The sequence below is a fragment of the Pongo abelii genome, chromosome Y (genome assembly GCF_028885655.2).
Source record: "Pongo abelii isolate AG06213 chromosome Y, NHGRI_mPonAbe1-v2.0_pri, whole genome shotgun sequence".
NCBI classification, from domain to species: domain Eukaryota; kingdom Metazoa; phylum Chordata; class Mammalia; order Primates; family Hominidae; genus Pongo; species Pongo abelii.
The window spans coordinates 50,784,802-50,928,980 of NC_072009.2; the positions used below are offsets into that span (position 1 = coordinate 50,784,802).

The window sequence follows — 144,179 nt, forward strand, 5'->3', positions numbered from 1 at the left end:
CCACTACTGTCAGTTGTGCAAGCCATGATGTAACTCAGTGCCCAGTGGTGACAGCTGAGGTGTCTTCACTGGACAAGTTCTGCGGCATGGTTTTGTGTGTCATTCCTGGAGACAGCCTGGCTCTTTGGTTCATTTTGAGATTCTGTGAGCTAGTTATCCAATACATTTTAATAAGTTGTTTTCCTGTTTAAACCAGCCAAAACTTCTGTGACTATTGCTTGCAACAAGGCATCTTGACTACATTAGGTGATGAGTGAGGTTAGCCAAACTGCTTTTAAAAAGAAGGTTAACAGCTTTGAGATTTATGACTCTTTACTGTGATTATGTAGCATACTGTCCTGCCATTGTGTCCAACCTTTACCAAGCTTCCAGTACACACACAAATGCCTTATGTCAGTGGTATTTTGTGAGGAGTGTCGAGGACACTGTCCATTGCAACATGGGTCAGGGACGGCATGCTGATTCACAGCAAGATGATACGTAGATGAAATAATTCGGCAGAAACAGTAGCTTACAGCCAAAAGTGACCTGGAAAAGCAAAAATCGTAAGCTCAGTATGCCCAGCAAGATAGAAAGAACTATGTGCTATTCCCATTGCATGTTAGCAGATGTTTAAACCAATTCCATTTAAATCTCAGGGTATGGTGCCTCATCTTCTATTGGGCCTGTATTCATGGGGTCCAGCATGGCAACACACATCTCATGTACACTTGTGCATACTTACAGATATGTCTATCAACTGAGCAACATTGGCTTAAGCCCTGCTTATTCACCTTTAACCCTACTACCTGCAATAATAGTTTATTCAGTCAAAACTTAAATCTCCTAAGCAGATTGTCTGCATTTTGGGATTGGTCTGAAGCAAACTTACATAATCTTCGTGATGGCCTCTTGATACTAAATATTAAATATTTAACTGAAAAATTATTGATTTGTTAAAAGTAATAATATTGACACAAGGCACTGATACTGATATGGTACATACTATGTACCAGGCATTATTGTAATCATTTTACTTCTAGTTCATCTAATCCTCATAACAATACTAGGTGCTATTATTATCTCAATTTTACGGAGAAGGACGTAGAGGTACACAGAGGTTGGATAACTTGCCTGAGATCATAGTTGGTAGGCATCAGAGCTGTGATTTAAACCCAGTCAGACATTAAAATCTGAGTTCTCAACCATTATGCTATATTAGCAAACTGCATGGAGGAAGAAAGCGGTAATATAGTGGGACAAATTTATGTATTAAATCTCTTGTTCCCGTGAGAGTAGCTAAACAAAGAAGCAGAACCACAAATCTAAGCCCTAAACAACACTATGGTGTGAATGTTTGCCCCCACTCAACCCTTCACTTGTACATACGTTGAAACTCTAGTCCCTGAGGTGATGGTATTAGGAAGTGGAGCCTTTGGGAGATGAATTAGGTCATAAGGGCAGAGCCTTCGTGAATGAGCGATGGTATTAGGAAGTGAAGCCTTTGGGAGATGAATTAGGTCATGAGGGCAGAGCTTTGGTGAATGGGATTGATGCCCTTATAAAAGAGGACTCAGGGAGCTTAGTTACTCCTTCTACCATGACAGAATACAGCAAGAAGTTGGCAGTCTGCACCCCAGAAAAGTGTCCTCACCAGAACCTCACCATGCTGACACCCTGGTCTTGGACTTGCCAGTCTCCGAAACTGTGAGATACAAATTTCTGTTGTTTATTAGCCACCCAGGTTCAGATATTTTTATTGTAACAGCCTGAATAGATTAAGAAAGGTAGTACTGGGAGAGGGGTGCTGCTATAATAAATGCCTAAAACTATGGAATCAGTTTTGGAAATGGGTAAAGGGTAGAGGCTGGAAGAGTTTTGACACGTATCCTGGAAAAATCCTACACTGCTGTGAACAGACCAGGCCATAAAGGGCGATTCTGATGAGGGCTCAGAAGGAGAAAAGGAGAGCTGTAGAGAAAGCTTGACTCTTCTTAGCGAGTACCTAAGTAGTTGTGAACAGACTTCGTAGAAATACAGACAGTAAAGACCATTCTGACATGAGGAACATGTTACTGGAAACTAGAGGAAAGACAATCCTTGTTACAAAGTAGCAACAAACTTGGATAAATCATGTTCACGTACTATTGTTTTGTGGAGTATTGCTTTTATTATAGCAGCCTGAACAGATAATACATCTATCTACACTAATGAATTGCTCCAAAACAATTGGCCCTTGAGGAGACTATCTGCTTAACAAAAGTGAAATTTCCACATTTCCTTCTGAATTTTGCCTGTTAACAAATCTTTCAGTACTTTTTTCAAATGTTGGAATCAATCTTATCTCTACAGGACTGACTCCCTACTCACACACATACTTCTCCCAGTTGCTTTGAAACTGCTTTTTCTGCATCAGGAGGCATCACCACTGAGCAAACTCTTGAAGATCACAAGTTGAACACTTGTGGAGGAAGCGGAGAGAAAAAGCTGGTATAACTCACTCTTCTTCCTTTCCTCGTCCCTAATCATGCTAACCTTCATTTCCATAGTTTTATTCTTTCTATGTTAATCTTTTGTTTCTTATCCATTTTTGACAATACGAGTAATAGACAATATATGTCCCTTTCTTTAAAATACTAAAAACATTAAGGTAGGCTTAAGTTACCTTTTGACCACCAGCTCTACATCCCAGATCCATTCCCAGAGATTGGTAGTTTGGTGTAAATCCTTTCAGATATTTTTCTATATGTTTCCTTTTATACACTTATACACAACATTTGATATTTGAACGTACAGAACATATTTACTAACATAAAATATGTGGTATTTTTATTATACTTGTAATAGAGAAATTATATTCATATAATAAGTAATATGTATATATATATACACATAGTGTAGAAAATATATGCTTACACTATATATTTATACTTAAAGGGTATATAGAGGGAATATATATTATTTTGGGGTATATGTTCTCGAACAAAAATGCTATTAAAATGTATGTAACTTGATTTTTTTTCCTCCAGGAACATGACTCAGAAATATCTACATTAATAGGTAGATTTTTTTTCTTTTTTAGAAATGGGGTCTTGCTATGTTGCCCAGGCTGGCCTGGAACTCCTGGGTTCAAGTGATCCTCCCACCTCAGCCTATGAGTAGCTGGGACTAGGGGGGCACACCATCACACCCAGTTACTCAGAAATTTGTAATGTCAGCATATATATCTACTTAATTCCTTTTAACTTTGGCATAATTTTACATAATATGGATATGCCACCGTTATTAGCCATTCCCTGGTCAATGGACATTTAGGTCATTTGTACTTTGTCATGGTTATTAATAATATACAATGAACCTCTCTCATTGGAGCCAAATGAGTATTTGTTTTTTCTGGGGTGAACACCAAGAGATATATCTGTCGGTTCATGGATATGCACATTTCAGATTTTAATAGATATCAGAAAATTGCCCTTTAAAGTGCTGTGCCAGTATGTACGAATTTACACTCCCACCATTTGTTAGTTAGAGTCTTCATTTGTCTATTCGCTTTCCAATATTGATATCACTACTCTTTAATTTGCCAACCTGATGGTCAAGAAGTGGCATCTCATTTTCATTTTACTTTGGTTTTCCCTGATTGCTCATGGAGTTAAACTTTTTTCTACTGTTTGTTGACTGTTTGGATTCCTCATCGTTGAAAGACCTGTTCATAGCCTCTGGTCATTTTTCATTTGAGTTGCTTGTCTTTATCATATTGTTTTGTGGTAATCTGGCTTCCTTCGTTTTTTTTGTTTTTTTGTTTTGTTTTGTTTTTCTTTATTCAGACAGAGTCTGGCTCTGTTGCCCAGACTGGAGTGCAGTGGCGTGATCTTGGCTCACTGCAACCTCTGCCTCCCAGGTTAAACCAATTCTCCTGCCTCAGCGTCCAGCATAGCTGGGACTATAGGCACACAACACATGCCTGGCTAATTTTTTTAATTTTAGTGGCGATGAGGTTTCACCATATTGGTCAGGCTGGTCTCGAACTCCTGACCTCAGGTGATCCACCCTCCTCAGCCTCCCAAAGTGCTGGGATTACCGGCATGAGCCACCACACCCAGCCACCTTCCTTCTTTATCTTCCTTCTCAGTCCTTCAGGCAAAGGTGCAGTGGTATTGGTGCCTCTTTGAAGTTCCACTTCAGTGTAATGAACTACAGTTACATTTATTTCCAAGAATTTCTTTTCCTAAACTGGAGAAATTTAAGCCATGAATCAGAGAGAAAGGGAAATCTCTGGTGTAAACATTAACCACTAACCTTTCAATGTCTTTGAACCCGTCAACTCTGCTGGACCTCTTTCTAAAAAACAGATGAGAGTTGTTACTCGAGTCAGTTAGCCCTTTAGTACTTTCAAACTTTTTTTTCAGGAGCTCAAGGAATTGCCAAAGAGAAGGAGAACTGTTAGCTGTGATTTCTAAAGTGCTTTCCTAAATATTGATTGCATTTTTTAGGCAATGCGACAATCTCAAAGCACTTTGCTAAGGGCAACATTGTGTTGTGGTCTAACAACTGTTAAATTTCTCATCTTGCCCCGATTCCCTTAATTTACAATGAGACTATCTGTAGAGAAATGAGGTGAGACATCAGGTGAGTAAATACACATTAACAGGGGCAGCATTCACAGATTCTCAGGAACGGTTCTGACAACAACTTGATTAATGCAAAACTAAATTAATCTCTGATCACCATAAAAAACGAGAAGCTGAAATGTTTCTTTTTTTCTCATGAAGGATTTATTTTTTTCTGTGACTTATGTGGAATTGACTGAAAAAAAAAAAACTCCACAATTTCAAAACCTTTTGGCAAAAACTCTGTGTACCTATAGCTAGCATTTCAGCCAGCATGAGCAAGTACGAGGAACTGAAAAGACTCGTACTTGAGAATATAGTCAAAGGAAAACCATGGAATAAAGAAAAACCAGACACAGAGATAATATACATACTTTTTATAAAAAGGAAGGAAGTTGAGGGAAACCTTTTCTGTTATTTCCAATACCTAGTCAGTCAACAAGTTTTATTTTGTTTTGTTTTGTTTTTAAGAGACAGATCTTGTTCTGTCACCTAGGCTGGAGTACAGTGGTGTTGTCATAGCTCACTGCAGTCTCAAATTCCTGGGCTCAAGGGATCCTCCCACCTCAGCCTCCCAAGTACTATGTACTTGGGAGTACTAGTACTATGGGTACTAGTAGCTAGTACTATGGGTGCATGCCACCGTGTCCAGTTAATTTTGTTTTCATTTTTGTATTTTTTGTAGAGATGGGGTCTGATATGGTAAGGCTCTGTGTCCTCACCCAAATCTCATCTTGAATCGTAATCCCCATAATCCCCACATGTCAAGGGAGAGACCAGGTGGCGGTAATTGAATCACAGGGGACAGTTTCCCCCATACTGTTCTAATGATAATGAGTTATCATGAGATCTGATGGTTTTATAAGGGTTTCTTCCCCCTTCCCTTGGCACTTTTTCCTGCTACCTTGTGAATAAGGTGCCTTGCCTCCCCTTCACCTTCCACCATGATTGTAAGTTTCCTGAGGCCTCTCCGGGCATGCTGAACTGTGAGTCAATTAGAGCATTTTTCCTTTATGAGTTACACAGTCTTGGGCAGTTATTTATAGCCGTATGAAAATGGCCTAATACAGTAAGTTGGTACGACCGAGAGTGAGGTGCTGCTATAAAGATATCCAAAAATGTGGAAGCAACTTTGGAACTGGGTAACAGGTGGATGTTGGAACAGTTTGGAGGGCTCAGAAGAAGACAAGAAAATGAGGGAAAGTTTGGAACTTCCTAGAGACTTCTTGAATGTCTTTCACCAAAATGCTGATAGTGATATAGGCAATGAAGTCCAGGCTGATGTGGTCTCAGATGGAGATGAGGAACTTGTTGGGAAGCAGAGTAAAGGTGACTATTGCTATAATTTAGCAAAGAGACTGGGAGCATTTTGCACCTACCCTAGAGATCTGTGGAACTTTGAACTTGAAGGAGAAGATTTAGGGTATCTGGTGGAAGAAATTTCTCCGCAGCAATGTGTTCAAGAATTGACTTGGATGCTCCTAAAAGCATTCAGTTTTATGCATTCATAAAGAGATGGTTTGGAATTGGAACTTAGGTTTAAAAGTGAAATGGAGTGTAAAAGTTTGGAAAATTTGTAACCTCATGATGTGATAGAAAAGAAAGAAAAACCCATTTTCTGTTGAGAAATTTGAGCTGGCTTCAGAAAGTTGCATAAGTAACGAGGAGCCAAATGATAGTCACCAAGACAGTGGGGAAGATGTCTCCAGGGCATGTCAGAGAACTTCATAGCAGCCCCTCTTGTTACAGGCCTGGAGGCCTAGCAGGAAAACATGGTTTCATGGGCCGGGCACAGGGCCTTGCTGCTTTGTGCAGTCTTGGGACTTGGTGCCCTGCATCCCAGCCATGGGTAAAAGGGGATAACATAGAGCTCAGGCTATTGCTTCAGAGGCTGCAAACCCCAGGCCTTGGCATCTTCCACGTGCTGTTGAGCCTGTGGGTGCACAGAAGCCAAGAAGTTAGGTTTAGGAACCTCTGCCTAGATTTCAGAGGATGCATGAAAATGCCTGCATGTCCAGGAAGAAGTTTGCTTCAGGGGTGGAGCCCTCATGGAGAACCTCTGCCAGGGCAGTGCAGAAGAGAAATGTGGGGTTGAAGCCCCTCCATGGTCCCCATTGGGGCACTGCCTAGTAGAGGTGTGAGAAGAGAGCCGCTATCCTTCAGACCCCAGAATGGCAGATCCACTGACATCTTGCACTGTGCTCCTGGAAAATACAAAATACACTCAATGCCAGCCTGTGAAAGCAGCCAGGAAGGGGGTTGTACCCTGCAAAGCCACAGGGGTGGAGCTGCCTACGGCCATGGGAACCCATCTCTTGTATCAGCATGATCTAGATATGAGACAGGGAGTCAAAGGAGATCGCTTCAGAGCTTAAGATTTGACTGCCCTGAAGATTTCAGACTTTGCATGGGGTCTGCTGCACCTTCATTTTGGCCAATTTCTCCCATTTGGAATGGGTGTATTTACTCTGTGCCTGTACCCCCATTGTATCTAGGAAGTGACTAACTTGCTTTCGATTTTACAGGCTCATAGGCGAGACTTGCCTTGTCTCAGGTGAGACTTTGAACTTGGACTTTTGGGTTAAATGTTGGAATGAATTAAGACTTTGGGAGACTGTTGGGAAGGCATGATTGGTTTTGAAATGTGAAAAGGACATGTGATTTCGGAGGAGCCAGGGACAGAGTGACATGGTTAGGCTTTGGGTCTCCACCCAAATCTCATCTTGAATTGTAATCCCCATAATCCCCACGTGTTGAGGTAGAGACCAGGTGGAGGTGATTGAAACATGGGGGTCACTTTCCCCCATGCTGTTCTCATAATAGTGAGTGGGTTCTCATGAGATCTGATAGTTTTCTAAGGAACTCTTCCCTCTTCACTTGGCGCTTCTCCTGACTGCTGCCTTGTGAAGGAGGGGCCTTGCTTCCCCTTTGCCTTCTGCCATGGTTGTAAGTTTCCTGAGGCCTCTCCAGCCATGCTGATCCATGGGTAAATTAGACATCCTTCTTTATGAATTACCCAGTCTTGGGCAGTTCCTTATATCGGTATGAAAATTGACTAGCATGGGATCTCAGGTTGGTCTTGAACTCCTGGTCTCAAGCAGTCCTCAACCTTTGCATATCAAAGTGTTAGAACTGTATCCCATCATATCAGGCCAACAAGTTTCTTTAAGTGGATTATCTAACAAATCTTCCTTTCCACTTCACCAATGTCTTATGGTCACCAATGTCTTATGGTCTTATGGTCCAAAAGGAAGTGGTGAAGTGGAAAGGGAGATTTGTTAGATAATCCACTTAAAGAAACTTGTTGGCCTGATATGATGGGATACAGTTCTAACACTTTGATATGCAAAGGTTGAGGACTGCTTGAGACCAGGAGTTCAAGACCAACCTGAGATCCCATGCTAGTCAATTTTCATACCGATATAAGGAACTGCCCAAGACTGGGTAATTCATAAAGAAGGATGTCTAATTTACCCATGGATCAGCATGGCTGGAGAGGCCTCAGGAAACTTACAACCATGGCAGAAGGCAAAGGGGAAGCAAGGCCCCTCCTTCACAAGGCAGCAGTCAGGAGAAGCGCCAAGTGAAGAGGGAAGAGTTCCTTAGAAAACTATCAGATCTCATGAGAACCCACTCACTATTATGAGAACAGCATGGGGGAAAGTGACCCCCATGTTTCAATCACCTCCACCTGGTCTCTACCTCAACACGTGGGGATTATGGGGATTACAATTCAAGATGAGATTTGGGTGGAGACCCAAAGCCTAACCATGTCACTCTGTCCCTGGCTCCTCCGAAATCACATGTCCTTTTCACATTTCAAAACCAATCATGCCTTCCCAACAGTCTCCCAAAGTCTTAATTCATTCCAACATTTAACCCAAAAGTCCAAGTTCAAAGTCTCACCTGAGACAAGGCAAGTCTCGCCTATGAGCCTGTAAAATCGAAAGCAAGTTAGTCACTTCCTAGATACAATGGGGGTACAGGCACAGAGTAAATACACCCATTCCAAATGGGAGAAATTGGCCAAAATGAAGGTGCAGCAGACCCCATGCAAAGTCTGAAATCTTCAGGGCAGTCAAATCTTAAGCTCTGAAGCGATCTCCTTTGACTCCCTGTCTCATATCTAGATCATGCTGATACAAGAGATGGGTTCCCATGGCCGTAGGCAGCTCCACCCCTGTGGCTTTGCAGGGTACAACCCCCTTCCTGGCTGCTTTCACAGGCTGGCATTGAGTGTATTTTGTATTTTCCAGGAGCACAGTGCAAGATGTCAGTGGATCTGCCATTCTGGGGTCTGAAGGATAGCGGCTCTCTTCTCACACCTCTACTAGGCAGTGCCCCAATGGGGACCATGGAGGGGCTTCAACCCCACATTTCTCTTCTGCACTGCCCTGGCAGAGGTTCTCCATGAGGGCTCCACCCCTGAAGCAAACTTCTTCCTGGACATGCAGGCATTTTCATGCATCCTCTGAAATCTAGGCAGAGGTTCCTAAACCTAACTTCTTGGCTTCTGTGCACCCACAGGCTCAACAGCACGTGGAAGATGCCAAGGCCTGGGGTTTGCAGCCTCTGAAGCAATAGCCTGAGCTCTATGTTATCCCCTTTTACCCATGGCTGGGATGCAGGGCACCAAGTCCCAAGACTGCACAAAGCAGCAAGGCCCTGTGCCCGGCCCATGAAACCATGTTTTCCTGCTAGGCCTCCAGGCCTGTAACAAGAGGGGCTGCTATGAAGTTCTCTGACATGCCCTGGAGACATCTTCCCCACTGTCTTGGTGACTATCATTTGGCTCCTCGTTACTTATGCAACTTTCTGAAGCCAGCTCAAATTTCTCAACAGAAAATGGGTTTTTCTTTCTTTTCTATCACATCATGAGGTTACAAATTTTCCAAACTTTTACACTCCATTTCACTTTTAAACCTAAGTTCCAATTCCAAACCATCTCTTTATGAATGCATAAAACTGAATGCTTTTAGGAGCATCCAAGTCAATTCTTGAACACATTGCTGCGGAGAAATTTCTTCCACCAGATACCCTAAATCTTCTCCTTCAAGTTCAAAGTTCCACAGATCTCTAGGGTAGGTGCAAAATGCTCCCAGTCTCTTTGCTAAATTATAGCAATAGTCACCTTTACTCTGCTTCCCAACAAGTTCCTCATCTCCATCTGAGACCACATCAGCCTGGACTTCATTGCCTATATCACTATCAGCATTTTGGTGAAAGACATTCAAGAAGTCTCTAGGAAGTTCCAAACTTTCCCTCATTTTCTTGTCTTCTTCTGAGCCCTCCAAACTGTTCCAACATCCACCTGTTACCCAGTTCCAAAGTTGCTTCCACATTTTTGGATATCTTTATAGCAGCACCTCACTCTCGGTCGTACCAACTTACTGTATTAGGCCATTTTCATACGGCTATAAATAACTGCCCAAGACTGTGTAACTCATAAAGGAAAAATGCTCTAATTGACTCACAGTTCAGCATGCCCGGAGAGGCCTCAGGAAACTTACAATCATGGTGGAAGGTGAAGGGGAGGCAAGGCACCTTATTCACAAGGTAGCAGGAAAAAGTGCCAAGGGAAGGGGGAAGAAACCCTTATAAAACCATCAGATCTCATGATAACTCATTATCATTAGAACAGTATGGGGGAAACTGTCCCCTGTGATTCAATTACCGCCACCTGGTCTCTCCCTTGACATGTGGGGATTATGGGGATTACGATTCAAGATGAGATTTGGGTGAGGACACAGAGCCTTACCATATCAGACCCCATCTCTACAAAAAATACAAAAATGAAAACAAAATTAACTGGACACGGTGGCATGCACCCATAGTACTAGCTACTAGTACCCATAGTACTAGTACTCCCAAGTACATAGTACTTGGGAGGCTGAGGTGGGAGGATCCCTTGAGCCCAGGAATTTGAGACTGCAGTGAGCTATGACAACACCACTGTACTCCAGCCTAGGTGACAGAACAAGATCTGTCTCTTAAAAACAAAACAAAACAAAATAAAACTTGTTGACTGACTAGGTATTGGAAATAACAGAAAAGGTTTCCCTCAACTTCCTTCCTTTTTATAAAAAGTATGTATATTATCTCTGTGTCTGGTTTTTCTTTATTCCATGGTTTTCCTTTGACTATATTCTCAAGTACGAGTCTTTTCAGTTCCTCGTACTTGCTCATGCTGGCTGAAATGCTAGCTATAGGTACACAGAGTTTTTGCCAAAAGGTTTTGAAATTGTGGAGTTTTTTTTTTTTCAGTCAATTCCACATAAGTCACAGAAAAAAATAAATCCTTCATGAGAAAAAAAGAAACATTTCAGCTTCTCGTTTTTTATGGTGATCAGAGATTAATTTAGTTTTGCATTAATCAAGTTGTTGTCAGAACCGTTCCTGAGAATCTGTGAATGCTGCCCCTGTTAATGTGTATTTACTCACCTGATGTCTCACCTCATTTCTCTACAGATAGTCTCATTGTAAATTAAGGGAATCGGGGCAAGATGAGAAATTTAACAGTTGTTAGACCACAACACAATGTTGCCCTTAGCAAAGTGCTTTGAGATTGTCGCATTGCCTAAAAAATGCAATCAATATTTAGGAAAGCACTTTAGAAATCACAGCTAACAGTTCTCCTTCTCTTTGGCAATTCCTTGAGCTCCTGAAAAAAAAGTTTGAAAGTACTAAAGGGCTAACTGACTCGAGTAACAACTCTCATCTGTTTTTTAGAAAGAGGTCCAGCAGAGTTGACGGGTTCAAAGACATTGAAAGGTTAGTGGTTAATGTTTACACCAGAGATTTCCCTTTCTCTCTGATTCATGGCTTAAATTTCTCCAGTTTAGGAAAAGAAATTCTTGGAAATAAATGTAACTGTAGTTCATTACACTGAAGTGGAACTTCAAAGAGGCACCAATACCACTGCACCTTTGCCTGAAGGACTGAGAAGGAAGATAAAGAAGGAAGGTGGCTGGGTGTGGTGGCTCATGCCGGTAATCCCAGCACTTTGGGAGGCTGAGGAGGGTGGATCACCTGAGGTCAGGAGTTCGAGACCAGCCTGACCAATATGGTGAAACCTCATCGCCACTAAAATTAAAAAAATTAGCCAGGCATGTGTTGTGTGCCTATAGTCCCAGCTATGCTGGACGCTGAGGCAGGAGAATTGGTTTAACCTGGGAGGCAGAGGTTGCAGTGAGCCAAGATCACGCCACTGCACTCCAGTCTGGGCAACAGAGCCAGACTCTGTCTGAATAAAGAAAAACAAAACAAAACAAAAAAACAAAAAAAACGAAGGAAGCCAGATTACCACAAAACAATATGATAAAGACAAGCAACTCAAATGAAAAATGACCAGAGGCTATGAACAGGTCTTTCAACGATGAGGAATCCAAACAGTCAACAAACAGTAGAAAAAAGTTTAACTCCATGAGCAATCAGGGAAAACCAAAGTAAAATGAAAATGAGATGCCACTTCTTGACCATCAGGTTGGCAAATTAAAGAGTAGTGATATCAATATTGGAAAGCGAATAGACAAATGAAGACTCTAACTAACAAATGGTGGGAGTGTAAATTCGTACATACTGGCACAGCACTTTAAAGGGCAATTTTCTGATATCTATTAAAATCTGAAATGTGCATATCCATGAACCGACAGATATATCTCTTGGTGTTCACCCCAGAAAAAACAAATACTCATTTGGCTCCAATGAGAGAGGTTCATTGTATATTATTAATAACCATGACAAAGTACAAATGACCTAAATGTCCATTGACCAGGGAATGGCTAATAACGGTGGCATATCCATATTATGTAAAATTATGCCAAAGTTAAAAGGAATTAAGTAGATATATATGCTGACATTACAAATTTCTGAGTAACTGGGTGTGATGGTGTGCCCCCCTAGTCCCAGCTACTCATAGGCTGAGGTGGGAGGATCACTTGAACCCAGGAGTTCCAGGCCAGCCTGGGCAACATAGCAAGACCCCATTTCTAAAAAAGAAAAAAAATCTACCTATTAATGTAGATATTTCTGAGTCATGTTCCTGGAGGAAAAAAAATCAAGTTACATACATTTTAATAGCATTTTTGTTCGAGAACATATACCCCAAAATAATATATATTCCCTCTATATACCCTTTAAGTATAAATATATAGTGTAAGCATATATTTTCTACACTATGTGTATATATATATACATATTACTTATTATATGAATATAATTTCTCTATTACAAGTATAATAAAAATACCACATATTTTATGTTAGTAAATATGTTCTGTACGTTCAAATATCAAATGTTGTGTATAAGTGTATAAAAGGAAACATATAGAAAAATATCTGAAAGGATTTACACCAAACTACCAATCTCTGGGAATGGATCTGGGATGTAGAGCTGGTGGTCAAAAGGTAACTTAAGCCTACCTTAATGTTTTTAGTATTTTAAAGAAAGGGACATATATTGTCTATTACTCGTATTGTCAAAAATGGATAAGAAACAAAAGATTAACATAGAAAGAATAAAACTATGGAAATGAAGGTTAGCATGATTAGGGACGAGGAAAGGAAGAAGAGTGAGTTATACCAGCTTTTTCTCTCCGCTTCCTCCACAAGTGTTCAACTTGTGATCTTCAAGAGTTTGCTCAGTGGTGATGCCTCCTGATGCAGAAAAAGCAGTTTCAAAGCAACTGGGAGAAGTATGTGTGTGAGTAGGGAGTCAGTCCTGTAGAGATAAGATTGATTCCAACATTTGAAAAAAGTACTGAAAGATTTGTTAACAGGCAAAATTCAGAAGGAAATGTGGAAATTTCACTTTTGTTAAGCAGATAGTCTCCTCAAGGGCCAATTGTTTTGGAGCAATTCATTAGTGTAGATAGATGTATTATCTGTTCAGGCTGCTATAATAAAAGCAATACTCCACAAAACAATAGTACGTGAACATGATTTATCCAAGTTTGTTGCTACTTTGTAACAAGGATTGTCTTTCCTCTAGTTTCCAGTAACATGTTCCTCATGTCAGAATGGTCTTTACTGTCTGTATTTCTACGAAGTCTGTTCACAACTACTTAGGTACTCGCTAAGAAGAGTCAAGCTTTCTCTACAGCTCTCCTTTTCTCCTTCTGAGCCCTCATCAGAATCGCCCTTTATGGCCTGGTCTGTTCACAGCAGTGTAGGATTTTTCCAGGATACGTGTCAAAACTCTTCCAGCCTCTACCCTTTACCCATTTCCAAAACTGATTCCATAGTTTTAGGCATTTATTATAGCAGCACCCCTCTCCCAGTACTACCTTTCTTAATCTATTCAGGCTGTTACAATAAAAATATCTGAACCTGGGTGGCTAATAAACAACAGAAATTTGTATCTCACAGTTTCGGAGACTGGCAAGTCCAAGACCAGGGTGTCAGCATGGTGAGGTTCTGGTGAGGACACTTTTCTGGGGTGCAGACTGCCAACTTCTTGCTGTATTCTGTCATGGTAGAAGGAGTAACTAAGCTCCCTGAGTCCTCTTTTATAAGGGCATCAATCCCATTCACCAAAGCTCTGCCCTCATGACCTAATTCATCTCCCAAAGGCTTCACTTCCTAATACCATCGCTCATTCACGAAAGCTCTGCCCTTATGACCTAATTCATCTCCCAAAGGCTCCACTTCCTAATACCATCACCTCAGGGACTAGAGTTTCAACGTATGTACAAGTGAAGGGTTGAGTGGGGGCAAACATTCACACCATAGTGTTGTTTAGGGCTTAGATTTGTGGTTCTGCTTCTTTGTTTAGCTACTCTCACGGGAACAAGAGATTTAATACATAAATTTGTCCCACTATATTACCGCTTTCTTCCTCCATGCAGTTTGCTAATATAGCATAATGGTTGAGAACTCAGATTTTAATGTCTGACTGGGTTTAAATCACAGCTCTGATGCCTACCAACTATGATCTCAGGCAAGTTATCCAACCTCTGTGTACCTCTACGTCCTTCTCCGTAAAATTGAGATAATAATAGCACCTAGTATTGTTATGAGGATTAGATGAACTAGAAGTAAAATGATTACAATAATGCCTGGTACATAGTATGTACCATATCAGTATCAGTGCCTTGTGTCAATATTATTACTTTTAACAAATCAATAATTTTTCAGTTAAATATTTAATATTTAGTATCAAGAGGCCATCACGAAGATTATGTAAGTTTGCTTCAGACCAATCCCAAAATGCAGACAATCTGCTTAGGAGATTTAAGTTTTGACTGAATAAACTATTATTGCAGGTAGTAGGGTTAAAGGTGAATAAGCAGGGCTTAAGCCAATGTTGCTCAGTTGATAGACATATCTGTAAGTATGCACAAGTGTACATGAGATGTGTGTTGCCATGCTGGACCCCATGAATACAGGCCCAATAGAAGATGAGGCACCATACCCTGAGATTTAAATGGAATTGGTTTAAACATCTGCTAACATGCAATGGGAATAGCACATAGTTCTTTCTATCTTGCTGGGCATACTGAGCTTACGATTTTTGCTTTTCCAGGTCACTTTTGGCTGTAAGCTACTGTTTCTGCCGAATTATTTCATCTACGTATCATCTTGCTGTGAATCAGCATGCCGTCCCTGACCCATGTTGCAATGGACAGTGTCCTCGACACTCCTCACAAAATACCACTGACATAAGGCATTTGTGTGTGTACTGGAAGCTTGGTAAAGGTTGGACACAATGGCAGGACAGTATGCTACATAATCACAGTAAAGAGTCATAAATCTCAAAGCTGTTAACCTTCTTTTTAAAAGCAGTTTGGCTAACCTCACTCATCACCTAATGTAGTCAAGATGCCTTGTTGCAAGCAATAGTCACAGAAGTTTTGGCTGGTTTAAACAGGAAAACAACTTATTAAAATGTATTGGATAACTAGCTCACAGAATCTCAAAATGAACCAAAGAGCCAGGCTGTCTCCAGGAATGACACACAAAACCATGCCGCAGAACTTGTCCAGTGAAGACACCTCAGCTGTCACCACTGGGCACTGAGTTACATCATGGCTTGCACAACTGACAGTAGTGGCCATTGCCGCTCTAACCGATACCACGGCTGCTGCTGCTGCTGTTGATACTCTTCTCCGGAAAGTATTCTCTGCATTCCCTTCTTTACAGCATCAGTAGTCCCCTGTTAAAAATTTGGGATGGGTGCATCTCACTGATGTTTGTAGGTTACCTGCCCAAGATGTAGCTGCAAGACAGGCTGAGAAAATAAGACTATTTATTCATAAGGTGAAGCATTCTCAAATCCAGAGGGGTGCAACTTGTTTATGACAAGCGCTCTCTATGGCAATGTTTCTCGACCGTCAGTGTGCCCATGGGCCATTTGGAGATCTTGTTAAAACGCAGATTCTGATTCGGTAGGTTTGGCATGGGACCTGAGATTCTACAGCACCCACGTGATGTGAAGTTGCTGACCTGAGGATCATACACTGAGTAGCAAGCCTCCATAGCACCAATAGCACCAATTTTCAAATTTGGCTCCATATTGGAGTAACAAGAGAAACATTTCCTTAAAAAAAAAATATTGACTTCTGAGCCCTGCCCTCAGCTGATTTAATTGGTTTGGGGTGAGGCATGGACACACAAATTTTTTAAGTTTCTAATATACTCAGATAGCTTTCACTGCAGGATCCAACTTCTTGTCTCTTTGCAAGGTTATTTTAATTTCATTTTTCTGAGAAGGAGTCTCACTGTGTCACCCAGGCTGGAAGGCAGTGGGGGCAATCTTGGCTCACTGCAACCGCCACCTCCCAGACTCAAATGATCCTCCCACCTCAGCCTCCTGAGGAGCAGGGACCACAGGTGCACACTGCCACACCCAGCTAATTTTTGGTATTTTTGGTAGAGACAGGGTTTTCCCATGTTCCCCAGACTGGTCTCAAACTCCTGAACTTAGGCAATCCATCGGGCTCAGCCTCCCAAAGTGTGAGAATTACAGGTGTGAGCAAATAAGCCCACCTGCAAGGTTACTTCTTTTCTCCAGCTTCCAGGACTTCCACTTCTCCCCCCCACCCCCTTGCTTGGTTTCTCCCCTTGTAATTTGATTATTCTCATTTATTAGGCAGAACAATTTGAAACTCTACTCTTTAGTCCCTTGGGCCTAACTTTGCATACCTAAAGCTCTATAGAGTTCTGCCAATCCAGTGTTTCCCAACTGTGCTTTAGGAGCACAGAAGAACTGGCAGAGGTGTTCAAAGACACCAGCATGTATACATCTTCTCCCCCAACGTATAAGAAAGAAATATAGAGATTTATTTCTGAGCTGATACAAATTACGCCACTAATCTTACTTAACACATTGAAATGGATACAATCAGTTTTGATCCTAAAAGTTTTTTAAGAGATTTCATAAGATTTCAAGAAAACAGCACCAGCCTTTGAAAAATTCATGATCTAAAGAAAAGTAAATTCTAAGAATCACTTATGAAATATAAAATACAAATAATGTTTGATCCCTTGACCAGCTAACCTTTAACAAGAAAATGGGTGAAACTGTTCAGAACTGTTAAGAACTAACACACAAATCCAGAAAACGTTAAAACTCCTAAGCAGGAGAAATTTTTTAAAACTCCACACCTACTTACATCACTGTGAAAGTTCAGAACACCAAAGAAAAACTGATCTTACACAGCAAAAAGACTGGCAGCAGATTTCTCAGCTGCAATAGAAACTAGAAGATAACAGAGTAATATGCTCAATATTCTGAGAGGGAAAATACTTTTAGACCTAGAATTATGTATTCAGTAGAATTATGAAACAACAGGGAAAAATCAAAATATTTTAGGTAGAAAAAAACCCAAGGGTTTACCACATCACACTGTCACACAAGGAAATTATAAGGAATTTGCTACAGGCATAAGGAAAATGATTCAGAAGGCAGATCTGACATATGCAAAGGAATGGTAAGCAAAATGTTATTACATATGTGGATGCGTCTAAAAAACGATGTCTAATTTATATGACGAAACCAGGATAGAGCTAAAATAGTGAATAACATATAAACTGAGAGAGGGGAGGGTTTCTAGAGCTAAAACATCCTGAAAGCCTTTGTATTATTCAAGAGGAGAGTAAAGCTATGTATTAGCTTTATATTTTAAGTTTACATTTTAAAATAGTACAACAGTCACTTAAAAATATAGACTGCATTACTCCAAATAAGTTGAGGAAAAAAACAACGTGAGAAAAAGAAAACAAAAAAAACACACCAAAAAAACGCGTACACACGTGAGCATATTACTGTTATCTTCTAGTTTCTATTGCTACTGAGAAGCTTCTTCTGTAAGTTTTAACTTTCTTGTTTGTATGCCATTCTTATTCAAGGTAAGTAGTGTTCTACAAATTTTTACTGTGAGCGTGTCCTTAAAGGATCACTTTCTTTCAGCCTAGGTTGTAGAAGGATTCATCCAAGTCGGCTTTACGTTTGCTTCTGCCAGGCATTCTAGATGCCCCATGTCTAGGACCTCTTTAGGCAGGAGAGAGGGTGATGGTGTAGGAGGACCCATTTCTTGGCTTGCAGATTCCAATAACACGTTATAGATTTAAACCCCAAACTTTGATGAAATGCAGGTCTAGGGTTTCAAAATTTAATGAGAGTTAAATACGTATTTTCTTCATCCAGAGATGGGGCAGGCTTCCTCATCTGCTCGTTCATGGGTGATGATTTACATTTTCCCCACTCTATCCTTTTCCTAAGGATTTTAGGGACAACGGCTTTTCGCAGAGTACTCAGCTCCAGCTCCCACCTTCAGCCCTTAACCTCCTGCCCCTAAACATCCAGAACTCAAGTTAGAGAGAGTAACATTTTGCCCACACCTAGGAGGACCAATCCTTCTGGTTTCCTTAGGGACACAGGAATTTCTCAGTGCTAAAACCAGTAAGTCCTGGGCAAACCAGTATGACTGGCTGCCGTACAACCCAGCCCCCATATCCAGGGCAAGAGAAGAATCAGTTGAACAATTCATTGCTCTGGTTTTCAGTTTATTTTTGGTACTTGGAATTTCCCTCCTTTTTTTTTTATGGGTTTATCTGCCTATTGGAAACAAAACGTTATTATTTTTTGTTTTTTATCCCGCATTACTAGATGTCAGTAGTGAGACACTTCCCACGTTATAGAAGTCCAGCATTTTGCCAGTTCAAAACGTCACATTTTAATTCTTTCCGTCAGTACAGAAGTGAAGTTTGAGGATAAAGGTCATAGCCACTTAGCCCTGTGTGTATAACAGGGTGCTGGAGTGGTCCCCAAAGTTATGTGATTGGCTCCACCACCTGCCCCACAGCTTGCTCCCGCTCTAGGCCCTTGCTCTGATCTTGAGAATGTTCTATAAGTCTCTAGGCAGGCCTAGCGTCTTCCTGTAAGTCCTAGAAGGTGAATTCTCCCATTAAAATGTAAAATCCCTGAGCAAAGAGATACTATTTTATTCTGTTCACTCCTGCATCTGCAGTAGCTGGTAATCACAAGCACTCAGTAACTACTTCTTGAAAGAACGAACACCCTGAATGTCAAAACTGGCATTTCCTCCCATCCAATCCCTTGTATCTCAAACTTGACAGAAAGGAGTCCAAGTTTCTGGCCTGTTGATGTCTCCCTCCCTTTTCCACAGACTTGCTACTATTTATTTCTGTAGGTACTTTAAAAGATTTTGGGGTGGGTGTGACGCTAACAGTGATTGTGCTAAACCTGTGCATTCCAGAAGCCATTTTGAAACTACAGCCCAGACACATTCTCGTTTTTTAAAACTACACCATATATTTCAGTATGCATACTTATTTCAAGGGTGTTTTGGAGGCGATGCGTGTGCCTGTCGGTCTACGTGAGGGCGGTGCCTGCCTGGGACCAGCACACACGCACTGCGTACCCTGCGTCCTCTACCCACCCACAGCGTGGGGGACGCCGTCATCCCCCGCAGGCCTCCACCCTCCAGGGGGCGTGAGCGCTGCCACCCATTGGCTGAGGCCGATACCACGCGCCCCGATACCCGGCACAGGAGCCACCTCCCAGAGGCCCCCGGTCCACGCCTCAGTCGGCCTGCGCGCCTCAGCCTGGCGGTTCTACCTCCGAGGGTTCACCCGCCCTTGGTTTTCCTTACACCTTCGCCTTTGGCTCCTTTGACCACTCGAAGCCCCACAGCGGGTTCCAGCGGACTTCACCAGCGGACCCAGAAGTGGTGGGTGAAACACAGCCTCTGTTCCTCCTTGAGCCTGTGGGGAGCTGCTGCCTGCCGCCATCATGGTGAGTTGAAGGAAAGACCTGAGGGGCGAGGCCTGTGGGGTTTTCACCGGTGGGTGAAACCAGGTTGCGCCTTATCCTCGGTTTTCCTGTTTCGGGGCCACCCGCCTGGACGCATTAGGAGCCGTGACCCGCAGGGTGGGGCGAGGCGGCCTGGCAGCAGTGCGGCCCACACACAGAGAGAGGCAGGCACAGAAGTGGCGGGACAGCGAGCATGGCGTGGGTCCCCAGGACGCGCTGCCTCACAGTTCGCTTGCAAGGGCCACAGCCTTCGTGCAGAACCCATTTCCTGCCCCAGGTTCTCTCCTGGTAGCGATTTGGGGTGTGGGTTCCCCACCCCCACGCGTCCCCACCTCCACTCCTAGGCGCCCTTTCCCCCTCCCCGACTCCCATGCGCCCCCACCCCGCCAACTTCATTTCTGACGCTCTCCCGGTGGCTCTGCAAGATGGCCGCGGGCCTGCTGAGGGACTTGGCTCCCTTCAATTGGGAGGGCCGGAACTTCTTCAGGAAGTGGTTCCCTCCTGGTGCTTGTACTGGGTGGGGTGGGTTGGTGGGGTTTGTGGGGGCCTGAGTGTGCTTGTACTGGGTGGGGTGGGTTGGTGGGGTTTGTGGGGGCCTGAAGGCATGGCCCACTAGCTGAGGGGGCTGGGTGGGAAGTGCCTCTGGTCCTTTCGCGGCTAGCGGCTGCTGGGGACTTGCTGATGGCGGCTCCCTCCTGCGGCGGCGACAGGCACAAAAGCTCACTCGACGCTATCTTTGTGGCAAGAGGTTGGCTTCAGTAGTTACCGTTGAGAATTTTAGAATTTTTAAACTCCAGGCACAATTTTTCCCTTCTAGATAAACCAGGAATCTTTGACAAAATGTCCAATTGGTAGATAATGTTGGGTGTGCATTCCTGCGAGTTTGGTAAATGCCCAGCGTTCGTTGAGCGCCGTCACAGATGTGGCTCTGAATACGCTGACCAAACACTGAGTCAAACACACGTGTTACATGCTCTGTGTGTGTGTGTGTCTGCATTGATAATTCTGTCTTTTCATTTTTAGAGATAAAAGGAGTTTTACACACGGTTTATATTACCATGTATAAACATTAAATATATATAAGCAACTATTATGTGTCATAAGTGTGCAACATGTTATCCATGCTAATAAAAAGTCACCTTGATTTATAAGTTACAATTATTTACAATAATACTTTTCATTTTTAGAGGTAAAGGGAAGAAATGCTTACAGTTTCATTAGGTTTTTTTCCTGATTATAAAAGTAGTATATTTACTCATTTGAAAACAATCACAGTAAGAAAATAGCAGTCCATCTTAATACCAACACATAAAACCACAGTTAAATTTTGATGCATGAATGCCCTTCCAGCTTATTTTTGTGCGTGTATTGCGATTGCATATAGATAGGCCAACTTTTACAAAAGTCACATAGTACTGCTTAATACTATTTTACAACTTGCAGCTTTCAGTTAATGTGGGTATTATTCTGAAGATAACTTTCAGTATATCATGTTAAAAATTATGCTGTTGTTTTACTGAATTCCCTTATGATGAATACTTTTTCAGTATTGAAACTATCATGGGCTGGGCGCCGTGGTTCACGCCTGTATTCCCAACACTTTGGGAGACTGAGGTGGGCAGATCACTGGAGGTCAGGATTTCGAGAACAGCCTGATTAACATGGTGAAACCCCATCGGTACTAAAAATACGAAAAATTAGCCAGGCATGGTGGCGTGCACTTGTAATCCCAGCTACTCGGGAGGCTGAGGCAGGAGAATCATTTGAACCTGGGAAGCAGGTTGCAGTGAGCTGAGATGGTGCCACTGCATTCCAGCCTAGGCAAGAAAGGGAGACTCAGTCTCAAAAAAAGAAAAAAAAAATGCTGTGAATGTCGTTGTGTAAATTAATCTTGGCACACTTGTACTATTAATTCCTTGAGATGAATTGCTGTAAGTGGCATTGCTGGGTGGAAGTGCTTTGCCACTTCATAACAATTTTAAATTATGCTCCTCATTAGTATAGTGGTGAGTATCCCCCTATCAAATTATGATAGACCTTTTCCAAGGTACTCTTGGTAAAGCATGTGTCAGTATTTTCCCACTGATGGTGGGTAGAGTGATCTCTGTTCCACACCCTTTCTAATGAACGGTATTAGGATTTTTTACATTGTCAACCTAATAGCTGGATAATATTACACTATGTTGATGTGCACTTTTTTAAATCATCAATGAAGTTGATCATTGATCATTAGCTTTTTAAATTTCCTTTTTAATTTTATTTCCCTTATTGACTCATAAAAACTCTGTATTAATACTCGCAGTTGTCATACATAGTGGGAAAATACATATAGTAGTAACGATGAGGAGCCGTGGTGCCCTTACCTTATTCCTGTTTTCAGTGGAGATGGCTGTAGTATTTCACTGTAAGCTTAACGATAGGGTAGAATTAGATTGATAGAAAATAAGAATCCTCTATTTCTATTTTACTTAGGTTTTTAAAAGATTGAAAAATGAATGCTGTATTTTATTAAATACTTTTTCAATGATGAATTAAAGTAGCGTATCCTGCGAATGGAGTATTCTTGCATTGCCAATATAAACTATATTCTTTACTACTGGAGTTTTGCATTTGTGTTGAGGAGAGGGTTGGACCATCTTGATGAGGCTTTGTTGCTTATATGCTGTTGACCTTTGTAAAATGCATTGAGAAGTACTTTTTTCCTCTTTGAAAATTGAAGAAAAGAGTTTAAATTTCTTAATCTCTTCTTCTGTGTCTTCTATCTTTACTTCAGGTTTCTGGTATCTGTGTGCACCTCTCTCTGAAACACCACATACACCCAAGTTGCCTGTTTCTTCACAAGTTGAAAAAACTCCCAGGGAAACTAAGCCAAATACCATTGGGTGTTCTTTTTCAAGATTGTTTGGGAAAAATTAAAATTTCTGTACAAGTTGACCATGTCGTTGATTTCAAAATTTATCCCTATAGAGTTTGTGCATAACATTCTTTTGTGACCACGGGCCACAACCCATTTTTCAGGTCTCAATATATATTTTTGCTTTTTCTTGCTTAGTTTTGCAAGGATTGTTTATTGCTTGAATTTCATCCTTCCCGCCCAGCACTCCCTGAGAATCTGCTCTTGGATTAACTTCTGATTTTCACGTCGTATTTTCTTAATTTTAGCATTCTCTTTATTTGTTCCTCTTCCTATTGTTGTGAATGTAACTTTGATGACTGCAAATGATGGGCTTTTTCCTGGCCGGTTTATGTAAATATCAGTTTGCTTACATGTTCACATAGTAATTGCATTAGATAATACTGGCAAAGGAGCTGACGTCGCAGGAGTTTAATGATAATTTTTTCCAGCTTTTAGCTGTCTTTGTCACTTGATTGTCCGTCCGCATATAACAAGAAATGTGCTTGCTAGAAATTTGCAATGAGAGTTGTGTATATGATGGTCTTGAAGCTTACCCCTGTTTACTATTCCAACATTTCTCATTTCAAAATTCACCAACTCACTTGAAGGTATGATTAAGAAAATTACTTCTTTAAAGCAGTTTGTTGGCAGGATGCTATTGACGGTTATGATGGTACTTTCTTTAAAATTAAACTTCAGCTTATCCTAAGCATTCCTTTATATTTTTGACCATAGTTTAGAAATAAGCAAAGGCTATCTATTGATTGTGTTTTTTTTTTTATATATATATATGTACATTATATAATTATGTATAAATACACACAGAGTCGGAATTGAACAATCCCTGCTAGTCAAGCCGTGGTAAAAATGAGGTACATTGCCAAAAATGAAGTACATGGCTTACTTTGTTAGCTTTGAGCGCCACCTGCTCGCTGAGGACTAGGACGTGATGGTGACTTGCTTAATTTAAAATGTTGCCACGCTGTTAAAGAGATTCAGTGAATTTTATATGTACGATTCCAGTTAAGCAGGCAGCCAGTTTGTAAGATCCAAGCTAAAGTCAAACTTCTTATAAAGTCAAATGCCTTTTTTCCTCTTTCCCAAACTGAGTATCCATTTTACTAATTATGTATAGAGTATGAGAATCAGAAGAGACACCCGAGGCCTTTTCCGGCCATTTTGTTTTCAAGCAAGGAAACTGAAACTGAGGTCATGAAAAGATTCACTTTCGTGAGCAATGGAAATCAGGTTCTTCCCAAACAAGAATTTTCCTCTTCAATTCTTGTGTCACTGTCACAAGGTTTCTTAACCAGACCCTTTGCAAATTTGGCACCAAATAATTCTTTATTGTAGGAGGCTGTCTTTGCATTGTAGGATGTGCAGTAGTATGCCTGGCCTTCAGCCCATCAGATTCCAGGAATACCTCTCAGTTGTGACAGCCAATCTCTAAACGTCGCTGAATGCCCCTGGGGCTCAAAAATCTTGCCCAGTTGAGAATCAGTGCATTTCCATAACCTGTCATGATCTGACGCAGGTTTCTGCCAGATGTTACATTTCTAAATTAAAATACATCCAAACACTGTGGTGCAGAGACAATACCGTAATATAGCTTGCTTATCAAAGAAAAACATATCCAAAGTTCATCCACAAATCAAGGGGGAGTTGAAAAGGAGAGAAAGAAACTACAAGAGTTTCAGAATTTCTTTTGTTTTGTTTTGTTTTATTCTGTTTGGGATTTCTGAATGAAGTGAGAAGGAATCGGTAAATTGTCTACAAGGAAGGGCAATCTAAGCAGGTTCCCAGTAGTTCAAGATAATGCAGCTTAATGTCATTTGGAAAAAACAATAATGGAAGACATTTTTAGAAAGGAAAAACTTTAAAAATAGTGTTGTAAATTTTTCTTCCACATCATTGTCATGAAATAACGCTGTTAAAGGAAAGAATTAGGAATGAGTTGCAAACCCAAAATAGCAGGTACAAGCACGAAAGAATAGAGAAATGCAGTAACCTCGGCTTTAGTTGATGTGACAATTTAGATTTCATGTGTAGTAAAGCTGTGTAGACTCAGTAACTTCTAGCATCTAATTAGCGAAGCAGGAACCCACCTTTCTTCTTAACTTCTGTAACATTACTGTGTTGTTCAAAAAGATGTACAGTTTCTTTCGTCTTTTGTTTTCTTTCAGACAGGTGTATGTGTAATAGTTTTGTCTTTTGCAGCTGTTTGTACTTACCTTTTAAAGTCAACAGCACTTCATCAATGATTTTTAAGTTATTGATGTGTCATAGTTTCCTGATGTTTCAATTAGTTCTTAATTAAAATTTTTTTCAAAATAAGTCAGCTAAATAGTGAAGCCAAAAAAGAAACTTGAAAACAAATCGGCTGAAAAGAAATTCAAATAACAGGACACTAACTTACATTGGCATTACCACTTTTACCACTTTATACGTACAAAATGAATTCACAGATGTTATCTCATTTCATTCTCAAAGCAGTTTGCCCACACATACGCAGTTGGCAAATAGGTGGCTTTTAACCACTTACCTGTAAGTGACATAAACCTAGATCTCCTGACTAAATTAATTTTTGTTTCACTGTGCTATATTGTTTGTCCAACATATATATTAGTTACGAATACTACTTCAGAAAATTTTACCTTAACCTTAGAGTCAACAGTGGAAAGAATAAAGACAGTTCTGATCAGAATCTAGAAAATTAATGAGTTATATGTATGTGTTTTTTTATCTGAAAATAAAGATGGCATGATTTATATCTATCAGCCCACTGTGAAAATTAGAATTATCAGATGGACTGATTTCGTGTTACTCAGGAAGAAAAATGTTATTTCAAAAGACGCTTTGAACACCCTAGCGTTAGGGAAGAGGATTATAAGAAATTGGTTTAAAACATTGAGGCTTATTTTCTTTCTGGTGCGGCTTTTTTGTTTGTTTGTTTGTTTTGTTTTTGTAAGGTTTATCTTTAGTCTACTCAGTAAAGTGAAAAGTTGTTCATGAATATAGAACAGGATGATTTTAATAACTTTAACTTTTACAAATCTAAACTTTCTAGTTTGGGGTGTCTTTTTTAACTACTTCACAGAGTATTTTCACAAATACTGACTGAGTATTCTTCCACAGCATTATACAAGACTCGGTGATGGGTGGCAGTAGGTTTAAGAAAGTACTATATCCTTTGGTTAAAATTCCATGCTGATGTCCTCTGATTAGTTTAAATCCTGAGCCTGCACTGAGCTGCACTGGTGACTAATTGACAATGAAAGTAATTTATATAAAATATACTTAAAATACAAAAATGATATTTCACATTGTGTATGGGTTTTGCCTGCATATGTAATTATGATGTCTACTTTCCAAATTACAGTCTGCTGCAAATCCTGAGACTCCCAACTCAACCATCTGCAGAGAGGCCAGCACCCAGTCTTCATCAGCTGCCGCTAGCCAAGGCTGGGTCTTACCAGAAGGCAAAATCATGCCAAACACTGTTTTTGTTGGTGGAATTGATGATAGGGTATTGTATTCATACCTCATTTTTACCTTAAAATACATTATGAACAATGGGATTTGGGCCCTGTTACAAACTTAATGTGTTTTTGTACTTCATGGAGGTTTAGAATTGCTTTTAGGTTTGACCCATAGGTACTAAAAATATCTTTGACAAAGAGCTACTGGTCATTTTGGGGATAAATGGGGAAGAAATTTCCCCCTCATGGTAGTAAAATTGTAGTAAAGTTGAAATTTTTGAATGCTGAATTTTTACTCTGACGTTCAATTCTGTTCCATAGACGGATGAAGCTGAGATCAGAAGCTGCTTTGGTAGACACGGTTCAGTGAAAGAAGTGAAGATGATCACGAATCGAAGTGGTGTGTCCAAAGGGTGAGTAATTTTATCAAAAATATCTGAACTCTAGTCCCCTGTTCTATAGGTATGAGACAAGACTTCAAAACTGATATTCTGACCCTTGTATAAATGAAATTGTTGCGGTGTTAATTTCTTTCACGTAGGGGATAAAAGGTTATTACCAGTTCTTTTATTTAATCATTTTTCTAATGTTTGATTTGAGATGTCTGCAATTTTTATTTCATACAGATGAGTTAATCAGTTTTCTCACATAATTGTTTTTTTCATACGCTGCACCGCATCTTAAATTTTAACCACCTTGTCTTAGATAGTAAGTTAAATTCAGGTTCACAGATGTGAACTCTTTGTCAATCAATGAAGTTTTCACACTGCCCTAATCTAGCACATTTTGACATAGTTCTGCTTAAGAAAAAGTAGTATTTGTAGAGGATCTGTCATGTGCATGTTAGCAAATACTTATCATGGTATATTATTCAACTTTGGTCATGATCACTTCTGTATATAGAATAGTAGACGTTCTGAACCATGTACTGTATGATGGTGATTTTATGCTTCATTTATCTGCCTTTATAGCTATGGATTTGTTTCATTTGTTGATGACGTGGATGTCCAGAAGATAGTAGAAGTAAGTAGTCTAATAGAAAAATCTCTTATTTATCTTACTGATACGACGTTGAGTGTTAGTGATATACTCAGACTTGTGTAAAATTTGGAGAAAGCTAGACTTCCTGTTCAAAATCCAAACTCAGAGTAACCTCCCATAACTTGATAGATGCTGTTTATTTTTGACTGGACACCTAGGTTCACGAACTACAGACAGGAAGGGTTGGAGTCAGGGTGATGAAAAGTTTTTGATCAACTTTCACTTGATGCCTCTTGACACTGATTAGAGTGGCAAGGGTAAGTAAGGTAGCTTCATGATGACAAAATTTAATTTGGTGCGTAGTTGTCACTGATCGTCTATGATGATAGGCACTTTAGAAGACGTTAGGTGTTTACCCAAGTCTTGGAAGCTAAGACTTGAAAATGGATTCTAGTTTTGTTACTGTTCTCTTTTCAGTCACAGATACATCTCCAGGGTAAAAAGCTGAAGCTGGGCCCTGCAATCAGGAAACAAAAGTTCTGTGAGTAGGAAAAGAAATTGTTCTTTTTTGACCCGGGTAGCTTTTCAAATAACTAAAAGTAGGCTTTTTTCTTCTTGCTTTTCAAAAAGGTGCTCGTCATGTGCAGCCATGTCCTTTGGTATTTAATCCTCCTCCTCCACCACAGTTTCAGAACGTCTGGAGGAATCCAAACACTGAAACTTGCCTGCAGCCCCTAATCACGCTGAATCCTGTAACTCAGTACGTTCAGGTAAGAACTGCTTATGTTCCTGTTCTCTTGTTTATTGTAGTCATCCTTGCGTCTGTGGAATTGTATCTACACTTTCCATAGTAAGTGGCAATGGAATCCCTGTTTGAACAGTGTGAGTAATGGGAAATTTGTTACTTTTGTTAGAAATTTCTTATTCTTAGTGTTGGTTATTTGAGCTAAAAATCTTGCCAAGTATATATTGGCAAGGCTTTCTCTCAGAAATGACCTCTTTAGACACATGAACAAATCTCTTCCTATCTCTTCCTTTTTCACCCCATATAACTAGTTCCTAAAGTATTTGGAAGCCGCTCTCCTTATGTGTCTGCCTAATTTATTGTTCTCTAAGGTTAGGAGTTAACCCAGCTATTCTTTGCTTGCAATGCTTTCCAGATGCCTCGTCATATAAATTGCTGACTTCTGGATATATTCTGGTTCTGGGATGGGTAGATTTCTGATCTCTTTTACTCTATTTATAAATCCCGTGAGTTTCTGGCATGTCATTTCTCTGATGCTGGTTGCTTTGATATTTAAAGTGGGATTTGACATCCTCTGTCACTTAGTGGTGATAAATAAGGTTTATTTTGTTCTTCGTTCCTTTCATTTCTGTGTGTGTTTAAAAGACCTTTTCTTTGACGGAAAATAAAGTAACAAAATAGTAGTGAAATAGTTCTTCAGTGTCTCTCATTTGTTGATATTTTCCGTGTACTTGAAACGTGTAGGGTACACGTCGTCTTCTTTTTCCTTCTCGGAGCAGTGGCTAGAAGAAAAGCCCTACTTGTTTCTAGCATTTACGGTGAGCCATTACTGAATGTGGGTGTATTCATGAATGCTGCTACCTGTGTGTTTTTAATTAGTAAGTATTTATTGAAACGTCGAGGACATTATACTGTCTCTTTTCCATTTGTGGTGTATATACTGCCCTTACTTTTAGGAAATGAAGTACAGAGAAAGCCGTAACATCTGTCGAAGAACTACAGTATTACCCTATAGTATTGTCAAATACAAAACAGTCTGGAAGTATTTTGCCAAAGAAGGAGCGAATGTATTAACTTAACTTAGGTTGAAATCTGTCTTAATAGAGCCTTATCACCAGTGTAAGAAATAACTTCTGGGTGGGCATAAGTACGCAGTATAAATAAAGTAAACTTTGGCTGGTGCAATAGTCACTTCTTTTGTCATTTGTCTCTTCCTCCTCCCCACCCAAAGGGTAGCGCTTGACAGAGAATGTTTGTTTCTTCATGAAGTCAGTCATTCTTTTAGAATTCTACATTGCTGTGTATAGAAAAGTAATTACTATTTCAAAGTTTTTCGTATTTTTGTTATATTGGGAATGGTAATTCTTTCTAATTAAAAAAAAAATGTTTTACCGTATTAATCCGTTCTTTCTGTAAACTTTATTTTCAGGCTTATCCTGCTTACCCAAATTCAGCAGGTCAGGTCATCACTGGATATCAGTTGCTTGTATATAATTATCAGGTAATTGAAGAGGGAGTAAAACGATTTACTTTCAGCTACTATTGAGGCCTCCCACTTGTTTATACAAATTGCCTGAATAGTTTGTCATTTTAAACTAGTGAAATGTACCTAAAATTTAAGAAAACACTTAGAATTAGCGTAATGAAGCCCTCTGTATCGTTTAGAAGTGATGAGAGAGTATTGTGACAGGAGGGTACTTAGCAATAACTTTTCTGTAGAACAATTTCTGAGATTTGTGTTTCCGTCTTTGTTTCAGCATGTATTTTGTTATGTTTGCTGTTGAGGGTACCTAGCGATAACTTTTCTGTAGAACAATTTCTGAGATTTGTGTTTCCGTCTTTGTTTCAGCATGTATTTTGTTCTGTTTGCTGTCTAAGAGCTGAAACATACAGACTGACTTTGCTGAATTTTATAGAGATACAGAGTGAAATAAAAGCTTTACCCAATTCTTAGAGCACGGAATTCCAGTTGTATTTTTATTTTAGCTTGCTGCTTCATGTTAGTAGTTCTCTGGGTGTCGTTTCAACGATACGACTATATCTGTGACCCATAATCATATGTGTGGTAACAAATTCAAAGAATTAATATCTTTGAGAGTTCCACAATGCCATTTCCAGAAAATTGGGGAAAAGGTGAGGTTTTGTATGTAGAAGTAACCACAAGAAACTTCAGGGATTAGAAACCTAAAGTACTTCTTTTTTGTATTCTGTTTCTTTTGTTCTATTATCCAAGGAGCCAGCATGAGAAGTACTTCAATATTGTGTATCTCATGTGTTTTTGAAAATGTACAGGAATATTTGAATAATTTTGGTTTCCTTTTTTTTTGCTTGCTTTTTTTTTTTTTTTTTTTTTTCCCCAAGATGCCACCACAGTGGCCTTTTGGGGAGCAAAGGAGTTATGCTGTACATCAGGTGAAGTGAATGCGCCAAACGTATACTCCCTGTTCTTCCTTGATTTTTTTCTATGTCATATATGCCTGTAAATTTTTTAAATCATTCTTTGTATTAAAGTGGCACGTTTTGTTACTTTCTTTTAACCCAATTATAAACTCCTATGGGAGCAACAGTGCCTTTTTCTCTCCCAGGTTTTTGCATGCTTAAGCAGTGGCTGGTCCACATAATGATAAGAATTCAGTTACTTTTTGATAGACTATACAATCCATGAAAGGTAGTATTAATGTGGCTTTAGAATGAGCATGTATCTGCCTGGAATCTGCCTCTGGCTTTACCCTCCGTAAGAAAAATCTGTTAAAGAGAAACAGAAATGTTTTGCTATTAATTACTCTTAAATAAGAATAGGAAGAAAAAAGAGTATTACCTCTAAATCAGCCGAACTGCTTTCCCCCCATATAACTAGTTCCGAAAATATTTGAAAGCAGCTGTCTTCATGTGTCTGCCTAGTTTATTCTTCTCTAAGGTTAGCAGTTCATCCAGCTATTCTTTACTTGCAATGATATCCAGATGCCTCCTCATGGAGATTGCTGACTTCTGGATATATTCTGGTTCTGGAATGGGTAGATTTCTAATGTGTTTTACTATATTTATAAATCCCGTGAGTGTCTGGCATGTAATTTCTCTGATCCTGGTTACCTTGATATGTAAAGTAGGATTTGACATACTCTGTCACTTACTGGCGATAAGTAACGTTTATTTTCTTTTTAGTTTGTTTTATTCATGTCTTAGTTTAAAAGACATTTTCTTTGATGGAAAATAAAGTAAGAAAATAGTGGTGAAATAGTTCTTCAGTGTCTCTCGTTTGTTGACATTTTCCATGTACTTGAAACAGGTAGGGTATACCTCTGCCTCTTTTTCGTCCTCTGAGCGATGGCTAGAAAAAAAGCCCTGTTTCTCACATTTACTGTGAGCCATTCTGTAATCTGGGTGTATTCATGTGTCATGCTGCGTATGTGTTTTCAGTCAGTAAGTATTTATTGAAACGTAGAAGACATTATACTGTCTCTTTTCCAGTTGCGGATTATATACTGCCCTTAGTTTTTTGAAATGAAGTACAGAAAAAGCCATAACGTTTGTAGGAGAACTTCATAATTCCCTATAATATTGTCAGATACGAAACCCTTTAGAAGTATTTTAACAAAGAAACAGCAAATGCATTAATTTAACTTACATTGAAGTCTGTCTTAATAGAGCCTTATCACCAGCGTAAAAAATAACTTCTGGGTGGGCATAAGTACACAGTATAAATAAGGTAAACCTGTCTGGCGAAATAGTCACTTCTTTTGTCATTTGTCTGTTCCCCCTCCCCACCCAAAGGGCAGCACTTGACAGACTCTTTCTTTCTTCATAAAATCAGTCACTCATTTAGAATTCTGCAACGCTGTATGTAGAAAAATAATGTTTTAAAACTATTTCATAGTTTTTTATATTGGGAATAGTATTTCTAATTAACAAAATGTTTTATCATATTCGTTCATTCTTACTGTAAACTTTATTTTTAGGCACATCCTACTTACCCAAATTCAGCAGTTCACGTCATCACTGGATATCATTTGCCTGTGTATAATTATCAGGTAATTTAAGAGGGAGTAAAATGATTTACTTTCAGATACTATTGAGCCCTTTTTTTGTACAAATTGCTTGAATAGTTTGCCATTTTAAAGTAGTGAAACGTACCTAAAATTTACGACAACACTTAGAATTAGTCTAGAATGAAGGCCTCTGTATTATTTAGAAGTAATTGCGTTACATTTTGACACGAATGTACTTAGCAAAAACTTTACTGTAGAACAGGTTTTTGAGATGTGGTGTCCCTTTCTATATTGTAGCATGTTTATTTTCATCTTGCTGTCAAATAGCTGAAACATCCAGACTGACTTTTATCAATTTTTTAGAAAGACAGAGTGAAATAAAATTACTACCCACCTTTTAGAGCACAGAATTTGAATTATATTTGTATTTTAGCTGGCTGCTTCACATTAGTCGTCCTCTGGGTCTCTTTTCATAGCCGTGACTGTATATATGACCCATAATCATATCTATGGTAATCAATTCCAAGAACTAATATCCTTGAGATTTCCACAATACCAACCCCAGAAAATTGGGAAAAAGTTGAGGTTTTACATACAGAGGTAACATCAAAAACGTCAGGGATTAGAAACCTAAAGTAATTCTTTTTTCCGTTCTGTTTCTTTTATTAGAAGAACAAATTAAAGGAGCCAGCATATGTTCTTCAATATTGTGTATCTTAAGTGTTTTTGAAAATGTGAAGGAATATTTGAATGATTTTTGTTTCCTGCCTCTACTAAAAGTACAAAAAATTTTGCCAGGCGTGGTGGCGCACACTTGTAATCCCAGCTACTCGGGAGGCTGAGGCAGCAGAATCACTTGATCTTGGGATGCAGATTGCTGTGAGGTGGGATTGTGCCACTGCACTCCAGCCTAGGCTGCAAAGAGAGACTCAGTCTCAAAAAAAAAAAAAGATGCTATGAATATCTTTGTGTAAATATCTTGGCACGCTTGTACTATTAATTTCTTGAGATGAATTGCTATGAATATCTTTGTGTAAATATCTTGGCACGCTTGTACTATTAGTTTCTTGAGATGAATTGCTATCAGTGGAATTGCTAGGTGAAAGCACTTTGCCCCTTTTATAACAATTTTATAACTAATTCTCCTTTTTAGTATACTGGTGAGTATCCCCGCTTATCAAATTATGATACACCTTTTCCATAGTACTCTTGGTAAATCACGTATTAGTGTTTTCTCACTGATGGTGTGTAGAATGCTGTCTTTTCCACACCCATTCCAGTGAAAGTTATTAGTATTTTTTAAATTGTCAGCCTAATAGCCGGAAAATACTACATTATGTTGATGGGCACTTTTTAAAATCATCGTTGAAGTTGATCATTGATGTTTAGCTTTTTAAATTACCTTCTTAATTTTATTTTTCTTACTGATTCATAAAAAGCTTTTTGTTAGTATTCACTATTCTAATACTAATAGTATTCACTATTAGTTATACATAGTGGAAAAAACATATAGGAGTGATAAGGAGGTGACCTGGTGCCCTTACCTTATCCCTAATTTCAATTGAGTTGACTCAACTAGTTCACTTGTAAGCTTGATGATAGGGTAGAATGAGATTGATCGAAAAGAAGATTCCTCTTTCTCTGAAATTTGACTTGGGGTTTTAAAAAATTTAAAAATGAGTGCTGTATTTTATCAATTGATTTTCAGTGGTGAATTAAAGTAATGTATCCTGCAAATGGAGTATTCTTGCATTCCCAATATAAACTTAGACTCTTTATATACGGCTGGAATTTCCCATTTGTGTTGAGGGCAGGGATGGATCATCTGGATGAGGCTTTGTTACTTATATGCTTTTAGCTTTGTAAAATGCGTTGAGAAATACTTTCTTCCTCTTTGAAAACAGTTTCTGCATAGCACTCTTTTATTATCTGTGGCCACAACCCATTTTTCAGGTCTCATATATACTTTTGCTTTCTTGTGTTTTCTTGCTTTGTTTTGCCAGGATTGTTTGTTGCTCGAATTTCATCCTCCCCACGCACCACTCCCCGAGAATCTGCTCTTGGATTTACTTAAGGTTTTCATTCTGATTTTCACGTCATATTTTCTTAATTTTATCACTCTCTTTATTTGCTCCTCTTCCTATTGCTGTGAATGTAACTTTGCTGACTACAGATGATAGGCTTTTTCCTGATCAGTTTATGTAAATATTTATTCCTATAGAAAAATAATATATATAATATAAATTTATTCCTATAGAGATTGCACGTAGCATTCTTTTGTAACCGCTGGCCACGACTCATTTTTCAGGTCTCGTATATATTTTTGCTTTTTCTTGCATAGTTTTGCAAGGATTGCGTATTGCTTGAATTTCATCCTTCCCACGCAGCACTCCCCAAGAATCTGCTGCTGCATTAACTTCTGATTTTCCCGTCATATTTTCTTAATTTTAGCATTGTCTTTATTTGCTCCTCTTCCTGTTGCTGTGAATGTAACTTTGATGACTACAAATTCTAGCCTTTTTCCTGGCCAGTTTATGTAAATATCAATTTGCTTACATGTTCACTTAGTAATTGCATTAGATAATACTGGCAAAGGAGCTGACATCGCTGGAGTTTAATGATAATTTTCTCCAGCTTTTAGCTGTCTTTGTCACTTGATTGTCTGCATATAACAAGGAATACGCTTGCTAGAAATCACAGTGAGAGTTGTGTATATGATGGTTTTGAAGCTCACCCGTTTACTATTCCAACATTTCTCACTTCAGAATTCACCAACTCACTTGAAGGTATGATTAAGAAAATTACTTCTTTAATGCAGTTGGTTTGCGGGATGCTATTGACAGTTACGATGGTACTTTCTTTAAAATTAAACTTTAGCTTATCCTAAGCATTCCTTTATATTTTTGGCCATAGTTTAGAAAAAACCAAAGGCTATCTATTGATTGTGGATTTATATATATACATATATATACACATATAAAATATTTATATATAAATAAATATATTATATATAAAAATAGATGTAGAAAATATTTATATATAACATTTATGTAAAATATATATAACATTTATATAATATCTATATATATAACATTTATATAATATATATAATTATAGATATATATAATATTTATATACACATAATATTTGTATAGATATATAATATTTATATAGATATATATACCTTACATAATTATGTATAAATACACACAGAGTCGGAATTGAACAATCCCTGCTAGTCAAGCCATGGTAAAAATGAGGTACATTGCAAAAAATGAAGTACGTGGCTTACTTTGTTAGCTTTGAGCGCCACCTGCTCGCTGAGGACTAGGACGTGATGGTGACTTGCTTAATTTAAAATGTTAGCACGCTGTTAAAGAGATTCAGTGAATTTTATATGTACGATTCCAGTTAAGCAGGCAGCCAGTTTGTAAGATCCAAGCTAAAGTCAAACTTCTTATAAAACCAAATGCCTTTTTTCCTCTTTACCAAACTAAGTATCCATTTTACTATTTGTGAATAGAGTATGAGAATCAGAAGAGACACCCGAGGCCTTTTCCGGCCATTTCGCTTTCAAGCAAGGAAACTGAAACTGAGGTCATGAAAAGATTCACTTTCGTGAGCAATGGAAATCAGGTTCTTCCCAAACAAGAATTTTCCTCTTCAGTTCTTGTGTCACTGTCACAAGGTTTCTTAACCAGACCCTTTGCAAATTTGGCACCAAATAATTCTTTATTGTAGGAGGCTGTCTTTGCATTGTAGGATGTGCAGTAGTATGCCTGGCCTTCAGCCCATCAGATTCCAGGAATACATCTCAGTTGTGACAGCCAATCTCTAAACGTCGCTGAATGCCCCTGGGGCTCAAAAATCTTGCCCAGTTGAGAATCAGTGCATTTCCATAACCTGTCATGATCTGACGCAGGTTTCTGCCAGATGTTACATTTCTAAATTAAAATACATCCAAACACTGTGGTGCAGAGACAATACCGTAATATAGCTTGCTTATCAAAGAAAAACATATCCAAAGTTCATCCACAAATCAAGGGGGAGTTGAAAAGGAGAGAAACTACAAGAGTTTCAGAATTTCTTTTGTTTTGTTTTATTTTATTCTGTTTGGGATTTCTGAATGAAGTGAGAAGGAATCGGTAAATTGTCTATGGGGAAGGGCAATCTAAGCAGGTTCCCAGTAGTTCAAGATAATGCAGCTTAATGTCATTTGGAAAAAACAATAATGGAAGACATTTTTAGAAAGGAAAAACTTTAAAAATAGTGTTGTAAATTTTTCTTCCACATCACTGTCATGAAATAACGCTGTTAAAGGAAAGAATTAGGAATGAGTTGCAAACCCAAAATAGCAGGTACAAGCACGAAAGAATAGAGAAATGCAGTAACCTCGGCTTTAGTTGATGTGACAATTTAGATTTCGTGTGTAGTAAAGCTGCGTAGAATCAGTAACTTCTAGCATCTAATTAGACTCAGTAACTTCTAGCATCTAATTACCAAAGCAGGAACCCACTTTTCTTATTAACTTTGATAACATTATTGTGTTGTTCAAAAAGATACACAGTTTCTTTCGTCTTTTGTTTTCTTTCAGACTGGTGTATGTGTAATAGTTTTGTCTTTTGCAGCTTTTTGTACTTACCTTTTAAAGTCAACAGCACTTCATCAATGATTTTTAAGTTAATGATGTGTCATAGTTTCCTGATGTTGTTTCAATTAGTTCTTAATTAAAATTTGTTTCAAAATAAGTCAGCTAAATAGTGAAGCCAAAAAAGAAACTTGAAAACAAATCGGCTGAAAATAAATTCAAATAACAGGACACTAACTTACATTGGCATTACCACTGTTACCACTTTATACATACAAAATGAATTCACAGAGGTTATCTCATTTCATTCTCAAAGCAGTTTGCCCACAGATACATAGCTGGTAAGTAAGTAGGTGGCTTATAACCACTTACCTGTAAGGGACATAAACCTAGATCTCCTGACTAAATTAATTTTTGTTTCACTGTGCTATATTGTTTGTCCAACATATATATTAGTTATGAATACTACTTCAGAAAATTTTACATTAACCTTAGAGTCAACAGTGGAAAGAATAAAGACAGTTCTGATCAGAATCTAGAAAATGAATGAGTTATATGTATGTGTTTTTTTAATCTGAAAATAAAGATGGTATGATTTATATCTATCAGCCCACTTTGAAAACTAGAATTATCAGTCGGACTGATTTCGTGTTACTCAGGAAGAAAAGTGTTATTTCAAAAGATGCTTTGAACACCCTAGCGTTAGCGAAGAGGATTATAAGAAATTGATTTAACACATTGAGGCTTATTTTCTTTTTGGTGCGGGGTCTTTTTTTTTTTTTTAAGGTTTATCTTCAGTATACTCAGTAAAGTGAAAAGTTGTTTATGAATGTAGAACAGGATGATTTTTTAAAAAATTTGTTCATTCATTTATTTATTATTATTATACTTTAGGTTTTAGGGTACATGTGCGCAATGTGCAGGTTAGTTACATATGTATACTTGTGCCATGCTGGTGCGCTGCACCCACTAACTCGTCATCTAGCATTAGGTATATCTCCCAATGCTATGCCTCTCCCCTCCCCCCACCCCACAACAGTCCCCAGAGTCTGATGTTCCCCTTCCTGTTTCCATGTGTTCTCATTGTTCAATTCCCACCTATGAGTGAGAATATGCGGATTTTGGTTTTTTGTTCTTGGCGATAGTTTACTGAGAATGATGATTTCCAATTTCGTCCATGTCCCTACAAAGGACATGAACTCATCATTTTTTATGGCTGCATAGTATTCCATGGTGTATGTGTGCCACATTTTCTTAATCCAGTCTATCCTTGTTGGACATTTGGGTTGGTTCCAAGTCTTTGCTATTGTGAATAATGCCACCATAAACAGACACGTGCTTGTGTCTTTATAGCAGCATGATTTATAGTCCTTTGGGTGTATACCCAGTAATGGGATGGCTGGGTCAAATGGAATTTCTAGTTCTAGATCCCTGAGGAATCGCCACACTGACTTCCACAAGGGTTGAACTAGTTTACAGTCCCACCAACAGTGGAAAAGTTTTCCTATTTCTCCACATCGTCTCCAGCTCCTGTTGTTTCCTGACTTCTTAATGATTGCCATTCTAACTGGTGTGAGATGGTATCTCATTGTGGTTTTGATTTGCATTTCTCTGATGGCCAGTGATGGTGAGCATTGTTTCATGTGTTTTTTGGCTGCATATATGTCTTCTTTTGAGAAGTGTCTGTTCATGTCCTTCGCGCGCTTTTTGATGGGGTTGTTTGTTTTTTTCTTGTAAATTTGTTTGGGTTCATTGTAGATTCTGGATATTAGCCCTTTGTCAGATGAGTAGGTTGCGAAAATTTTCTCCCATTTTGTAGGTTGTCTGTTCACTCTGATGGTAGTTTCTCTTGCTGTGCAGAAGCTCTTTAGTTTAATTAGATCCCGTTTGTCAATTTTGGCTTTTGTTGCCATTGCTTTTGGTGTTTTAGACATGAAGTCCTTGCCCATGCCTATGTCCTGAATGGTAATGCCTAGGTTTTCTTCTAGGGTTTTGATGGTTTTAGGTCTAATGTTTAAGTCTTTAATCCATCTTGAATTGATTTTTGTGTAAGGTGTAAGGAAGGGATCCAGTTTCAGCTTTCTACATATGGCTAGCCAGTTTTCCCAGCACCATTTATTAAATAGGGAATCCTTTCCCCATTGCTTGTTTTTCTCAGGTTTGTCAAAGATCAGATAGTTGTAGATATGCAGCGTTATTTCTGAGGGCTCTGTTCTATTCCATTGATCTATATCTCTGTTTTGGTACCAGTACCATGCTGTTTTGGTTACTGTAGCCTTGTAGTATAGTTTGAAGTCAGGTAGTGTGATGCCTCCAGCTTTGTTCTTTTGACTTGGTGATGCGGGCTCTTTTCTGGTTCCATATGAACTTTAAAGTAGTTTTTTCCAGTTCTGTGAGGAAAGTCATTGGTAGCTTGATGGGGATGGCATTGAATCTGTAAATTACCTTGGGCAGTATGGCCATTTTCATGATATTGATTCTTCCTACCCATGAGCATGGAATGTTCTTCCATTTGTTTGTATCCTCTTTTATTTCCTTGAGCAGTGGTTTGTAGTTCTCCTTGAAGAGGTCCTTCACGTCCCTTGTAAGTTGGATTCCTAGGTATTTTATTCTCTTTGAAGCAATTGTGAATGGGAGTTCCCTCATGATTTGGTTCTCTGTTTGTCTGTTGTTGGTGTATAAGAATGCTTGTGATTTTTGTACATTGATTTTGTATCCTGAGACTTTGCTGAGGTTGCTTATCAGCTTAAGGAGATTTTGGGCTGAGACAGTGGGGTTTTCTAGATATACAATCATGTCGTCTGCAAACAGGGACAATTTGACTTCCTCTTTTCCTAATTGAATATCCTTTATTTCCTTCTCCTGCCTCATTGCCCTGGCCAGAACTTCCAACACTATGTTGAATAGGAGTGGTGAGAGAGGGCATCCCTGTCTTGTGCCAGTTTTCAAAGGGAATGCTTCCAGTTTTTGCCCATTCAGTATGATATTGGCTGTGGGTCAATATTGTCATAGATAGCTCTTATGATTTTGAGATACGTCCCATCAATACCTAATTTATTGAGAGTTTTTAGCATGAAGGGTTGTTGAATTTTGTCAAAGGCCTTTTCTGCATCTATTGAGATAATCATGTGGTTTTTGGCTTTGGTTCTGTTTATATGCTGGATTACATTTATTGATTTGCGTATATTGAACCAGCCTTGCATCCCAGGGGTGAAGCCCACTTGATCATGGTGGATAAGCTTTTTGATGTGCTGCTGGATTCGGTGTGCCAGTATTTTATTGAGGATTTTTGCATCAGTGTTCATCAAGGATATTGTTCTAAAATTCTCTTTTTTGGTTGTGTCTCTGCCCGGCTTTGGTATCAGGATGATGCTGGCCTCATAAAATGAGTTAGGGAGGATTCCCTCTTTTTCTATTGGTTGGAATAGTTTCAGAAGGAATGGTACCAGTTCCTCCTTGTACCTCCGGTAGAATTTGGCTGTGAATCCATCTGGTCCTGGACTCTTTTTGGTTGGTAAGGTATTGATTATTGCCACAATTTCAGATCCTGTTATTGGTCTATTCAGAGATTCAACTTCTTCCTGGTTTAGTCTTGGGACAGTGTATGTGTCGAGGAATTTATCCATTTCTTCTAGATTTTCTAGTTTATTTGTGTAGAGCTGTTTGTAGTATTCTCTGATGGTAGTTTGTATTTCTGTGGGATCGGTGGTGATACCCCCTTTATCATTTTTTATTGCATCTATTTGATTCTTCTCTGTCGATTTTGTTGATCCTTTCAAATTTCTTTTGAAATTTCTAGGAATTGAAATACAAATTCCTTTTGTATTTCTGTGGGATCGGTGGTGATATCCCCTTTATCATTTTTTTATTGCATCTATCTGATTCTTCTCTGTCAATTTTGTTGATCCTTTCAAAAAACCAGCTCCTGGATTCATTAATTTTTTGAAGGGTTTTTTTGTGTCTCTATTTCCTTCAGTTCTGCTCTGATTTTAGTTATTTCTTGCCTTCTGCTAGCTTTTGAATGTGTTTGCTCTTGCTTTTCTAGTTCTTTTAATTGTGATGTTAGGGTGTCAATTTTGGATCTTTCCTGCTTTGTTTTGGGGGCATTTAGTGCTATAAATTTGCCTCTACACACTGCTTTGAATGCATCCCAGAGATTCTGGTATGTTGTGTCTTGGTTCTCGTTGGTTTCAAAGAACATCTTTATTTCTGCCTTCATTTCGTTATGTACCCAGTAGTCATTCAGGAGCAGGTTGTTCAGTTTCCATGTAGTTGAGCGGTTTTGAGTGAGATTCTTAATCCTGAGTTCTAGCTTGATTGCACTGTGATCTGAGAGATAGTTTGTTATAATTTCTGTTCTTTTACATTTACTGAGGAGAGCTTTACTTCCAAGTATGTGGTCAGTTTTGGAATAGGTGTGGTGTGGTGCTGAAAAAAAGGTATATTCTGTTGATTTGGGGTGGAGAGTTCTGTAGATGTCTATTAGGTCCGCTTGGTGCAGAGCTGAGTTCAATTCCTGGGTATCCTTGTTGACTTTCTGTCTCGTTGATGTGTCTAATGTTGACAGTGGGGTGTTAAAGTCTCCCATTATTAATGTGTGGGAGTCTAAGTCTCTTTGTAGGTCACTCAGGACTTGCTTTATGAATCTGGGTGCTCCTGTATTGGGTGCATGTATATTTAGGATAGTTAGCTCTTCTTGTTGAATTGATCCCTTTACCATTATGTAATAGCCTTCGTTGTCTCTTTTGATCTTTGTCGGTTTAAAGTCTGTTTTATCAGAGACTAGGATTGCAACCCCTGCCTTTTTTTGTTTTCCATTTGCTTGGTAGATCTTCCTCCATCCTTTTATTTTGAGCCTATGTGTGTCTCTGCACGTGAGATGGGTTTCCTGAATACAGCACACTGATGGGTCTTGACCCTTTATCCAGTTTGCCAGTCTTGTGTCTTTTAATTGGAGCATTTCGTCCATTTACATTTAAAGTTAATATTGTTATGTGTGAATTTGATCCTGTCATTATGATGTTAGCTGGTTTATTTTGCTCGTTAGTTGATGCAGTCTCTTCTTAGTCTCGATGGTCTTTACATTTTGGCATGATTTTGCAGCGGCTGGTACCGGTTGTTCTTTCCACGTTTCGCACTTCCTTCAGGAGCTCTTTTAGGGCAGGCCTGGTGGTGACAAAATCTCTCAGCAGTTGCTTGTCTGTAAAGTATTTTATTTCTCCTTCACTTAGGAAGCTTAGTTTGGCTGGATATGAAATTCGGGGCTGAAAATTCTTTTCTTTAAGAATGTTGAATATTGGCCCCCACTCTCTTCTGGCTTGTAGAGTTTCTGCCGAGAGATCCGCTGTTAGTCTCATGGGCCTCCCTTTGAGAGTAACCCAACCTCTCTCTCTGGCTGCCCTTAACATTTTTTCCTTCATTTCAACTTTGGTGAATCTGACAATTATGTGTCTTGGAGTTAGTTGCTCTTCTCGAGGAGTATCTTTGTGGCGTTCTCTGTATTTCCTGAATCTGAATGTTGGCCTGCCTTGCTAGATTGGGGAAGTTCTCCTGGATAATATCCTGCAGAGTGTTTTCCAACTTGGTTCCATTCTCCCCGTCACTTTCAGGTACACCAATCAGACGTAGATTTGGTCTTTTCACATAGTCCCATATTTCTCGGAGGCTTTGCTCGTTTCTGTTTATTCTTTTTTCTCTAAACTTCCCTTCTCGCTTCATCTCATTCATTTCATCTTCCATCGCTGATACCCTTTCTTCCATTTGATCGCATCGGCTCCTGAGGCTTCTGCATTCTTCACGTAGTTCTCGAGCCTTGGTTTTCAGCTCCATCAGCTCCTTTAAGCACTTCTCTGTATTGGTTATTCTAGTTATACATTCTTCTAAATTTTTTTCAAAGGCTTCAACTTCTTTGCCTTTGGTTTGAATATCCTCCCGTAGCTCAAGAGTAATTTGATCGTCTGAAGCCGCCTTCTCTCAGCTCGTCAAAGTCATTCTCCGTCCAGCTTTGTTGCGTTGCTGGTGAGCAACTGCGTTCCTTTGGAGGAGCAGGAGAGGCCCTCTGCTTTTTAGAGTTTCCAGTTTTTCTGCTCTGTTTTTTCCCCATCTGTATGGTTTTGTCTACTTTTGCTCTTTGATGATGGTGATGTACAGATGGGTTTTTGGTGTGGATGTCCTTTCTGTTTGTTAGTTTTCCTTCTAACAGACAGGACCCTCAGCTGCAGGTCTGTTGGAGTACCCGGCCGTGTGAGGTGTCAGTCTGCCCCTGCTGGGGGGTGCCTCCCAGTTAGGCTGACCGGGGGTCAGGGTCAGGGACCCACTTGAGGAGGCAGTCTGCCCGTTCTCAGATCTCCAGCTGCATGCTGGGAGAACCACTGCTCTCTTCAAAGCTGTCAGACAGGGACATTTAGGTCTGCAGAAGTTACTGCTGTCTTTTTGTTTGTCTGTGCCCTGCCCCCAGAGGTGGAGCCTACAGAGGCAGGCAGGCCTCCTTGAGCTGTGGTGGGCTCCACCCAGTTCGAGCTTCCCAGCTGCTGTGTTTACCTAAGCAAGCCTGGGCAATGGTGGGCGCCCCTCCCCCAGCCTCGCTGCCGCCTTGCAGTTTGATCTCAGACTGCTGTGCTAGCAATCAGCGAGACTCCGTGGGCGTAGGACCCTCTGAGCCAGGTGCGGGATATAATCTCCTGGTGCGCCGTTTTTTAAGCCCGCCGGAAAAGCGCAGTATTCGGGTGGGAGTGACCCAATTTTCCAGGTGCCGTCTGTCACCCCTTTCTTTGACTACGAAAGGGAACTCCATGACCCGTTGCACTTCCCGAGTGAGGCAGTGCCTCGCCCTTCTTCAGCTCGCGCACAGCGCGCGCACCCACTGACCTGCGCCCACTGTCTGGCACTCCCTAGTGAGATGAACCCAGTACCTCAGGTGGAAATGCAGAAATCACCCGTCTTCTGCATCGCTCACGCTGGGAGCTGTAGACCGGAGCTGTTCCTATTCGGCCATCTTGGCTCCTCCCCTAAATTTTCAACTCAGGATGATTTTAATAACTTTAATTTTTACCAGTCTAAACTTTCTAGTTTTGGGTGTCTTTTTTAACTACTTCACAGAGTATTTTCACAAATACTAAATGAGTATTCTTCCACAGCATTATACAAGACTCGGTGATGAGCGGCAGTAGGTTTAAGAAAGTACTATATCCTTTGGTTAAAATTCCATGCCGATGTCCTCTGATTAGTTTAAATCCTGAGCCTGAACTGAGCTGCACTGGTGACTAATTTACAGTGAAAGTAATTTATATAAAATATACGTAAAATACAAAATGATATTTCACATTGTGTATGGGTTTTGCCTGCATACGTAATTATGATGTCTACTTTCCAAATTACAGTCTGCTGCAAATCCTGAGACTCCCAACTCAACCACCTGCAGAGAGGCCAGCACCCAGTCTTCATCAGCTGCGGCTAGCCAAGGCTGGGTCTTACCAGAAGGCAAAATCATGCCAAACACTGTTTTTGTTGGTGGAATTGATGATAGGGTATTGTATTCATACCTCATTGTTACCTTAAAATACAATGGGATTTGGGCCCTGTTACAAACTTAATGTGTTTTTGTACTTCATGGAGGTTTAGAATTGCTTCTGGTTTGACCCATAGGTACTAAAAATATCTTTGACGAAGAGCTACTGGTCATTTGGGGATAAATGGGGAAAAAATTTCCCCCTCATGGTAGTAAAATTGTAGTAAAGTTGAAATTTTTGAATGCTGAATTTTTACTCTGACGTTCCATTCTGTTCCATAGCCGGATGAAACTGAGATCAGAAGCTGCTTTGGTAGATACGGTTCAGTGAAAGAAGTGAAGATAATCACGAATCGAAGTGGTGTGTCCAAAGGGTGAGTAATTTTATCAAAAATATCTGAACTCTAGTCCCCTGTTCTATAGGTATGAGACAAGACTTCAAAACTGATATTCTGACCCTTGTATAAATGAAATTGTTGCGGTGTTAATTTCTTTCACGTAGGGGATAAAAGGTTATTACCAGTTCTTTTATTTAATCATTTTTCTAATGTTTGCTTTGAAATGTCTGCAATTTTTATTTCATACAGATGAGTTAATCAGTTTTCTCAAATAATTGTTTTCTTCATACACTGCACCGCATCTTAAATTTTAACCACCTTGTCTTAGATAGTAAGTTAAATTCAGGTTCACAGATGCGAATTCTTTGTTAATCAATGAAGTTTTCACACTGCCCTAATCCTAGCACATTTTGACATAGTTCTGCTTAAGAAAAAGTAGTATTTGTAGAGGATCTGTCATGTGCATGTTAGCAAATACTTATCATGGTATATTATTCATCTTTGGTCATGATCACTTCTGTATATAGAATAGTAGAAGTTCTGAACCATGTACTGTATGATGGTGATTTTATGCTTCATTTGTCTGCCTTTATAGCTATGGATTTGTTTCATTTGTTGATGATGTGGATGTCCAGAAGATAGTAGAGGTAAGTAATAGAAAAATCTCTTTCTTATCTTACTGCTACGACGTTTAGTGTTAGAGATATACTCAGACTTGTGTAAAATTTGGAGGAAGCTAGACTTCCTGTTCAAAATCCAAACTCAGAGTCACCTCCCATAACTTGATAGATCCTGTTTATTTCTGAGTGGACACCTAGGTTCACGAACTACAGACAGGAAAGGTTGGAGACAGGGTGATGAAAAGCTTTTGATCAACTTTCACTTGATGCCTCTTGACACTGATTAGAGTGGCAAGGGTAAGTAAGGTAGCTTCATGATGACAAATTTTAATTTGGTGCGTAGTTGTCACTGATCGTCTATGATGATAGGCACTTTAGAAGACTTTAGGTGTTTACCCAAGTCTTGGAAGCTAAGACTTGAAAATGGATTTTAGTTTTGTTACTGTTCTCTTTTCAGTCACAGATACATCTCCAGGGTAAAAAGCTGAAGCTGGGCCCTGCAATCAGGAAACAAAAGTTCTGTGAGTAGGAAAAGAAATTGTTCTTTTTTGACCCGGGTAGCTTTTCAAATAACTAAAAGTAGGCTTTTTTCTTCTTGCTTTTCAAAAAGGTGCTCGTCATGTGCAGCCATGTCCTTTGGTATTTAATCCTCCTCCTCCACCACAGTTTCAGAACGTCTGGAGGAATCCAAACACTGAAACTTGCCTGCAGCCCCTAATCACGCTGAATCCTGTAACTCAGTACGTTCAGGTAAGAACTGCTTATGTTCCTGTTCTCTTGTTTATTGTAGTCATCCTTGCGTCTGTGGAATTGTATCTACACTTTCCATAGTAAGTGGCAATGGAATCCCTGTTTGAACAGTGTGAGTAATGGGAAATTTGTTACTTTTGTTAGAAATTTCTTACTCTTAGTGTTGGTTATTTGAGCTAAAAATCTTCTATATACTTTGTGAGACTTTCTCTGAGAAATGATCTCTGTAGACATACGAACAAATCTCTTCCTATCTCTTCCTTTTTCACCCCATATAACTAGTTCCTAAAGCATTTGGAAGCCGCTCTCCTTATGTGTCTGCCTAGCTTATTGTTCTCTAAGGTTAGCAGTTAACCTAGCTATTCTTTGCTTGCAATGATTTCCAGATGCCTCCTCGTATAAATTGCTGACTTCTGGATATATTCTGGTTCTTGGATGGGTAGATTTCTGTAGCTCCTCTTTACTTGCAATGCTTTCCAGATGCCTCCTCATATAAATTGCTGACTTCTGGATATATTCTGGTTCTGAGATGGGTAGATTTCTGATCTCTTTTACTCTGTCTATAAATCCCGTGAGTTTCTGGCATGTCATTTCTCTGATGCTGGTTGCTTTGATATTTAAAGTAGGATTTGACATCCTCTGTCACTTACTGGTGATAAATAACGTTTATTTTGTTCTTCGTTCCTTTCATTTCTGTGTGTGTTTAAAAGACCTTTTCTTTGATGGAATATAAAGTAACAAAATAGTAGTGAAATAGTTCTTCAGTGTCTCTCATATGTTGACATTTTCCATGTCCTTGAAATGTGTAGGGTACACCTCCTCTTCTTTTTCCTTCTCTGAGCAATGGCTAGAATAAAAGCCCTGCTTGTTTCTGGCATTTACGGTGAGCCATTACTGAATATGGGTGTATTCATGAATGCTGCTACCTGTATGTTTTTAATTAGTAAGTATTCATTGAAACGTCGAAGACATTATACTGTCTCTTTTCCATTTGTGGCTTATATACTGCCCTTAATTTGTGGAAATGAAGTACCGAGAAAGCCGTAACATCTGTCGAAGAACTACAGTATTACCCTATAATATTGTCAAATACAAAACAGTCTGGAAGTATTTTGCCAAAGAAATAGCAAATATATTAATTTAACTTACGTTGAAATCTGTCTTAATAGAGCCTTATCACCAGTGTCAGAAATTACTTCTGGGTGGGCATAGGTAGACAGTGTAAATAAGGTAAACTTTGGCTGGTGCAATAGGCACTTCTTTTGTCATTTGTCTCTTCCCCTTCCCCACCCAAAGGGTAGCACTTGACAGGGAATATTTGTTTCTTCATAATGTCTGTCATTCATTTAGAAATCTGCATTGCTGTAGGTAGAGAAACAATTACTATTTCAATGTTCTTCCTATTTTTGTCACGTTGGGAATGATACTTCCTTCTAATTAAAATAACAGTGTTTTACCGTATTAATCCATTCTTTCTGTAAACTTTATTTTCAGGCTTATTCTACTTACCCAAATTCACCAGGTCAGGTCATCACTCGATATCAGTTGCCTTTATATAATAATCAGTTAATTGAACAGGGAGTAAAATGATTTACTTTCAGCTACCATTGAGGCCTTCTGCTTGTTTATACAAATTGCCTGAATAGGTTGTCATTTTAAACTAGTGAAGTGTACCTGAAATTTTAGAAAACGCTTAGAATTAGCGTAATGAAGGCCTCTGTAGTATTTAGAAGTGATGAAATAATATTTTGACAGGAGGGTACTTGGCAATAACTTTTCTGTAGAACAATTTCTGAGATTTGGTGTTCCCATCTTTGTTTTAGCATGTATTTTGTTATGTTTGCCGTCAAAGAGCTGAAACATGCAGACTGTCTTTCATGAATTTAGAGATACAGAGTGAAGTAAAAGCTTTACCCAATTCTTAGAGCACAGAATTCCAATTGTGTTCTTATTTTAGCTTGCTGCTTCATGATAGTAGTTCTCTGGGTCTCTTTTCAATGATACAACTATATCTATGACCGATAATCATATGTGTGGTACCAAATTCAAAGAATTAGTATCTTTGAGAGTTTCACAATGCGATTTGCAGAAAATTGGGAAAAAGGTGAGATTTTCTATGTAGAAGGAAGAACAAGAAGTTGAGGGATTAGAAACCTAAAGTACTTATTTTTTCTATTCTGTTTCTTTTATTCTATTAACCAAGGAGCCAGCATGAGAAGTACTTCGATGTTGTCTGTCTCACGTGTTTTTGAAAATGTGTAGTAATATTTGAATAATTTTGGTTTCCTTTTTTTTTTTTTTTTTTCCCCCAAGATGCCACCACAGCGGCCTGTTGGGGAGCAAAGGAGTTATGCTGTACCTCAGGTAAAGTGAATGTGCCAAACGTACACTCCCTGTTCTTTCTTGATTTTTTTCTATTTCATACGTGCCTGTAGTTTTTTTAAATCGTTCTTTGTATTAATGTGGCACATTTTGTTACTTTCTTTTTAACCCAATTTTAAACTCTTATGGGAGCAACAGTGCCTTTTTCTCTCCCAGGTTTTTGCATGCTTAAGCAATGGCTGGTCCACATAATGATAAGAATTCAGTTACTTTTAGATTGACTATACAGTCCATGAAAGGTAATATTAATGTGGCCTTAGAATGAGCGTGTATCTGCCTGGAATCTGCCTCTGGCCTTTCCCTTCGTAAAAAAAAAAAAAAAAAAAAAAAAAAAAAAAAAAAAAAAAGTGTTCAAGAGAAACAGAAATGTTTTGCTATTAATTACTCTTAAATAAGAATAGGAAGAAAAAAGAATACTACCTCTAAAACACCCGAACTGCTTTCCCGCCAAATAACTAGTTCCAAAAATATTTGAAAGCAGCTGTCTTCGTGTGTCTGCCTAGTTTATTCTTCTCTAAGGTTAGCAATTCATCCAGCTATTCTTTACTTGCAGTGTTTTCCAGATGCCTCCTCATATAGATTGCTGACTTCTGGGTATATTCTGGTTCTGGAATGGGGAGATTTCTGATGTGTTTTACTATATTTATAAATCCCGTGAGTGTCTGGCATGTAATTTCTCTGATCCTGGTTACCTTGATATTTAAAGTAGGATTTGACATACTCTGTCACTTACTGGTGATAACTAACGTTTATTTTCTTTTTAGTTTGTTTTATTTATGTCTTAGTTTAAAAGACATTTTCTTTGATGGAAAATAAAGTAAGAAAATAGTGGTGAAATAGTTCTTCAGTGTCTCTCGTTTGTTGACATTTTCCATGTACTTGAAACGGGTAGGGTATACCTCTGCTTCTTTTTCGTCCTGTGAACGATGGCTAGAAAAAAAGCCCTGTTCCTCACATTTACTGTGAGCCATTACGTAATCTGGGTGTATTCATGTGTGATGCTATGTATATGTTTTCAATCACTAAGTATTTATTGAATCGTAGAAGACATTATACTGTCTCTTTTCCAGTTGCGGATTATATACCGCCCTTAGTTTTTTGAAATGAAGTACAGAAAAAGCCGTAACATTTATAGGAGAACTTCATATTACCCTGTGGTCTTGTCAAATACAAAACCCTTTGGAAGTATTTTAAGAAAGAAAGAAAGCAAATGCATTAATTTAACTTACATTGAAGTCTGTCTTAATAGAGCCTTATCACCAGAATAAGAAATAACTTCTGGGTGGGCATAAGTACACAGTATAAATAAGGTCAACTTGTCTGGTGAAATAGTCACTTCTTTTTTCATTAGTCTGTTCCTCCTCCCCAGCCAAAGGGCCTCACTTGACAGAATCTTTCTTTCTTCATAAAATCAGTCACTCATTTAGAATCTGCGGTGCTGTATATAGAAAAGTAATGTTTTAAAACTTTTTCATAGTTTTTTATATTGGGAATAGTATTTCTAATTAACAAAATGTTTTACCGTATTCATACATTCTTGCTGTAAACTTTATTTATAGGCATATCCTACTTATCCAAATTCAGCAGTTCACGTCATCACTGGATGTCATTTGCTTGTATATAATTGTCAGGTAATTTAAGAGGGACTAAAATGATTTACTTTCAGATATTATTGAGCCCTTTGTTATACAAATTGCTTGAATAGTTTGCCATTTTAAAGTAGTGAAATGTACCTAAAATTTAAGACAACACTTAGAATTAGTCTAGAATGAAGGCCTCCGTATTATTTAGAAGTAATTGCATAATATTTTGACAGGAATGTACTTAGCAAAAACTTCACTGTAGAACAGTTTTTTGAGACTTGGTGTCCCCTTCTATATTGTAGCATGGTTTTTTTTCATCTTTGCCGTCAAATAGCTGAAACATCCAGACTGACTTTTATCAATTTTTTAGAAAGACAGAGTGAAATAAAATTACTACCCACCTTTTAGAGCACAGAATTTGAATTATATTTGTATTTTAGCTGGCTGCTTCACAATAATAGTCCTCTGCGTCTCTTTTCATAGATATGACTGTGTATGTGACCCATAATCATATCTGTGGTAATAAATTCCAAGAACTAATATCCTTGAGATTTCCACAATACCAACCCCAGAAAATTGGGAAAAAGTTGAGGTTTTACATAATAGAGTTAACAACAAGAACGTCAGAGATTAGAAACCTAAAGTAATTCTTTTTTCTGTTCCGTTTCTTTTATTATAATAACAAATTAAAGGAGCCAGCGTATGTACTTCAATATTGTGTTATCTCATGTATTTTTGAAAATGTGAAGGAATATTTGAATGATTTTTGTTTCCTGTCTCTACTAAAAACACAAAAAAATTAGCCAGGCGTGGTGGCGCACACTTGTAATCCCAACTACTCGGGAGGCTGAGGCAGCAGAATCACTTGATCCTGGGACGCAGGTTGCTGTGAGCTGAGATTGTGCCACTGCACTCCAGCCTAGGCAGCAAAGAGAGACTCAGTCTGAAAAAAAGCGATGCCATGAATATCTTTGTGTAAATATCTTGGCACGCTTCTGCTATTAATTTCTTGAGATGAATTGCTATCAGTGAAATAGCTAGGTGAAAGCACTTTGCCCCTTTTATAACAATTTTATAACTACTTCTCCTTTTTAGTATACTGGTGAGTATCCCCGCTTATCAAATCATGATGCACCTTTTCCACAGTACTCTTGGTAAATCACGTATTGGTATTTTCTCATTGACGGTGTGTAGAGCGCTCTCTTTTCCACACCCATTCCAGTGAAAGTTACTAGTATTTTTTAAATTGTCAGCCTAATAGCTGGAAAATATTACATTGTGTTGATGCCCACTTTTTAAAATCATCGTTGAAGTTGATCATTGATCTTTAGCTTTTTAAATTAGGTTTTTAATTTTATTTTTCTTACTGATTCATAGAAGACTTTGTATTGGTATTCACTTTTGTCATACATAGTGGAAAAAATATATAGGAGTAATAAGGAGGTGCCCTGGTGCCCTTACCTTATTCCTATTTTCAGTTCAGTTGACTCAACTAGTTCACTTGTAAGCTTGATGATAGGGTAGAATGAGATTGATCGAAAAGAAGATTCCTCTATCTCTATTTTACTTGGGTTTTAAAAAAATTTAAAAATGAGTGCTGTATTTTGTCAAATGATTTTCAGTGATGAATTAAAGTAATGTGTCCTGCAAATTGAGTATTCTTGCATTCCCAATATAAACTTAGACTCTTTATATACTGCTGGAATTTCCCATTTGTGTTGAGGGCAGGGATGGATCATCTGGGTGAGGCTTTGTTGCTTATATGCTTTTAGCTTTGTAAAATGCGTTGAGAAATACTTTCTTCCTCTTTGAAAACAGAGTTTCGGCATAGCATTCTTTTATTATCTGTGGCCACAACCCATTTTTCAGGTCTCATATATACTTTTGTTTTCTTGTGTTTTCTTGCTTTGTTTTGCCAGGATTGTTTATTGCTTGAATTTCATCCTCCCCACGCACCACTCCCCGAGAATCTGCGCTTTGATTTACTAAAGTTTTCATTCTGATTTTCACGTCGTATTTTCTAAATTTTATCACTCTCTTTATTTGCTCCTCCTCTTTTGCTGCCAATGTAACTTTGCTGACTACAAATGATAGGCTTTTTCCTGGTCAGTTTATATAAATACCAATTTGCTTACATGTTGACACAGTAATTGAATTAGATAATACTGGCAAAGGAGCTGACCTCCCAGGAGTTTAAATAACGATAATTTTTTTGCAGCTTTTAGCTGTCGTCGTCACTTGGTTGTCCACATGTAACAAGGAATGTATTTGCTCTATGTGGCAATGAGAGTTGTGTATATGATGGTCTTGAAGCTCACTCCTGTTTACTATTCCAACATTTCTCATTTCAAAATTCAACAACTCACTTGAAGATATGATTAAGAAAATTACTTCTTTAATGCAGTTTGTTTTCAGGATGCCATTGACGGTTACGTTGGTACTTTCTTTAAACTTAAACTTTTCTTATCCTAAGCATTGATTTATATTTTTGGCCATAGTTTAGAAGTAACCAAAGGTTGTCTGTTGATTGTGGATTTTTATATATACATTATATAATTATGTATAAATACACACACGTGGGAATTGAACAATCCCTGCTAATCGAGCCATGGCAAAAATGAAGTACATTGCAAAAAATGAAGTACGTTGCTTACTTTGTTTGCTTTGATCGCCACCTGCTGGCCGAGGACTAGGACATGATCATTACTTCCTTAATTTAAAATATGATGACTCTATTAAAGAGATTCGGTGAATTTTATATGTACGATTCCAGTTGAGCAGGCAGCCAGTTTATAAGATCCAAGCTAAAGTCAAACTTCTTATAAAACCAAATGCCTTTTTTTTCTTCTTTACCAAACTACGGTTGTTTCGGGTATCCAAATGAGTATGAGAATCAGAAGAGGCACCAGAGATCTTTTCCAGCCATTTGTTTTGAAGCAAGGAAACTGAAACTGAGGTCATGAAAAGATTCACTTTCGTGAGCAATGGAAATCAGGTTCTTCCCAAACAAGAATTTTCCTCTTCAATTCTTGTGGCACTGTCACAAGGTTTCTTAACCAGACCCTTTGCAAATTTGGCACCAAATAATTCTTTATTGTAGGAGGCTGTCTTTGCATTGTAGGATGTGCAGTAGCATGGCTGGGCTTCAGCCCATCAGATTGCAGGAATACATCTTAGCTGTGACAGCCAATCTCTAAACGTCGCTAAATGCCCCTGGGGCTCAAAAATCTTGCCCAGTTGAGAATCAGTGCATTTCCATAACCTCTCATAATCTGATACAGGTTTCTGCCAGATGTTAGATTTCTAAATTAAAATACATCCAAACACTATGGTGCAGAGACAATACTGTAATGTAGCTTGTTTATCAAAGAAAAACATAGCCAAAGTTCATCCACAAATCAAGGGGGAATTGAAAAAGAGAAGAACTACAAGAATTTCAGAATTTCTTTTGTTTTATTCTGTTTGGGATTTCTGAATGAACTGAGAAGGAATTGGTGAATTGTGTATAGGGAAGGGAAATCTAATCAGGTTCCTAATAGTTCAAGATAATGCAGCTTAATGTCATTTGGAAAAAACAATAATGGAAGACATTTTTAGAAAGGAAAAACTTAAAAATAGTGTTTTAAATTTTTCTTCCACAACACTGTCATGAAATAAAGCTGTTAAAGGAAAGCATTAGGCATTAGTTACAAACCCAAAATAGCAAGTACAGGCAGGAAAGAAAAGAGAAGTGCAGTAACCTCGGCTTCAGTTGATTTCACAATTTAGATTTCATGTATAGTAAAGCTGTGTAGAATCAGTAACTTCTAGCATCTAATTAACAAAGTAGGAACTCCTTTCTTACTACTATAACATTATTGTGTTGTTCAAAAAGATACACAGTTTCTTTCGTCTTTTGTTTTCTTTCAGACAGCTGTATGTGTAATAGCTTTCTCTTAGGCAGCTTTTTGTGCTTTCAGAGTCAACAGCACTTCACCAGTGATTTTTAAATTAATGATGTGTCGTAGTTTCCTGATGTTTCGATTAGTTCTTAATTAAACTTTTTTCAAAATAAGTCAGCTAAATAGTGGAGCCAAAAAAGAAACTCGAAAACAAATCTGCTGAAAATAAATTCAAATAACAGGACACTAACTTACATTGGCATACCACTTTTCCACTTTTACCACTTTATACGTACAAAATGAATTCACTCATTTATATCTATCAGGCCACTGTGAAAATTAGAATTATCACTTGGACTGATTTTGCGTTACTCAGGAAGAAAAATGTTATTTCAGAAGATGCTTTGAACACCCTAGCGTTAGGGAAGAAGATTATAAGAAATTGGTTTAAAACATTGAGGTTTATTTTGTTTTTGGTGCGGCTTCTTTTTTTTTTTTTTAAGGTTTATCTTTAGTCTACTCAGTAAAGTGAAAAGTTGCTCACGAATGTAGAACAGGATGATTTTAAAACTTTAATTTTTACAAATCTAAACTTTCTAGTTTTGGGTGTCTTTTTTAACTACTTCACAGAGTATTTTCACAAATACTGAATGAGTATTCTTCCACAGCATTATACAAGACACGGTGATGAGCGACACTAGGTTTAAGAAAGTAGTATATCCTTTGGTTAAAATTCCATGCTGATGTCCTCTGATTAGTTTAAATCCTGAGCCTGCACTGAGCTGCACTGGTGACTAATTTACAATGAAAATAACTTATGTAAAATATATTATACTTAAAATACAAAAATGATATTTCACATTGTGTATGGGTTTTGCCTGCATACGTAATTATGATGTCTACTTTCCAAATTACAGTCTGCTGCAAATCCTGAGACTCCCAACTCAACCATCTGCAGAGAGGCCAGCACCCAGTCTTCATCAGCTGCGGCTAGCCAAGGCTGGGTTTTACCAGAAGGCAAAATCATGCCAAACACTGTTTTCGTTGGTGGAATTGATGATAGGGTATTGTATTCATACCTCATTGTTACCTTAAAGTACATCATGAACAGTGGGATTTGGGCCCTGTTACAAACTTAATGTGTTTTTGTACTTCATGGAGGTTTAGAATTGCTTTCAGGTTTGACCCATAGGTACTAAAAATATCTTTGACAAAGAGCTACTGGTCATTTTGGGGATAAATGGGGAAGAAATTTCCCCCTCATGGTAGTAAAATTGTAGTAAAGTTGAAATTTTTGAATGCTGAATTTTTACTCTGACGTTCCATTCTGTTCCATAGACGGATGAAACTGAGATCAGAAGCTGCTTAGGTAGATACGGTTCAGTGAAAGAAGTGAAGATAATCACAAATCGAAGTGGTGTGTCCAAAGGGTGAGTAATTTTATCAAAAATATCTGAACTCTAGTCCCCTGTTCTATAGGTATGAGACAAGACTTCAAAACTGATATTCTGACCCTTGTGTAAATGAAACTGTTTGCGGTGTTAATTTCTTTCACGTAGGGGATAAAAGGTTATTACCAGTTCTTTTATTTAATCATTTTTCTAATGTTTGTTTTGAAATGTCTGCAATTTTTATTTCATACAGGTGAGTTAATCAGTTTTCTCAAATTGTTGTTTTCTTCATACACTGCACAGCATCTTTAATTTTAACCACCTTGTCTTAGATAGTAAGTTAAATTCAGGTTCACAGATGTGAATTCTTTGTTAATCAATGAAGTTTTCACAGTACCCTAATCCTAGCACATTTTGACATAGTTCTACTTAAGAAAAAGTAGTATTTGTAGAGGATCTGTCATGTGCATGTTAGCAAATACTTATCATGGTATATTATTCATCTTTGGTCATGATCACTTCTGTATATAGAATAGTAGAAGTTCTGAACCATGTACTGTATGATGGTGATTTTATGCTTCATTTGTCTGCCTTCATAGCTATGGATTTGTTTCATTTGTTGATGACGTGGATGTCCAGAAGATAGTAGAGGTAAGTAATTCAATGGAAAAGTCCCTTATTTATCTTACTGATACGACGTTTAGTGTTAGTGATATACTCAGACTTGTGTAAAATTTGGAGAAAGTTAGACTTCCTGTTCAAAATCCAAACTCAGAGTAACCTCCCATAACTTGATAGATCATGTTTATTTTTGAGTGGACACCTAGGTTCATGAACTACAGACAGGAAAGGTTGGAGACAGGGTGATGAAAAGTTTTTGATCAACTTTCACTTGATGCCTCTTGACACTGATTAGAGTGGCAAGGGTAAATAAGGTGGCTTCATGATGACAACATTTAATTTGGTGCGTAGTTGTCACTGATCGTCTATGATGATAGGAACCTTAGAAAGCTTTAGATGTTTACCCAAGTCTTGGAAGCTAAGACTTGAAAATGGATTCTAGTTTTGTTACTGTTCTCTTTTCAGTCACAGATACATCTCCAGGGTAAAAAGCTGAAGCTGGGCCCTGCAATCAGGAAACAAAAGTTCTGTGAGTAGGAAAAGAAATTGTTCTTTTTTGACCCGGGTAGCTTTTCAAATAACTAAAAATAGGCTTTTTTCTTCTTGCTTTTCAAAAAGGCGCTCGTCTTGTGCAGCCACGTCCTTTGGTATTAAATCCTCCTCCTCCACCACAGTTTCAGAACATCTGGAGGAATGCAAACACTGAAACTTGCCTGCAGCCCCTAATCACGCTGAATCCTATAACTCAGTACGTTCAGGTAAGAAGTGCTTATGGTCCTGTTCTCTTGTTTATTGTAGTCATCCTTGCGTCTGTGGAATTGTATCTACACTTTCCGTAGTAAGTGGCAATGGAATCCCTGTTTAAACAGTGTGAGTAATGGGAAATTTGTTACTTTTGTTAGAAATTTCTTACTCTTAGTGTTGGTTATTTGAGCTAAAAATCTTCTATGTACTTTGCAAGGCTTTCTCTCAGAAATGACCTCTTTAGACACATGAACAAATCTCTTCCTGTCTCTTCCTTTTTCACCCTATGTAACTAGTTGCTAAAGTATTTGGAAGCAGCTCTCCTTATGTGTCTGCCTAGTTTATTGTTCTCCAAGGTTAGCGGTTAACCTAGCTATTCTTTACTTGCAGTGCTTTCCAGATGCCTCGTCATATAAATTGCTGACTTCTGGATATATTCTGGTTCTGGGATGGGTAGATTTCTGATCTCTTTTACTCTATGTAAATCCCGTGAGTTTCTGGCATGTCATTTCTCTGATGCTGGTTGCTTTGATGTTTAAAGTGAGATTTGACATCGTTTGTCACTTACTGGTGATAAATAACATTTATTTTGTTCTTCGTTCCTCTTATTTCAGTGTGTGTTTAAAACACCTTTTCTTTGATGGAAAATAAAGTAACAAAATAGTAGTGAAATAGTTCTTCAGTGTCTCTCATATGTTGACATTTTCCGTGTACTTGAAACGTGTAGGGTACACCTCTTCTTCTTTTTTCCTTCTCTGAGCAATGACTAGAAGAAAAGCCCTACGTGTTTCTAGCATTTACGGTGAGCCATTACTGAATCTGGGTATATTCATGAATGCTGCTACCTGTATGTTTTTAATCAGTAAGAATTTATTGAAACGTAGAAGACGTTATACTGTCTCTTTTCCAGTTATGGCTATATACTGCCCTTAATTTGTGGAAATGAAGTATAGAGAAAGCCGTAACATCTGTCGAAGAACTACAGTATTACCCTATAATGTTGTCAAATACCAAACAATCTAGAAGTATTTTGCCAAAGAAATAGCAAATGTATGAATTTAATTTACGTTGAAATCTATCCTAATGGAGCCTTATCACCAGTGTAAGAAATAACTTCTGGGTGGGCATAAGTACCCGGTATATATGAGGTAAACTTTGGCTGGTGAAATAGTCACTTCTTTTGTCATTTGTCTCTTCCCCCTCCCCACCCAAAGGGTAGCACTTGACAGACAATTTTTATTTCTTCATAAAGTCAGTCATTTAGAAATCTGGATTGCTGTACGTAGAAAAACAATTACTGTTTCAAAGTTTTTCATATTTTTGTTATATTGGGTATGATATTTCTTTCTATTTAAAAAAAATGTTTTACCGTATTAATCCATTCTTTCTGTCAACTTTATTTTCAGGCTTATTCTACTTATCCAGATTCACCAGATCAATTTATATCTATAAATTCCGTCATCCCTGGAAATCAGTTGCCTGTATATAATTATCAGGTAATTGAAGAGGGAGTAAAATGGTTTACCTTCAGCTACTATTGAGGCCTTCAACTTGTTTATACAAATTGCTTGAATAGTTTGTCATTTTAAAGTAGTGAAATGTACCTAAAATTTAAGAAATCACTTAGAATTCGTGTAATGAGGACCTCTGTGTTACTTAGAAGTGATGAAATCAGATTTTGACAGGAGTGTACTCAGCAATAACTTTTGTGTAGAACAATTTCTGAGATTTGTGTTTCCGTCTTTGTTTCAGCATGTATTTTGTTATCTTTGCTGTCAAAGAGCTGAAACATCCAGGCTGACTTTCATGAATCTTGCAGAGATATAAAGTGAAATAAAAGCTTTACCCAATTCTTAGAGCACAGAATTCCAATTGTATTTTTATTTTAGCTTGCTGCTTCATGGTAGTAGTTCTCTGGGTCTGTTTTCAACGATACAACTCTTATCTATGACCCGTAATCATATGTGTGGTAACAAATTCAAAGAATTAATATCTTTGAGGATGCTACAATTCTATTTCCAGAAAATTGGGAAGATTGAGGTTTTCCATGTAGAAGTAACAACAAGAACTTCAGGGATTAGAAACCTAAAGTACTTCTTTTTTTCTATTCTGTTTCTTTCATTATAACAAAGGAGCCATCATGATAAATACTTCAATATTATGTAACTCACGGGTTTTTGAAAATGTGTAGGAGTATTTACATAATTTTGGTTACTTTTTTTTTTTTTTTTTAAAAAGATTCCACTGCACTGGCCTGTTGGGGCGCAAAGGAGTTATGTTGTTCCTCTGGTAAAGCGAATTAGTGAAACATATACTTCCTCTTCTTTCTTGATTTTTTGTGTGTCGTATGTGCCTATAAATATTTTAAATCATCCTTTATATTAATGTGTTACGTTTTGTTACTTTCTTTTTAACCTCCCATGGCAGCAACAGTGCCTTTTTCTCTCTCAGGTTTTGTATACTTAAGCAATGGCTTATCCACGTAATGACAAGTGTTCAGTTACTTGTTGGTAGATTATTTAATGTAAGAAAGGTAGTCCTAATGTGGCTTTACCTAAGAACGGTAGTATTAATTTGGCTTTAGAAGAGCATGTATCTGATTAGAATCTGCGTCTGGATTTACCAAGCATAAAAAATTTGATAAAGAGAAACAGAAATGTTTTTCTGTTAATTACTCTTAAAGAAGAGTAGGATTAAAAAGAGCATTACCTCTATAACACCTGAGCTGCTTTCCCCCATGTAACTAAAATATTTGAAAGCAGTTCTTCTCATGTGTCTGCCTACTTTATTCTTCTCTAAGTTTAGCAATTAATCCAGCTATTCTTTATTTGAAATGATTTCCAGATGCCTCTGCATATAAATTGCTGACTTCTGGATATATTCTGATTCTGGAATGGGTAGAGTTCTGATAGTTTTAGATATCTGTAAATCCCATCAGTTTTTAGCATGTAGTGTCTCTGATCCTTGTTACTTTGCTATTTAAAGTAGATTTGACATACTCTGTCACTTATTGGTGATAAATAACGCTTATTTCCTTCTTAGTTCAATTTATTTATATCTTAGTTGAAAAGACATTTTCTTTGATGGAAAATAAAGTAACAGAATAGTAGTGAAATAGTTATTCAGTGTTTCTCATTTGTTGACGTTTTCCCTGTGCTTGAAACACATACGGTATACCTCATCTTCTTTTTCCTTCTCTGACCAATGGCTAGAATAAAAGCCCTACTTTTAACATTTACTGTGAGCCATTACCGAACCTGGGCGTATTCATGCCTGCTGCGTACCTATATGTATTCAAACAATTAGTATTTATTGAAACATATGAGACTTTATACTGTCTCTTTTCCAGTATTGGATTATATACTGCACTTCGTTTTTCAACATAAAGTACAGAAAACGCCATAAATTCTGTAGAACTACATATTACCTTATAATATTGTCAAACACAAATCGGTCCGGAAGCATTTTTACAGCGAAATAGCAAATGTATTAATTTAACTTACATTGAACTCTGTCTTCATGTAGCCTTATCACCAGTGTAAGAAATAACTTCTGGGTGGGCATAAGTACACAATATAAGTAAGGTTAAGTTTGCCTGGTGAAATAGCCAGTTCTTTTGTCATTTGTCTGTTCCCCCTCCACGCCCAACCGTAGGACTTGACCGAGAATAATACATTCTTCATAAATCAGTCAGTCATACACAATTCTGCATTGTTGTATATAGAAAAATAATTAGTATTTCAATGTTTTTCATATTTTTGTTCTACTGGGAATATTTCTTTCTAATTAAAAAAAAAGTTTTACCTTATTAATTCATTCTTTCTGTATAATTTATTTTCAGGCATATCGTACTTATCCAAATGCACCAGTTCAGGTCATCACTAGATATCAGTCGCCTGTATATAATTATCAGGTAATGTAAGAGGAAGTAAAATGATTTGCTTTCCGATATTATAGAGGCCTTTAACTTGTTTATACAAATTTCCTGAATAGTTTGTCATTTTAAACTAGTGAAGTGTACCTAAAATTTAAGGCAACACTTAGAATTAGTGTAGAATGAAGACCTCTGTCTTATTAAGAAGTAATGAAGTAATATTTTGACAGGAATATACTTGGCAGTAACTTTTCTGTAGAACAGATTTCTGAGATTTGGTGTCCCCTTCTTCATTTCTGGATTGTAGTATTCATCTTTGCTGTCAAATAACTGAATGAAACATCCAAAGTTGACTTTGCTGAATTTTGTTAGGGAGATAGAGTGAAGTAAAATTATGATCCACTTTTTAGAGCACAGAATTCCAATTATATTTTCATTTTAGCTGGCTGTTTCACGGTAGTAATTCTCTGGATCTCTTTTCATAGATAGGACTATGTCTGTGACCCATAATTATATCTGTGGTGATAAACTGAAAGAGCTACTATCTTTGAGGTTTCCACATTGCCAAGTCCAGAAAATTTGGAGAAAGGTGAAGTTTCATATATAAAAGTAACAAGAATGTCATGGACTAAAAACATAAAGTACTTAAGTTTTCCATTCTGTTACTTTTATTATAATGAAAAAGGAGACAGCAGGATAAGTACTTCAATATTGTGTTTCTCATGTGTTTTTGAAAATGTGTAGGAATATTTTAATAGTTTTGGTGTCCGTTTTTTTTTTGGTTTTTTTTGTTTGTTTGTTTGTTTTTTTAAAGATGCCACCATAGTGGCCTGTTGGAGAGCAAAGGGATTGTGTTGTACTTGACGTTAAGTGAATTAGCCAAACGTACACTTCCTGTTCATTCTTGATTTTTTTCCATGTCATATGTGCCTATAAATATGTTTAAATGATTCTTTATATTAATGTTTTATTTATTTGTTTTTTTACTTTCTTGTTAACCCGATTATAAACTCCAATGGGAGCAACAGTGCCTTTTTTGCTCTCAGGTTTTTATGTGCTTAAGCAATGGCAGGTCCACATAGTGATAGACTATATAATCAAAGAAAGGTAGTATTCACGAGGCTTTAGAATTAGTATGTATCTGCGTAGAATCTGCCTCTGGCTTTACCAGCAATAGAACATTTGTAGAAGAGAAACAGAAATGCTTTGCTGTTAATTACTCTTAAATAAGAATAGGAATAAACAGGAGTATTACCTCTAAACCACCTGAGCTGCTTTCCCCCCTTATAACCAGTTCCTAAAGTGCATGAAAGCAGCTCTCCTTACGTGTCTGCCCACTTTATTCTTCTGTAAGTTTAGCAGTTCATCTAGCTACTCTTTATTTGAAATGATTTCCAGATGCCTCCTCATGTAAATTGCTGACTTCTGGATATATTCTGGTTCTGGAATGGGTAGATTTCCGATGTGGTTTGATATATATATATAAATCGCGTGAGCTTCTGGCATCTGATTTCTCTGATCCTGCTTACATTGATATTTAAAGTAGGATTTGACATACTCTATCACTTACTGTTGATAAATAATGTTTGTATTCTTCTTAGTCTATTTTATTTGTCAGTTTAAAAGACATATTCTTTGATGGAAAATAAAGTAACAAAATAATAGTGAACCAGTTGTGCAGTGTCTCTAATTTGTTGACATTTTCCACGTGCTTGAAACATGTATGGTATACCTCTTCTTTTTCCTTCTCTGAACAGTGGCTAGAAAAAAAGCCCTACTTGTTTGTGTCATTGACTGTGAGCCATTACTGAATCTGGGTGTATTCATGTATGCTGTTGCCTGTATGTTTTCAAACAATAAGAATTTATTGAAACATACAAGACATACTTTCTCTTCTGCACTATTGGATTATAGACTGCACTTAGTTTTTCGGAATGAAGTACAGAAAAAGCCATAACATCTATAGAACTACATGTTACCCTATAATATTGTCTAATACAAAACAGTCTAGAAATATTTTTACAGGGAGATAGCAAATGTGTTAATTTAACTTACATTGCAATCTGTCTAAGTGGAGCCTTATCACCAGTGTAAGAAATAACTTCTGGGTGGGCATAAGTACCCGGTATATATAAGGTAAGCTTTGGCTGGTGAAATAGTCACTTCTTTTGTCATTTGTCTCTTCCCCCTCCCCACCCAAAGGGTAGCACTTGACAAGAGAATTTTTATTTCTTCATAAAGTCAGTCATTTAGAAATCTGCATTGCTGTACGTAGAAAAACAATTACTGTTTCAAGGTTTTTCATATTTTTGTTATATTGGGAATTGTATTTCTTTCTATTTAAAAAAACGTTTTACCGTATTAATTCATTCTTTCTGTCAACTTTATTTTCAGGCTTATTCTACTTATCCAGATTCACCAGGTCAATTTACATCTATAAATTCCGTCATCCCTGGATATCAGTTGCCTGTATATAATTATCAGGTAATTGAAGAGGGAGTAAAATGGTTTACTTTCAGCTACTATGGAGGCCTTCCAACTTGTTTATACAAATTGCTTGAATAGTTTGTCATTTTAAAGTAGGGAAATGTACCTAAAATTTAAGAAATCACTTAGAATTCGTGTAATGAGGACCTCTGTGTTACTTAGAAGTGATGAAATCAGATTTTGACAGGAGTGTACTCAGCAATAACTTTTGTGTAGAACAATTTCTGAGATTTGTGTTTCCGTCTTTGTTTCAGCATGTATTTTGTTATCTTTGCTGTCAAAGAGCTGAAACATCCAGGCTGACTTCCATGAATCTTGCAGAGATATAAAGTGAAATAAAAGCTTTACCCAATTCTTAGAGCACAGAATTCCAATTGTATTTTTATTTTAGCTTGCTGCTTCATGGTAGTAGTTCTCTGGGTCTGTTTTCAACGATAACAACTCTTATCTATGACCCGTAATCATATGTGTGGTAACAAATTCAAAGAATTAATATCTTTGAGGATGCTACAATTCTATTTCCAGAAAATTGGGAAGATTGAGGTTTTCCATGTAGAAGTAACAACAAGAACTTCAGAGATTAGAAACCTAAAGTACTTCTTTTTTTCTATTCTGTTTCTTTCATTATAACAAAGGAGCCATCATGATAAATACTTCAATATTATGTAACTCACGGGTTTTTGAAAATGTGTAGGAGTATTTACATAATTTTGGTTACTTTTTTTTTTTTTTTTTAAAAAGATTCCACTGCACTGGCCTGTTGGGGCGCAAAGGAGTTATGTTGTTCCTCTGGTAAAGCGAATTAGTGAAACATATACTTCCTCTTCTTTCTTGATTTTTTGTGTGTCATATGTGCCTATAAATATTTTGAATCATCCTTTATATTAATGTGTTAAGTTTTGTTACTTTCTTTTTAACGTCCCATGGCAGCAACAGTGCCTTTTTCTCTCTCAGGTTTTGTATGCTTAAGCAATGGCTTATCCACGTAATGACAAGTGTTCAGTTACTTGTTGGTAGATTATTTAATGTAAGAAAGGTAGTCCTAATGTGGCTTTACCTAAGAACGGTAGTATTAATTTGGCTTTAGAAGAGCATGTATCTGATTAGAATCTGCGTCTGGATTTACCAAGCATAAAAAATTTGATAAAGAGAAACAGAAATGTTTTTCTGTTAATTACTCTTAAAGAAGAATACGATTAAAAAGAGCATTACCTCTATAACACCTGAGCTGCTTTCCCCCATGTAACTAAAATATTTGAAAGCAGTTCTTCTCATGTGTCTGCCTACTTTATTCTTCTCTAAGTTTAGCAATTAATCCAGCTATTCTTTATTTGAAATGATTTCCAGATGCCTCTGCATATAAATTGCTGACTTCTGGATATATTCTGATTCTGGAATGGGTAGAGTTCTGATAGTTTTAGATATCTGTAAATCCCATCAGTTTCTAGCGTGTAGTGTCTCTGATCCTTGTTACTTTGCTATTTAAAGTAGATTTGACATATTCTGTCACTTATTGGTGATAAATAACGTTTATTTCCTTCTTAGTTCATTTTATTTATATCTTAGTTGAAAAGACATTTTCTTTGATGGAAAATAAAGTAACAGAATAGTAGTGAAATAGTTATTCAGTGTTTCTCATTTGTTGTCGTTTTCCCTGTGCTTGAAACATGTACGGTATACCTCATCAATGGCTAGAATAAAAGCCTTACTTCTAACATTTACTGTGAGCCATTACCGAATCTGGGTGTATTCATGCCTGCTGCGTACCTATATGTGTTCAAACAATTAGTATTTATTGAAACATATGAGACTTTATACTGTCTCTTTTCCAGTATTGGATTATATACTGCACTTAGTTTTTCAACGTAAAGTACGGAACACACCGTAAATTCTGTAGAACTACATATTACCTTATAGTATTGTCAAACACAAATCAGTCCGGAAGCATTTTTACAGGGAAATGGCAAATGTATTAATCTAACTTACATTGAACTCTGTCTTCATGCAGCCTTATCACCAGTGAAAGAAATAACTTCTGGGTGGGCATAAGTACACAATATAAGTAAGGTTAACTTTGCCTGGTGAAATAGCCAATTATTTTGTCATTTGTCTGTTCCCCCTCCACGCCCAACCGTAGGACTTGACCGAGAATAATACGTTCTTCATAAATCAGTCAGTCATTTACAATTCTGCATTGTTGTATATAGAAAAATAATTAGTATTTCAATGTTTTTCATATTTTTGTTCTACTGGGAATATTTCTCTCTAATTAAAAAAAAGTTTTACCTTATTAATTCATTCTTTCTGTATAATTTATTTTCAGGCATATCGTACTTATCCAAATGCACCAGTTCAGGTCATCACTAGATATCAGTCGCCTGTATATAATTATCAGGTAATGTAAGAGGAAGTAAAATGATTTGCTTTCCGATATTATAGAGGCCTTTAACTTGTTTATACAAATTTCCTGAATAGTTTGTCATTTTAAACTAGTGAAGTGTACCTAAAATTTAAGGCAACACTTAGAATTAGTGTAGAATGAAGACCTCTGTCTTATTAAGAAGTAATGAAGTAATATTTTGACAGGAATATACTTGGCAGTAACTTTTCTGTAGAACAGATTTCTGAGATTTGGTGTCCCCTTCTTCATTTCTGGATTGTAGTTTTCATCTTTGCTGTCAAATAACTGAATGAAACATCCAAAGTTGACTTTGCTGAATTTTGTTAGGGAGATAGAGTGAAGTAAAATTATGATCCACTTTTTAGAGCACAGAATTCCAATTATATTTTCATTTTAGCTGGCTGTTTCACGGTAGTAATTCTCTGGATCTCTTTTCATAGATAGGACTATGTCTGTGACCCATAATTATATCTATGGTGATAAACTGAAAGAGCTACTATCTTTGAGGTTTCCACATTGCCAACTCCAGAAAATTTGGAGAAAGGTGAAGTTTCATATATAAAAGTAACAAGAATGTCATGGACTAAAAACATAAAGTACTTAAGTTTTCCATTCTGTTACTTTTATTATAGTGAAAAAGGAGACAGCAGGATAAGTACTTCAATATTGTGTTTCTCATGTGTTTTTGAAAATGTGTAGGAGTATTTTAATAGTTTTGGTGTCCGGTTTTTTTTTTTTTTTTTTTTTTTTTTTTAAAGATGCCACCATAGTGGCCTGTTGGAGAGCAAAGGGATTATGTTGTACTTGACGTTAAGTGAATTAGCCAAACGTACACTTCCTGTTCATTCTTGATTTTTTTCCATGTCATATGTGCCTATAAATATGTTTAAATGATTCTTTATATTAATGTTTTATTTATTTGTTTTTTTACTTTCTTGTTAACCCGATTATAAACTCCAATGGGAGCAACAGTGCCTTTTTTGCTCTCAGGTTTTTATGTGCTTAAGCAATGGCAGGTCCACATAGTGATAGACTATATAATCAAAGAAAGGGAGTATGCACGTGGCTTTAGAAGTAGTATGTATCTGCGTAGAATCTGCCTCTGGCTTTACCAGCAATAGAACATTTGTAGAAGAGAAACAGAAATGTTTTGCTGTTAATTACTCTTAAATAAGAATAGGAATAAACAAGAGTATTGCCTCTAAACCACCTGAGCTGCTTTCCCCCCTTATAACCAGTTCCTAAAGTGCATGAAAGCAGCTCTCCTTACGTGTCTGCCCACTTTATTCTTCTGTAAGTTTAGCAGTTCATCTAGCTACTCTTTATTTGAAATGATTTCCAGATGCCTCCTCATGTAAATTGCTGACTTCTGGATATATTCTGGTTCTGGAATGGGTAGATTTCCGATGTGGTTTGATATATATATATAAATCGCGTGAGCTTCTGGCATCTGATTTCTCTGATCCTGCTTACATTGATATTTAAAGTAGGATTTGACATACTCTATCACTTACTGTTGATAAATAACGTTTGTATTCTTCTTAGTCTATTTTATTTATGTGTCAGTTTAAAAGACATATTCTTTGATGGAAAATAAAGTAACAAAATAATAGTGAACCAGTTGTGCAGTGTCTCTAATTTGTTGACATTTTCCACGTGCTTGAAACATGTATGGTATACCTCTTCTTTTTCCTTCTCTGAACAGTGGCTAGAAAAAAAGCCCTACTTGTTTGTGTCATTGACTGTGAGCCATTACTGAATCTGGGTGTATTCATGTATGCTGCTGCCTGTATGTTTTCAAACAATAAGAATTTATGGAAACATACAAGACATACTTTCTCTTCTCCACTATTGGATTATAGACTGCACTTAGTTTTTCGGAATGAAGTGCAGAAAAAGCCATAACATCTATAGAACTACATGTTACCCTATAATATTGTCTAATACAAAACAGTCTAGAAATATTTTTACAGGGAGATAGCAAATGTGTTAATGTAACTTACACTGCAATCTGTCTTAATGGAGCCTTATCACCAGTGTAAGAAATAACTTCTGGGTGAGCTTAAGTACCCGATATATATAAGGTAAACTTTGGCTGGTGAAATAATCACTTCTTTTGTCATTTGTCTCTTCCCCCTCCCCACCCAAAGGGTAGCACTTGACAAGAGAATTTTTATTTCTTCATAAAGTCAGTCATTTAGAAATCTGCATTGCTGTACGTAGAAAAACAATTACTGTTTCAAAGTTTTTCATATTTTTGTTATATTGGGAATTGTATTTCTTTCTAATTTTAAAAAACGGTTTACCGTATTCATTTTTTTCTGTAACCTTTATTTTCAGGCATTTCCTGCTTATCCAAATTCACCAGTTCAGGTCACCACTGGATATCAGTTGCCTGTATATAATTATCAGGTAATTGAAGAGGGAGTAAAATGGTTTACTTTCAGCTACTATTGAGGCCTTCCAAGTTGTTTATACAAATTGCTTGAATAGTTTGTCATTGTAAAGTAGTGAAATGTACCTAAAATTTAAGAAATCACTTAGAATTCGTGTAATGAGGACCTCTGTGTTACTTAGAAGTGATGAAATCAGATTTTGACAGGAGTGTACTCAGCAATAACTTTTGTGTAGAACAATTTCTGAGATTTGTGTTTCCGTCTTTGTTTCAGCATGTATTTTGTTATCTTTGCTGTCAAAGAGCTGAAACATCCAGGCTGACTTTCATGAATCTTGCAGAGATATAAAGTGAAATAAAAGCTTTACCCAATTCTTAGAGCACAGAATTCCAATTGTATTTTTATTTTAGCTTGCTGCTTCATGGTAGTAGTTCTCTGGGTCTGTTTTCAACGATAACAACTCTTATCTATGACCCGTAATCATATGTGTGGTAACAAATTCAAAGAATTAATATCTTTGAGGATGCTACAATTCTATTTCCAGAAAATTGGGAAGATTGAGGTTTTCCATGTAGAAGTAACAACAAGAACTTCAGGGATTAGAAACCTAAAGTACTTCTTTTTTTCTATTCTGTTTCTTTCATTATAACAAAGGAGCCATCATGATAAATACTTCAATATTATGTAACTCACGGGTTTTTGAAAATGTGTAGGAGTATTTACATAATTTTGGTTACTTTTTTTTTTTTTTAAAAAAGATTCCACTGCACTGGCCTGTTGGGGCGCAAAGGAGTTATGTTGTTCCTCTGGTAAAGCGAATTAGTGAAACATATACTTCCTCTTTCTTGATTTTTTGTGTGTCGTATGTGCCTATAAATATTTTAAATCATCCTTTATATTAATGTGTTACGTTTTGTTACTTTCTTTTTAACCTCCCATGGCAGCAACAGTGCCTTTTTCTCTCTCAGGTTTTGTATACTTAAGCAATGGCTTATCCACGTAATGACAAGTGTTCAGTTACTTGTTGGTAGATTATTTAATGTAAGAAAGGTAGTCCTAATGTGGCTTTACCTAAGAACGGTAGTATTAATTTGGCTTTAGAAGAGCATGTATCTGATTAGAATCTGCGTCTGGATTTACCAAGCATAAAAAATTTGATAAAGAGAAACAGAAATGTTTTTCTATTAATTACTCTTAAAGAAGAGTAGGATTAAAAAGAGCATTACCTCTATAACACCTGAGCTGCTTTCCCCCATGTAACTAAAATATTTGAAAGCAGTTCTTCTCATGTGTCTGCCTACTTTATTCTTCTCTAAGTTTAGCAGTTAATCCAGCTATTCTTTATTTGAAATGATTTCCAGATGCCTCTGCATATAAATTGCTGACTTCTGGATATATTCTGATTCTGGAATGGGTAGAGTTCTGATAGTTTTAGATATCTGTAAATCCCATCAGTTTCTAGCATGTAGTGTCTCTGATCCTTGTTACTTTGCTATTTAAAGTAGATTTGACATATTCTGTCACTTATTGGTGATAAATAACGCTTATTTCCTTCTTAGTTCATTTTATTTATATCTTAGTTGAAAAGACATTTTCTTTGATGGAAAATAAAGTAACAGAATCGTAGTGAAATAGTTATTCAGTGTTTCTCATTTGTTGACGTTTTCCCTGTGCTTGAAACACGTACGGTATACCTCATCTTCTTTTTCCTTCTCTGACCAATGGCTAGAATAAAAGCCCTACTTTTAACATTTACTGTGAGCCATTACCGAGTCTGGGTGTATTCATGCCTGCTGCGTACCTATATGTATTCAAACAATTAGTATTTATTGAAACATATGAGACTTTATACTGTCTCTGTTCCAGTATTGGATTATATACTGCACTTAGTTTTTCAACATAAAGTACAGAAAACGCCATAATTCTGTAGAACTACATATTACATTATAATATTGTCAAACACAAATCAGTCCGGAAGCATTTTTACAGCGAAATAGCAAATGTATTAATTTAACTTACATTGAACTCTGTCTTAATGTAGCCTTATCACCAGTGTAAGAAATAACTTCTGGGTGGGCATAAGTACACAATATAAGTAAGGTTAAGTTTGCCTGGTGAAATAGCCAGTTTTTTTGTCATTTGTCTGTTCCCCCTCCACGCCCAACCGTAGGACTTGACCGAGAATAATACATTCTTCATAAATCAGTCAGTCATACACAATTCTGCATTGTTGTATATAGAAAAATAATTAGTATTTCAATGTTTTTCATATTTTTGTTCTACTGGGAATATTTCTTTCTAATTAAAAAAAAAGTTTTACCTTATTAATTCATTCTTTCTGTATAATTTATTTTCAGGCATATCGTACTTATCCAAATGCACCAGTTCAGGTCATCACTAGATATCAGTCGCCTGTATATAATTATCAGGTAATGTAAGAGGAAGTAAAATGATTTGCTTTCCGATATTATAGAGGCCTTTAACTTGTTTATACAAATTTCCTGAATAGTTTGTCATTTTAAACTAGTGAAGTGTACCTAAAATTTAAGGCAACACTTAGAATTAGTGTAGAATGAAGACCTCTGTCTTATTAAGAAGTAATGAAGTAATATTTTGACAGGAATATACTTGGCAGTAACTTTTCTGTAGAACAGATTTCTGAGATTTGGTGTCCCCTTCTTCATTTCTGGATTGTAGTTTTCATCTTTGCTGTCAAATAACTGAATGAAACATCCAAAGTTGACTTTGCTGAATTTTGTTAGGGAGATAGAGTGAAGTAAAATTATGATCCACTTTTTAGAGCACAGAATTCCAATTATATTTTCATTTTAGCTGGCTGTTTCACGGTAGTAATTCTCTGGATCTCTTTTCATAGATAGGACTATGTCTGTGACCCATAATTGTATCTATGGTGATAAACTGAAAGAGCTACTATCTTTGAGGTTTCCACATTGCCAACTCCAGAAAATTTGGAGAAAGGTGAAGTTTCATATATAAAAGTAACAAGAATGTCATGGACTAAAAACATAAAGTACTTAAGTTTTCCATTCTGTTACTTTTATTATAATGAAAAAGGAGACAGCAGGATAAGTACTTCAATATTGTGTTTCTCATGTGTTTTTGAAAATGTGTAGGAATATTTTAATAGTTTTGGTGTCCGTTTTTTTTTTGTTTTTTTTTGTTTGTTTTTTTTTTTTTTTTTAAAGATGCCACCATAGTGGCCTGTTGGAGAGCAAAGGGATTGTGTTGTACTTGACATTAAGTGAATTAGCCAAACGTACACTTCCTGTTCATTCTTGATTTTTTTCCATGTCATATGTGCCTATAAATATGTTTAAATGATTCTTTATATTAATGTTTTATTTATTTGTTTTTTTACTTTCTTGTTAACCCGATTATAAACTCCAATGGGAGCAACAGTGCCTTTTTTGCTCTCAGGTTTTTATGTGCTTAAGCAATGGCAGGTCCACATAATGATGGACTATATAATCAAAGGTAGTATTCACATGGCTTTAGAATTAGTATGTATCTGCGTAGCATCTGCCTCTGGCATTACCAGCAATAGAACATTTGTAGAAGAGAAACAGAAATGCTTTGCTGTTAATTACTCTTAAATAAGAATAGGAATAAACAAGAGTATTACCTCTAAACCACCCGAGCTGCTTTCCCCCCTTATCGCCAGTTCCTAAAGTGCATGAAAGCAGCTCTCCTTACGTGTCTGCCCACTTTATTCTTCTGTAAGTTTAGCAGTTCATCTAGCTACTCTTCATTTGAAATGATTTCCAGATGCCTCCTCATGTAAATTGCTGACTTCTGGATATATTCTGGTTCTGGAATGGGTAGATTTCCGATGTGGTTTGATATATATATATATATAAATCGCCTGAGCTTCTGGCATCTGATTTCTCTGATCCTGCTTACATTGATATTTAAAGTAGGATTTGACATACTCTATCACTTACTGTTGATAAATAACGTTTGTATTCTTCTTAGTCTATTTTATTTATGTGTTAGTTTAAAAGACATATTCTTTGATGGAAAATAAAGTAACAAAATAATAGTGAACCAGTTGTGCAGTGTCTCTAATTTGTTGACATTTTCCACGTGCTTGAAACATGTATGGTATACCTCTTCTTTTTCCTTCTCTGAACAGTGGCTAGAAAAAAAGCCCTACTTGTTTGTGTCATTGACTGTGAGCCATTACTGAATCTGGGTGTATTCATGTATGCTGCTGCCTGTATGTTTTCAAACAATAAGAATTTATAGAAACATACAAGACATACTTTCTCTTCTGCACTATTGGATTATAGACTGCACTTAGTTTTTCGGAATGAAGTACAGAAAAAGCCATAACATCTATAGAACTACATGTTACCCTATAATATTGTCTAATACAAAACAGTCTAGAAATATTTTTACAGGGAGATAGCAAATGTGTTAATTTAACTTACATTGCAATCTGTCTAAGTGGAGCCTTATCACCAGTGTAAGAAATAACTTCTGGGTGGGCATAAGTACCCGGTATATATAAGGTAAGCTTTGGCTGGTGAAATAGTCACTTCTTTTGTCATTTGTCTCTTCCCCCTCCCCACCCAAAGGGTAGCACTTGACAAGAGAATTTTTATTTCTTCATAAAGTCAGTCATTTAGAAATCTGCATTGCTGTACGTAGAAAAACAATTACTGTTTCAAGGTTTTTCATATTTTTGTTATATTGGGAATTGTATTTCTTTCTATTTAAAAAAACGTTTTACCGTATTAATTCATTCTTTCTGTCAACTTTATTTTCAGGCTTATTCTACTTATCCAGATTCACCAGGTCAATTTACATCTATAAATTCCGTCATCCCTGGATATCAGTTGCCTGTATATAATTATCAGGTAATTGAAGAGGGAGTAAAATGGTTTACTTTCAGCTACTATTGAGGCCTTCCAACTTGTTTATACAAATTGCTTGAATAGTTTGTCATTTTAAAGTAGTGAAATGTACCTAAAATTTAAGAAATCACTTAGAATTCGTGTAATGAGGACCTCTGTGTTACTTAGAAGTGATGAAATCAGATTTTGACAGGAGTGTACTCAGCAATAACTTTTGTGTAGAACAATTTCTGAGATTTGTGTTTCCGTCTTTGTTTCAGCATGTATTTTGTTATCTTTGCTGTCAAAGAGCTGAAACATCCAGGCTGACTTCCATGAATCTTGCAGAGATATAAAGTGAAATAAAAGCTTTACCCAATTCTTAGAGCACAGAATTCCAATTGTATTTTTATTTTAGCTTGCTGCTTCATGGTAGTAGTTCTCTGGGTCTGTTTTCAACGATAACAAGTCTTATCTATGACCCGTAATCATATGTCTGGTAACAAATTCAAAGAATTAATATCTTTGAGGATGCTACAATTCTATTTCCAGAAAATTGGGAAGATTGAGGTTTTCCATGTAGAAGTAACAACAAGAACTTCAGGGATTAGAAACCTAAAGTACTTCTTTTTTTCTATTCTGTTTCTTTCATTATAACAAAGGAGCCATCATGATAAATACTTCAATATTATGTAACTCACGGGTTTTTGAAAATGTGTAGGAGTATTTACATAATTTTGGTTACTTTTTTTTTTTTTTTTTAAAAAGATTCCACTGCACTGGCCTGTTGGGGCGCAAAGGAGTTATGTTGTTCCTCTGGTAAAGCGAATTAGTGAAACATATACTTCCTCTTCTTTCTTGATTTTTTGTGTGTCGTATGTGCCTATAAATATTTTAAATCATCCTTTATATTAATGTGTTACGTTTTGTTACTTTCTTTTTAACCTCCCATGGCAGCAACAGTGCCTTTTTCTCTCTCAGGTTTTGTATACTTAAGCAATGGCTTATCCACGTAATGACAAGTGTTCAGTTACTTGTTGGTAGATTATTTAATGTAAGAAAGGTAGTCCTAATGTGGCTTTACCTAAGAACGGTAGTATTAATTTGGCTTTAGAAGAGCATGTATCTGATTAGAATCTGCGTCTGGATTTACCAAGCATAAAAAATTTGATAAAGAGAAACAGAAATGTTTTTCTGTTAATTACTCTTAAAGAAGAGTAGGATTAAAAAGAGCATTACCTCTATAACACCTGAGCTGCTTTCCCCCATGTAACTAAAATATTTGAAAGCAGTTCTTCTCATGTGTCTGCCTACTTTATTCTTCTCTAAGTTTAGCAATTAATCCAGCTATTCTTTATTTGAAATGATTTCCAGATGCCTCTGCATATAAATTGCTGACTTCTGGATATATTCTGATTCTGGAATGGGTAGAGTTCTGATAGTTTTAGATATCTGTAAATCCCATCAGTTTCTAGCATGTAGTGTCTCTGATCCTTGTTACTTTGCTATTTAAAGTAGATTTGACATATTCTGTCACTTATTGGTGATAAATAACGCTTATTTCCTTCTTAGTTCATTTTATTTATATCTTAGTTGAAAAGACATTTTCTTTGATGGAAAATAAAGTAACAGAATCGTAGTGAAATAGTTATTCAGTGTTTCTCATTTGTTGACGTTTTCCCTGTGCTTGAAACACGTGCGGTATACCTCATCAATGGGTAGAATAAAAGCCCTACTTCTAACATTTACTGTGAGCCATTACCGAATCTGGGTGTATTCATGCCTGCTGCGTACCTATATGTGTTCAAACAATTAGTATTTATTGAAACATATGAGACTTTATACTTTCTCTTTTCCAGTATTGGATTATATACTGCACTTAGTTTTTCAACTTAAAGTACGGAAAACGCCGTAAATTCTGTAGAACTACATATTACCTTATAGTATTGTCAAACACAAATCAGTCCGGAAGCATTTTTACAGCGAAATGGCAAATGTATTAATTTAACTTACATTGAACTCTGTCTTCATGCAGCCTTATCACCAGTGAAAGAAATAACTTCTGGGTGGGCATAAGTACACAATATAAGTAAGGTTAACTTTGCCTGGTGAAATAGCCAATTATTTTGTCATTTGTCTGTTCCCCCTCCACGCCCAACCGTAGGACTTGACCGAGAATAATACATTCTTCATAAATCAGTCAGTCATTTACAATTCTGCATTGTTGTGTATAGAAAAATAATTAGTATTTCAATGTTTTTCATATTTTTGTTCTACTGGGAATATTTCTTTCTAATTAAAAAAAAAGTTTTACCTTATTAATTCATTCTTTCTGTATAATTTATTTTCAGGCATATCGTACTTATCCAAATGCACCAGTTCAGGTCATCACTAGATATCAGTCGCCTGTATATAATTATCAGGTAATGTAAGAGGAAGTAAAATGATTTGCTTTCCGATATTATAGAGGCCTTTAACTTGTTTATACAAATTTCCTGAATAGTTTGTCATTTTAAACTAGTGAAGTGTACCTAAAATTTAAGGCAACACTTAGAATTAGTGTAGAATGAAGACCTCTGTCTTATTAAGAAGTAATGAAGTAATATTTTGACAGGAATATACTTGGCAGTAACTTTTCTGTAGAACAGATTTCTGAGATTTGGTGTCCCCTTCTTCATTTCTGGATTGTAGTTTTCATCTTTGCTGTCAAATAACTGAATGAAACATCCAAAGTTGACTTTGCTGAATTTTGTTAGGGAGATAGAGTGAAGTAAAATTATGATCCACTTTTTAGAGCACAGAATTCCAATTATATTTTCATTTTAGCTGGCTGTTTCACGGTAGTAATTCTCTGGATCTCTTTTCATAGATAGGACTATGTCTGTGACCCATAATTGTATCTATGGTGACAAACTGAAAGAGCTACTATCTTTGAGGTTTCCACATTGCCAACTCCAGAAAATTTGGAAAAAGGTGAAGTTTCATATATAAAAGTAACAAGAATGTCATGGACTAAAAACATAAAGTACTTAAGTTTTCCATTCTGTTACTTTTATTATAGTGAAAAAGGAGACAGCAGGATAAGTACTTCAATATTGTGTTTCTCATGTGTTTTTGAAAATGTGTAGGAATATTTTAATAGTTTTGGTGTCCGTTTTTTTTTTGTTTTTTTTTGTTTGTTTGTTTGTTTTTTTAAAGATGCCACCATAGTGGCCTGTTGGAGAGCAAAGGGATTGTGTTGTACTTGACGTTAAGTGAATTAGCCAAACGTACACTTCCTGTTCATTCTTGATTTTTTTCCATGTCATATGTGCCTATAAATATGTTTAAATGATTCTTTATATTAATGTTTTATTTATTTGTTTTTTTACTTTCTTGTTAACCCGATTATAAACTCCAATGGGTGCAACAGTGCCTTTTTTGCTCTCAGGTTTTTATGTGCTTAAGCAATGGCAGGTCCACATAATGATAGACTATATAATCAAAGGTAGTATTCACATGGCTTTAGAATTAGTATGTATCTGTGTAGCATCTGCCTCTGGCATTACCAGCAATAGAACATTTGTAGAAGAGAAACAGAAATGCTTTGCTGTTAATTACTCTTAAATAAGAATAGGAATAAACAAGAGTATTACCTCTAAACCACCTGAGCTGCTTTCCCCCCTTATCGCCAGTTCCTAAAGTGCATGAAAGCAGCTCTCCTTACGTGTCTGCCCACTTTATTCTTCTGTAAGTTTAGCAGTTCATCTAGCTACTCTTCATTTGAAATGATTTCCAGATGCCTCCTCATGTAAATTGCTGACTTCTGGATATATTCTGGTTCTGGAATGGGTAGATTTCCGATGTGGTTTGATATATATATATGTAAATCGCGTGAGCTTCTGGCATCTGATTTCTCTGATCCTGCTTACATTGATATTTAAAGTAGGATTTGACATACTCTATCACTTACTGTTGATAAATAACGTTTGTATTCTTCTTAGTCTATTTTATTTATGTGTTAGTTTAAAAGACATATTCTTTGATGGAAAATAAAGTAACAAAATAATAGTGAACCAGTTGTGCAGTGTCTCTAATTTGTTGACATTTTCCACGTGCTTGAAACATGTATGGTATACCTCTTCTTTTTCCTTCTCTGAACAGTGGCTAGAAAAAAAGCCCTACTTGTTTGTGTCATTGACTGTGAGCCATTACTGAATCTGGGTGTATTCATGTATGCTGCTGCCTGTATGTTTTCAAACAATAAGAATTTATTGAAACATACAAGACATACTTTCTCTTCTGCACTATTGGATTATAGACTGCACTTAGTTTTTCGGAATGAAGTACAGAAAAAGCCATAACATCTATAGAACTACATGTTACCCTATAATATTGTCTAATACAAAACAGTCTAGAAATATTTTTACAGGGAGATAGCAAATGTGTTAATTTAACTTACATTGCAATCTGTCTTAATGGAGCCTTATCACCAGTGTAAGAAATAACTTCTGGGTGAACATAAGTACCCGATATATATAAGGTAAACTTCGGCTGGTGAAATAGTCACTTCTTTTGTCATTTGTCTCTTCCCCCTCCCCACCCAAAGGGTAGCACTTGACAAGAGAATTTTTATTTCTTTATAAAGTCAGTCATTTAGAAATCTGCATTGCTGTACGTAGAAAAACAATTACTGTTTCAAAGTTGTTCATATTTTTGTTATATTGGTAATTGTATTTCTTTCTAATTTTAAAACACGGTTTACCGTATTCATTTTTTTCTGTAACCTTTATTTTCAGGCATTTCCTGCTTATCCAAATTCACCAATTCAGGTCACCACTGGATATCAGTTGCCTGTATATAATTATCAGGTAATGTAAGGAGTAAAATGTTTGCTTTCAGATATTATCGAGGCCTTAAAGTTGTTGATACAAATTTCCTGAATAGTTTGTCATTTTAAACTAGTGAAGTATAGGTAAAATTTAAGAAAACACTTAGAATAAGTCTAGAATGAAGACCTATGTATTACTTAGAAGTAATGGAATAATATTTTGACAGGACTATACTTGGCAATAACTTTTCTGTAGAAGAGTTTTCTGAGATTTGGCCCTTCTATATTTCAGGATATAGTTTTCATCTTTGCTGTCAAATAGCTGAATGGAACATCCAGAATGACTTTCATGAATTTTTTAGGGATATAGAGTGAATAAAATTATTACCCAATTCTTAGAGCACGTAATTCAAATTATAGTTTCATTTTAGCAGGCTGCTTCACCACAGTTGTTGTCTGGTTCTCTTTTCATAGTAGATAGGACTCTATCTATGTCCAATAATCATATCTGTCATAATAAATTGAAAGTAGTAACATCTTTGAGATTTCCACAATGCCAAATCCAAAAAATTGGGGGAAAGGTGAGGTTTTATATTTATATGTGGAAGTAACAAGAATATCAGGGATTAGAACCATAAAGCACTTCTTGTTTTCCATTCCGTTTCTTTTATTATAATAACAAAGGAGCCAGTATAAGTACTTCAATATTATATATATCATGTGTTTTTGAAAATGTTTAGGAATATTTGAGTAATTTTGATTTCCTGTTTTTTTTTTTTTTTTTTTTTTTTAAGATGCCACTGCAGTGGCCTGTTGCGGAGCAAAGGAGGTAGGTTGTACCTCGGGTAAAGTGAATTAGCCTACCATGCACTTCCTGTTCTTTCTGGATTATTTTCCATATCATATATGCCTATAAGTATTTTTAAATGGTTCTTTATATTAATGTGTTACATTTTGTTACTTTCTTTTTAACCCAGTTGCAGTCTCCCATGGGCACAACAGTGCCTTTTTCTGTCTCAGGTTTTTGTGTGCTTAAGCAGTGGCTGGTCCACATAATAAGTGTTCAGTTACTTGTTGATAGACTGTGTAATCTAAGAAAGATAGTATTAATGTTACTTTAGAATTAGCATGTATCTGCCTAGGGTCTGCCTCTGGCTTTACCAGCCACAAAAAACTTGTTGAAGAGAAACAGAAATGTTTTGCTGTTAATTACTCTTAAATAAGAGTAGGAATAAAAAAGAGTATTACCTCTAAAACACCTGAGCTTCTTTCCCCCCTTATACCTAGTTCCGAAAATATTAGAAAGCAGCTGTTCTGATGTTTCTGCCTAGTTTATTCTTTAAGGATAGCGATTAATCTAGCTCTTATTTACTTGCAATGATTTCCAGATGCCACCTCATATAAACTGCTGACTTCTGGGTATATTCTGGTTCTGGAATGTATAGATTTCTGATGTCATTTACTATACCTATAAATCCTGTGAATTTCTGGCATGTAATTTCTCTGATCCTGATTACTTTGATATTTAAAGTAGGATTTGACATACTCTATCACTTATTGGTGATAAATAACGTTTATTTTCTTCTTAGTCCATTCTCTTTATGTGTTAGTTGAAAAGACATTTTCTTTGATGGAAAATAAAGTAACAAAATAGTAGTGAAATAGTTCTTCAGTGTCTCTCATTTATTGACATTCTGCATGTACTTGAAATGTGTAGGATTATACCTCTTCTTCTTTTTTCTTCTCTGAACAATGGCTAGAGAAAAAGCCCTACTTGTTTCTAACATTTACAGTGAGCCGTTACTGAATCTGGGTGTATTCATGTATGCTGCTTCCTATATGTTTTCAAACAATAAGTATTTATTGAAACATATAAGACATTGTACTGTCCTTCTCCAGTTTTGGATTGTATACTGCCCTTAGTTTTTCGAAATGAAGTACAGAAAAAAACATAACATCTGTAGGAGAACTACATATTACCGTGTAGTATTGTCAAACACAAAACTATCTGGAAGTATATTGACAAAGAAATAGCAAATGTATTAACTTAACTTACATTGACATCTGTCTTAATGGAGCCTTATCAGCAGTGTAAGAAATAACTTCTGGGTGGGCGTAAGTAGACAGTGTAAGTTAGGTAAACTTTGCTTGGTGAAATAGTCACTACTTTTGTCATTTGTGTGTTCCCCTGCCCCACCCAAAGGGGCTTAGCACTTGATAGAGAATATTTCTTTCTTCCTAAAGTGATTCATTCATTTAGAATTCCGCATTGTTGTATTTAGAAAAGTAACAAATATTTTAAAGTTTTTCATTTTTTTTTTTAAATTTTGGGAATAATATTTCTTTCTAATTTAAAAAGATGTTTTACCGTATTCATTCTTTCTGTAAACTTACTTTCAGACATATCTTACCCAGATTCACCAGGTCAGGTCACCACTGGGTATCAGTTGCCTGTATATAATTATCAGGTAACTGAAGAGGGAGTAAAATGATTTATTTTCAGATACTGTTGAGCCCTTTAAGTTGTTTATACAAATTTCCTGAATAGTGTGTCATTTTAAACTAGTGAAGTGTACCTAAAATTTAGGAAAACACTTGCAATTGGTCTAGAATGAAGCCCTCTGTATTATTTAGAAGTAATGGATTAACATTGTGACAGGAATATAGTTAGCGATAACTTTTCTGTAAAACAGTTTTCTGAGATTCTCTGTAAAACAGTTTTCTGAGATTCATTGTCCCCATCTGTATTTCAGCATGTAGTTTTTCATCTTCACTGTCAAATAGCTGAAACATCCAGACTGACTTTCATCAATTGTTTAGGGAGATAGAGTGAAATAAAATTATCATCCCATTCTTAGAGCACAGAATTCCAATTATATTTCTATTTTAGTTTGCTGCTTCATAATAGTAGTTCTCTGGGCCTCTTTTCATAGATGTGACTATATCTGTGACCCATAATCATATCTATGGTGATAAGTAATAAATTGAAAGAACTCGTATCCTTGAGATTTCCACAATGCCAACTCCAGAAAATTGGGAGAATGGCGAGGTTTTACATATAAAAGTAACAAGAACGTCAGGGGTTAGAAACATAAGTACTTCTTTTTTCTACTCTGTTTCTTTCATTTTAGTAACAAAGGAGCCAGCATGATAAGTGCTTCAATATTGTGTATCTCATGAGTGTTTTAAAATGTGTAAGAATATTTTAATAGTTTTGGTTTCCTTCCTTTTTTTTTTTTTTTTTTTTTTTTAAAGATGCCACCATAGTGGCCTGTTGGGGAGCTAAAGGGGTTATGGAGTAAAGTGAAATTAATGAAACATAGACTTCCTCATCTTTCTTGACTTTTTTTTCTATGCCATATATGCCTATAGATATTTTTAAATGGTTCTTTATATTAATGTTTTATGTTTTGTTACTTTAACCCAATTGTAAACTCCCATGGGAGCAACAGTGCCTTTTTGTCTCTCAGGTTTTTGTGTGCTGAAACAGTAGCTGGTCCACATAATGATAAGTGTTCAGTTACTTGTTGATAGACCATATAATCCAGGAATGGTAGTATTAACTTGGCTTTAGAATTAGCATGTATCTGCCTAGAATATGCCTCTGGCTTTACTAGCCATAAAAAATTTGTTGAAGAGAAACCGAAATGTTTTGCTATTAATTTCTCTTAAAGAGGAATCGGAATAAAACGTTTTGCTATTAATTCCTCTTAAAGAGGAATTAGAGTATTACCTCGAATACACCAGAGCTGCTGTCTTACATCACGACTGGATATTTGAAGGATATAATAAGTGTTAAAATTCTCAAACACTCCCGTACTACCTTTGTTTCTTAGAATCCTTCTACCTCTGATTATGTTGATGCCTGGAAGAGATTTTAAAACCAAAGGCTGCCTTAATGTATTTCGACTTTTCGTTTAAAACAAGGTTTCTGAAGTAGCACAATTGAATTTCAACACAACCTACGTTGAAACTTTTGATACCAGCTCACCTTTTTGAGGAATAAATAAGTAGCTTTTAAACGTATCTGTGTATCTGTTTAATTACACTTTCATTATTTTAAATATAGGCCTTATTCAGCTCTTAACTATCACTGTGGAGAAGTTGATAACAGGAGGTGATGTTGTGCCAAATGAATGCTCAATTCATGAAGCTACCACACCCTCTGGAAATGGCCCACAGAAGGAAGGCAAACATCTAACTTTGAATTTTTTTAAAATATGTATTTTGTGTTTTTTTCTAGTTTTAATAACTTTTTTTGAGAAGCAAACAGTTTTGCCCAAATTTTAAGATGTTAGCCATAAATCACGGAGCTTAAATAATGGACCGATACTCAGAAGTTAATGTGAAGGTTGTTGAAATTTCAGATACCCCAAATATTCAGTATGTACATAAAGTTTCTGATTCAGCAGTCGTTTCCTGTATTTCAGTTCCACTAATTTTAAAAAGCCATTCTTTAATAAATACTGTATTAATATGATTTGGAAGAATGCTATGGGAGGGTTTCCTCTAGAATTCTACTCAAAAGAAGAATTCGTATGAATTACATGTCCCTTTTCTTTTACCACAGTTTTGATCTTAAGCAGTGAAAAATATTATTTAAATAAGCATTCTATCCATAACATTATATGTGGCAGAAGTTTCCAACAGTGGTGAAGTCAGGAGTAATTATTCAAATACTGAAGTAGACAGCGTTGTTTCTGTTTTTTATCATTACTGCAAATTTCTGTAATAACAATACTGTCACTCTTGCATCACATATGTTCTGTTAAATAGGTGGGAGTGTGGAAGTAGTTGATGTACTGGTAATAGGTATAATACCCAAGAAATCCCATTGGAGTGTAAATTCCTTGATTTGATATTGGATTTTAAATAGTGAATAAATATTAAAACATACTCTTACAGTGTAATTGGCAGGTTTTGTCCTGAGTTTTTTTTTTTTTCTTGAAACATTGGAGTTCACTTAGGGATTTAACAAACTGAGCTTTTTAAACCAGTATTGTATCGCTAAGGTTCTAAAATAATTCTTTGATTTGTCAGAAAACTTACATACTGAGGATATGTGGTAGGAATTACAAGTCACATTTTTATGAAATTTTTTTTTTTTTTTTTTTTTTTTGAGACAGGGTCTTCCGGTGTCACCCAGGCTGGGAGTGCAGTGGTGTGATCTCGGCTCACTGCAACTTCCGTCTCCTAGGTTCCAGTAATTCTCCCTACCTCAGCCTCCTGAATAGGTGGAATTACAGGCGCCCGCCACCCAGCTAATTTTTGTATTTTGTAGTGGAGAAGGGGTTTCGCCGTGTTGGCCAGGATGGTCTTGAACTCCTGACCTCAGGTGATCTGTCTGCCTCGGGCTCCCAAAATGCTGGCATTACAGGTGTGAGCCACTGTTGCCAGCCTCTTTTAGCATTTTTTGCGTTTCTTTAGAAATAAACTAATATGTTCAGTAAACCATCAAAATAAAAGAAACACACACCCTTATTAAGAGCGAGTGAAAGAACGAGTTGTCTTTACATTACTGAAAACTTGTGTGTTTCAGAAATCTGTGGACCGAAGCATACAGATGGTGGTATCTTGTCTGTTTAATCCAGAGAGCAGACTGATAAATTCTGTTGTTACTCAAGATGACTACTTCAAGGTATGAAAGGAATGGTATGCATAATTAAAAAGCCCACTTGTTCCCTCTCAAGTTAGCTGTTTTCCTTGTGGTACATGTATTTTGAGATTTCTTAGAGGAATTTTTTTTTTTTTTTTTTTTTTTTTTTTGAGACGGAGTCTCGTTCTGTCACCCAGGCTGGAGTGCGGTGGCACCATCTAGGCTCACTGCAAGCTGCAAGCTCAACCTCCTGGGTTTACTTAATGCCATTCTCCTGCCTCAGCCTTCCAAGTAGCTGGGGCTACAGGCGCCCACCACCACGCCCAGCTAATTTTTTTCTATTTTTAGTAGAGACGGGGTTTCACCGTGTTAGCCAGGATGTTCTCTATCTCCTGACCTCGTGATCTGCCCGCCTCAGCCTCCCAAAGTGCTGGGATTACAGGCGTGAGCCACCGCGCTCGGCCTAGAGCATTTAATTGAACTGTTGGCATTTGACTGTAACCCAGTAAACCAGTGTGGGTTTTACTTGGCAGTATATTTTCTGCTGCCAAACCTTGATATATATATGTAGTCGAATTTAGGGAAGAACCCTGCGGCAGAAATCTGTAATTGAAAGGGTTTACTAGAGAAGAGAGTTAGTTGACTACCATGACCAAATAGTAAAAGAAAATTTTAGATACAGAAAGCAGATCTTGGCCGGGTACAGTGGCTCACGCCTGTAATCCCAACACTTGGGGGCTGAGGTGGGTGGATTGCTTGAGCTCAGGAGTTTGAGACCACCCTGGGTAACATGGCAAAACACCATCTCTACAAAAAAATACAAAAATCATCCAGTTGTGATAGTACATGCCTGTAGTCCCAACTACTCCAGAGGAGTCTGAGGCAGGAGGATTGCTTGAGCCTGGAAAGTTGAGGCTGCACCGAGCCGTGATCGTGCCATTGTAGTCCAGCCTGGGCAACAGAGTGAGAGACCTTTCTCTCAAAAAAAATAAAAAAAAGAAAAGAAAAGTAGAACTTAACACGTGCGTATTGGACTAAAGAGAAGAAAAGAAATGGTTTATTCAGATGATACACCTGAACAGTGTGAAGGGAGAAAAGGGGTAAAATGAAGCAGTAAAAAGTTCAGTAGAAAGAAAGAAAGGTTGATTCAGAGTTGGTGAAGTGGAAGAGAATGTGGCTAGTTGAATTCCAGAAAGATCTGATTTCTGCTCCCACTTTCTATCCATGTTGGATAGATAAATCTTTTATTAAGGTTCTAGTTTTTACAAGTCTAGAATGAGAAGGTACAGGACTAAAGGTTTCTGGGTTCTTGTGGTTTTAAGTCTATAAATATGAAAAAGAACTAACCTGGTCAGCCCAGTGGGAGAAAAATACTATGGTTAATAAAGGGAAGGTGTTTTTTAAGTAACAATTTTATTGAAATAATAGCAGTAATACAATTTATGTATTTAAAGTGTGCACTTCACTGTTTTTTCGTATATTCAAGGTTGTGCAACCATGTCCACAATCAATTTTAGAATATTTAAATCACCCCAAAAATCACCCCACTACCTTAGCAGTCACCTGCTATTTTCCCAGAACTTGTGTATCCCCAGGCAACCACTAATTTACTTTCTTCCTCTGAGGATTTTCCTGTGGCGGACATTTCTTGTATATGGAATCACACATAATGATGTGGCATTTTGTGACTGGATGTTTTCACTCAGCTTAATGTTTGTAAGGTTCGTCAGTATTCTAGCACTTATCAGAACTTCATCATTTCTTTTCATTTGTAGATATTACTTTATTCTGTTTATGCGTTCATCTGTTAAAGACATTTGGATTATTTCCATTTTTTAGCTGTTATAAATAATGCTGTGAACATTCACGTACAAGTTATTGTGTGGACATACGTGCTTGCTTCTCTTGCGTATATACTTGGGAATGGAATTGCTAAGTCATATTCAACCTTTAGTGGAACTGCCAGATTTGTCAAAACTGGCTACACACTTTACATTAGAAAGAAAATGTTTAACCATCGCTTTGTGTCTTAAAACACAACCAGCTTTTTTTCATCTGTGAATGGATATGGGATGAAGCTTAAGACTTTTTAAAAGGTTGTATTATGGATCATCTGTATAATGTAGAAGAGTAGAGGCACATAGCAGAATTAAGTTCTTAACATCTTTGCAACAGGGAGTAAACATATTTAAATTTGACATTTGTTCTCTTGTTGCTTCATTCTACATAGATAGTATAATTTAGAAAAGAAAGAACTGGAATTGTACATCAGCTTACCTTGCCCAAAGTTCTGATTACATTGGTGTCTGCAGTAGTACTTAAATGATGTTCAAAGCAGAAGACAGTCTTTCGTGTGTTTTTGTTTTGTTTTGTTTTGTTTTTGTTTTTTTGTTTTGTTTTGTTTTGTTTTTTGAGTTGACCTCATTTGGTCATCCAGGCTGGAGTGCAGTGTCGCAATCACAGCTTACTACAACCTCAAACTCCTGCACTCAAGGGATCCTTCTGCCTCAGCGTCCCAAATAGTTAGGACTGCAGACTTGCACCACCACACTTAGCTGGTTAAAAAGATTGTTTTCTTTTTTTTTTTTTTTTTTTGAGGTGACCTCATTTGGTCATCCAGGCTGGAGTGCAGTGTCGCAATCACAGCTTACTACAACCTCAAACTCCTGCACTCAAGGGATCCTTCTGCCTCAGCGTCCCGAATAGTTAGGACTACAGACATGCACCACCACACTTAGCTAGTTAAAAAGTTTTTTTTGTTTGTTTGTTTTTGTTTTTGAGATAGAGTCCCACTCTGTCACCCAGGCTGGAGTGCAGTGGTGCGATCTTCGCTCACTGCAAGCTCTGCTCCCTCCCAGGTTCACGCCGTTCTCCTGCCTCAGCCTCGTGAGTAGCTGGGACTACAAGGACCTGCCACCACGCCCAACTAATTTTTTGTGTTTTTAGTAAAGATGGGGTTCCATCCTGTTAGCCAGGATGGTCTCGATCTTCTGACCTTGTGACATGCCTGCCTTGGCCTCCCAAAGTGCTGGGATTACAGGCGTGAGCCACCGTGCGCAACTCCTGGGCTCAAGTGATCCTCCTGCCTCAGCCTCCCGAAGTGCTGGGATTACAGGCGTGTGCCACCATGTCCGGCCCAGAAAATATTTTTTTAAACTTGAGTTCTCAAGTTTAAAACTTGAGAACTCAAGTCTGGTGTTAGACAAAAGACTCCCTTTGAAACTTGCAGAGTTTTCTGCTTATTTGGGAGAGGAATCAGAAGTTGGCATCCTGCAGTTGTCTAACATCTAGACCTATTTTGATTGACTGCATGTTGTTATATTGAATTAGAATGCCTGAGATATTTTTGAATGTATTTACAATTTCCATAGCTGATTTCACTCTTCATTGTCTTAATTATCCAGCCCTTTCACAATCTTGCTTCCTACATGACCTCTGAAGATACATGTTGGTGTCCAGTTTTCTAGATTTTAACCTAAATAGATTATCACTCTTTTGACAGATGAGGTAACTTCCAGAAGCCACTTTTATGGCTTGAAATGAAACTGAAGCCTTAAAAATGAAGGCTGAAAATGAAACTGAAGTCTTAAAAAAAGGGCACAGCTTTGTAGAAAAGGAAATGTTATTACTCATTTACTCATTCCCATTCCTCCTTGTAAGGCCTCTCACTTCTCTTTGCATGTCTGTAGGCAACATAGAGTGAAAATAAAGTTTTGCATGTATTTTAAAGTTTTATCTTCCTTTCTAAAGAATGGCATGTCTTCACAGGTTAATGATACGTCTTTAAATGCCAAAACTTACATATTTTAATCTAAAAACATGAACTTTTAGATTGGAGAGCTGTTCGCAAGCTGTAGTTGCTATTAAATGCAGTTCAATTAGTGAAAAAAAGTATTTTTTACAATTACATTTTCTACCAGCTGTCTTTGGGACATCACTGCAAAATTATTAACTAAGAAGTACATAAAATGATACTGAGTTTAAGTCCTGTTATTTCTGAGTTTACTGGAATTTGTTTTCTTTAATTATTGATTTCTTTTTTAACTGTTTAATAAAACTAGCCATCTTGGTACATTTATCATCCCAGTGTTCAAATATGCTTCCTGAAAAGAATCATCTTTTTTTCTTATTATTTGTAATGTTTAAACTCAAAACAAACGGTTTAAGTTTTGACGACTTTCAGACCCATAGTAGTCATCAGAAATTTTCGGTAAAATAAAAGGACTATTTCTGTCTTTTCCAGGATAAAAGAGTGCATCGCTTCAGAAGAAGTTTGACAGTATTTAAATCTGTTTGATCCTCTCGGCTGTCTAGTTCTGTGGGAAGTTGGTGGTTTTGAATATTAAGCTAAAAGTTTTCCACTGTTCCAGAAATTCTGAATTTTGGTAAATCACACTGAAACTTTCTGTATAAGTTGTATTATTAGACTCTCTAGTTTTATCTTACATTGAAACTGTTCTTCCTTAGATGTTTATTTAGAACCTGGTTCTGTGTTTAATATATAGTTTAAAGTAAAAAATAATTGAGACTGAAAGAATGTTAAGATTTATCTGCAAGGATTTTTAAAAAAATGAAATTTGCATTTTAAGTGTTTAAAAGCAAATACTGATTTTCAAAAACAAGTTTTTAAAACCTGATTTGAAAGCTAAGAATTTTGATAGTCCGAACACAAGCATTTCACTTCTCCAAGAAGTACCTGTGAACAGTACAGTATTTCAGTATTGAGCTTTGCATTTATGATTTATCTAGAAATTTACCTGAAAAGCAGAATTTTTAAAACTGCATTTTTAATCAGTGGAACTCAATGTATAATTAGCTTTATTGAAGTCTTCTTATCCAAACCCAGTAAAACAGATTCTAAGCAAACAGTCCAGTCAGTGAATCATAATGTTTGTTCAAAGTATGTTATCTTTTATCTAGAATCCACACATATATATATATATATATATATATATATATATATATATCCAATTCGATTGGGATAGTAATTAGGTAACTAAAATTCTGGGCCTAATTTTTTAAAGAATCCAAGGCAAACTAAACTTTACTAGGTATATAACCTTCTCAATGAGTTACCATTCTTCGTTTTTATTAAAAAAAAATTGTTCCTTGAAATGCTAAACTTAATGGCTGTATGTGAAATTTGCAAAATAACTGGTATTAAAGAACGCTGCAACTTTTTTATGTCACTCAAAGATTAATCAGGAATTGCTTTTATAAAAACATTGAAGTATTAGTTACTTGCTATAAATAGATTTTTATTTTTGTTGTTTAGCCTGTTATATTTCATTTTGTAAAATAAAATATGTCCAGAGGAGACAAAATAGGTAGTTTTGATATTTCTAAATCACGAAAGTTGTTTAGTAAGTATATCTTAAGAATCTGCTAGAGTTAAAGTTAACGTTGTTTCTAGATTAGGTAGTGTCCTCATTTTATATTGTGACCACACAGCTAGAGCACCGGAGCCCTTTTGCTATACTCACAGTCTTTTTTTCCCAGCCTCTTTTACTAGTCTTTCAGGAGGTTTGCTCTTAGGACTGGTGATGTAAAGAATGGAAGTAGCTGTATGAGCAGTTCAAGGGCCAAGCCGTGGAATGGTAGCAATGGGATATAATACCTTTCTGAGGGAAACATTTGTATCAGTATCATTTGATCTGCCATGGACATGAGTTTAAAGTGGCTTTCTGGCCCTTCTTTCAATGGCTTCTTCCCTAAAACATGGAGACTCTTAAGTTAATGTAGTTACTATGGGCCATATTAGTAATGCCCACTGGGGTCTATGATTTCTCAACATTTTCATTCTGAATCTGAAGGAGAGAGTATTTTAACTTTAGAATTCTCAAGAGGGCTTTATTACACCTCAGAAATCAAAAGCACCATGAATTTGTCCATTAAAAATCACCCATAGTTTTTTTAGTGCTTTAACATTCTGATGTACATCATTCTGTGATTAAATCTCCAGATTTCTATAAATGATACCTATATTCTAAAGAGCTAATTCGGATTATTCCGATATGACCTTAAGGAAAAGTAAGGGAATAAATTTTTGTCTTTGTTGGAGTGAAGTATTTAAAAGCGTAAGGTAAAAGAGATATTAAGTCCTAAACCTTTCAAAATGGAAAATTAATTCTGAACTTAGAAAAATGTTTCTGCTACCTGTTGCTGATACTGTCTTTGCATAAATGAATAAAAATAAACTTTTTTTCTTCAAAAGTGTTTCTGGCTTTCTGATGTAATAATCTAAAATGGTGGGGAGTTGTGTGGGAACTGTGTAACAAGGTGTAAATTCGTATAACAAGCTTTAGATTCTCAAAATGCAGAAGTATAAAGTTCAATTTACTAATCTGTCTGAGTTAGCCCATAAAATCAAATGTAGGTACAAAGATAAATTTAAGAGGTGCATCCACAGCAGTGCGGAATAGGAATGCTGATGAACGCATCCAACTCTGCTATCTCACGGCTAAGGTCCCTCACATTTTGGATGCTATGAAGCATTTTGTGTACTGTACACTTTGGGCCTAGTCTCTAGATCATTTATTTTGGGGTATTGCAGTTGCCTAATGGAGCTTAAATTTTTTATATTGCATGTACTTCATGTGGATACAATCAAAAAAATCAGTACCACTTCTTCTAGCTCTAGTGTTGGTACTCAGTTCTATAAGCTGAGTCCAATGGAGAGGAAACTCTCCTCAGACACTCTTGTATTTCATTACTTAGTAAGCTTGCTGATTCATAACCATAAAGTTGACTCCAAGGATCTGCAGGATAGCAAACAGTGCTTTGTGTGTCACCAAAGATTAAATTGTGATGTTTAGTGTCCAATAATAGGCTAAAAATTGGTAATTCTTTTATGTGCATATGTGTATATATGTATACATGTGTCTATATATGCATGTATCTATGATTGCATGTATCTGTGGTTACATACATACTACCGATTATCCAGAATATTTGGTTCTAGCTGATGAAGCTAGTAAGTTTTCAGTATTTTCAAACCCCAAAACTAGATTACATATGCGTTAAGATAGTTGCTTTACACCAGCTTGTTTCTAGTTTCATATTAAATTATTAACACAAAAATCTTTGGAATTGAAAAACAACAGTTGAGCACTTTTTTGTAAAAAGTTCAAGTTATGGCGAAATCAGCTCTAAAAAGGTTGGTCACCTCCAAGAGTGTATTCTGCATGTTGGTTTTTTCTTCATGTAAAATCAGATTACCTTTAATGGAAAATAACTTCAAAATTGATAGTACCTGTCTTGCAGGGAAGTCATTGACTCTTAAAAATAAATACTCCACAGCACTTCCCTCGTTATAAAGCACCTCTAGCCCTTCTTCACGAAATTTTTCTTGGCTTTTTTAAAAGGTAAACTGATAAACATGGGCTGCCACATTGCTTAATCGCCTTGCCTACTTCCCTTGCTGTCAGTTGAGGGTAATAAGGAGCAGCAACGATAAGGCAGCATGCCACCTTGCTTTCACAAAGATGCCAATAGAGAAAGTGGGGAAACATAAGGGAGAGAAAAGTAGCATTATTTTCCCTTGACCACGTCTTGCGAATGGGCCAGCTATTGAGTATGATCATTTGGAGTCCCTAGGTAAGGATTGCTCCTGTACATATTTTGATAACTGTAATCTATCCCTTCCCAACATGGGTAGTATGTCTGTGTATGTAACTGGTGGTTGTGAGCAATTCCTTACCACTCATCAAAGACAGGACTTTCCATCTTTAGACAGTACATTTTGTAGTAGAAAACAATAGACATAAGTTCAAACTATGAACAGATGTTTTTGAATGCTCATGCAAAATATTCAGTCTGCATAGCAAATAAATAATAGGTAATTCAACATTGCATTTAGAGTTAAAAACATCTGTCCAATATGGCTGTAGCTGTGGGCCAATCCCAAGAAAATGCAAAAAAAAAAATTGTCTCTTGGTACAGAAGTTGAAACTACCACTGTACAATTAAACTCTATGGTCGCTATATTTTACATTTTTAACTGATCTGAAACAGTTTTCTAGTTAAAGTCTCTAGTTCGTTTTCCCAAGACAAGGCTTTGTATCTTATGTGCACCTTCATTAATGCTGCATGCCAGGAATGTGCCTTTTTCCACATGAAACTTCAAGATACCAACCAGTTCACTAGGTCTTTAACAATAGAAGAAATACTTGCATGACTGGGATATTCAGGTCATGAACACTCCTTATAAATTTGAAGCAATAGTATAACATTTTAAGCACTTTGGAAAACTGGAGGTTTCATAATCCTCAATCAGATCTTTTTATAGAAAAATCTAGCAAAAATACACTAAGGTTCTAATCACATCTATTATCTTTGCCCAAAATAAAATGGATAGAGACACACTCCGTTCTGGCTCAATCTTAGATGAAACTTCAGAAGAAAGGCAGTTGATAATGATACAACCAGGCCAGCTGTTTAAGTGGACATGTCCCCTCTGCCCTTCTACATTTGTTTAAAAATTTTGATATGACTCTTCCCGCCTCCTTCACACCCTCCATAAATCTGACTAGGCCAATAAGAATGGAGAGAGGTAATTTAAAAGGCAGAAGACATTTTCTCTTCGTTTTTACCTATGCTGATCCTCTACCTAGTGTTGGAGCAGCTTCATTGTGAGTAAAATCTGAACAGTGTTTAAGCAGTAAAATGGCTATATTGAGAAAAGTGTGACCTGCACTTTTTATTTTTTTTTTCCCTGAACATGACTTGGTTGTTGCTCATCATTTTGGTTGGTGATGTGTTTTTCACAAACCCATATGCTCACCATCCAAAGTTGTGTCCATGTTTAGATCAGTTCAATATTTGATAGGGCAGGTTTCCTCAAGATACCAATTTTACAGGGAAGTCAAAGAGCATCAGAGCTATCATAAGGGGTGTTTTTCAGAGGCCAAGTCCTGGGCCCCATTCTCAGATGCTCCTGTGCTAATGCTCTGGATGGGCCCAGTAATCTGCATTTTTAACATGTGCCCCAGGTGATTCTGACCAGTGTAACATACTTTGAGAAATATGGCCTCAGTTGTGGAGCTCTCATTATATCATCTCAAGCTACCCCTGGATTTAGGATAGAAACGGCCCTGTCAGGTCAATTATGACTTTCAGAAAGGATTCCGTTGGCTTAATTCACCGAATTCATCTTTCCCTGCCAAGCCCGTGCCTGGGAATGCCGTCTGTCCACAGGCAAGAGTAATTCATGAGTGGGCTGAAATAGATGGAACAAAAAGTTTGAAAATCAAGACTTGTGGCCAGAAATCAGTGACAGGAGGGAGTGACTACAGAGGCAAAGCTGGGTTCCAAGGCCAAGAGCAGGCAAGCCAAGGGTGAGGGACTAGGCTCCAGTGGGAGGGGGCAGAGTGGATATCGTGAGGACAGAAACACTGTGTTTGCCTCCTGGAGTGAAGAACTATGCCTTTGACTCACTTGACAAACTTTACAAATAGTATTACCCATGGTTCTTAGAAAAGTATGGCCTGACATTGCTCCTTTTCCTGCTGTGGAATTAACTACTACCTTTTACATCTTTAAGCAAGAATGATAATAACAAATCAATATCAAAAAATATGTTGAGATCAAGTTCCAGAGACAGCCTTAGGCATTTGATACCCATATTCTTTTTGTATGTGTCTTTGTGTTTTAAAATTTCACATTTAATTCACTCAAAAGTATAAAAATATTTATTTAAAGAATAATAAATACCCAAGTTGGCTTGAGAAATAGAAAATTTCATTAATTAAAAAAAGTGCCCTCCCTGATCACACCCTCTTCCTCCCCAAGAAGAAGAAACCACTAAATTGAATTTTGGTTTAATCATCAACTGAATAAAATGTTTCTTTTCCCAAGATTTTGAAATTTAAGAGAACATATACTGAATTTTTTTTTTTTTTTTTGGCACATTGTTAGACTCATCCGTGTTGACTTGGAGGTTGTATTTATTTTCACTGCTTTTTAGTTGTATCAGTTGAATATTTTATGGCTTATTATTTCCCTTGCTGGGGGACAATTGAATTTTATTCTTCATTTTAAAATTTTAAATGTAAATTGTGTTGATTCGTTGATTGCTGTTACAAACTATGCTCCTACGAACATTGTTAAATGCCTCTGATCACTTAGGTACTTGAATGTCACAATAAAGAGTGAACTTTAAATCCCAGCCCCAAATACTTCCTGAGTAAGCTTGGATGAGCTTCTCACTGAGTCTTGGTTTCCTCCTTTTTAAAACAACGATACTAATATCTACTTCATAGTGTTACGATGAGATTATATTGGGCAACGCATCAATGTGGTTAGCTTGCCATCCACAAATCTACCCACCTGCCTCCCACTCAAACCCACCTAAGTTTTCTGTAGCCTTTACATTTCAGTAACTAGAACTTCACAAGTGGTCTATGTACAGAGCAGCCATGGTTTGGTGAATGACTGTGTCCTGAAATGTAGTCTTTTGTGTATCTTCTTTGGTGGTAGGAAGGAGCTCATTATGCTAGGCTCTTCAGGATATTTTCTAGAATAGTTCCCTTTTTCTGAGAGGGCCTTGAATGAGTAGAACACTAACAAATGAGTGAAATAATGGTACATAGGCCAGCATTCCCTAAGCACAATTTCTGTTTTTCCTTCATGGAATGCTGGAGGTGGCAGGCAGGATTTCATATCCCATTCTTCTTATCACATGCATACTCCCTGATATTTGTATAGGATTTTAGGGTTTTCAGAGCTGCTTCGTATATATGATTTTGTTCAGTCTTCGTCAACTCCTTTGAAGTGCTTGACATGTCTAGGTTTTAGGTGTGATTTTCTTAAATTTACACACCCTGGGATTCAGATAAATAAGAAACTGAGACTTTACATCTGGGCCATTGCTTTTTATACTATCTCATAGATAGCAGACTCTCCAAATCAAAATACAGAAATATTTTCACTAATACATAATAATTATACACATTTATGGGATATCTCTGACAATTTCATACTTCCATACAATGTGTGGTGATCAAAACAGGGTAATTGGGATATCCATCACCTCAAACATTTATCATTTCTTTGTGTGGGGAGCATTTTCTACCTATTTGGAACTACACAATAAATTATTGTTAACTATAGTCACCCTCCTGTGCTGTCAAACACTAGAACTTATTCCTTCTAACTGTATTTTTGTATCCAGTAAACAACCTCTCTTAATTCCCCTCCCCCAACCCCAACACTCCCTCTCTATAGGCTCTGTTAACTACTGTTCTACACTTTACCTCCATGAGATCAATTATTTTGGCTCCCACATATGTGTGAGAATAACGACATTTGTCTTTCTGTGCCTGGTTTATTTCTCTTAAAATAATGTCCTCGGTTCCATCCATGTTGCTGCAAATGACAGGATCTCATCCTTTTTAATGGCTCAGTAGTACTCCATTGTGTAGATGTACCACATTTTCTTTATGCATTCATCTGTTGATGGATACTTAGGTTGGTTCCAAATCTTGGATATTGTGAATAGTACTGCAATGAACATGAGAGTGCAGAGATCCCTTCAACACGCCATGCTGTTTTGGTTACTCCTACAGTTTTGCAGTACATTTTGAAATTTGCTAGTGTGATGCCTTCAGCTTTATTCTTTTGACTCAGGATCGCTTTCACTGCTTGGAGTCTTTTGTGGTTCCATAGAATTTTATGAGTTTTTTTTTGTTCTAATTTCTATGAAGAAGTATTTGGTATTTTCACGGGGATTGCATGAAATCTGTAGATCACTTTTGGCAGAATTGGTTATTTTAACAATATTAATTCTTCCAACCTGTGAACATGAGGTTGGGGTGTCTTTCTACTTTTTTGTGTAATCTTTAATTTATTTCATAAGTTTTTTAAATAGTTTTCCTTGTAGAGGTTTTTATCTCATTGGTTAAATTTATTCCCAGATACTTTATTTTATTTTTTGTACCTATTGTAAATGGGATCGCTTCCTTGATTATTTTTTCCTGCTGGCTTGTTGTTGGTACACAGAAATTCTACTGGTTTTGTATATTAATTTTGTGTACTGCAAATTTACAGAATTCATTTATCACCTCTGAAAGTTTTTTGGTAGAGTTTTAAGGGTTTTGTGTGTATAAGATAATGTCATCTGCAAACAGGGACAATTTGACTTCTTCCTTTCCAATTTGGATGCTCTTTTTTTTTTTTTTTCCCTTGCCTAATTGCTGTGGCTAGAACTTCTGGTACTATGCTGAATAAAAGTTGTGAAAGTGGATATTTTTGTCTGTTCCATATGTTAGAGGAAAACCTTTGAATTTTTCCCTGTTCAGTGTGATGTTGGTTGTGGGTTTGTTATATATGGCCTTTATTGTGTTCAGATATATTCCTTTTACCTCTGACCTGTGGAGAGTTTTTATCATGAAGTCCTGTTGAATTTTATCAAATGCATTTTCTGCATCTATTGAGATGATCAAATGGTTTTTGTTCTTCACTCTGTCAATGTGATGTATCATATTTAAGGTGGCTTGCATATGTTGAAATATCCTGTCATTTTGTTAATTATTTTCTGGTTGTTTTGTATAACGTTTGTTGATTTCTTTCTTATTGTTTATCATTGCAGTTTAGTATTTTCCTGTGGTGACAAAGTTTGATTCTTTTTCCTTTCTCCCTTGTATATCTGCTCTATTGGGATGAATCCCTTGCATCTCTGGGATAAATCCCACTTGAGGTCATGGGGAATGATCTTTTTAATGTGCTTAGTATTTGGTTTCAGTTTCTTAGTATTTGGTTGAGGTTTTTTGCGTTTATGTTAATCAGAGATACTGGTCTATAGTTTTGTTTTTTTTTGTTGTGTCCTTCTCTGGATTTGGTATTAGAGTAATGCTGACCTGAAATAATGAACTTTGAAGAATTCTCTCCTCTTCAACTTTCTGGAAGGGTTTGAGAAGAATTGCTATTATTTATTTAAATTTGTGGTGTAATTCAGCATTGAAGCCCTCAGCTCCTCAGTTATTTGATGAGAGGCTGTTTATTACAGATTCAATCTTGTTACTCATAATTGGTCTGTTCAGGTTTTCTATTTCTTTCTTTGAGACGGAGTCTCTCTCTGTCACCCAGGCTGGAGTGCAGTGGTGCGATCTTGGCTCACTGCAAACTCCTCCTCCCAGGTTCATGCCATTCTCCTGCCTCAGCCTCCTGAGCAGCTGGGACTACAGGCACCTGTCACGATGCCCAGCTAATTTTATGTATTTTTAGTAGAGATGCGGTTTCACCATGTTAGCCAGGATGGTCTCGATTTCGTGACCTCATTATCCGCCCACCTCGGCCTCTCAAAGTGCTGGGATTACAGCCATGAGCCACCGCGCCCGGCCCAGGTTTTCTATTTCTTACTGGTTCAATCTTGGTAGGTTTTATGTGTCCAGGAATTTGTCTATTTCTTTCTGCTAGGTTTTCTAATTTTTTGGTGTATAGTTGTTCAGAATAGTCTCTAATGATCCTTTATATTTCTCTGGTAGTCTCCTATTTCATTTCTGATTTTATTTATTTGGGTCTTTGTCTCTTTTATTCTTGGTTTGTGTAGCTAACCATTTGCAGATTTTATCTTTTCACAAAACCAACTTTTTCTTTTGTTGATCTTTTGTATTTTTGTAGCTCCCATTTTATTTCTGCTCTGATCTTCATTATTTTTTTCTTCTACTAATTTTGGTCATGGTTTGCTCTTACTTTTCCAGTTCCTTGATATACATTGTTAGGTTTTTAATTTTCTTTCCACTTTTCAGATATAGGTATTTATTGCTGTAAGTTTCCCTCCTAAAATGGCTTTGTTGTATTGCATAGGTTTTCAGATGTTGCTATTTTCATCTGTTTCCAGAAATTTTTAAATTATCTTTTTAATTTTTTCATTGACTTACTTCTCATTCAGGAGCATGCTGTTTAATTTCCATGTATTTGTATAATTTCAAAAGTTACTCTTGTTATCGATTTCTAGTTTTATTCCATTGTGGTAAGAGAAGATACTTACCATGTTTTCAGTTTATTTAAATTTGTTGAAACTTCATTTTGTGGATGAACATGTGGTCTTTCCTCAAGAACATTCCATGTTCAGAATTTACTGATGAAAAGAATGTGTATTCTGCAACTATAGGATGAAATGTTCTAGAAATGTCTGTTAGGTCTGTCTGGTCTGAGATTCATTTCCTGTTCAACGTTTCTTTGTTGGTTTCTGTATATATATATATATATATATCTGTCTAATGCAGAGAGTGAGTGTTGAAGTCCCCAACAATTACTATATTGAAGTCTGTCTCACCCTTTAGATTTAATAATATTTGGTTTTTATATATCTGGGTGCTCTGATGTTGGGTGAATATATATTCACAATTGTTATATCTTCTGGTTCAATTGGACCCTTTATCATTACATAATGACCTTTTTGGTCTCTTTTTACAGTTTTTGACTTTAAGTCTGTTTCATCTGATATGCATAGCTACTCTAATTCACTTTTGGTTTTTGTTCACATGGAATATCTTTTTCTGTTCCTTCACTTTCAGTCTATGTAATCACACAAGTGTCTTTACAGATGAAGTCAGTTACTTGTAGGCAGCATCCGGTTGGGTCATTTTTTTTTTTTCTCAGTCCATTCTGCTAGCCTAAGTCTTTTATGTGAGGAATTTAATCTGCTTACATTCAAGGTATTACTGACAGGTGAGGACTTACTCCTGTCATTTTGTTAATTATTTTCTGGTTGTTTTGTATATCCTTTGTTCATTTATTTCTGTCTCATTGTTTATCATTGCAGTTTGGTCATTTCCATAGTGATAAGATTTGATGATTATTCCTTTTTTTGTATATCTGCTTTACCAATGATCTTTACACTTGTCTATGTCTCTATAATAATAATAATAATAATAATAATAATAAACAAAACAAACAAAAAAAAAACAGAAAAAAAAATAGTGACACATCTTTTTACTTCCAGATGTAGGACTTCCTTAACCATTTCTTGTAAGGCCAATCTAGCAGTGATGGACTCCCTCAGTTTTTGCTTGCCTTAGGCAGACTTTATTTCTCCCTCATTTATGAAGGATTGCTTTGCTGGGAATAGCATTCTTGACTGATTTTTTTTTTTTTTTAGCACTTTGAATTATATCATCTCATTTTCTCCTGGCCTGTAAGATTTCTGCAGAGAAATCCACTGCTAGTCTAATGGAGATTCCCTTAAATGTGACTTGATGCTTTTCTCTTGCCTTTGTAGAGAAAGACTTTGATGTGCATCTGAGTTTTAGTGTGCCAGTTGAGAAGGGTGTAGTGACTCTTTTTCAAGATAGGTGAAATGGTATGGCCTCATGCAGCTTCTTTGGCTTCATTCAATATCAGCAGTAGCTGTGGGTACCTCAGTTGCCTAGACCATAAAAATTTGTGGTAGTCATGGTGGCATAAGTTGTTAATATCCTCCGTATCAAAGGCTTTGGGGGTTTTCTTCATTCTCATTTTCCACACACTGGGTAGATTTAGACTAGAGTATCCTTTCTGGATTCAAGTCTGACATGGCCTATAAGTAGCTATAGCAGTGCTGGGTTCCAGGTTTAGGTGTTCCAAATGGCTATGGTGCTAGGTTCCTAGGCTCAAGGTCTCATGAACTGTTTGTGGCACTTGGATCTTGGGGTGCTTGTTTATTCTCTGTGGTGAGGTTGAATGCAGGTTGCCCAAAGATGTGTGACTCTGAGGTACCCCCTAGCAGCTTGTTTACAGGGATTTGGGTTGCAGCTGTGATTCTATCCCTAGTGGCCAGGGAGCAGCACTGGACGAACTCTGGTGAAGAAGGGGTGCTCTGGATGTTTGGACCTAGGGATGGCAGGGTAGTGCTGCAATTCGGGAACCTAAGCCAATAGGTATCAGTGGCAATGTGGGTCCCATTGTAGTAGTAGTAGTAATAGTAGTAGTGGTAGTAGTTGTAGCTGTCGTAGAAGTAGTTGTAGTAGTAGTTGTAGTTGTAGTTGTTGTAGTTGTAGTAGTAGTAGTAGTTGTTGTAGTGGCAGTAGTAGTGACTCTAGACATTGTGATGGTGGAGTCAGCAGTATTCCAGATTCTCTGAGGCCAGGTGTAGCAGTAGCAAGTACCCTGAGGCCAGATGTAGCAGTGGCAAGTAGCAAGTGGAGAACAGCTGTCCTTTGGGCCGTGTTAGGCAGGAAACAGCACCGTGATGATTTTACTTTCCAGGGAGAGGGGTGTCTCAGCAGCTCCAGCTCTAGGTGGCTAGTCCAGCTCTCCAGGGAGTTAGGATACTAGAGTTGTCTGGCCTGTAGGGCTGACTGTCTCAGTTCAGCCACGGTTTTGCTTCTCTGGGATGCAAGGTACTGCAGCAGTTTAGTTCAGCTTGGCCAGGGCACTGATTCCCCAGGTGGCCCAGACACCATTTTCTGGGACACAGGGCACTGCTAAAACTTAGGCACAGGGAGACATGACTGCTCAAAGTGACTAAGGTATTGTTTTCTTGGAGACAGGGTACTGTTTCAGATCTGGCCTGAGGAGTCAGGGGAAGAGTAGGTGGATCAGCTCCACCTCCACTTGGCCCCAGGAGAAGTGTGTAACAGCTGCTTATAGCTCACCTTGGGGATGTTCAGTCACTAGGCTGGGGGTGTTGTGGTGGCAGTTTAGCCTCAGGGGTGAAGGGGCCCTGTGCCTACTTGAACCCTGAGCACAACACACTCCAGCCGTAGGTCTAGCTGCAAGATGGTATATAGCACAGTAGACATGTGGGCCACAGAGGAGAACATAGTTTTAGCTACTTCTCTGAAGGGAGCACAGCTTTGTGAACTCTAGACAGCTCCTTCAGGTGGGCTTAGGTAGTGCCTGTGAGGACCGTAGGGCACCTCTGCCATGGTGAGGTCTGTGGATGTCCAAGATGTTGATCGGGGTTGCTGGTGTTCTCTTGCTTACCTCCTCACTGTATGAAGAAGTTCCTCTTTGTTCCTAGCTTACCTCAATTTGGGGATGGAGTGGTGAAGGCCTGGCATTTCCTTCCATTCTCTTTGTAGCTGTTCTGTTTCTGTGCTCATCAGGGTTCCTGCTATTCCTCTGAGTTTCTCTGGAACTCTCCTTCAGTTACTCTCATTAAAATGTCGTCTTTTTTAGTCTTTCTGGCATCTGTGATGGAGACAAGCTCTAGGGGCTTCTAGTCAGCCTTGCTCTTAATTAATCCAAGAGACAGAAATATTTTTGACTGGGCTTTATAAAAGCTATAACCAGGACTATAATGTGAAATGGACAACTTAAAATTTGAGGGAGAAAAAAATTTACTTGGAATAGGTTGAGCTAAAATTTACCATGTGTCAGCAGGCTCTGTACAAAATTGCGTTCAGTAACTCCCCTCATTTAATCCTTACAACACCCTAGTGAAGTTAGATATTATTCTTATTTTTTGTATGTGAGAACACAAATACTTATACTATAAAATATCTTAGCTGATGTCACAGAGTTAGTTAGCTACAGAGTCAGGGGTCTGACTGCAGAGCCCCCCAGTTTACCACCCTAAATTCCTCTGTCACTTAAACTTCAATCCTTTCTCACTCCATGCCCTTTTCTTAGAAGGCAGTGGTTTACATAGAACAGATCTGATTTGTTTAGAATATGGAGAATCTTTTTAAAAATTAATTTGTTGAGGTGAAATTAAAATAATGAAATTAACCATTTTAAAGTAGCACTAAGTAGATTCATAATGTCATACAAACAGCACCTCTATCTTAGTTCTAAAATGTTTTCATCATGCCAAAGTAAAAATACCTTTAAGCAATTTTTCCCCATCCCACTACAACTGCAATCATTGGAAACCACCAATGTGCACTCTTACCTTTTCTGGATATGTTGTATAAATTGAATCATGCAGTATGTGACCTTTTATCTGCTTTCACTTAGTATGTTTTGTTCACTTAGCATACATTGTAGCAGGTATCAAATACTTCATTCCTTTTCATGGTTGAATAATATTCCGTTCCATGAATATACCACATTATGTTTATCCATTCCCCCTGCTGGACTTTTGGGCTGTTTCTACTTTTTGATTATTGTAAATAGTGCTGCTATAGACATGTGTGCACATGTACTTATTTATGAGTCCCTATTTTCTTCTTTTTTAATACTTTTATTTTAGGCTTGGGGGCACATGTGAAGGTGTGTTACATAGATAAACTCGTGTCATGGGAGTGTTTGTTGTACAGATTATTTCGTCACCCAGGAGTTAAACCCAGTACCCAACAGTTACCTTTTCTGCTCCTCTCTCTCCTCCCACCCTCCTGCCTCAAGTGCCCCTCAGTGCCTGTTGTTTCCTTCTCTGTATTCATAAGTCCTCATCATTTAGCTCCCACTTATAAGTGAGAACATGCAGTATTTGGTTTTCTGTTCCTGCACTAGTTTGCTGAGCATAATGGCTTCCAGCTCCATCCACGTTCCTGCAAAAGACATGATCTTGTTCTTTTTGTATGGCTACATAGTATTTGATAGTGTATGTGTACCACATTTGCTTTATCCAATTTGTCATTGATGGGCATTTAGGTGGATTCTTTGTTTTTGCTATTGTGAATAGTGCTGCAATGAACATTTGTGTGCATTTGTCTTTAAGGCAGAATGATTTGTATTCCTCTTGGTATATACCCAGTAATAGGATTGTTGGGTGGAATGGTAGTTCTGCTTTTAGCTGTTTGAGGAATTGCCATACCGCTTTTCATAAGGGTTGAATGAATTTACGCTCCACCAATGGTGTATAAGGGTTCCCTTTTCTCTGCAACCTCACTAGCATCTATTATTTTTTGTTGAGTTCCGATTTTTAATTCTCCTGGGGGTATACACAGAAATGAACTTGGGGGTCACATGGTAATTCTGTGTTTAATCCTTTGAGAGATTGCCAAACTGTTTTCCACAGCAGCCGAACCATATTGCATTATAACCAGCAATGTACAAGTTCTAATTTCTCACCAGCACTTGTTAATTTTCTGTTTAAAAAACGTATGGCTATCCTAGAGGCTGTGAAATGATACTTTGTTGTGGCTTTTATTTGCATTTCCCTAATGACTAATGATATTCAACATTTGTAAATCATGTTTGTTTGCCATTTGTATATATTCTTTATAGAAATACCTATTCAGTCCTTTGCTCATTTTTAAATTGGATTGTTAGGTATTTTTGTAGTTGAGTTGTTAAAAGTTGTTTATATGTATGTTCTCAGTACCAGATCTTTATCAAAAATGTGATTCGCAATTATTTTCACCCATTTTGTAGGCTGGATTTTTACTTTCTTGGTAATGTCCTTGCTTTGATGCATAAAATTTTAAAATTTTGACAAAATATAATTTATCTTTTTTTGTTTTTCATGCTTTTGGTGTCATATGTAATAATCTATTGCTAAATCCACTTTCAAGAAGATTTACACCTATGGTTTCTTCTAAGGGGTATAGTTTTAGCTTTTATATTTAGGTTATTGATTCATCTTGAGTTAACGTTTTATATAGTATGAAGTAGGGTCTTGTCTTTCTTCTTTTGCATTTGGATATTCAGTGGTCCCAGCATCATTAAAAACAATTCTTTCCCCCACTAAAAGGTCTTGGTACCTTTTTGTTTGTTGAATAGTGATTGAAATCACTTTAGCTTAATCCAAAGAATCAATGAGACAAGGAAGGGCTGGGACTCTGCCGCATGTTTTCTTGATATGTCTGTCATCCATGCAGGTTCTTCTCAAGGTTCAAAGAAGGCCCATCCCAAGTGTCCTCCTCTCCACTGGCTGCTTCTCCTATTAGTAACAGACTCTAAAGTTTAGGAAGTCACCAGATTCTTCTCCCTAGTCCAGACCCACGAAATGGTTCTTTGTTGTTAGCAAGGATACAAATTGGATGCCATGGGTCTCATTCAGGCCCATTCACAGCCTTGTTGGTTTCACTTTTTCTTCCTTCCTCCTTTTAATTTTAACAGCTTCATTGCTGTTATTTAATATGTGCAGTACATAAACTGCACATATTAAAATTGTACACGTTGCTGAGTTTTGACATATGTATACAACTGTGAAACCATCACAACAGTGAAGATAAGAAACATTCCCATCATCTCATTGTAATTCATTCTCCAACCCACCCTCAACTAATAATCTGTTTTCTGTCACTGTGAATTACTTCAAGCTTTCTAGAGGTTTATATAAATGGAATCATACAGTATATACCCTTTGATCTGTGACTTCTTTCATTTCTCATAATGATTTTTAGATTTGTCTGTGTTGTTGCATGTATCAATAGTTTCTTCATTTGTATTGCTGAGTAGTATTTCATAATAAGGATTTTACACAACTTGTGCTTCCATTCTTATGCTGATGGGCATTTGGGCTATTTCAAGTTTGGGGCTATTGCAAATAAAGTTGCTGCTAACATTAGTGTGTAAGTCTTTGTGTAGAGGTATGCTTTTATTTCTTCTGGGCAAACACCCAGGAATTGAACAGCAAGGTTCTATGTTAGGTGCATTTTAAGTTTTTAAAGAAATTTCCACACTGTTTTCTGGAAACACACAAGAATAAATTAACATAATCTTATCTCTTGTCATCTTTGTGCTACTGTAATATTTGGAGGTTCTTTTAAAAATAAATGTGTACATCTTTGTCGCCCATGCGTTTGATTGCCTGGAGTAGATTTATTTGTTCTTTTTTGCACCTTCAATTCCTAAAACAGTCCTTTGCATAAAAGGATGGCTAATCAGCTTTGGATGAACGAATGTCAGATAATGGCTTATCTGAACCAAAATGAATGAGAGGGCAAAATTGGAGAGGATGAAAGGAGTAGAATAGGTAAATAAATAAAATAACACTGTCTTTGAAAATTATGCACGTAATTCATGATGGAAACAAATCCAAAAATAAAGAGTAGCTTAAAGAAGAAAATAAAAATCATCCATGATCCTTCATGTCACTCTTTAAAAAATTATTTTGTTGTTTTATTTTCTCTCCAGTATTCTCTTAAAGTTAAGGCCACTAGTTCTCAACTCTTCCTACACATCAGACTACTCAGGAAGCTCTTTTAAATAAGGTCTAATGTCTGGATTCCATTAGAGATTCTAATTTAATTGGTCTGAGGTGGAGTCTGGGTGTCAATAGTTTTTTTTTTTTTTTTTTAAATCAGTCTTTCAAAGGTAGTGATTTACATACAACAAAATGCATTTAAGTGTACAGTTCAATGAGTTTTGACAAGTATATATCCTCCGTATAAACACCACTCTAATCAAGTATACAATATTTCCATCATCTTCAAATACCCCACATTTCACCTCAGGCAACCCCTGATCTGGCTTGTTACTATAGATTAATGGTGATTATTTGAGAATTTTGTATACACAGAATCTAACAGTCTGGCTCAGAGTCATCACATAGTTACATATGTCCATAGTTTATTCTTTTTCACTACTGATTTGTATTTCATTGTATGGAGGTACCACATTTTGTTTATCCATTCACCCGTTGATGGATATCTGGGCTGTTTCCACGTGTTGACTGTCATGAATAGAGCTGCTGTGTACGTTCATGTAAGTCTTTGTGTGGAGATATGTTTTCATTTCTCTTGGGTAAATGTGTAGGAGTAGAATTGCTGGGTCTTATGGTAAGTGTCTGTTTAACTTTATAAGAAACTTACAAATCATTTTTCTTTTTTTCCAAGACAGAGTCTTGCTCTGTCTCCCAGACTAGAGTGCAATGGCGTGATCTCGGTTCACTGCAACCTCGGCCTCCCAGGTTCAAGCAATTCTCCTGCCTCAGTCTTCTGAATAGCTGGGATTACAGGCACATGCCACCATGCCCGGGTAATGTTTGTGTTTTTAGTAGAGGCGTTGGTTTCACCATGTTGGCCAGGCTGGTCTCCAACTCCTAACCTCATAATCTACCCTCTCCGGCCTACCACAGTGCTGGGATTACAGCCACGAGCCACTGTGCCTAACCTCCAAACCATTTTTCAAAGTAGTTGTACTGTTTCGCACATCCACCAGTGATGTGTGAGTGTTCAGTTGTCCTACATTTTTGCCACAACATCAATATTGTCAGTATTTTAAATTTAAACCATTATAGGGGTCATTAGCGGTTTCTAAAAGCTCCCCTAGAAATGTGTACTTCTCTGTATATAATACATAGTAAAAAGTGAAGAAAAAGTAACTCTCTAAACGATTGTAATGTGCAGTCAATGTTGAGAACCACCGAGAACCACTGAGCAAGACTAGACAGACAAGTCCCAGGTATTTAAATAATGACATATTTTCATTTGTGCATCATTTTTTTCTTACCCATTCATTTATTCAAAAAGAACTATACTAGCTCTTTACTAAGTGTCGGCAACATAGAGATCTACAACAATATTTCTGCCCTCAAGAAGCTGACAAATTTCTCTTTTCTCTTAAGAAAAAATTTCACCTGTGTGACCACAGTCATTTCAGACAGTTTAGTTTTTAATTGGTCTTTCTCAGTATTTTGCAGCCCTGGCCTTGAGTCAGTCCTGATGAGGGGGAAAAAGTAACGGGATCATTCATGGTATTTGAGACGTTGCTTTCTTGATTTTACTCTTTCCCTTCCCTGCTTCCTGTCTCCCGTATTTGCTTTCATACATAATTCAGCTTTGGGAACAGTGTCTTTAAATGAAGTCACCACATGAGCCATAACAATATAAATAAAACAAAAATACTTTGCCTCTGGAATTGGCATATTGGTGACTGCACTCCATAGAGGCTATGGCTGATTTCTAATTTTTGTATTTTATTTTTCTCTTTTGTTTCTTTGATATAGGAAATCTTCAATAAAAAGCGTATTCTAATAAAAATAAGACAAATTAGTGTAACATTATAAAATCCTCTCCAGAAGCCTATTAAATAAGTATAGTAGATGGGTAAGAAGTAATATGGCCTATAAACCCTACAAAACTCACATGTAAAATTATGTAATCAAACTGTAAAATATTCTCTTATTTGCTATTAAATGTGCACTATAAAAAGACTTTGAAATTGTACAATAATGTTTACCTCCTTGAAATTATTAGAAATAAGTACGTAATACTTAATTTCTGTGCAGAATTTTTTTAATATTCTAAGAACTGTTAAGGTCAGTGTGAGAAGTGTTAACATTGGCTGCCACTTGCTTACAAAAGAGGTTCTACATACAGCAACTGATAGGAGATTCCATTTTCCTTTTTACTGGGGCTTTAGTGATTTCAGAGACCCCAACATTCTTGTGAAAAATTGACTAAAGAAGTCCAATAATGAGTAGAAAGTTATTTGTCTAGCTGTTGGTTTAAAGAAATTTCATCCCCAACATAGGTGGCTTTTCATCAAGAAAATATTTTCCAGCACAATCTCAAGCCAATTTAATCCCTTGATTGTATTCTGTACCGTGCAGCAAAGCCAGTTTCCATGTTTGCTGTGTTTATTTTTATTTCGTTGAACTTTCTTTTCACTGCAATTCTTTCCTTATTTCCATTGTTTTTACACAAATTAGATTCATTGATCAGTTTTCTGTATCACATTAATTTTTCCTTATTTAGTTTCAACCACTGCAATTTTTGCTTTTGTTTTCCAAATCCAAATCTCCCTGACATCAAATGTTGGAAGTCTAAATGTAAAGAAAATGTCTTTTGCAGCAACTTGGATGTAACTGGAGGCCATTATTCTAAATGAAGTAACTTAACAATGGAGATCCAGAAACCATGTGTTCTCAGTTACAAGTGAGAGCTAAGCTATAAAGACACAAAGACATTCAGAGTTCTACAATGGACATCAGAGACTCAAAAAGGGGGAGAAGGTGGTGAGGCATGAGGGCTAAAAACTACATTTTGGGTACGATATACACTACTCAGGTGATGGGTGCACTAAAATTTCACATTTCGCCACTACACAATTCATCCATGTAACAAAAAACCACGTGTACCCCTAAAGCTATCAAAATAAAAAGTAAAAACAAAACAAAAAATAAAATTTGAATGAATTTTATTAAAAGGATGCGAGCCTTCTTTCCATTTTTAATCAATAGCACTGTTGCCATGTATGGTATCACCTGTTGTCAGTTTTATTTTATGCTGATTATTTCTACCAGCTGCAACAATTGGGAAATAGGCAAAAAGTTGTTTGTATTTATTTCCTAGATAATCAGTAACAAAATTCAGAGCAATCTAATGAGACAGAGTTATAGGTGCTCAGAAGAAGAAGAAAAGCTACAGTTGTGTGGAGCATGGATGGCTAAACTCTTGGTTAACTTGATGGGGTCAAAAGGACAAATGTGGGCCAGAGTTCAGATCTTTTGACAGGGTCAAAGGATCTGGCATCAGTCCCTGGCTGCTGTCTTCTAAGTTTTCAGTCTTGCTCTTCTCCATTCCTCACTGGACCCCGGGCCTCTTTGGAGCTGCCTGGACAGGAGCTCTCCTGGCCTCTGGCAAACTCCTGGTTGGGTTGTGGATGGAAATTCCTGGTACCCTTAGTTGAGTTCATACAAGCTGAACGTTTCCAAAAGGAACTAATTTTAGTTGAGCCAACTAAACAAAACTGAAATACGCACAGAAAATACAAAAGCACAGAAATAGATGAGGGTTCCATGCCATGGACATTTTAATCATGTGTATCAAGAACCTTTATAGAGTTCATGTCTGGCCCAGCCAATCCACTTCTGGGAAGTTATCTTAAGGTGATATACCAGACATGAGTTGAAAGATGTGTATACGACGTATTCATCAACAAAAATTGGAAGAAGCTAAATATGTTCTAATAGAGGAATAATTCAAATAGAGTATTTTCATACCATTTAATACTCAGCTACGAAGCAGGGCTGGCAAACTTTTCTGGAAAAGAATAGATAGTAAGTATTGTAGATTTGTGGGCCATGTGGTTTCTGTCAGAAATAATCAATTCTGCTATTGTAGCAGAAATGGCCATAGATAGTACATAAAGGAATCAGCACATTCATGTTCTGATAAAACTTTGTTTATTTACGAAAAAAAAAACAAACAGGTGGAATTGGCTTGTGAGCCTTAATTTGCAGACCCCTGGTTTATAGAGATGATATGATATGGATTTGTATTTACTGACAAAGAGAGCTGATTGTAACATACTATTGGGTAAAAACAAAAGCAGATATCAGTATAGCATTTATGGTACGATGTCACTTATGCCAAAATGAAGATTGGTACGTATATATATCAGTACAGAAGTGTCAAAAGGATGTTCAGCAAATATTAATGAAGATATTATCACTAGGTTGAAGAATTTGAGATGATTTTTTTTCCTTTTTTTGTTTTCACATTTTTTCATTACTAGAAAAAATATTTTTATTTAATAATTCATACTCTTTGACAAAGTACTTCCATGGTTGTTGTTGGGGTTGCCGCACAGCTGTGAAGCCTGTGTAGTTGCACAATTCAAGGAGATGCCATCACATGGACTACAATGTGAAGGATGCCCCAAGAGTTGTGTGATGAGGCAGTCTTCCCACCTCCCATTCTCTGTTCAGCTCTATCCAGTTAATTCAACAAGCGTTTGTTTGGCATCTACTACACTAGACATTGTTCTAGACAGAAATATCAGGAAACAAAGCATATAAAAATGTTTGCCCTTGTAGCGCGTATGTTCTAGTGAAGGAGAAAGATGATAAGGAGAATAAGCAGTGACACATATGCAAGGTTAACAAGTAGTAATAGAGCAAGGTGGCAAGGGAGATCCACATGGCTTCAGCAGAGTGAGATTTCCATTTTAAATAGAATGGTGGCAGCAGGCCTTACTCAGAAAGTTACAAATGAGCAAATACTTGAAAGAGGTCAAGTAGGAAATCATACTGATATCTTGGGGAAGAGCATTGCAGACAGTGGGGACAGCTAGTGCATAGGGTCTGAGGGAAAAGCATGCCTAGTGATCTTAAGGAACAGCAAGTCTGTTGATTTTTTGGTGTAGCTGAAGTGGAGTGAGGGAAGAACACAGTGGCAGGAGTGAGGACAGATTGGTAATGGGTGGCCAGATCACAAAGGCCCTCAGAGAACATAGTGAGGACATTGTTTTTAACTCCGAATGAGTTCTTAGCCACTGAAATATTTTTGAATAGAGCAGTATTGATATTGTTTGGCTGTGTCTCCACCTAAATCTCATCTTGAAATGTAGCTTCTGTAATCCCCACATGTCATGAGAGGGATCTGGTGGGAGGTAATTGAATCATGGCGGGGCTGGGTGGTGGTTGCCATGCTGTTCTCGTGATAGTGAATGAGTCTCATGGGATATGATGGTTTTATAAAGGGAAGTTCCCCGGCACACAATGTCTTGCCTGCCACCATGTAAGAAATGCCTTTGCTCCTCCTTTGCCTTCCACCATGATTGTGAGGCCTCCCCAGCCAGGTGGAACTGTGAGTCCATTAAACCTCTGTTTCTTTATAAATCATCCAGTCTTTATTAGCAGCATGAGAACACACTAATACAAGTGGCAAGATTTGATTTATGTATTTAAGGAGTCACTCTAGATACTGAGTTGAGAACAAACTGTTAGGGTATTAGGGTAGAGGTAGCCCTTGACAGTGTTTTGCAATTTTGTTTTTTCTTACCTGTATCCCCCACTGGCCTGTAGATTCCTGGAGGTCAAGTAGCCCAGTTTTTGGTAGAGGGAATAGCCGGTAGGAAGAAGGCAGGCAGGGCAAATATTTACAACCTTCATTTTACGGAAGAGAACATTGGAACTTAGGGAGGTTTAAGGGATGGCCGAGGGTCAGAACATGGTCAGCACCAGAAGAAAGGCCTTTCAATTGCAAGGTCACGGTTCCTTCCACACTGGGACAAGAGGCAGCACCTACAAGATAAGGTAGAGGTGAATGAACATAGGTGGCCTGAGTTAGATTCTGCAGAATTTTATGTCAGGCCAATGCATATAAATGATAATAGCTGACATCACGTTAAAAAAAAGATGCAACATCTCATGAGATCTACTGCATGCTCCTGATTAGGAAAAGGAATGTTGAAAAATAGCACTGAGTTTATAAAAATAGCATTTAGAGTATAATTCTCATTTTTTTAATACATGACTGCTTAAGAAAGATACTCATCAAATGTTAGCAATGTTTATTACTTGATGGTAGGATTTCAAAGAGTCTTAAATTTTCTTCTTTATTCTTTTCTGAATTATTTGAGTTTTTTGCAATGAGAGTGTGAAAACAGAAGACATAAAAAAGTTTGATGTTAGAAAGATACCATTAAGCTAACACTTACATACTCTTTGCTGTTCCACAGCACCTGTAGTACCACTATTTCTTTGTAAATTCTTCCAGGGCAGAGACTGTGTTATATTCATTCTTCTTTGCCCAGCATGTGGAACCTCCTACAAAACAGGTGTTCAGCAGGGTTTGTGGAACAAATGCAAAGTGCATTTGTCAACTGTAGCTTATATAATCTACATTAGACACCTAGGGGGGCTCAGGAATGACATGAACAGAGTTTCCAGCTGAGGGGAATTTCTTTTTTTTTTTTTTTTTTTTTTCTAGTTGGAGTTGCCATGGCACCCGGAAGACCAGGGATCCTGGTAAGAAAGTTTTAAAACGCTGAAGTGGTAAGTTTGTAAATTTGTGATACCTGGTGTCAAGTCCTACTTCAGGAATCTACAAAAATTGGGCCTTTTGAATAGAAGTGTTTTAGTGAATAATCAGTGATGTGGCAACTTATTCTGATAATATTTCAATCTAGCTTTTTGATTTTAATGGCAGTTGCCTTTTCTATTGGGCTGCATCATTCCCAGGAAAGCCTTCTTTTAAAATCAGTACATGATATGCATCCTAATACAAAAATCCCAAATCCAAAAATGCCCCTGAATCTGAAAGTTTTTCAGTGCTAACATGAGATAGTGAAACCTTTGCTTTCAGATGGTTCAGTGTACAAAAACATTGTTTCATACACAAAATTATTTAAAGTGCTGTATAAAATTACTTTCAGACTGTGTGCCTAATGTATATATGAAACATAAATGAATTCCATGTTTAGATTTGGGTCTCACTCCCAGATATCTCATTATATATATATGCAAATATTCCAAAACCAAAATCAAAATCAAAAACAAACAAACAAAAAAAACCCGCCAAATCCAAAACACTTCTGGTTTCAAGCATTTTGGAGAAGGGATTTTCAACCTCTCCCTAGAGATTAATTTGTTTGATGTGGTCAATTGCCTGATTATTCAAACTCCTCAAAAAGTGCAGGGCTTTCCTCCATACCACCTGTTTAGGTTTTGAATCATTTAGAAAAAAAAAGTGACTGTCTTTAAGTCATTGATTAAAAATTAACAGCCTTAAAATGTTTCCATTCCTATTTTATTACAAATTATTGCTGGAAACAAGTTTTAATAGTGAGAAGGAAAGTTGTCACCCATAGGTTCAGGCATAATTTTTCAGTCTCCTTTACTCACTTAGCATTAGACTATAAACATTTTCACAATAATTTTTTGAATACTTGTGTAGCATTTGAACTTGCAGATTACCATACTGTACAAAACTATTGCACAATTAGCATACATTCATATTAGTGTTAGTTTTTCAGTGATTTTTAATTGAACAAGGAAATTTCACATATTTGGCTCTATTCTGTAACTACAAGCAAAATTTTAACTGACTTTTTCCTCTTTCAGATCCTTAATTATTAAACTCATCTGACCATTTTTATTTTTATTTATTTAATGGATGAAGATTGTATATACTCAAGGTGTACAGTGTAATTATTTGATATACCTAAATTAGGTTGGTGCAATTAGTTGTGCACATGCAATTAGGTTGCACCAACCTAATACATTGTATAATTACTACAATCAAATTAATTAATACATACATTATCACCCATGCTATACATCAGATTCTCAGAAATTGCCCATCTTATAACTGAAAGTTTGTGCCCTTTGGTCAAAATCTACCCATTTCCCCCACCCCCATTCCCTGGCAACTGCCATTGCACTGTATGTTTTGATGAGTTCAACTCTCATATATTCTGCATATAATATACTGTTGACCCTTGAACAGCATGGAGTTTGAGCACTAACCCCTGCATAGTCACAAATCAGCATGTAACTTTTTCTTAAGACATGGGGTCTCACTATGTTGCCCAGATTGGCCTTGAATTACTGGGTTTTAGGGATCCTTCTGCCTGAGGCTCCTGAGTAGCTAGGACTACAGGCGTGTTCCACTTTGACCAGTTCTTGCATAAAACTTGATTCTCCAAAAACTTAACTACTAATAGTCTACTATTGACCGGTAGCCTTACCAATAACATAAACAGTTGATTAACATGTATGTTGTATATGTATTATATACTGTATTCTTATGCTAAAGTAAACTATAGAAAAGACAGTTTTATTAAGAAAATCATAAGGAAAAGAAAATATATTTACTATTCCTTAAGTCAAAGCAGAGAGGTCTTCATGATCCTTGTCTTCCTATTGGGCAGAACTGAGGAAGAAAAGGAAGAGGAGGATTGGCCTTGCTGTCTCAGATGTGGCAGAAACAGAAGAAAATTCACATAAAGTAGACCTATACCATTCAAACACATGATGTTCTAATAGTCTATGTGTTTGTTTTTATGCCAGTACCATAATCTTTAGATTAATATAGCTTTGTAACGTAGTTTGAAATCAGGAAATATGATGCCTCCAGCTTTGCTCTTCTTTGTCAAGATTGCTGTGTTCAGGTTTTTTTGTGGTTCCGTATGAATCTTAGAATTATTTTTTCTCTATCTGCAAAGAATGCTGCCATTGGAATTTTGATAGTGTTTGCAGTGAACCTATAGATCACCTTGGGTAGTATGGACATTTTAAAATATTAATTCTGATACATGAACATGTGATATCTTTCTTTTTATTTGTGTCATCTTCACTTTATTTTCTCAGTGTTTTATATACTGATATTTAAACTTCTTGATTAAATGTATTCCTAAGTATTTTTATTGTGCTTGATGCTATTGTAAGTAGGATTGTTTTCTTTCTTTCTTTTTCAGATGTGGTGTTTGGGTTTTTGTCCTTGCGATAGTTTGCTGAGAATGATGGTTTCCAGCTTCATCCATGTCTCTACAAAGGACATGAACTCATCATTTTTTATGGCTGCATACTATTCCATGGTGTATATGTGCCACATTTTCTTAATCCAGTCTATCATTGTTGGAGTTAATGGGTGCAGCACACCAACATGGCACATGCATACATATGTAACAAACCTGCACGTTGTGCACATGTACCCTAAAACTTCAAGTATAATAATAATAATAATAATAATAATAATAATAATAATAAAAGAAGTGCAATTCATTTTTAATGTTGATTTTGGTATTCTGAAACTTTACTGAATTATTTTTTTAGGTCTAACAGTTTTTTGGTGGAGTTTCTATATACAAGGTCATGTCATCTACAGAGACAATTTTGCTTCTTCCTTTCTGATTTGGACATTTTTTATTTCTTTTTCTTGCCTAACTGCTCTAGGTAGCACTTGTAGTACTATGCACAATAGAAGTGGTGAGTGTGGGCACCCTTGTTCCTGATCACAGAAGGAAAGCTTTCTGCTTTTTACCATTGGGTATGATGTTGGCTGTGGGCTTGTCAAATATTCTGTTTTTTCTGTTGAGGAACATTCCTTCCATACCTAATTTGGTGACGGTTTTAACAGCATTTTGAAGTATAAGTGACATAAAATAAGCAGCATATATATCTAGTGTACAATTGGATAAATTTTGACGTATGTATATACCCATGAAGCCGATCAATACAGTGAACATAAACATCACCCCAAAAGGTATCTTTGTGCTCCTTTGTAATCTCTCCTTCCTGTCTCTCTCTATGTACCCTCTTCTCAGGCAACCACTGATCTCCTTTCTGTCACACAGATTGGTTTTAATTTTCTAGAGGCATATGGAAATGTAATAATACAGTAAGTAGTTTGTTTTGGTGTGGCTTCTTTTATTCAGCATAATTACTTTAACATTCATTCATGTTGTTATATGTATCCATAGACCCTTCTTTTTTTTGTATGAATACACCAACGTTTGTATGAATACACCAACGTTTCTTTACTTAGTTACCTGTTATGGACATTTGGGTTGTTTTCAGTGTGGGACTTTTACAAATAAAGCTGCTATAAACATTTATATATGAGTCATTTTATGATACGCTTTTAGTTCTCTTGGATGTACAAGTGCTGGATCATGTAGCAGGAATACGTCTGACTTTTTAAGAAACTGCCAAACAGTTTTCCATTTTTTGTTTCCAACAGTATATCAGTTCCAATTCCTCCACCTCCTTGACAACATTTGGTATTGTCAATCTTTTTAAATTTAGCTATTCTAGTAGGCACATAGTGCTTTTAATTTGTATTTTCCTAACTACTAATGATTTTGAACATCTTTTCATATGCTTATTTCGCATCCCTGTATCTTCTTTGTGGAAGTGTCTGTTCAAGTATTTTGCCCATTGTTTTACTGTTTTTCTAACTCAGTTTTGAGAGTACTTAAACATTCTGGATGAAGGCTGTTATCAGACATAGTCTGTGCAAATATTTTCTCCCAGTTTGGCTTGTTTCTCGTTCTCTTAATAGCATCATCTGAAGAACAGAAGTTTTAAATTTTGATGAAATCCAATTTATCAGTTTCTTCTTTTATGGATCATGCTTTTGGTGTTATAGCTAAGAAATCTTTGCCCAATGCAAAGTCACAAAGATTTTCTTTTAGAAATGTTATCGTTTTTGGTTTCTAACTTAGGCCTGCGACCCATTTTTCAGTTCATTTCTAGGTATAGTGTGAAGTATGGACTTTGCATATGGTAACCAATTATTCTAGCACCATTTGTTGAAAAGACTGTCCTTTCTCCACTTAATTACATTTGCACTTTGTAAACACACACACACACATGCACACACAGACACACACACACTCCATATATATGTAGGTCTCTTTCTGGGCTCTCTATATTTTTTAATGATATCCCTTGTCTATTGTGATGTCAATACCCACTATTTTGGTTACCATAGCTTAGTAATAAGTCTTGAAGTGAGATAGTGTTAATCTGCTTAGTTCTTCTTTTCCCAAATTGTTTATTCTTTTGTCTAGTATAGGTCCTTTTCGTTTCCACATAAATCATAGAGTCAGCTTGTCAATTTCTATAAAATGTCTGCTAGGGTTTTGATTGTGAGTCCATCGAAACCATAATTTGGAGATAATTGGCATATTCATAATAATGAGTCTTTTAATACATAAACATGGTCTATCTATCCATTTATATAGGTCTTTAATTTCTCTTGGCAATGTATTATAATTTATAGTGTACAGGTCTTTCACATTTTATGTCAGATTTATCCCTCTGTATTTCATATTTTTATGTTATTCAAAGTATTTTTAAGTGATTGTTCTTTGCTAGTCTGTAGAAATACAATTGATTTTTTATTGATATTTTATCCTAAAACCTTAGCTAAAACCAATTGTTACTTCTAACTTTTTTTTGTGTTTCTGTTAGATTTTCTACATAGATGGTCATGTTGGCTATATATAAAGACAGTTTTATTTCTTCCATTCTGGATGCATTTTTTTCATGTCTGATTATATGTTCCAGTATCTCCAGCACAAGGTTGAATACAAGTGGTGAGAGCAGACATCCATGTCTTAGTCCTGATCACAGACGAAATGCATTCAGTCTTTTATCATGAAGTATGTTTTTAGCTATAGATTTTTCATAGATGCTGTATTATTCAAGAGTCTCCAGAGGGGCAGAACTAATAGGAGAGATGTGTGTATGAAAGGGAGTTTATTAAGGAGTACTGACTCACCTGATCACAAGGTGAAGTCCCATGATAGGCCGTCTACAAGCTGACGAGCAAGAAAGCCAGTTCAAGCCCCAAAACCTCAAAAGTAGGGAAGCCAACAGTGCCACCTTCAGTCTGTGGCCGAAGGCCTCAGAGCCCTTAGCAAACCACTGGCATTAAGCCTGAGACCCCCAAAGCTGAAAAACATGCACTCCGATGCTTGAGGGCAGGAAGCATCCAGCACAGGAGAAAGATGAAAGCCGGAAGGCTCAGCAAGTCTAGTTCTTCCATGTTCTTCTGCCTGCTTTATACTAGCTGTGCTGGCCGCTGATTAGATTGTGCCCACCCAGAATGAGGGTGGGTCTGCCTCTCCCAGTCTACTGACTCCAATGTTAACCTCCTTTGGCAACACTCTCACAGACACACCCAGGAACAATACTTTGCATCCTTCAAGCTAGTCAAGTTAACACTCAGTATTAACCATCACAGATGCCCTTTATCAGTTTGAGGAAGTGCTTTTCTATGCTTAGTTGGCTGAAAGTTTTTATTTAATAATACATGTTAGATTTTCGTCACCTGCTTTTTCTGTGTCTTTTGAGATGATCATGTGATTTATCTCTTTGCTAACATGGAGAATTGTATTGATTTATTTTCAGTGTAAAATCATTCTGAATTCCTGGGAAGTAAAATCCCAATTTATCATGATATTGTATCCTTTTTACATATTTTGAATTCAGGTTGCTAAAATTTTAATTTTTTTCTTCTATATTCATGAAGGATCTTGGCCTATAGTTTGCTTTTTTGTTACATCTTAGTAAGGTTTTTGTGTCATGGTAATTCTGGTCTCTTACAAGTATTCCCCATCTCATAAATTCTCTGAGATAGTTTGTATAGAATTGATATTATTTCTTCGTTAAATATTTGGGAGAATTCGCTGGCAAAGCTATCTGGGTCTCGAATTTCCTTTGTGGGAAGATTTCTAACTACAAATTGAAAATTTTTAAATTTATTTTTATTTATACATTTATTTATTTTCTGAGGTGTAATCTCTCTCTGTCACCTAGGCTGGAGCCCAGTGGTGCGATCTCAGCTCACTGCAACCTCTGTCTCCTGGGTTCAAGCAATTATCCTGCCTCAGTCTCCCTTGCAGCTGGGATTATAGGTGTGTGCCACCATGCCCAGCTAATTGTTTTTGAATTTTTAGTAGAGACAGGGTTTTGCCATGTTACTCAGGCTGGTCTCGAACTTCTGACCTCAGATGATCCGCCTGTCTCAGCCTCCCAGTGTGTTGGGATTACAGGCATGAGCCACTGTGCACACCCTATATTGATTTTTTTTTAATATAAGGCTATTATCTGTTTCTTTGTGACTGAGCTTTGATATTTTATGTGTTTTAGGAAATTTGTTAATTTCATTTCCATTGTAAAATTTATGGGCATAAAATTTTAAAAGTGATATTCCCTTTTTATACTTTTTAATATCTTAGAAACTAGTGATACCTATTCTCTCATTCCTAATATGAAAAATTTTGATCTCTCCTTTTCCCTAATCAGTCTGTCTTGAGACTTATCCATTTTCTTTTGCTTTGTTTTTGTTTTTCCTTTCTGAGATGGAGATTCAGTCTTGTTGCCCAGGCTGCAGTACAATGGGTCGATCTCGGCTCAATGGGGCAACCTCTGCCTCCTGGGTTCAGGCGATTCTCCTGCGTCAACATCCTGAGTAGCTGGGATTACAGGTGTGCACCACCAAGCCCAGCTAATTTTTGCATTTTTCAGTAGAGATGGTGTTTCACCATATTGGTAAGGCTCATCTAGATCTCCTGACCTCAGGTGATCCACCTGCCCTGGCCTTCCAAAGCGTTGGGATTTCAGGCATGAGCCACTGTGCCCAGCTCCATTTTATTTTTCTTGTCAAGAAACCAACTTTGTTTTTGTTGATTTTCTCTATTTTTGTCTTCTATTTTATTGATTTCTCTTTTGATCTTTATTATTTCCTACTGTCTGCTTCCTTTGAGTTTAATGTGAACTCTTGTTTTTATTATTTATTTCTTGATATGGATCCTGAGGTCATTGTCTGGAATCATTTTTTTTTTTTTTTGGTAAAATAGGTATTTGGTGTTATACAGTTCCATTAGTATTAGTATTAGTATTAGGTGCCAAATATTAGTGGCATCCTATGAATTCTGATATACTGTATTGTCATTTTCATTCACTTCAGAATATTGTGTAATTTCCCTTTTGATTTCTTCTTTGAACTATGAGTTATTTAGAAGCATGTTATTTAGTTTCCAGATATTTGGGTATTTTTCAGTTATCCCTCTTCTATTGATTTCTAATTTAATTTCACTGTAGTCAAAGAACATATTTGTATGACTTGAATCTTTTTACGTATATTGAGAATGGTTTTATGGCTCAGAATGTAGTTGGTCTTTGTAAATGGCCCATGTGTACTTGAAAATAATATGTATTCTGCCTCCATTGGATGGAGTGTTGTAAAAATGTCAATTAGGATTTGTTTGATAGTATTGTTCAAATCTATTATACCCTTGCTGATTTTCTGTCTACTTGTTCTATTAATTATCGAGAAAGGATTATTGAAATTCCCAACTACAATTATGGATGTGTTTATTTCTCCTTGCAGTCTATTAGTTTTTGCCTCATGAATTTTGAAGCATTGTTATGAAGTACATAAACACTTAGAATTGTCACATTTTCATTAACTGACCAATTTGTCATGATGAAATGACTACAGTAACATTTTTCACTCTAAGATTTACTTCTTTTACTATATTAATATAGCCTCTGTCAAGGGCTAAGCTGGAGAGAGAGCTGAGCTGCCAGGTTTTAACGTGGTCAGTTAAGAAAACGGCCAAACTTAAAATAAAAAGAAAAAAAAAAAGAGACCATCAAGACTTTATTCACTTGTGCAGTAGTATAAGCAAGAAGCAAAAAAGGAATAAGTGGCAGCTCCCAGAATGTTCCATGTTTTCCCCCATGGAGCAGCTCAGAGGAGGGGAGTTTGGGGTATGGGGGTGATCATCTCCTGGCTTAGGGAGAGGGGCTGCCAAACATGAGCCTCCTGCTATTTTGTTCTTGCTGGGAATTTATGCACCCTGTGGTGAAGGGTGGGAGTTTGGGGACGGCTAGCAGTGGAAGATAATTAACACTGAGAACCACGGAGGTGGAGGTTGTTGCAGTGAGCCGAGATCGCGCCACTTCACTCCATCCTAAGCGACAGCATGAGACTCAGTCTCCAGAAGAAGAAGAGGAAGAGGAAGAATGGGAGGGGGAGGGGAGGGGAGTGGGGGGTGGGGGAGGGGGAGGCATGGGGGAGGGAAGAAGAGAAGAGGAAGACGAAGAAGAAGAAGAACAACAACAACAAGAAGAACAACAACAACAAGAAGAACAGAGAAAAGCATGTTGTTCAGGTTACCCTCAAAAAGTTGGTCTCCAGTAGAGGCAGCCAAGAAAGACCTCTGCCAGGACCCCCCTGATCCAGGGACCTCTGCAAGGAAGTATCTGGGCTGGGAATGCAGGTATGTGTAAGAACATAAGTGCGGGGGGAACTGAGTCTTGGATACAACTCCCTTAGGATACTGTGTGCTCTGTGCACTGAGGCTGGGTGGGCAGCACCCATGGAACAAACCCTGTGATAAGGCCTTTGTAATGGCTGAAAACTCACACACAGCGTTGGGTTTTGTCTCTCAGAAAACTGCTCAGCCACTCCAGCTTCCTCTTGACCAGTGTCAGCAATAGCATACCCTTGTCAAAACATAAGACTATTTGGCCAGGTCCCGTGGCTCATGCCTGTAATCCCAGTACTTTGGGAGGCTGAGTCAGGTGGATCCTGAGTGCAGGAGTTTGAGAACAGACTGGCCTCAAGAAAAAAAATGTTTTTTTTCACTTTTAACCCATTTGTGTCTTTATATTTTAAAGTGCATCTCTTGCAGGCAGCACAAAGTTGTCTTGCATTTTTATCCAGTCTGACAGTCTGCCTTTTAATGGGGCTATTTGGACTATTTTTATTTAAACTTTTCATCTGTAATGGCTAACTTTCACTCGATCACATTGGCATTTGTTTCTTATTTGTTCCACCTGTTCTTTGTTCCTTTTTTCCTCCCTCTCTGTCTTATTTTAGATTAATTGGATTAATTTAGATTAACTAGATTGATTTGAATTAGTTGAGTATTTTTATGATCTATTTTATCTCCTTTATAGACTTATTAGCTATAACTCTTTGTTTTGTTATTTTAGTGGTAGCATACATCTTTTCTTATCACAATATACTTTTGAGTGATATTATACCTCTTCATATGTGGTATGACATCCTTAGATGAGTATACTTCTATTTCTCCCCCACCAGCCTTTATGTTATTGTGTTTGTTTTCCAATTTATATAAGTCATAACCACAATAATACATGGTTATTATTTATGTTTAAATAGCCAATTATCTCTTATTTGGTAATTTTTATTGTGATAAAATATACACAACATAAAATTTACCATTTTAACTGTTAGCAGTGGTGAATCCATACAAGACTGCAGCAACCTCAATTCTTACCTCCTTCAGAAGAAATAATTCAACCAAAGGGAATAAGGCATAGGGAGAAACTGAGGCAAGTTTAAGGGAAGGAGTGAAAGTTTATTAAGAAGTTTTAGAGCAAGAATGAAAGGAAGTGAAGTAGACTTGGAAGAGGGGCAAGCGGGTGACTTGAGAGATCGAGTGCAAGGTTTGACCTTTGACTTGGGTTTTTATGCTTCTGGGGTGATTGTGCCCTTCTCCCCTGATACTTCCCTTTGAGTGGCCTGCCAGCACTTAGTAGGGGCCACATGTGCAGTGTGTTTACTAAAGTTGTATGCAGGCTGCCTTGAAACATTTTTCCCTTACCGGTTGAGTATTCCCTAAGGAAGGTCATATACCAGTTCATTCCACCATTTTGCCTCTTAGTGTGCGTGCTTGAGTTCACTCACCCAACTCCTGAGCTCTAATCAGGAAGCTGCTGATCATCAGTTTCAGGTGTTTTCTATCTATTGGGAGACTGACTTTCCCTGGTGCCAGCTGCAACTAATTATTATTTTAGAGACAGTTTAACAATCACCTCACTATCACCTTATGGTCGCCTGACATTCCTGCTGAAGAGGGCCATCTCCTTCCCTGCTCATGTCTGCCTAACTACCTATGGTAACAAAAGCTTTTTTTTTTTTTTTTCTTTTGAGTCAAGGTCTTACTCAGTCACCCCAGATGTCGTGCAGTGGGGCAATCATGGTTCACTGCAACCTCAACCTCCAGGGCTCAATTGATCCTCCCACCTTAGCCTCCTGAGTAGCCAGGACTACAGGTGTGTGCTGCCACACCTGGCTAATTTCTGTATTTTTTGTAGAGACAGGATTTGCCTTGTTGCTTAGGCTGGCCTTGAATTCCTGGGGTCAAGCTCTCTGTTGGTCTCCACCTCCCAAAGTGTTGGGATTATAGGTGTGAACCACCGTGCCTAGACCCCCAAAGTATCTTTTTTTCAGAAACAGTGTGATAGCTCTCAAACCATCACCTAACATTCCTAGTAGGAGGGGGAAGATCTCTCTCTTGCCCCAGTCATGCCTCTCTAACTACGTGTAACTAGTTAGCTCAGCTTACTGTTATAATTTTTCTCACGGATACAATTTTTGCAAAGGCACTTTCAGTACTACCAAAATAAATAGTAATCAACCATTTGGAAAGCATTTAGAAGTAATTGAAGTCCCTACTTACACCAAATGAGGAAAAGCCAAACTACACTGTGGGACACACAGTAAGGCCCTGCATCATTCAGCTGTTGCTGTGCAAACACCTCCTCAAGACTCCGCAGGATAAAGCAATGATCATTTATAATTGCTCACATGTCTGCAGGTCAGCTGCTTTTTGGCTGACCTAGGCATGGCTTAGCTAGGCTGGCTCTGGAGTGTGTGTCTCTCATTCTCCTCTGGTGGCAAACAATGGCAGATGACAATGGCAAATGTGGAAAGCCCTTAAAACAGAAATCTCATAACGAGTTCCCTGTCACTCCCATTCATCTCAGTCTTTCAGCCAAAGCAACTGATATGGCCAAACCCCACATCAAGGGGTGGGGAAATATATTTTGCTTATTTATTAGTAGCAAAGTCAAATGGTGGTCAGTGCAGAATGGGTTGAATGACACAACCTATCATCAGCCCTGAAGAAACTGGGTTTTTCAATGTTAGTAGTATAAATACTCATCATGGCCAATTTTATGCTGCCTTCTTTCCTTCACTCCATCCCTCCCTCCTCCCCTTCTGCCCTCCTTCCTGCATTTCCTTCACCCTCCCTCATTTCTTCTGTCCTTCCCTCCTTTTCTTCCTTTCCTTCTCACATCCCCCTTTCCTTTCTTCCTCCTTCCCTCCTTTCTTCCGTATTCTCTGCCTCCTACTCTAGAATTGACATTTCACGACAGGCAATCCATGTCTGTCTTAGTCATTGCTTAGAAGTACCTGGCACATAATGAAGGCTCAGTACATATTTCTGGAACAAATAGTTGACTAATTGAATAGATGATCCTTTCTTAATTCTGTACCAGGATTTAAGAATTATTCAAAGACGTCATTGTTTTAAAATGACCAAGTACTGCTCAGCACTTTCAAGTTCACAAAGCATGCCTCATGCATCATCTCTATGATCTCTACCCAGGTGCCATCCTGACGAAGCTGGGAAAGGCTTTTCTCTTCCTCCTCACTTTACAAATGAGGAAACAAAGACTCAGAGGGATGGAGGTTCCTGCTCAAGGCCAAACAGCAAGTGTGTATCCACAAGTCTGACTCTCATTCTGGCAGTCTTCTCAGTGGTCTCCAGGAACTGTTTAGCTCTTGGGGGGATCTCACAAGGGACACCTGGAGGCTTCAGGGAGAGCTGTCCCAAGGAAGAGGAGAGAAAGACATGGTGGCGAGGAAGGAGGATTGATGACCAGGGAAGGCCTTACATAGACCTCTACCAGGCTGAGCCTCTGGCATCAGGCCAGTAACATAGTAATTCAGGTCCCCAATCCTGATTCTGTCTCTAGATTCCCACTAACCTCCCCACAGACATGGATCATTGAGCCCCCCTTCCGCACATATAGAGTACCCCAGATAGAGTAGGCTCCACACCTAGCACCCACCTACTTGCAAGACTATAGCAATGAACAGCAGAGTGCAAGCTGAGATCCACAAGCTGAACTTGGTCCCCAGGGATGATTTGTTTAGCCCCTGTACTGTTTAAAAAATTTACAAGCAGGATAAAAACCATTTACAAGCAGTATATCCCAAGTGGTTGGTCGATTTTGATAAACAGAAAAATCTTGCCACACATCCTGGCCATTCTGGGCTGACAGCAGTCATCCACCTGAGATCAGATAAGTGTTGTCCAGTTCAATGCAGCCTATCAATGCAGCCAGTCAAACCAGTTCAATGCAGTCCAGTTCAATGCAGTTTCCTATCACCTCTCCGACTTTCCGGGGAGCCATTGACTGCAGTTTATTTCCATGCTGGAAGTTTTACTTGTGTCAAAAAACATACCTCTGAAACCGAAGCTTATACCAAAAGAAGAAAAACAAAATATGTAGAGCTTCATGATTTTATTACATCGACTCACAGGACCCTGAGTTGACAAGCCCTGGGCTATGCCTCAGTTTAAAATATATTCCTTCCTTCCTTTCTTCTTTCCTTCCTTCTTCCCTTCCCTTCCCTTCCCTCCCTCCCTCCCTCCCTTCCTTCCTTCCTTCCTTTCTCTCCTTCCTTCCTCCTCCTCTCTTCTCTTTTTTCTTTTCTTTTCTTTCCTGACAGAGTCCCTCTGTTATCCAGGTATGGCATATAATACATGCTCACACCACCACACCCAGCTAATTTTTTAATTTTTATTTTGAAGAAATGAGATATTGCCATCTTGCCCAGGCTGGTCTCTAACTCCTGGCCCCAAGTGATCCTCCTGCTTCAGCCTCCTAAAGCATTGGGATTGCAGGCATGAGCCACCTAGCCCAGTTAATTACACCTTTTCCTAGTTCTGTCAACAATCTCACAAAGCTGGCATCCAGAACCCTCCTTTAGGTGAGGATCCTTGAATTAAGAGGTGTTGAGAGACTTGCCCAAGGTTAAATAACTAGAAGTAGACACAGAATGTGAAGATAACATCTCATCCGGCACAGGCATCCCCATAAATTGCATTCCCACCCACCCACACACCACCAGTGTGTTCATTGTGACAGGGTGTGTGACCTGACACAACAGCCCTTGTGTACTCTGACACATTCCCATTAGGTAGCAACATAAACCAACAAAGCTTTCCAGGACAATGCTTTTGTGGAAATTGGTTTTCTTGCGTTATTAGGGATTTTAAGGCAGAACGGTTTTTCCCCTCTTTCTGTCTCTCTCTCAAAAAAAAGCCCTTTCAATACCCAATATTGCATGGCTTTCATGCCAGGCATAAAATGAAATTTGCCATAATCCATTGCCTAGGGGGAAAGTCGTATGTGTGTGTCACAACTGACATCTGTTAAATTAAGTAAGCAAGCAATAAGAAGGTCTGAAATATATTCTTTGTTCAAGAAGTCTTGCAGACACTGATCAGCTGCCCTGTACAACTGAGAAGAGAACAAGCGCCTTTCTTTTCCCCCAATGTGTGCCACTGAAAGCCTCCAAGGAGGACAAAAGCAGAGGATGGATGAACTTGCACACCATGAGTTTAGCACTTCTGTTTCAAGTTCAAGCAAAATGGCTGAGCACAGCAGGAATGACCACATTGCCAGCTCCACCATACCTGCTTCCTCCCCAGGGCTGAACAGGAGCTCAGGCTAGTCCTTCCTAACCTGCTACTTCTTTTGCAAAGTGTAGGAAGGTGTGAGGCTTCATCCAGACCACCTGATCAGTTTTGACCATCAGCATGTTATTATGGTGGATCTATTCTTAAAATACATTTGTTCTTTTGTTTTCCTCACTAGCAAGGAATTTTGAACCAATAGCTCCAGAGTTAGCCCTTGCAATTTATTAATCAAGCTTCATTATGAATATGAGAATGAGAACAGATGAAATTCCAATATGCAGCTGGAGTATCAGCTAAGATGTGGTCCTTATAGAGATATATTAGGATCATCAAACAAGAAAGAGAAGCTTTGCCTATGCAACCAATTATAACTGTGGGATGGTGTATTTTGGGTATTGGAATTTTTTGATAAACATAAGGATAGGCAGACAGCCCTTCAGTTTCAATCCTTTGTTTTGTCCTTTCCCTCATCCCTAGAAATAGGTTATGTATCTATGACAATAACAGTGAGTGCCTCCCAAAAAACCACACACGTTTTCAAACCTCCCCTGCAGTTGAATTGAACCATGTGGATGAGTTCTGGTAAACGGGAAAATATTTTCTTATATTTTCTTTGAGTTCTATTGTGGTTTTATTTTTGTATTTAATCCACATGGAGTTTCTTTTAGTATATTAGTTTCAAGGCAGTTGTTCCCAGACTATTTAATTAATCTTTCCTTTTCCTGCCGATTGCAAATACCAATCAGTATATGATAAATTCTGATTTATGGTTCAGTAATCAATTTTCTCATTCCTATGTTGGTATCAAATTCCTAAATTAGAGTAATTTAAAAATATGTCTTACTATCTAGTAAGAGCTATCGCCTTTAATGTTTTAAATGGGGTCTCACTCTGTTGTCCAGGCTGGTCTTAAACTTCTGGGCTCAAGCAACCCTTCTATCTCAGCTCAGGCTCCAGAGTAGCTGGGACTATAGGCTCACACCACCACACCTGACTCCTTTAAAAAAATTAATTTAGTTACTTTTACAAATGTATTCTTTGAGTAGAATTTAAAAATCAGTTTCTAAGTTAAAAAATCAAAGATTGACTAAATTCACAGGGTGACTGGGAAATAATTGATATCTTGTCAGGCCTGAGACTTCTCATTCACATGTGTGAGGTTTCCCTTCATTTCATGTCTTCTTCCGTGTCCTTAGGCCATTTTGTATTTCTTCTGTGTTTGATTCTGAGTATTCTATGATTTTGGTTGCTTTTGTAAATGGGATATTTTTCTCATTTCTCATCTTTTTTTCTAATTTATTATGGCTGAATGTTATTCCACTGTATGTATATATCATAATTTATTTATCCACTCATCCATCAATGGACATGTGGTTTGCTTCCACCTTTTGGCTAGTGTGCTGCTATCAACATGTGTATGCATGTACTTGCATCCCTGTTTTCAATTCTTTTGGGTACAGACGCCTGGGAGTGGAATTGCAGGGTCCTGTGATAATTCTGTGTTGAGTCATCTGAGGAACCACCAACTGTTTCCTGCAGTAGCTGAACCATATTACATTCCCACCAGCAATAGACAAATTCCATTTTCTCCACATCCTCCCCAATACTTGCTGTTTTCTGTTTTCTTTTTAAAAAATTATTGCCATCCTAATGGGTATGGAGTGGTGCCTCATTTTTATTTGCATTTCCCTAATGATGAATGATGCTGAGCATGTTTTCATGTGTTTGTGGGCCATGGTCTATCTTCTTTGGAAAAATATCCACTCAGGTCCTTTTTCCATTGTTTAAGGGATGGTTTGTCTTTTTGTTGTTAGTTTCCTAACTTTTTGACAGGAAAAAAATTAACTGAAAGTTGCTGTGTTTCATAGGATACTTTCAAAAGCAACAACTAGAAGATGCAACCCAAAATGACTTAAATGATGAAAAATGTTAAATGTTTGAGTGATCAGGTATGGTTCTAGCATTCTCCACATATTAATTCATTTAATTATAACAAGAATACTACAGGGTAGGTATACAAATCATAAATATCAGGCACAGAGAAGTCCAAAGTCACACAGCTGGTAAGTGGTAAAGTTGGAATTTGAACCTAGAAAGTCTGACTCTGTAGTCTCATCTCTGAGTGACCAGGTAATAAGTCTACAGAGAGGCAGTACTGGCATTGATTGGTTTAGCAGCTCAACCTAATACAGGAGTCTAGATTTGTCAATGTTCCTATTCTGTTACCCTAAGCACGTTGCCTTTGCCTCAGGGTCCTCCCCTCATGGTTGCAAAATGGCTACAACAGCTCCAAGCATCATATTATCTCCCAGCAACATCCAAATGACAGAAACAGAAAGTCTCTTTGGTTTCTTCTTTTTTAAGAGTAAGGAAAACTCTTCTAGAAGTACCTCTAGCAGACTTCTCATTGACCAGAATTGTGCCACATGCCTCATCCTAAACCAATCACTAACAAGGGGCACAGAACTACAATTTTGGACACAGACTAATCAAGGTTTATACCTTGAAACTTCAATGGAGTCCAGATTCTAAAAAGTACCTGCTGCTCAGTTCCTGAACAGAAATCATTTTCTGTTAACAAAGAGGAAGGAGGTAATCACTGTCGAGTTGGTGACCAACAGCTGCTGCCACAATTGTCATTTACTTCTGTTAGCCTCAAGGTTAGTGATATCTTCTCTGTGGGCTGGTGATTTCTCATCCTTGATTTCTGCTAGGCCATGTGTCTGATATCTTCTAGGCCACAGATGCAACATGTACAAGAAAATCTGAATTCCCACCACACATTTGTTTGCAAAACTCTGTGCGCCATTTCTTTCTACTTCTGACAGCTACCCCTACAGATCACAGGGGCAAGCATCTCTTTAGGGTGACCTTTGCATGTTTATGCTAATTGCAGATTAAAACTGTAAGCACTAACACTCGTAATTTCCTAGCTTCCCACTGTAAAATGTCCCCCTAAGTGATATTTAATTTCACGTGCTTGCCAAATCTTAAATCCAAAAGCAAAAGCCGATCTACCTCTGTACTGAAATTAAAACTATACAAAGTTTTTGGCTTTGGGGGCACACATCACACTTCTCAGTTGCCCTTTGTAGGTCAGATTTAAGTTAGAAGTCTCCCTGACATTTGAAAATGTCATCAAACTATCCTGGCTAAAAAGAAATGAAGAAGCTTTCTTCCACATTTATGCAAGTCACAGGAAATCTTTCTAAGGGGACAAAGTGAAATAGTCTTGGGACAAATATTTCACTCCATGTTTATACAATGAATACACTGCACTGAGCATCTGTGAATTTTTCTGAACATTGCTCCTAATCCAATTTTAATGTATTTCCAGTCATGAAAACAAAAACAAACACACTTAACCTTCAAAAGAGAAGAGGAATGACTTTGACTTCAGGTTTTTCACAAATATCTGTAAATAGCTGAACAACCCAATCTACATGATGATCTTTCTGCTATTGCTGGATGAGTCAAGTTCTGCCTTCCCATTTACTCTGGAGCTCATGTGAGATGGCTGTGTCATAGGGCTCAAGTCATAGGGCTTTGTGGTAGTGAGATTTTCTTCAAAGAAAGGTAGTAAGTTTCCCATAATAGAAAGGTTTCAAGCAGAGGGTAGATGGCCTTTTGTCCAGGATTCTGCATAGCACAGGTTGAACTTAGAGAACTTACTGAAGGTCTCTTATTGAAGGTCTATTTCAAAAGATCCTAGGAGAAGTCAGGAGAACAATCCTTATATGCCTGTGATGTTTTATGAATCAGAAAACTCTTAGACATGGGCTTTGTCTCATTTAAATATCAAAACAACCCTATGAGGTAGGTGGGTTGATTATTTTTGTTTTACAGATGATGAAATTGAGGTTCTAGTAGAGGTTAAGCAACTTATCTAGGGTCACACATTTAGGAAGCAAGGTCGTAGGAACTCCAGGTCAGAGTTATCTCCATCCTCAGGACAGGGCAGAGAGGAGGCAGGCCCATTCTGCATGGCTGGAGCATTGCTAGGTGGGTGGCTACACTGCTGGGCACAGAGAAGTGGTTGTGGCTGCTCCAGCCTTTCTCTTTCTCCTATGCCCTAAGGCTGGTCATCGACAAAGCTCTCTGTCCTCAAGGACCCCTATGTATTCTTTCTCAGCTGCTGCAGCTTGGAGCTGACCTGCCTCCCAAAAGCCAAGTGTGTGAAGCCTGTAATTTATACTTGCTTGGTGTTTCAACCCATGCCCCCTTGGTGTTTCAACCCATGCCCCAAATACACCTTTTTAAAAGGACCACCACAGAAACACCTCCAAAGCAGGGGGCTATCAGGCAGGCTCTCTCTCAGCCCACAGTTTTGGCAAGGGAGAAGGGGAACACTTCTGCTCAGTAGGGTCATTCCAGTCATGCCATACAGGCTACTCCACCTAGTCTGAATTGTGTGAGAACAGAAAAGAAAATGCCACTGCTTGGTGGGGAAAGAATGTTGGTGGAGGGGACAGGATGTTCTGTTTCAATCTCCTCACAGCCCCCAGGCTCTGACATAGATGGGAGCACAGAGACCCTTGTGTGAGGGCCTGGGAACTGAGCTTTCTTCCACGTAGTTCTCCCAATCACATTATGCCCTTTTCTGGTAATTCAGTGGGAAAGGGATCCACCCAAGAGTCTGGGCTGGCCCATAAAACAAAGGTAAATATCCCAAAGAAAAAAATTATTGTCAATTACAGAGACCGTGTGTTCACAGGAATAAACAGGAATACAACTGAGCGGAAAAATGTGTGTATCACCACACATTCCACCTGATCAGGCAAGAGATGGGCCAGAAATGAGTTTCATATCTTTTTTCATTTGGGTCAGCCAGAAGGGGATATATGAAAGGGAATAAAGTATACACAGATAGCTTCAAAAATAATATCTCTAAGCTTTTATAAAGCCATCCAGTCTTGCTACTCCTAATGCAACAGGAAGTTATTGCATTTTTGTTGAATCTGGAAGACTTTTCTCTCTCTGCTTGACTGTATTTGACCATACAGGATGAGCCTTGGGCCTGCTGGCAATATGTTTTCTAACTCTGAGGGCCCGAGGAAACTGATGTTTGGAGAGAGGTCAGTGGCTTGCCCAGGGTTACACAGCTTGGAAATTTGAGGTCAGGACTTTCCCTGTCAGGTGCATCCCACACACCTGGACAGGACCCAGGCATGAGAGGAGCCAGACACCCACTGCACACCAAGGTGATGTGCGGGTCCTGATTTCCTCACTATTTTCACCCCAAGGGCTTTCTCCCATTGGAGCTACACTGGGAGATATGTGCTGTCTAAAAGGAGGGATGCTGGGGAATATAAAGGGACACTCATGTTTCCTGTTCCCACACCAAAGGTTTGAGATGCAGGAGCTTAAAACCCTGACCCTTACAGTTCAGGTACTAAGTTGATGCCAGAGGCATTTGACTTGGAAGATGTAAATAAAGTTGGAGGAGCTGGTTCTTCTCACTCCAGAGAGCGGGAGAGAAGAGAGACTAGGGGCCTCGAGAGTTTGGCTGTTGGTAAATGTCACTGAGAAAGGGGACTGTGCCTCATTCCTGCCACAGACCTTTCATAGCAGCACCCAAGGGAGATGTGGGAAATGCTGAGATGATTCACTCCAGCCTCAGGAAGCCCTGGCTGATGGGGCTAAGGCAGATGAGGTCTTTGTGGACCAATGATGGAGAGCATAGGAGAGCAAGGGAATCTCAGAGGCACAACAGAGTGGGTGGTGATGGAAACCAGGTGGCCCCTGTGATTATGACTGTCACAAACCCTGGGAGTGATGGAGATAAATTATCAGCTGGGCCATATGTAGTTGTGATTTTTATAGTTTAGAAATGATCAAATAGCAGCAATTTCACATTGTTTTGTGTAACATCATGGGAAAGCCTGAACTGCCTGCTATTTCATTTCTACCATGCAGTAGCATAAGAGTTTGAAGTGGAACCAAATTCAGTCTTAGTCAAAGACAATCAGGCTTCTCACCCATCTGCATGGAGGCTATGTGTAGCACTAACCACACTGAAATGCCTCAACACTACCTCGCCACCAAGCAGTTCTGCAGATGCCTGATGGTTCAGATCTCCTTCCCCAGGAGGATCCTGGGATGTCTTCATAACATTCGACTCTAATTTGAATGGATTCTCCTCCACACCCTGCTGTTTAAGATTTACATATAGTTTTTGGTATTCTGATGGAACATGCTTGGGAGCTGGGGAAACTTGTTCTTTCCTCACAATTCAATCCAGTTTTCAGTCTTATCTATGTCATATGCCTGTGAGCACAGGATGAGAGGAATATAGGTAATTTCAGAAAACATGCAGGAGCCTACCATCATCAACTTTACTTTTTAAATGGGTTGGGTTTTGCTTCATGTTGGGAAGCTCAGTTCCTCCTGAGTGGGGAATGGTAGCCGGGAAATTGCTGGTCAAATCATCAGCCCTTTGTCCTCCTGGCATGACACAGGAGCCTGGGAAGGACAGAGGAAGTGGCTGCCAGGGAGGTTAGAAGGCATTACTCCTCCACAACAGCCATATCTAGGCATAGCATGGTGACTTGTACACCATGGTTCTCAAATTGTGTGCTAAGGCTCTCTGAGGTGCCTCAGTGAACACATCGGAACACTGCAAGATAGTTTAGCCTTTTGAAGGAAACTCATTAACATCTGTCAGATACTGTGCAAAAGCACTGGTTTCGATGGTTTTGCACACTATCTGAGTTTCAGATAGTTGCTATGATAAAAAAGATGCACTGTGAAAAAAATCAGTGTGAAATAGAAAATGACAATGGCAGTATCCAATCTGAGTCCAAGGTCTGAGTAATTGTTCAGTGCCCAACAGGCACACACCTCACATTACTAAGAAATTGTGGCCGGGTGTGGTGGCTCATGCCTGTAATCCCAGCACTTTGGGAGGCCGAGGTGGGTGGATCATGAGGTCAGGAGATCGAGACCATCCTGGCCAACACGGTGAAACCCCGTCTGCACTAAAAATATAGAAAAAAAAAAAAAAAAGCCATGCATGGTGGCGGGTACCTGTGGTCCCAGCTACTCGGGAGGCTGAGGCAGGAGAATGGTGTGAACCTGGGAGGTGGAGCTTGCACTGAGCCGAGATTACACAACTGCACTGCATCCTGGGCAACAGAGCCAGACTCCATCTCAATAAAAAAAAAAAAAAAAAAAAATTGTAATCATTTGAAAATAAAGTAAATGTATTTTTATTTTAGTCCGTCTGTGTTATTTTTTCCTGAAGTGGCCAAGGTGTTTTCAGGACATAAATAATTGGTAAATTATTTGGACCCAATTCATAAACAAATTTTGGGGTATTTCTTTTGACCTGTATGTGCCACGAAAAAATTACAGAGCTACTAGGGGAGCTGTGATCTGGAAAATCTTGGGAATCTCTGTCTTAGTGAGACGTGACAGCGTGCTGGCAGTCCTCGCAGCCCTCGCTCGCTCTCGGTGCCTCCCCAGCCCCAGCGCTCATTCTGGCCACGCTTGAGGAGCCCTTCAGTCAGCCGCTGCACCATGGAAGCCCTTCTCTGGGCTGGCCGAGGCTGGAGCTGGCTCCCTCCGCTTGTGGGGAAGTATGGAGAAGGAGGCACGGGGAGGGGAGGGGGAAGGGGGGACGGGGGGGAACCGGGGCTGCGCAGGGTGCTTGCTGACCAGCTAGAGTTCCAGGTGGGCATGGGCTTGGCGGGCCTGCATTCGGAACCTCTGGCCGGCCCTGCCGGCCCCAGGCAGTGAGGGGCTTAGCACCCAGGCCAGCAGCTGTGAGGGTGCGTCGGGTCCCCCAGCAGTGCTGGCCCACCGGCACTGCCCTGGATTTCTTGTCCAGCCTTATCTGCCTCCCTGTGGGGCAGGGCTCCAGACCTGCAGCCTGCCATGACTGAGTCTCCCAACCCCTACCCCCATCCGCCCGGGGGTCCCTACCCCATCCGCCACCCCAGTTTGCCCCCAGCCCGCCCTCCAAGCTGCTGTCCCCACAGACCCATCCCCCTGCAATGGCTCCCGCCCCTGCATCCCCCACCTCCCCACCATGGGTTACTGCAGGGCCTGAACCTTCCAGATGTGCCCCACCCCCTGTTCCATGGCACCCAGTCCCATTGACAGCCCAAGGGCTGAGGAGTGCGGGCACATGTTGAGGGACTCTCGGGCACTCCACCTGCCTCCTGGTGTGAAATCCACTGGGTGAGGCCAGCTGGGCTCCTGAGTCTAGTGGGGACTTGGAGAACCTTTGTGTCTAGCCAAGGGATTGTGAGTGCACCAATCAGCAGTCTGTGTCTAGCTCAAGGTTTGTGAACACACCAATCAGCACCCTGTGTCTAGCTCAGGGTTTGTGGATGCACCAACAGGCCCTCTGTATCTAGCTAATCTGGTGGGGACTTGGAGAATCTTTATGTGGAGCTAAGGGATTGTGAATGCACCAGTGGGCACTCCGTGTCTAGCTCAAGGTTTGTAAATGCACCAATCAGAGCTCTGTGTCTAGCTAATCTGGTGGGGACTTGGAGAATGCTTATGTCTAGCTAAGAGATTGTGAATGCACCGGTAGGCACTCTGTATCTAGCTGAAGGTTTGTAAATACACCAATCAGCACTCTGTGTCTAACTCAGGGTTTTCAAATACACCAATTGACACTCCGTATCTAGCTAACCTAGTGGGTAGGTGGAGAAGGTTTGTGTCTAGCTCAGGGATTGTAAACGCACCAATCAGGGATTGTAAATGCACCAATTACCTGTCAAAAGAGACCAATCAGCCCTCTGTAAAACAGACCAATCAGCTTTCTCTAAAATGGACCAATCAGCAGGATGTGGGTGGGGCCAGATAAGAGAATAAAAGTAGGCTGCCTGAGCCTGCAGTGGCAACCTGCTCGGGTCCCCTTCCACACTGTGGAAGCTTTGTTCTTTCGCTCTTTGTAATAAATCTTGCTACTGCTCTCTCTTTGGGTCCACACTGCCTTTATGAGCTGTAACACTCACTGCAAAGGTCTGCAGCTTCACTCCTGAAGCCAGTGAGAGAATGAACCCACCAGGAGGAAAGAACAACTCCAGACATGCTGCCTTAAGAGCTATAACACTCACCACAAAAGTCTGCAGCTTCACTCCTCAGCCAGTGAGACCAAGAACACACCAGAAGGAAGAAACTCCGAATACATCTGAACATCAGAAGGAACAAACTCTGGACACGCTGCCTTTATGAGCTGTAACACTCACCACCAGTGTCCACGACTTCATTCTTGAAGTCAGTGAGACCAAGAACCCACCAATTCCAGACACATTTTGGCGACCACCAAGGGACTATCGCCTGTCACCAAGCAGTGACTACCATCAGACCTCTTTTGCTTGCTATTCTGTCCTATTTTCCTTAGAATTCAAGGGCTAAATACCAGGCACCTGTCAGCCAGCTAAAAGCGACTAGTGCGGCCACCAGACTAAAGACACGGGTGTCAGGCTTTCTGGAAAAGGGCTCTCCAGCAACCCCCAACTCTTTGGAGTTGGGAGTGTTGGTCTGCCTAGAACAAGCTTCTGCTGTTTCTGCACTTCTGGGCTGAGCCGAGGGTCAACAGAGAGGAAAGCCATGCAGCTCTGGGGTCCCGACAACACGTTGGTTGACCGCAGCCATAAGCGGAACTCTCAAAGGCATGTCACCCAAGCGAGACTCACCCATCTATCTTATCTATCCTGACCCTTGCCCCCTGGGTCCAAATGCTTGCCACACAAACTTCCTCTTGCCTCTCTTCTCTGAGGTTAGTCCTGCTTCTAAAAATTGTTACCTGTCTCTGGTGCTTTTCTAGTTTCTCCTATAAGAATGACTTCTAGTATAAACTCCAGGACTCTGTTAATTTCTTTAGGCACCCAGCCTCACCAATCAGAAAGACATAATTTTTGCCCAAAGCCCCATCATAGTGGGGACTACCTGGAATTTTAGGATCCCTTCTCAGACTAATAGGCCTAACCAAAGCTATTCCTGAAGCTAGGATATGGGGAGCCTCAGAAGTTGTATCCTTCCTATTCATGTAAGTGAGGACAAAAGGTATCACTCTTCCAACCCTGGAGATCCCTTCCCTCCCTCAGGGTATGGCCCTCCACTTCATTTTTGGGGCATAACATCTTTATAGGACAGGGGTAAAGTCCCAATACCAACAGGTGAATGCTTAGGACTCTAACAGGTTTTTGAGAATGTGTCAGTAGGGGCCACTAAATCCAATTTTTCTCGGTCAGACCTCTTTGTGGTCTAGGAGGACAGGCAAGGGTGCAGGTTTTTGAGAATGAGTCGGTAAGGACCGACCTTCCTCGGTCCTCCATGTGGTCTGGGAGGAAAACTAGTGTTTCTGCTGCTGCATCAGTAAGCACAACTATTCGGACCAGCAGGGTCCAGGGAGCATTGTGTGTTCTTGGGCAGGGGTGGTTTCTGCTGCTGCATTGGTGAATGCAAGTATTCTGATCAGCAGGGTCCAGGGACCATTGTGGGTTCTAGGGCAGGGGGAGAAACAAAACAAGCCAAAACCACAGGCAGTTTTGTCTTTCAGGTGGGAAACACTCAGGCATTAACAGGCTCACCCTTGAAATGCATCCTAAGTCATTGGGACCAATTTAACCCATAAACCCTGAAAAAGAGGTGGCTCATGTTTTTCTGCACTATGGCTTGGCCCCAATATTCTGTCTCTGATGGGGAAAAACGGCCACCTGGGGGAAATAGAAATTACAGTACTATCCTGCAGCTTGACCTTTTCTGTAAGACGGAAGGCAAATTGAGTGAAGTACCTTATGTCCAAGCTTTCTTTTCATTGAGGGAGAATACACAACTATGCAAAGCTTACAATTTACATCCCACAGGAGGACCTCTCAACTTACCCCTATATCCTAGCCTCCCTATAGCTCCCCTTCCTATTAGTGATAATCCTCCTCTAATCTCCCCTGACCAGAAGGAAAAAAGCAAAGAAATCTCCAAAGGACCACACACCCCTCCAGGCTATCGGTTATGTCCCCTTCAAGCTGTAGGGGGAGGGAAATTTGGCCAAACCTGGGTTCATGTCCCCTTCTCCCTCTCTGATTTAAAGCAGACCAGGGCAGACCTGGGGAAGTTTTCAGATGATCCTGATAGGTACATAGATGTCCTACAGGGTCTAGGGCAAACCTTTGACCTTGCTTGAAGAGATGTCATGCTACCCTTAGATCAAACCCTGGCCTTTAATGAAAATAATGTGGCTTTAGCTGCAGCCCGAGAGTTTGGAGATACCTGGTATCTTAGTCAGTAAATGATAGAATGACAGCCAAAGAAAGGAACAAATTCCCTACCGGTCAGCAAGCCATCCCCAGTATGGATCCCCACTGGGACCTTGACTCAGATCATGGGGACTGGAGTCGTAAACATCTGCTGACCTGTGTTCTAGAGGGACTAAGGAGAATTAGAAAAAAACCCATGAATTATTCAATGGTGTCCACCATAACTCAGGGAAGGGAAGAAAATACTTCTGCCTTCCTCTAGCAGCTACGGGAGGCCTTAAGAATATATACTCCCCTCTCACCTGAATCCCTCAAGGGTCAATTGATTCTAAAAGATAAATGTATTACCCAATCAGCCACAGATATCAGGAGAAAGCTCCAAAAGCAAGCCCTGGGCCCTGAACAAAATCTAGAGGCACTATGAAACCTGGCAACCTCGTTGTTCTATAATAGGGACCAAGAGGAACAGGCCCAAAAGGAAAAGCGAGATCAGAGAGGGGCTGCAGCCTTAGTCCTGGCCCTGAGATAAACAAACCTTGGTGGTTCAGAGAGGACAGAAAATGGAGCAGGTCAGTCACCAGTAGGGCTTGTTATCAGTGTGGCTTGCTAGGACACTTTAAAAAAGATTGTCCAGTGAGAAACAAGCTGCCCCCTCATCCATGTCCCCTATGCTGAGGCAATCACTGGAAGGTGCACTTCCCCAGAGGACAAAAGTTTCCCGGGTCAGAAGCCCCCAACCAGATGATCCAACAACAGGACTGAGGGTGCCTGGGGCAAGCGCCAGCTCGTCATCACCCTCACTGAGCCCCGGGTATGTTTAACTATTGAGGTCCCGGAAATTGACTTACTCCTGGACACTGGCACGACCTTCTCAGTGTTAATCTCCTGTCCTGGACGACTGTCCTCAAGGTCCATTACCATCCAAGAAATCCTGGGACAGTCTGTTAACAGGTATTTCTCCCATCTCCTGAGTTGGAATTGGGAGACTTTGCTCTTTTCACATGCCTTTTTTGTTATGCCTGAAAGTCCCACACCCTTATTAGGGAGGGATATATTAGCCAAGGCTGGAGCTATTATCTACATGAATATGGGGAACAAGTTACCCATTTGTTGTCCCCTACTTGAGGAGGGAATCAACCCTGAAGTCTGGGCAGTGGAAGGACAATTTGGAAGGGCAAAAAATGCCCACACAGTCCAAATCAGGTTGAAAGATCCCACCACTTTTCCTTATCAAAGACAACATCCCTTAGGGCCTGAAGCTAATAAAGGATTACAGAATATTGTTAAACATTTGAAAGCTCAAGGCTCAGTAAGGAAATGCAGCCATCCCTGCAACACCCCAATTCTAGGAGTACAAAAACCGAACAGTCAGTGGAGACTAGTGTAAGATCTTAGACTCATCAATGAGGCAGTAATTCCTCTATATCCAGTTGTACCCAGCTCCTATACCCAGCTCTCAAATACCAGGGGGAGCAGAATGTTTCATGGTTCTGGACCTCAAGGATGCCTTCTTCTGTATTCTCCTGCGCTCTGACTCCCAGTTCCTCTTTGCCTTTGAGGATCCCACAGACCACATGTCCCAACTTAACATGGATGGTCTTACCTGAAGGGTTTAGGGATAGCCCTCACCTGTTTGATCAGGCACTGGCCCAAGATCTAGGCCACTTCTCAAGTCCAGGCACTCTGGTCCTTTGGTATGTGGATGACTTATTTTGGCTATGGGTTTGGAAGCCTCATGCCAGCAGGCTATGCTAGATCTCTTGAACTTTCTAGCTAATCAAGGGTACAAGGTGTCTAAGTTGAAGGCCCAGCTTTGCCTACAGCAGGTCAAATATCCAGACCTAATCTTAGCCAGAGGGACCAGGGCCCTCAGCAAGGAATGGATACAGCCTATACTGGCTTATCCTCACCCTAAAACGTTAAAACATTTGCCAGGGTTCCTTGGAATTACCAGCTTTTGTTGACTATGGATCCCCAGATGCAATAAGATAGCCAGGCCCCTCTATACTCTAATCAAGGAAACCCAGAAGGCAAATGCTCATCTAGTAGAATGGGAACCAGAGGCAGAAACAGCCTTCAAAACCTTAAAGCAGGCCCTTGTACAAGCTCCAGCTTTAAGCATTCAGGACAAAACTTCTCTTTATACTTCACAGAGAGAGCTGGGATAGCTCTTGGAGTCCTTACTCAGACTCGTGGGACCACCCCACAACCAGTGGAATACCTAAGTAAGGAAATTGATGTAGTAGCAAAAGGCTGCCCTCACTGCTTAAGGGTAGTTGCAGCAGTGGCTATCTTAGTGTCAGAGGCTATCAAAATAATACAAGGAAAGGATCTCAGTGTCTGGACTACTCATGATGTAAATGGTATACTAAGTGCCAAAGGAAGTCTGTGGCTATCAGACAACAACCTACTTAGATACCAGGCACTACTCCTTGAGGGACTGGTGCACACATGTGCATGGCGCTCAACCCTGAAACTTTTCTCCCAGAGGATGGGGAACCAACCGAGCATGACTGCCAACAAATTGTAGTCCAGACTTATGCCACCTGAGATGATCTCTTAGAAGTCCCCTTAACTAATCCTGACCTTAACCTATGTACCAATGGAAGTTCATTTGTGGAGAATGGGATACGAAGGGCTGGTTATGCCATAGTTAGTGATGTATCCATACTTGAAAGTAAGCCTCTTTCCCTGGGGACCAGTGCCCAGTTAGCAGAACTAGTGGCACTTAACCAAGACTTAGAACTGGGAAAGGGAAAAAGAATAAATGTGTATACAGATAGCAAATATGCTTATCTAATCCTGCATGCCCATGCTGCAATATGGAAAGAGAGGGAGTTCCTAACCTCTGGGGGAACCCCCATTAAATACCACAAGGAAATCGTGGAGTTATTACATACAATGCAAAAACACAAGGAGGTGGCACTCTTACACGGCCACAGTCATCAAAATGGGAAGAAGAGGGGAGAACAGCAGCATAAGCAACTGGCAGAGGTAGGGAAAGACCAGCAAGAAGGAGAGAAAAAGAAAGTCAGAGAAAGAGAGAGAGGAAGAAGCAGAGAGACAAAGAGAAGGAGTTAGAGAGAAAGAAGGACAGACACAGAAAGTCAAAGAGGGACTTAAAAAGAGGGGAAGAGACAAAGAAGGAGTCAAAGAGAGAAAGAGAGAGAAAGAAATAGTAAAGAAAAAAGCAGTGTACCCTATTCCTTTAAAAGCCAGAGCAAAGTTCTGTCTACCCAGACAAGGCATATTCTTCTTATGTGGAACAATGACCTATATCTGCCTCCCCACTAACTTGACAGGCACCTGCACCTTAGTCTTTCTAAGTCCCAACATTAACATTGCCCCAGGAAATCAGACCTTATCAGTACCCCTCAAAGCTCAGGTCTGTCAGTGCAGAGCCATACCACTGATACCCCTACTTATAGGGTTAAGAATGGCTACTGCTACAGGAACTGGAATATCCAGTTTATCTACCTCATTATCCTACTACCACACACTCTCAAAGGATTTCTCAGACAGTTTGCAAGAAATAATGAAATCTATTCTTGTTTTTTTTGAAGCAGAAAAACATATTATTTCCCGTATTTTCTTTTTCAATTTTTTAAAAATTTTTTTATTATTATTATACTGTAAGTATTAGGGTACACGTGCACAATGTGCAGGTTAGTTACATATGTATACATGTGCCATGCTGGTGTGCTGCACCCATTAACTCATCATTTAGCATTAGGTATATCTCCTAATACAATCCCTCTCCCCTCCCCCATCCCCCGACCCCACAACAGTCCCCAGAGTGTGATGTTGCCCTTCCTGTGTCCGTGTGTTCTCATTGTTCACTTCCCATCTATGAGTGAGAATATGTGGTGTTTGGTTTTTTGTCCTTGTGATAGTTTACTGAGAATGATGATGTCCAATTTCATCCATGTCCCTACAAAGGACACAAACTCATCATTTTTTATGGCTGGACAGTATTCCATGGTGTATATGTGCCACATTTTCTTAATGCAGTCTATCATTGTTGGACATTTGGGTTGGTTCCAAGTCTTTGCTGTTGTGAATAGTGCCACAATAAACATACGTGTGCATGTGTCTTTATAGCAGCATGATTTATAGTCCTTTGGGTATATACCCAGTAATGGGATGGCTGGGTCAAATGGTATTTCTAGTTCTAGATCCCTGAGGAATCGCCACACTGACTTCCACAATGGTTGAACTAGTCTACAGTCCCACCAACAGTGTCAAAGTGTTCCTATTTCTCCACATCCTCTCCAGCACCTGTTGTTTCCTGACTTTTTAGTGATTGCCATTCTAACTGGTGTGAGATGGTATCTCATTGTAGTTTTGATTTGCAGTTCTCTGATGGCCAGGGATGATGAACATTTTTTAATGTGTCTTTTGGCTGCATAAATGTCTTCTTTTGAGAAGTGTCTGTTCATGTCCTTTGCCCCCTTTTTGATGGGGTTGTTTGCTTTTTTCTTGTAAATTTGTTCGAGTTCATTGTAGGTTCTGGATGTTAGCCCTTTGTCAGATAAGTAGGCTGTGAAAATTTTCTCCAATTTTGTAGGTTGCCTGTTCACTCTGATGGTAGTTTCTTTTGCTGTGCAGAAGCTCTTGAGTTTAATTAGATCCCATTTGTCAATTTTGGCCTTTGTTGCCATTGCTTTTGGTGTTTTAGACATGAAGTCCTTGCCCATGCCTATGTCCTGAATGGTAATGCCTAGGTTTTCTTCTAAGGTTTCTATGGTTTTAGGTTTAACATTTAAGTCTTTAATCCATCTTGAATTAATTTTTAATCCAGCATATAAACAGAACCAAAGACAAAAAGCGCATGATTATCTCAATATATGTAAAAAAGACATTTGACAAAATTGAAAAACCCTTCATGTTAAAAACTCTCAATAAATTAGGTATTGATGGGATGTATCTCAAAATAATAAGAGCTATCTATGACAAACCCAAAGCCAGTGTCATACTGACTGGGGAAAAACTGGAATCATTCCCTTTGAAAACTGGCACAAGACAGGGATGCCCTCTCTCACCACTCCTATTCAACATAATGTTGGGAGTTCTGGCCAGGGCAATTAGGCAGGAGAAGGAAATAAAGGGTATTCAATTCGGAAAAGAGGAAATCAAATTATCCCTGTTTGCAGATGACATGATTGTATATCTAGAAATCCCCACTGTCTCAGCCCAAAATCTCCTTAAGCTCAGCAAAGTCTCGGGATACAAAATCAATGTACAAAAATCACAAGCATTCTTATACACCAACAACAGACAAACAGAGAGCCACATCATGAATGAACTCCCATTCTCAATTGCTTCAAAGAGAATAAAATATTTAGGAATCCAACTTACAAGGGACGTGAAGGACCTCTTCAAGGAGAACTATAAACCACTGCTCAATGAAATAAGAGGATAGAAACAAATGGAAGAACATTCCATGCTCATGGGTAGAAAAAACCAATATGATGAAAATGGCCATATTGCCCAAGGTAATTTACAGATTCAATGCCATCCCCATCAAGCTACCAATGACTTTCTTCACAGAATTGGAAAAAACTACTTTAAAGTTCATATGGAACCTTAAAAGAGCCCACATCGCCAAATCAATCCTAAGCCAAAAGAATGAAGCTGGAGGCATCACGCTACCTGACTTCATAGTATACTACAAGGCTACAGTAACCAAAACAGCATCGTACTGGTACCAAATCACAGATATAGATCAATGGAACAGAACAGAGCCCTCAGAAATAATGCCACATATCTGCAGCTATCTGATCTTTGACAAACCTGAGAAAAGCAAGCAATGGGGAAAGGATTCCCTATTTAATAAATGGTGCTGGGAAAACTGGCTAGCCATATGTAGAAAGCTGAAACCGGATACCTTCCTTACACCTTATATGAAATCTATTCTTACTTTACAATCCCAAATACACCCTTTGGCAACAGCAACTCTCCAAAACTGCTGAGGCCTAGACCTCCTCACTGCTGAGAAAGGAAGACTCTGCACCTTATCAGGGGAAGAGTGTTGTTTTTACACTAACCAGTCAGGGATAGTATGAGATGCTGCCTGGCATTTACAGGAAAAGGCTTCTGAAATCAGACAATGCCTTTGAAACTCTTATACCAATCTCTGGAGTTGGGCAACATGGCTTCTCCCCTTTCTAGGTCCCGTGGCAGCCATTTTGCTGTTACTCAACTTTGGGCTCTGTATTTTTAACCTTGTCAAATTTGTTTCCTCTAGAATTGAGCTAGAGGAAATGGAACCTCAAATGAGTTCAACTAACAACTTCTACTGAGGACCCCTGGACTGACCCGCTGGCACTTTTGCTGACCTAGAGAGCTCCTCCCTAGAGGACATTACAACTGCAGGGCCCCTTCATTGCCCTTATGCAGCAGGAAGTACCTAGAGCGGTCATCAGCCAAATTCCCAACAGCAGTTGGGGTGTTCTGTTTAGAGGGTGGATTGAGAGGTGACAGCATGCTGGCAGCCCTCGCAGCCCTCACTCACTCTTGGTGCCTCCTCGGCCTTGGTGCCCATTCTGGCCATGCTTGAGGAGCTCTTCAGCCTGCCACTGCACCATGGGTGCCCTTCTCTGGGCTGGCCAAGGCTGGAGCCGGCTCACTTGGCTTGTGTGGAGGTGTGGAGGGAGAGGCATTGGCAGGAGCCAGGGCTGCGTGCAGTGCTTGTGGGCTAGCTAGAGTTCTGTGTGGGTGTGGGCTTGGTGTTCCCCACATTTGGAGTAGTTGGCCAGCCCTGCCGGCCCTGGGCAATGAGGGACTTAGTACCCAGGCCAGCAGCTATGGAGGATGTGCCAGGTCCCCCAACAGTGCTGACCCACCGGCGCTGTGCTCAATTTCTCACTGGGCCTTAGCTGTCTCCCCATGGGGCAGGGCTTGGGACTGCAGCCCACCATGCCTGAGTCTCCCCCCACCGCCATGGGCTCCTGCATGGCCTGAGCACCCCCAACGAGCACCGCCCCTACTCCATGGAGCCAGGTCCCATCAACCACCCAAGGGCTGAGTAGTGTGGGTGTATAGTGAGCGACTGGTGGGCAGCTCCACCTCTGGCCCCAGTGTAAGATCCACTGGGTGAGGCCAGCTGGGCTTCTAAGTCTAGTTGGGACTTACAGAACCTTTGTGTCTAGCTAAGGGATTGTAAGTGCACCAATCAGCACTCTGTGTCTAGCTCAAGGCTTGCGAACACACCAATCAGCACCCTGTGTCTAGCTCAGGGTTTGTGGATGCACCAACTGGCACTGTGTATCTAGCTAATCTGGTGGGGACTTGGATAATGTTTATGTCTAGCTAAGGGATCGTGAATACACAAATCAGCAATCTGTACCTAGCTCAAGGTTTGTAAACTCACCAATCAGCACCCTGTGTCTAGCTCAGGGTTTGTTTGTGGATGCACCAGTTGGCACTCTGTATCTAGCTAATCTGGTGGGGATTTGGAGAATCTTTTTATCTAGCTAAGGGATTGTGAATGCACCAATCGACACTCTGTGTCTAGCTCAAGATTTGTAAATTCACCAATCAGAGCTCTGTGTCTAGCTAATCTGGTGGGGAATTGGAGAATCTTTATGTCTAGCTAAGGGATTGTGAAGGTACCAGTCAGTGCTCTATCTAGCTCAAGGTTTGTAAATGCACCAATCAGCACTCTGTGTCTAGCTCAGGGTTGTAAATACACCAATTGACACTCTGTATCTAGCAAATCTAGTGGGGATGTAGAGATCTTTTGTGTCTAGCTCAGGGATTGTAAACACACCAATCAGCACCCTGTCAAAACGGACCAATCGGCTCTCTGTAAAACAGACCAATTGGTTCTCTGTAAAATGGACCAATCAGCAGGATGTGGGTGGGGCCAGATAAGAGAATTATAACCTGAAAATATTTTGAAAACTGTTGTGCAGATGTAGGTAGTCATCCTTGTGGAAACATTGATGAAGATGCGCACTCATGAGACCATCTTAAAAGGGGCTGGTTGGTAGGAAGGAAAGCCTGAATTAGTGCAAGGTCTGAATAATTGGGTTTCTTCTTACTTTTTTTAAAAAAATCAAACTTAATTGTTCACAGCAGTTTAGAAATAAATTTCAAGGGCTGCCACATAGAGGCAAATTTTAACAAAGAAAGGCCAGGCACCGGGGCTCATGCCAGTAATCCCAGCACTATGGGTGGCTTTGATGGAAAGATACCTTGAGGCTAGAAGTTTGAGCCAGGACAACATAACGAGCCCCTGTCTCCACAAAAGTTAAAAATTAAAAAATTGCAGATAAGGTGGCATGTATCTGCAGTCCCGACTATCTGAGAGGATGAGATGAGAGGATTGCTGGAGCCTGAGATTTGGAGGCTGCAGTGAGCTTTGATCATGTCACTGCACTCCAGCCTGGATGACAGAGCAAGACCCTCTCTAAAAAAAAAAAAAAAAAGAAAAAGAGACAGAGAGAGAGAGAAAGCCAAAATTTCAGCCCCGGTAGCTCACCTACTTAGATGGTTTGACTACCATTAAATTCATCTGGGTCACCAAACAATTAATTAAGTAGTTAAACAGTCTTCCATTTTATTGATACCTTTTATTTATTAAAAACTTCCTTTTCCTTTATCAACATTACTGATAAACTCCATTCCTTTCCCTGGGTGAGTTCTTGTAATATTAAATT

General features: G+C 38.3%; 1 protein-coding gene across 1 annotated transcript; it reads left to right on the forward strand.

Annotated features, from left to right (window-relative positions):
- The first annotated feature begins 15,904 nt into the window (after positions 1-15,904).
- LOC129053305 (deleted in azoospermia protein 1-like) lies at positions 15,905-82,781 on the forward strand. Its single transcript, XM_054545374.1, has 32 exons — positions 15,905-15,972; positions 19,495-20,150; positions 22,165-22,283; positions 26,138-26,284; positions 26,559-26,650; positions 27,209-27,260; positions 27,696-27,759; positions 27,849-27,988; positions 43,917-44,063; positions 44,327-44,418; positions 44,978-45,029; positions 45,460-45,523; positions 45,613-45,752; positions 47,247-47,333; positions 48,066-48,116; positions 49,694-49,750; positions 54,516-54,662; positions 54,937-55,028; positions 55,589-55,640; positions 56,076-56,139; positions 56,229-56,368; positions 57,761-57,850; positions 60,196-60,267; positions 62,623-62,712; positions 65,039-65,110; positions 67,457-67,528; positions 69,870-69,941; positions 72,303-72,392; positions 74,720-74,791; positions 77,147-77,218; positions 77,973-78,007; positions 82,718-82,781. The coding sequence occupies exons 1-32, from the start codon at positions 15,905-15,907 to the stop codon at positions 82,779-82,781; spliced, it is 3,324 nt and encodes a 1,107-aa protein (XP_054401349.1).
- Positions 82,782-144,179: the final 61,398 nt, after the last annotated feature.

Coding starts and splice junctions, on each gene's coding strand:
- LOC129053305 (XM_054545374.1), top strand. CDS start 15,905: ATGTTTCTCGACCGTCAGTGTGCCCATGGGCCATTTGGAGATCTTGTT. Junction 57,851..60,195: donor TGCCTGTATATAATTATCAG/GTAATTGAAGAG, acceptor ATTTATTTTCAG/GCATATCGTACTTATCCAAA. Junction 69,942..72,302: donor CGCCTGTATATAATTATCAG/GTAATGTAAGAG, acceptor CTTTATTTTCAG/GCTTATTCTACTTATCCAGA.